We start from the raw sequence: 144,179 nt of genomic DNA, 5'->3' as shown, positions 1-144,179 counted from the left end.
TTTGATATCATCCTTGACATGGACTAGTTACACGCTTGTTATGCCTCAATCGACTGTATTATTAGAGTCGTCAAATTTCAATTTCTGAATGAACCAGCCATTGAATAGAATGGTAGTACCTCAATACATATAAGTCACTTTATCGCTTGCTTAAAGGCAAGAACGATGATTTCTAAGGGTTGCATTTACCATCTAGTTCAAGTTAAGGATCCCATTTCGAAGCTCCAGCTCTTCTATCACTTTCTGTAGTGAATGAATTTCCAGAAGTGTTTTCCAGATATCTTTCCCGAGTCTCGAAAGAGAGATTGACTTTAGAATAGACCTTCTTCCAGATACCTAGCCTATTTTCATCTGTTTTTTAAGAGAATGGCCCACCTTCTTCCAGAGACCCAGCATATCGCTAACTTGTTATTTACAAAATGACTCCAGCTAAGTTTAAGGAGTTAAAAGATGATTTAAAGGACCTTTTAGATAAAGGTTTCATCAAACCCAACATCTCTCCATAGGGTGATCCAATTCTCTTTGTGCGTATAAAAATGTTGCATGCTTCTTAAGTCACTTTATGCACTTAAACAGAAGTCTAGACAATGAAACATAAAGTTGACCATTGTTTTAGGCCCTTCTGGTTTCTCTCGAAGTCATCATAACTTTTACCACTTCGCCAAAAAAAAAAAGGAAGATTGGTGTTGTTCTCATCTATGTAGATGATTTTCTCATTAACATGAATGATGCAGGATTCATACAATAGGACACAAAGATATATGCCAGAAGTATTACACGATTAAAGAAGGGTGAATTGAGATATTTTTTAAGGTTCGAGTTTGCCAAGAATAAGAGTGCTTTTCCCTAGGGTTGATAGCTTATATGGGCCTCTTAGGTGACAAGCATGTTGGTTCACCGATGGAATGGAATTCTAACCTCATTATTGTTGTTTTGATCAGCTTTTGGGAGACACTAATGATCAACTCTTGACCGATCCTACTAGTTTTCAGAAACTCATTGAAAGGCTCCTATATTTGACAAACACAAGACCATATGTAGTTTTTTTGGTTCAATGTCTATGCAAGGGCCCAACACTTATCACATGGATGCAACCATTTGAGCAGTGAAGTATATCAAACAAGCACCTAGTCTAGCTGAGTTCTTGTCTGCTATTGATTGTTTCAGTTTGGTAGCTTATTGTGATGTTGATTGGTCATCTTGTCCCTATACTAGAAGGTCAGTGTCAGGACATTTTATTTTCTATGGCTCTTCCGTTATGTCTTAGAAGCCTATGAAACAACCACTATATCTGGAAGTTCGACTTAAGCAAAGTATAAAGCTTAGGTTTTCTTGTTGCTTAAGTTGTATGGTAGCTGGTTTGTTCAAGGAACTGAATGCGTGTTTAAAATTGTATGTCCATGAGTATACAAAGCACATAGACATTGATTACCATTTTATCTTAGGAAAAAGTGCAACAATGTATAATTGCTACATCAATCTCTTCATAATTGGAACTATCAACTATTTTTATCCAAACAATTGTATCGTTCTCAGTCACTATAAATCACACAATACAACAACAACAACAACATACATAGTGTAATCCCACAAGTGGAGTCTGGGGAGGGTAGGACGTATGTGAACCTTACTCCTAACTTTGTGGGGTAGAAGTTGTATCTGATAGACCCACAGCTCAAAGAAGTTTCCGAAGCAGGGTTGAAAGAAAAATACAACAACAAAACACAAACATATGCTGCAACAAAAAGAAGGAAAAGTTCATTGTTTTAAGTACTTGAGATTGAAGACTAAAAGGATTTAGGCTGAAGGCTTAGTTAATGGCCACATACATATGTGTAGAAGACCATGATTCATCTCCTTTGCAGTGCATCACTCAGTTTTGCATTATTACATGCAAGGCGGTGACTCGAGGCTCTCCATACTTAAACCTATATATATTAGGATATTTAGCATAGTTTGATGTCATCAAATTTATTAGATGTTGGGCACTGAAACAGAGAAGTGACACACACTGACATGTCCAATGATTGTTTGGAATAGAAAGAGCAACCAAAACTAGAAATGAACCCCATAAGTTGAGCACTGACATGATTGTTGAAAAGAGCAACCAAAACATCAAATGAACTCCATAAGTTGAGAAAGAAATAATACAAGAAAGAGAGAGAGAGACAAGACATAGCAAAAACCAACACATAGCAAGCATGCCCCAGCTAAACGAGTTATGAAACCTCATAAAGTATATTGTACACCATACACTACAGATCTACGGGCATGTTCTGCATCAGTTGTGCCAACAAACAGCAATACCTAAAACATGCTGACATTGGAGGTCTCAAGTTCAAAATATTCGGGGTGGTCAAGTGGTTTGTGCTTGGGATTTTCATGTTGGAGGTCTCAAGTTCGAAACCCTTTGCCAGCGAAAGCAAGGGATTTTCCTTCTGGATCGAACTTGTCTCACCGGGCTTACCTCTCCTATGCCATTTGCGAGCTATTGCATAGGAGCGGGGGTTTTAACATGTGCGCACCTAAATAGTAGCGGCTACGGGTTTCCCTTATCATAAAAAAAAAACATCGGTTGGGATATATGTGGATACATTGAGTTGCTATATTTAAGCTTCAATAAAACAATACCTAAAACATGCTGACATTGAACGAAGCACTAAAAGAGCCTCTCAACCGCCTTTGATTATCTTACTAGTAGCTCTATCTATTGGTATCAGCCAGCGAACTCCCTCTTTGCGAGCAACTTACTTTATCTATACCCTCAACAAATGTAAAAAGTGATGCTTCAGCTGGAAGCAAGAATAATTGTTTATTATGGCAATGTTGTTGTAAGTGATTGGCTATAGCAACTACTCTACTAAGAGATTGCTTGATAATCTATTTAGCACTTAAACTAGACATAGTAAGTGCATTGATTTGAGACCTGTTTAATGCTATTAAACAAGATCGCTTAATACATTAAGTTCCGCAGTTAATGGTAAGCGAATTTCATGCAACACAAATTTGACTTGCCGTATAAAATGTATATTAAAGGTAATATAAGCTATTCTCCAACCATAAATAAAACAACTAGGTAAAATAGATAATATCAACATGGTGATCCATCCATACATCTGCATCATCTATGAGCGCCAAGAAATACTGTTTCCTTAACTACATACCTAGCCAAGTCAATAACAAATAGAAGGAGAATTACATGACAAAATCTTCACAAAAATGTTACTATTACAGAAATCTTCACATCAGACTGTGTCTTCTCTAACTTCAATTAATGTACATTCTACCATAAAAAATTATTAGAAGAGATACCAAAAGAGAAAAGGATTGAAACAAGATACATTTGGAATGGAAATCCTAGTAGTATACAGGACAACTGTAACATAGTTCTAGGAAGTAAGTTTTTTAAGCAAAAGCTTCAGTTTACTACTCATCACTAGGTATAAACACAATGAATGCACCTTAACCTTGCTCAATTGTTTCACATAATCTCTATGCTTGCTTCACTAATGAGAAGGATGAGTAATTTCATCTTCACTAGAGCATGGCACTAATTGCCACTACCATTTCTATGCATGCTTCACTGATGAGAAGGATTAGTATCTTCATCTTCACTAGAGCATGGCACTAATCGTCACTACTATCCAAGCTAGGTAGAAAGCATTTGAAAGTAAAATATCCAAATATCATGTTCAGTTTCAATATACTGTCACTACTTCTATCTACAAGTGAATTCCTAGCACTTCATAAAGACAGAGCTGATTTCAAGGATTCTCGAACAATTAGCTACTTAATCATGATAATCATCTGCAGCTAGCCAAAGACATTCACCATTTTACAAAGACTAGTCACTAGTCATAAATTAACCTAAGCTTTAGGCAAAGACTCCCAGAAAACAGAGTGTAGTTGCAAGCAAAAGACATTCACTATTTGTTATGCTTGTAGTTTTCATGAGTTGAAAAATTTTGCAGGATATCTTTCCCAGAAAGCAGAGTGTAATTGCACCCTTACCTCTTTTGGGTAAATTTAACATTTTAACTATTTTGCCTCAATCTAGATTAGCCATAGCCCATAAGCATAGAAATAGAATCTTTTGGCATGAAAATGGTGGATTATTAAATGAATGTTCACCTCAATAATGCACAAACAAATGTTTAATATACAAATAAACCAACATGGCTTCACGTGAACACTACTACACACCACCAAATATTTAGCAATACAAAGTGATCCAGATATGAAGTAGGTAACAATGCGCAACAGCAAGGATACAGAATAATACAAAACTTCAACTAAAACTAATCCAATTTAAGCAAAGATGATGACCATAAGAGTGTTCTGTACTCCATTCATAGAAGAGTTGTTAATTTGTTAAACTTACTTGCGTTCAAAAGACGCTTCTTCTACATTCCGGCATCTGCTTTTCACGCTTCCCCAACCAAACTTTTATACAGCTATACCCGTTTCTCAGAGGAAAAAACTACCTAATATCATACTGCAATTCATATGAAATAAGAAACAGAACAAAATTGGCTGAATAGAAATGGACATTTATAAGGTAAGGGCATCATACTCTAATTCTCATAAGCAGAGTGATATATCAGTACAGAGAAGAACTGTTCCATATCCCTAAACGGAATTAAAAAGAGAAAAAAAAAATCTAAACACTGTAGGACAAGGCTAAGAAAAGAGAAAATAAACCAGATTTCTATAGCTTCCCATGGGCAAAACACCCAAATCAACCAAAGATTCAGGGAATTTACAGGACTATCCCTACACACAAATCCTCTATTCCTGTGTTTCTACTTCCTTCCCCTCTTTGGGGTAGCCTTCTTCGCCGGAGACTTCACATTCTTCGCAGGTGCCTTCTTAACCGGCTCCTTTTTGGCAGGTGTTGCCTTTGGTGCAGCTTTCCGACTTGGAGTCGTTCTCGTAGCGGTTTTTGCAACCTTAGCTGTCGTCGTCTTAGCCTTCAGATTTGGCTTGACCGCAGCCTTGGTTTTGGCAGGAGCAGCCTTAGGTTTAACAGCAGCTTTGGGCTTGGCAGCAGCCGCTGCTTTGGGCTTAGCCTTAGCAACGGGCTTTGCCTTGGCAGCAGGCTTGGCCTTGGCAGCGGGCTTGGCCTTGGCAGCGGGCTTTGCCTTGGCAGCGGGCTTTGCCTTGGCAGCGGGTTTTGCCTTGGCAGCGGGCTTTGCCTTGGGCTTGACGGCGGCTTTTGGTTTCGCAGCAGGCTTTGACTTTGCTGCAGCAGGCTTCTTCTTCGCCGGGACAGCAGCAGCAGCAGGCTTAGAACCTGATGGAAGCTTGTAAGAGTTCTTAACTTTCACCAGCTTCTCAGAAGCAACAAACTTCTTCAACTGGGTAAGCAACAATTTTTTGAAATTAGATGGTAGACTCTTCTGCTTTTCCTCAATGAACTTGGTAATAGCGTGCTGGCTGGATCCAGTTCTCTCTTTCAATGTCACAATCGCATCCTTAATCATCTGCACGATACAATCCAATATCAACTTCAATACACATTCAACAAAGCACAAAAGAATTATATAATCAAGTATAATTCAAACACAAAACTGAAAATTCAATTTTCAATTACCTCAAAGTAAGGAGGATGAGTCGGAGTAGCGCTTCTCTTCCTTGGTGCAGCAGGCTTCTTCGCCTTGGTCTCTTTTTTTGCTTTTCCAGACTTGGCCGGAGGGTTTGCCTCATCCTTGACAGTTTCAGGAGCGGCTTGCTCTTCAACAACCTCGTTAACGATGACTGGTTCTTCAGTGGCCATTTCAAAGCGAAGAAATGAAATTCCCAAATAGGGAGAGAACTAGGGCTAGGAAGAAAGGAGGCAGAAATGGAGAAGAGAATTGGATCTGCTTGTGTAGATTCTACTGAGATTTCTCTCTTTGATGTGAATAATCCAGGGAAAATGAGAAGGCTTAAATAGTGAGAGGAAAAAGAGTCATATCCATAAGCTGAAATCTGATTGGTGGAGAGCCATTTGACGCGGATTCATAGCTTTCCGAAATTTTAAATATAGGCCGTTAGATGTAACTTTTATCAACGGTATTGACTAGTAGGCGACCAAGACAAGGATTGGGGATAAAAAATGGAATGCAATATTCAACTTGTTGGAGGTGTGCTTCTATGCTCAATTGATCTGGAAATAACTTGAGATATACTTGATGGATTTGAGTGAAATTTTTTTCACCGTGTAGGAAATTTCGTAAGCTTATATTTAGAGTGTTTATTTGGATTATTTGGATGAGAAATTTGGGACATAATTCGTTTGGAATAGCAAGGGGTCATTTCAATGATTTTCTTGGAGTGTTTTGTGGTATTTGATCATTTTATCGAAATTCATTGGATAAAACTCAAATTTTTTTGTACAATTTGATATTAGACAAACAGAGGAGTCCATAGAATCAAGAATCACAAAAATCTAACTAGATTTGACCATCCAATCATTGGTTCAAATGTCATTGAGGATGAACACACCAAAAAAGTATTTCTAGTCTTTCTAGTTTTAAGCATAGATCAAATGTGTAACTTTCTTGACAAATCCCATTTGCTTTTAAGATGATTATCATCCATGTAATTCTTAATGATTGAGTGTAGTATAGTTGTATCAAAATCACAAATGTGAAAGTTAATATGGGATTTATGAAATGATATATAAAATTGTTATAGTTTTACATGCTACAAACTTCACTACTCTATTATTATCTTGAGTGATGTCACATTTGATTAGTACATGAGTTTTCTAGTATGATACATAATTCAGTGTTCTAATAGAGCAAAAATATTATTAGATGTTTCCTTTTTCATTTGGTAAGTTCATTGTTGTTAGTTTTATTTCATATAGGAAGCATGCTCTCAAATCAAAGAATTGTTTCATCACTACTCTTTGCTATAGTTGTCACTACTATTTCTTTGTCTTGACTTAATCTCATAAGCAATAAAATCATATGAGAGCTAAATCTAGAGCAAAATCATTTAATTTTACACTTCAAAATCATAGGTTGAAGGCTTAAATTACATGGATAATCATTGTAGATAACCTAATTTGAGTTTAGAGGGCTTGCCCCAACTTTAATAGTGATACCTTTCAAAAGTCTCATTAAATCAATCTCAAAACACCAAAAGATATCAGAATGAAATAATTTTTGAAGTTTCAACCTCTATACTTGCCCAGCGCAATCACTATAAGAGGCCGTATGATTATGAAGGGAAATCGATCGAGCCTCTTTTGCGAATGTGACTAGTTCCTTGCAAATGCAACGCCTAAATTTCTTTTGAAATGCGATCATGATCCAATGTTTTACAATCATGAAGCATTGTTATGCATCAAAACATGCTTGAATTGTCCATTTTGTGTTATCTTGTTTCAAAATTCACCAGAATCCCTTAAAACAAGTCTCATATAATTATTTAAACTTGTACAAAATCTCGTATATTAAAACAGGTTATTAAAACTCAAAACTAAGATTCGAGTCATTACATTATCCATAAATTAATATATATTCATCCACGAACATGCCCAAAAGTATTTTAAAACTATAAAACAATTGCAAACACTTGATATGCTTATTTCTAGGAGGGCCCTCTTTCAAGAAACTATTCAAATTAAACTAATTACCCACTCTAATTGATCTCTTTTGAGTATTAATCACATATAAATAAAAATGTATTACATTATATCCCTACTTTTTCATCTAATTACAATAATCCCTTAATTTTACACAATCCGAATACATAAACCACAATGAATATACATTATGTATCAAGCTGATACATTGATAAGGGATAAAAAAACAAAAAATTAAAATTAAAATCCCATAAATTACGCTAACATGTTTCTTCTTACTGCCAATCAGTCATATACAATTCTTAACAAAACCAGCAATTCGAAAAAAAAATCAAATTTCTTCTTCCTAATCATCTTTCTCATGTTCATCGAAGAACCATTTAAATTAGTTTCAAAGTTGCTAAAAATTTAGTATGATAAAAATGAATAGTTGTTGGACAACTAATTTCTTTTGTGAGTCTTAAATCTAGAACTGGAGGAGATCATGAGATGAGAAAAACTTAGAAATTCAATATATAGTTGAAGAAAATCATGGGGAAGTGCCTTTGACAATAAGATTCAATCCATGGCAAATTGTAACAGGATAGCACAATTCAAAATTCAAAATTCTTCTTTCCATTCTTCCAATACTCTCAATTTTTGAATCAAAATTGTTGATAAGAATTCGAGATACATTACATATTAATACAACATTCTTCTTCTCATTCTTCTAAAAAACTGAATTTTTTTTAATTGAAATTGCGAAATTGTTGACAAAATTACAAGATAAATGGATATCTGATGTCACACCCGGGTTTAGCCCCTAGACGTAACCGGCGTCGGCGTCCTCTTTGAGGATTAGGACTAGCCTCTTAGTTTACATCATTACATTTAATAGGTCAAATTTAGCAGAAAATTTAAAACTTTTCATTACATCTACTCGAAGGTTTACATAGACCTCTACATACGCATAGTGTATATATATATATATATATCAAGTATACATAGACCCTTCGTATAAGAAGATTACTTAGTCTTCCACTTTTATTGCACATAAATATATGGAAAATAACATAGTCATAATAGTTGTCTCATCTCAAACCATCTAATAAGAGTGTAATAACTTGGGCATAACCCATACATCAAAGTAAGAATGTCTTACATAGGCTATACAATGTTTCATATTAAATGGAAAAGAAAGAACCATAGAAGTCTTTAACTAAACAACTCCATAAGCTGGATAGTGACATCACCCTCGGAAATTGAGGACCTACCCTACTTGGATGATCAAGAGATTCAAGCCTTCTTCAAGTCTTCTTGAAAATCACTTCAATGATCGGAACCTAAAATGTTGGAGAAAAAGAAGAAATGGGGCTAGTACGCCACTTGTACTAAGTATGAGACAATATGCACACATATTATCAAATCATGCTAAAAAGGGACCTTTCTTGAAAACATGTTATTTTAAGACATTATGCATATTCAAGAAGACCATACCAAATCAATAAGACATAGTCCTTAAGCCATAGGCTTGTGCATCACAAGACCAACAACATCAAACTAGTCAAGTCAACATGCATATCATTTAATTGCATACACAGTCAAGTAACTCTATTATCAAGTCATAATTGCAACATGCATGAATAAGAGTACATTTCAACATGACTAAAGCAAGATAAGTAACCATGAACCCTTATCAAGTCAACAAGTGCAATGACTAAGCAAAACCCCATAACCTTACTCAATCAAGTAACCCAATAAGAATCATGACCAACACTCCACTTCACATATCATAATATTTAAGAGTACATAGCATCATACTTTAACAATATATACCAACACATATTCATAAGTGACACCAATAAACATATAATATCAATAATGTACAAGTTCATCATATACATGTCATATAGAATTATAAGCATATTCATACATACAAACATCCTCCTAAGACTCCCTTTAAGTCTAACTAGTGCAATGTTTAGGTAGAGTCTCATACCCTTACCTAGACTAAGCTAAACCCCTTAGGTCATCCTAGTTAGAGTTCATTCCTTTAATTCATTTTACCTCTTTGGGAACATCTTGCTCTAACCGACATAGACCACATGAGCTAATTTGGAATCCGATGTCATAGATCCTAAACCAAAAAATGGCGGGCTACTTGCCAAGGTAGTACCAAGACATGAAACATAGCAACTACGTGAATCCACTAGCTAGTATTCTTATGGGGGCAAGATAGTTCAAGAACTAGGAGATATAGTTGGGACCCTCTTTATGTTGCATGCACTATAGTCTGCAATCTCAAGAGTACATTAGTGATCCTACCTTCCCTATGTAGGAAGGGACACTTCTTTCTCTAGTTCACTCGATGCTAAACTAGAGTCCCTTTTGAAATGTCTTTAATATCTTTATTAATCATCATAACTTAATATAGGTCATAGGGTCTAACCCTTGTATAAAATCATCATCATAGCTCAATAGGAATTGCATGAATATTGTCCTTTCATTTCAATTCACATAGGTGAAGTTAGCACATTTACATTGCACATCATGATAAGGCACATTATGGTAAATCATTCATCCTTATAACATTTACATCTTAAGCCAACTCCTCACAACCATAGTCAAGACATTTCAATAAACATCATACCACCCTATATATCCTAATATAAGGCATACTCTAATACAACATCATGACTTAATTACAATTAACCACAATTTGAAGTAAAGGATAGGGATCATAACACTTACCAAGTCTCCTTCATAGTTCATCATCAAGGTCTTACCACAAACCCTCAATTCAACCTAATTTGGGTATGCATCATCATAAGTCAATAACCAATATGATAACAAGGCTAGAATAATCACTACATCACAATTCAATACTAGATCATAGCTTAAGACAAGATACTTGGGTCAATTCACAACATACTTCATAACCTAGATCATCTTCTCAAGAACTAGCATAAAAAGACTACAATTAACCCTAATTCATTCATGATTAGTATAAAAATATCATCTAGTAGTAATTCAATCAATAACCAAGTTAATTGAACCAATACAATACAATCATATCAAGATCAAAGCCTAGGGCTAAGGGTCATCTTCTACAAACTAGACCAAACCATCAAGATATATCATAATTAGGTTAGAATACATTTTAATATATTCATAATATCCAAAATAAATCATAAACAAAACAATTCATAACATCAATTTCGTATTGGATGAAAACCTACTTGAAAACTCAACTTTGAAAATCAATTTTGAAGGAACCCTTTGAGGAAAGAGGTCTCAAAGGTGAATTACATCCCATATCTTAATGTTTGATGAAGAATTTATGGTGAAATCTCCCCTTTACAGCCCCTAAAACCTCTCCAAGCTTGGTCTTCAATGGTGCCTTCCAATAGAGAGAGAAAGAAGAGAGAAGGAAGATAGTTTTGTTTTATGAGTTGTGATTCTTCTAATGGGGTTGGGGTCTTTATATGGGGAGGGGGTTAATTAAATTAATTATGCTTTATTAATACCCTAAATGATTACCTAACCACTTAATCAATTAATTAGAACCAACTAAAAACGTGCAGCAGTTCACAGCCCTCACAGACGAGACCCCGATTAACAGTCCGTCTGTGAATCGACGGTCACTGTGCCCTTCCATGATGCACATCTGTTTTCGATTCAAAGACTATGAAATTAGGGTCCTTCAAGGATTTGTCTAAGTTTTGGTCGACGGATGGCATCGACGCCTTGACGATCAACCAACACCCCGTCGTCTGCCTTCTTAGGTGAACACTGCCAGGCATGCTTGACCCCAAAATGCAAGGGTCCTTTTCAAGGGCCCTTGGTTGGTTCTTGTGCAGTCGTATCCGGAAATTTCGACCCTAAATAAACTTAAACACATGTTAGACACCCTTCCACCAATTTTCATGAATTTCTGACTCCTAAAAGCTAGTTAAAAGGTTAAGGCGCGCTAGTACCTCCTTAAACTACTTTCCGGACGTCATGGACGTTGTTGGACGTTTTGGTTTCTAGACTTCCTAAATGACTTATATTCATTCAAATAGACCTTTTAAACAGTGTCTAGAACTTATAACACTTATGTTAGGCTCTAGAACACGTCTTGGATTTTCGAAGTGTTACATCCGATACATTTTGAGGTGAAGAAACAAGAGTCTGAATTTTCAATGTAATTGTTGTGCATTAATACGACAGACAAAAAGACTGAAGATATACATAACTTTGATGGATCATATATCCCTTTTATAATATTGTGTGATTGTTTATTGAATTGTGTTTCGAGATGGATATTATCAATACATTACTCTATTTATGTATCTTGTTTAAATATATAATTGTTGCATTTCTACTAGATAAATTAAATAAGTAATTGTTGGTCATAACATGTTAGATTTGAGATCGATACGTTACTGTTTTATAATTGCTATATATCGGGTACATTTAGTATAAATTCAAATATACGTATCATACTCAAAAAATTAGTGCATGATACATTATTATTTATGTATCTTATTTTATTTGTGTTATACTATATTTTAAAATTAAAAAAAATGCATTATACATGTAATTGTTCTAACATAGTTTCTTTTGTGTGTGATACATAACACAAATTTTATGTATCAAATATATTTATATTGAAATGATAGACAGTTTTGAATATTTAACAACATTTGAGTTATGTATCAATACCTTAAATATGAACATGATATAGTGCATAAAACAAAGGCTATTGTAGTAGTCATGTATAGGATTGATGATAACATTAACAAAGACTAATTTAAGAATCAAAATAAATGAATACATCAAACATACGTATCTTTGATAATGTGGCTGTGCAATGGCTGGTCTTGAATAACTTGAAATCATTAATTGAAAAAAGAAAAGATTTGAAGTTCAAAAATAGATTAATTTGAAAGAAAAAAGATTTGAAATTAAAAATAGATTAGTTGATGTAATTATAGAGAGATTTGTGACATGAAAAAAAGAAGTTCAAGGTATGAGATTTTTAATTAATGTATTTGGAAAAAGGAATGATGGAGCAAAATAAGGGATTTTTTTTATATTTCTTAAAATGGTAGGGAAAATATGATAATAAGTGGTGGGTAGTTAAGTAATTTTTCCTAAAAAAAATAGGATTAAGAGTTTGTTTGGATTGACTTACAAAGTAGCTTTTAAGTCAATAATAAAAAGTCAAACTGAAATGACTTTTAAGTTAAAAAAAAAGTAGGGGAGACCTACTTTTGGTTTTGACTTATTTTAAGTCATATTTTACCTTGCCAACACTTCCTACCTTATTTTAAGTCAATTTTGACTTATTTAAATTATTTTTTATATTTGCTAAATACTTTCAGAAGTCAAAAGCTAACTTCAAAGTAAGTTTGACCAACTTTTAAGTCAATTCAGATACCCTCTAAGTTTGCAACCTTAAACAATAATAAGATAGAGCAAAACACAATACCACTACATTAAATCAATACCAAACCCCATAATTACACCATTAGACTTTGGGTTTTAGCAACCCATAATAAAAGGTAAAAAAATTATACCCATCGTAATAACAACCAACTTTCTAATCGATGGATATCTTTTGTCATTTCCTTTTTGAATTCCTCCATATGAGATAAATTTCCCATGTAGAGATGTATATAAGCATCAACTATCATATTTGCTTTTCTCGGATGATAGACAATGTCAATATCATATTTCTTAAGCAACTCAATTCATCTCCTTTAGTTGAGGTTCAAATCTCTTTACTTGAAAATGTTATAAAGGATTTTATGATTAGTGAAGATATCAACATGAACTTCATATAGATAATGGTCCCAAATCTTCAACGAAAGCACTACATAACTAACTCTAAATAGCGAATTTGATAGTTCTTCTCATGATTAATGCATTGCCTAGAAGTGTAAGTTGCTACATTCACATATTGTATCAGACCATACCCAATACTTATTCCTAAAACATCAGAATATACTATGAACCTATCGATTCCATGTGGTAGGAGAAAACAAGAGCCAAAATCAACAGAGTTTTTAGCTTTTGGAAACTTTCCTCACACCTATCTAACCATTGGAACTTGGTGTTTTACTAAGTCTGTTTGGTCAATGGGGAAGAAATAGAGGAAAATCATCTACAAATATCATATAATATCCAGACAAATCCAAGAAATTTTGAATCTTGATTAGCCTTGAAAAATTCTTTACGACCTTAATATTCTAATGCGGGGTGTTAAAATACACAAATGACACTCCTTGTGACGCTCCAACTTAAGATAAAAAGTTCCACATCAGCAAAACACATGAGAGATGTTGGGTATATAAGTAAGCATGCCTAACTAACTAGTGACACATTTTAAAATTGGCGAGCCTAGGCCCAAAGTAGAGAATATCACGTCTGAGCCATTTCACTCCTCCTAAATGTCCTTCACCATATTTATTACATGGAGGATATTGTAAATTATTATGAACTATGTTTTTATGTGACTGTAATCTTAGTGCTCTGAAACTCTATCCATGACCAGTCTGAACTTTCTAATCATATTTGGGTCTCTTATATCATAGATGGTGCATTAGCCGCATAAGGTGAAAGGTCTTGATGATGCTATATTAAAGAAGAACTTTCCACTAACTTCCTAACATCCTCAATTATTGTTAATTGATATGTCCCTCTTATTATTCACCTTATCGTTATTGGATAAATAACCTTCAACTTATAATCTCTTTCATTTGATGTAGAAAATCCATCAACCTAGAAATATCATATATTCGTCCAAAACTGTTGTAAACACTAGCTCACCATATAGGATCCATGTATGAGCACAACTCAACACATCCTCACTTGCATAGTACAAACTAATCTAGGAGCAAATTGGGAAGCAAGACATAATCTGTCACATCGTGTACTACAAACTCATCCACCTTGGTATCCCTAATATCTAAGGGTAAAAAGTTATCAACAAAAGGCTCATACAAACTCTTTCTAGATTATGGAAGATGTATCCCCTTCTCGCGAATCTTCTCATAACTTTCTCTGCTCAATAACATGAATGACTCAAAAAGGCTCAATATCCTATTGATTAAGTTTTGGGGATCCTATTCGAGGTTAGACCCCTTGAAAACTTAAGGATTCATATAAACCAATTCCTTAATTCTAAAACATGCTGACCCATTTTGAGCACCTTAAAGGTTTTGCCCCCAATAACAAGCTAGTTGAGCAATTGAATGGATCCCCTTATGTCGATATCAAAAGAACTTGGTGGTGGCATATGTATTGTAGGGACAATTCGTAGGACTTTCAGTGGGTAGTGAAAATGAAGTCTAAGGTGTATGGCCAGATGATGGTCGTAGTTAGAACTCCGTGAGTCTTAGACAACCCATTGAAGTTCACTTATGGATAAGTATGTCTATTCTGACTTATGAGTTGATTTTTTCGCAGGCATTTTTGAAAGAAACACAGTAACATACAAATTAGAAGCAATTCTTAAGGCATGTCACTAATGCATGATCAAGCATACGAAAAATAGGGTCACATTTTCTGAATATCTTGCAGGCTCCTAATTATAAGCATGTGAGTCTACACACCCATAAGTAGACATAGACTTTCTCGGATATTTGAACCTAGTGTTGTAATATAATATTTGTCACAACCCAAACCTTGGCCTAGGAAAATTGGAACTTTGTGCCTCAACTTGACCAAGCGAATCAAATCTATATGATATATACTTCAGTCATACATGAAATAAGATGAGATAAATCCATAATGTAAATCTTTGAAAGAGTTCCCTTCATATATACCTTTTTTTAGTTTAAATACATTAAGACATCAGCCAAAATCAAATCCTGTTAACATTTTTATCATTGAACAATTGGTCTACAAGGCCTATAAAGCATATCGTGAATAACAATGTTTATTGGGACAAGGATCTAGTATGCCTAAAAGCTAATAATGTTAAGTAAGAAAATTGTGCCCAAAGATCAAGTACGGTTCACCAAGAGTTGAATCTGTGAAAAACTTGTAAGAGTTAGTGTTTCAATTAATTTTGAAACAAATTCTTCCGTTAAAGGTTTTTTGAAATATAAAAAATACATGAATGTGAATTGTAACATTCACTTTTGTTTTTAAGTCTACGTTATGGGTCTTTTAGAAGAAGCTTTTTAATTCTACGTTATAGAATTCTGAAAGATAAGTTTTTTCTTTTAATTTAGAATCTATAATAAATACAATTTAATTAAAGTATTTTTCTTACAAAACCTTTTTACAATAAATTGAGTTTATTTGGTTGAAAAGAAAAAGAATTCAAACAAAAGTACTTTCCCTTGAAAAACACTTCTGAGATATTAATCAAAAGGTGAAATCACCAATTCAAGAATAGAAGAGCAACATTCTTGAATGCTACTTGTTTTGTGGCTTAGTTGAATTCCGAAGATAGAGTTGTTATTTATTCTTTCGATATCTCGTGGGAAAGACTCCAACTATCTTCAAGAAACGTATTAATGTGTTAAGCCAAATAAGTTTTATTTTGGATTCCTTGTATTTTTATCATTCCTGTTCATTTGTTCTAACAATTTGAAGATAATTGTCACTATGACATCCACATCAATAATGAACATTATTCCATATTTTCCTAATCCTGGTTTTGAAATATTTGATGGTAAAGACTTTCCTAGATGGGGTGGAAAGATGAAATTCTTTTTAAGACGATTAAAATTGGCATATGTTCTTGAGAAACCTTGTCCTAACGCTCCTGGTTCTGAGGTAGCAGCGGACGAGGCTACTTTAATTAAAGAACAAATTGCCAAATGGCAAGATGATGATTACTTATGCAAGAATTATATTCTTGAAAGAATGTCCAATAAATATTATATTAAGTGCAAATTTGCTAAGGAGATTTGGGATACTCTTAAAGCTATTCATTTAGTAGAAGCGGCGAGTTCAAAGAAATTTCTTATTTCAAATTATATGGAGTTCAAAATGGTTGATGACCAGTCAATCACTGAATATGTACAAGAATTTCAACTTATAGCTAATAAAATTGCTATATCTGGAATTGATCTTGATGAAAACTTTCATGCTGGTGCTATTGTCTCAAAACTTCCTTTATCTTGGAAAGAGTACATAAGAGAACTTTTACACAAGAAAGAAGATTTGACTCTTGAAGAGTTATTGCAACACTTTCAAATTGAACAAGAGATATGATATCGTGACAATAACCTCTTGAAAAAACCCATCATGAAAGCTCGTGTTGTTGAAGAAAAGATAAAAAAGGAACCTGCAAATAATGAATTTTTGAAGGCAAAGAAGAGTAAAAATTTCAAGCGTACTAATTCTAATTCTAAGTTGATTGAATGTTATCAGTGTCATAAAATTGGTCACTATGCACGTGATTGTAAAATTCTTAAAGCTGAAAAGAAGAAAGAAAAGGCAAATAACAATACAAAAAATGAACTGATAGCAATGGTCACAGAAGCATTTTTAACGGGAGATCAAGAAGAATGGTGGATAGACACTGATGCAACTCATCATACATCAGGTAATTGAAATTATTTCATGACCTATGAATTAGTGGGGGGCGATAAAGTCTTGCATATGGGAAACTCATCCTCTGCTAAGGTTGTGGGAAAGGGAACTGTTGAACTAAAATTCACTTCCGGAAAGATGGTCACATTGATAGACGTATTGCATGTTCCTGATATTCGAAAGAACTTGGTGTCAGGTAAGCTTCTTTCAAAGCATGGTTTTAAAATTATTTTTGAGGCAGATAAATTTATTTTGTCTAAACAAGGCATGTTTGTTGGAAAAATTTATGCTACAAATAGCATGTTCAAACTCAAAATTGAAAATGAAAATATTTCTGCCTATGTTGTGGAGTCTTTAGATTTATGGCATGAACGTCTTGGTGATGTGAAATTTAGATCCATTCAACTTATGATGAAAAATGGATTAATTAAAGATTGTGCAAAGGATCATGTTGCTAAATGTATTACTTGTAGTACATATAAAATAATAAAGAAATCTTTTAAGCATGTTGAAAGGATATCCACACTTTTGGAGTTAATCCATACTGATATTTGTGAAATGGATTACTTATCACTTCATGGAAAGAGATATTTTATCACGTCATCGAAAAAGATATTTTATCACTTTCATTGACAATTACTCAAGGTATATATCTCTTTCCTTTAAAAACAAAAGATAAGACATGTGAGACTTTTAAAACATATAAAGCAGAAGTTGAAAATAAATTGAGTTTTAAGATTAGATCAATTAGATACGATAGAGGTGGAGAATATTTAAAATCAGATTTTATTAATTTTTGTGAAAAAAAGGCATTGAGAAACAATTGACTATGTCTTATACAGCACAACAAAATGGTGTAGCGTAAAGAAAAAATAAAACTTTCATTGAAATGGTTAACTCTATGCTTTATGGATCTGGTATCACTGAAAATTTATGGACCGAAGCCTTATTTTCTACATGTTATATTTTGATTCGAATTCCTTCCAAGAAACGTGATTCATATCCATATGAACTTTGGAAGAATCGAAAGTCAAATATAAATTATTTTTAAGTGTAGGGTTGTTTGGCTCTTGTTAGATTACTAGATCAACAATTGACTAAGATCGGATATAGAAAAATTAAATTATGTATTTATTAGTTATTCACAAACTAGTAAGGCTTATATATTTTTGAATCTTGAGACTCCAAGCCCTCACACAATTATTAAATCGTTGCATGATACCTTTTTTGAGCATATATTTCCTAGAAAAAAGAATCTTTTGAACAAAATACAAGTTCTTCTATATCTCCTCTTAAAAAAATAGTTAAACCTTAGGAAGAAAGTCAACTAAGACGTAGTGCAAGATCAGCCAAACCAACTTTGGACCAAATTTTTATGTCTATTTAGTTGAAAGGGATCCTGAAAGTTATGTCGAAGCAATGAATTCACATGATGCTCCTTTCTGGCGTGAAACTATTGATGATGAAATACACTCTATTATGTTAAACAATACATGGATTTGATCATACCTCCCTCCTTGATGTAAATCTATTGGTTGTAAATAGATCTTTAGAAAGAAAAAATATGATGGTACCTTAGAAAAGTACAAAGCTCAATTGGTAGCAAAAGGTTTTAGTCAATTTATAGATATTGATTATTTTTATACCTTTGCACCTGTAACTCGAATGACTTTTATTCGAATCTTGATTGCTTTAGCCGCAATTCATAGTCTGGTAATACATCAAATAGATGTGAAGACTGGAATTCTAAATGATGATCTAGATGAAGAAGTTTACATGAAACAACCAAAAGTATTTGTCATACCTGGTGAAGAACACAAACTTGATAAGCTTCTTAAATCTCTTTATGGATTAAAACAAGCTCCAAAATAATGGAATGAGAAATTTAGAAGAGTAATTATTTTTAATGACTACTCAATAGAATGGTGGTGATATTTTCATATTAAAAATTTTCAAGAAAAATCTAGTGTTATTATATGTCTCTATGTAGATGATATGTTGATCTTTGGAACTGATATTGAAAGAGTCAAAGAAACAAAATCACTTCTAGCTTATCAATTTGAAATGAAAGATCTTGGAGAAGCTGATGTAATTTTGGGTATTGAAATTATAAGATCAGCGAATGGCTTGACTCTTACTCAATTATGTCATATTGAGAAAGTTCTAAAGAGGTTTGGTCACTTTGACGACAAACCTACTCCTACACCATTTGATCATAGCATCAATCTAATGCGGACTTCTAGTGATGTTCTTGATCAGCTGACATATTCTCAGATTGTTGGGAGTCTTATGTATGTCATGCATTGTACAAGGTCGGATATTAGTTATGTAATAGGAACTTTGAGCAAGTTTACTAGTAATCCCGCATTGAACATTGGAATGCATTAATTTATGTTTTAAGATACCAGAAGAGTACAATTAATGTTGGCTTACATTATTCTACATTTCTCGTTATTCTTGAAGGCTATAGATGCTACTTGGAATTCTGATCCGAATGAATCAAAATCTATTACTGCTTGGATTTTCACTTTGGCTGGAGCAGCGATCTCTTGGAAATCAAAGAAGCAGACATGTATTACTCATTCAACCATGGAGTCAGAATTTATAGCTATGTCTTCTGCTGGAGAGGAAGCTGATTGGTTGTGATCTATGTTGATAGATATTCCTTTGTGGAGTAAGTCAGTACCACCTTTAACTATCTATTGTGATAATCAAACTGCTATATTTCGGCTTCAAGTGATTTCTACAATAGCAAGTCGAGACAAGTTCGTCTCAAACACAATCATGTGAGGAGATTATTGGAGGAAGGCTTGATATCTCTTCAATATGTGAAGTCCAAATTTAATTTAGCAGATCCTTTATCTAAAGGGTTAGGCAAAGAGTTAGAGGTGGAATCTTGTAATGGGATGGGAATAAAGCCTGTTGTAAATTAATTGTACTTTATGGTAACCCTACCTAATGATGTACTCGTGGGTTCAAAGGGGAAAAACAAGTAAAGTTACAATTGTAAATCACATCAATAAAATTCTCATTTTCAAATAAAATGAAACAAATAGATGTGCATGATTGATATTATTTTCTCTTAATTGAATTTGTAAGACTGATCTCAGTTGGAGTTAGTAAGAAAACTCTTGATAAATTTTTCCGATATTCCTACTGAAGAGAAGGGTGAAATTATACTCTCTTAATAAGTCTATAAATCGATTTCGATTGGAGTATGTAGGAATACTCTTGATAGATTTACCGATATTTTGCTATAAAGGAGGATGATATTAATTTCTGTTAATGAAGTTCATAGACTATTTGGTCGCAGTATGCGAAGTTACTCTTGATAAATTCACCGCACTAAGTGCGAAGTGGAGACCACTTCAATAAGATTTTAACAGGGAAATCTTAAAGTACTTGGCTAAAAGGATTCGGAACACATGGCCATAAGGTATCAAAGGATTTCGATTTTCACCGGAACATAGTGATAGTGGAGTATTTTTCTAACTTCATTCAATGAACCACTTAGTTCAAGATTTGTTCACTAAGTAGTCTAGATTTAGAAAACCTTCAATCGCTAATGGTTCGAGTCCAAAAGACACCATTATTAATGCATGTTGCTAGATTAATGTCTCTAAATATTTTGGAATTTTCAAAGATAAAATTTCTTGAAACAAGTGGTGGATTGTAAGAGTTAGTGTTCAATTAATTTTGAAACAAATTCTTCCATTAATAGTTTTTTGAAATATACAAAATATATAATGTGAATTGTAACATTCACTTTTGTTTTTAAGTCTACGTTATGGGTCTTTTGGAAGAAGCTTTTTAATTCTACGTTATGGAATTCTGAAAGATAAGTTTTTTCTTTTAATTCAGAACCTATAATAAATACAATTTAATTAAAGTATTTTTCTTACAAAACCTTTTTACAATAAATTGAGTTTATTTGGTTGAAAATAAAAAGAATTCAAACAAAAGTACTTTCCCTTGAAAAACACTTGTGAGACATTAATCAAAAGGTGAAATCACCAATTCAAGAATAGAAGAGCAACATTCTTGAATGCTACTTGTTTTGTGGCTTAGTTGAATTCCGAAGATAGAGTTGTTATTTATTCTTCCGAAATCTCATGGGAAAGACTCCAACTATCTTCAAGAAACGTATTAACGTGTTAAGCCAAACAAGTTTTATTTTGGATTCCTTGTATTTTTATCATTCTTGTTCATTTTTTCTAACAAAACATATCGTGGAGTCCTATCACACTTAATATTTGAACCTACATCATAAAATGTAGTGCCCCTAGAAAAGGAACATGCTACATATGGAATATTATTTATAAGTAAAACATAACCAAAATAACATAGAGGTACATGAAAGGGAATGACCACTCCAGAGCAATGCGCCGACGGGCTCCTTCATACCAAAAGTGGCAGTGTCGTCAATTGTCCTCCTTTGTTCCCCCATGCGATCTTCAAGTCATGAAACCCTTTGTTAGCCATCAATACAAGCTCAAGAACCTTTATCCTTGTGAACAATCCTTCAATACTTTGAAGTTCCCAAACTTGGCTATAAGTGAGTGGCCTTGAGGCAATATGAATTGCATCATTCTCCTCTTCTTGAGAAGGATTCGTCCTCGTATCCAAACCTTGCAAAACCATAGGGAAAGTGAATAATAATAAGATTTTCATGGCATGATGGTTAGCATTAGAAATAACTATTTTATCACCATACCAAGGATTCACAAATTTAACATATAACCAAGCATCGAAATGATAAAAAAGGGTTTGTAACCCATCAAATCAAGAGAAACTTGGCTACGTAAGAAACTTTGACAAAGGCATAGAGCGAAGGAACCAATAAACATGAGTAACCACACATGTAAACCCTCATTGGTTACACATCCCAACAAGCATAATTCCCCTTTTAAGACAAGTGGCACATGAACACTCTCATACCTAAGTGCAAAGGTATAAATAATGTTGACGTAAATTAAGATCCCATCCAATTCACTAGCTAACTTTAAGAATGTAATTATTCCCAATTCATGAGCGGGGTCAAGTAAAAAGTATTTCCCACAGAAATTGGAAAACGTACCTCATTCAAGCACATATGATCAAGTAATAACACCAAGTAAGAATCATATGAAAAAAGGAAGTGTTAGTACCACACTCATCACAATTTAAACCAACACTGGGTCAAATAGGAAGGAATTACCTAGAATCGATTCAAGAAGACTCTTATTTGACCTATTGATACCACTACTAAAATAAAATATGCTACCCACACAAGCATGAGTATCATCATATGAAAATAGATAACAGAGAAATGTGTCACGTACACTAAGGTCATCTAAGTTGTTCCAGTATGCAAAATCACAACTAAGTTCAAGGATTCTAGCACTCATTACCTTACAAGAAAAAACACAAAAAGACATTATGGTGAATTTAAGATAAATTTCACCTTGTTCTGACAAATAGCTCCTACCCCGATAAGATGCACCATCAACAAGATTATCCTTAAAGCGGCAGTAAAGAATAGGGTTTAAGAAAACTACCCTTCCCCGTACACAATGTAGGCCTTTCAAGTGGATTTTAAACCCTTAAGAAAAGATTTTCATCATATGGAAAGGTATTAATAGATTCACCCACATTATGCTTTTCATCTTGACCAAGCATCAACACACAAGTATCACAATTCAACTCACTACCAGGGTCAAATGCAAAGGAAATCCATAAACTTGGATCAAGTACACCCACTTTTATTTGATTAGTACTCTTACCTTCTAAAAACATACTCCACTCAAAAGTGTGAGGCTCATCATATGTAGTAGAAAGAGGTGTCACATAATTGAACTTCAATCAAGATGTTCTAAAGCTTAGCCTCTACTTTAGATATTAGGGAATCATGACTTTACTTTAGATATTAGGGAATCGTGACTCATCTGAAACATTGGAACACTCAAGGAAGAAGTAACTCTAAAAACATAAGCATCATCTTCCACCTTAACACTACCCTTTCCAATAAATGTACTATCATTTTCATAAAAGAGAATTCCATCATTGGCAAGTGTGTCATCACACCATAGTGGGTATTTAAAAAATTTAACAAAATTTTCATCAAACAAAGATGTCACATTGGAAGCATCATCACATTTATGACAGGGACAAAAATGAGCCATCTTTGAAAACACACAATAATCATTGAGCTCATCAATCATATCATCCAATCTAGAGATAGGATGAAGATACGTTAAGATGATTTTGTTGATGGACCGACAATCAACACACATTTGCCATGCTCTATCTTTCTTTGGAATCAAGAGAAACGAAATAGTGCACAAACTTGTACTTTCTCTCACATTGCCCTTATTGAGGAGTTCCTAGACATTCTTTTTTAACTCTTTGATATCCACCGAATTACATCTATAAGCCACTTTGTTTGGCCATTCTAAGCCCAACACGAAGTCAATTTGATGTTCAATTCCCTGAATAGGGGGAAATCCACTTGGTAGTCCCTTTAGAAGGACATTATTATAATTTTGCAAAATTAAGGAAATATAATGGGGGAGAGAAGAATTAGATTGGTTAGCTTGCAACGCATGATCCCTCTGTGTGATAAACTTTTGACCTCCACGTCCTCCCTTACTCTTTATGCTTCAACTTCCTCATTTCTTCCTCTTCATAGCTCTCGACCTCCACATGTCCCTCCTCCTTATTCCTTTTATCCCTCAACTCACTCATCTTTTGATACATCTTATTGACTTGAGATGGTGACATAGGATGAATGACATATGTATGTACATTCGATAGAAGTAAATAGGTGTTGGTTCTCCCATCATGTTCTGTTGAACGACTGTATTGTCAAGGTCTCCTGAGTAGTACATAATAAACTTGCATTGGATATCATCACATAGGACCGTATCCTGGTATTTCCTAACTTGGAACTTGATCAATACCTGTATACTAATCCTCAATTCCTTACACTCACTCAACCATGAAGTTTGTAAGGCTTAGAAAGCTTAGTGGTAGGAAGCTTCAAGAGAGTTGAACATAAATGTATAATTATAACTATGTCTTCACAAATCTTTGTAAAATAACATAAGAGTGATTGGTATGTAACTCATACAAAACACACAAAGTCTAAAAAGTGAACACTAAAAGCAATAAATAATCTTCATTGATTTGCTCTTTGAGTATGAGGACTCACCAATACAATATCTATTAGCAATCCAAATCTAAGGGGGGGGGGGGTAAATTATAAAACAATATAGGTACAAATATGCATTAGTACATGAATACCAAGTATGAAAAAATATCCATATACGTAGACATGATATCATAGTAGCCTTAGAACTTGTAATGTATAAGCGAGTAGAGCACTTAAAAGCTTAGAAAACAAAGTTATTATAATCATTAGACAAGGTCAAGCGTTTAGTAATACATTATGAAGGCTTTAAGGAAAAATCATAGTTCTTTTGTGGGATATTATCTTTAAGTTACAATAGACCAAATGAGCTATAACATGGAATCTATTGTAATTGCTGCATCGAAAAAAGAGAATTTACTTTCCAAGATAAAACTTTTATCATATCATTATTTGTATGTGGATCCACTAGCTAAGTCACTTAAGACAACAAAGGCATAAAACAAACCAAGTCAAACAATGATTAAAATCTTAGAAAGCCTTGATCAAATTCGTGTTGAATTGGGAAGATAAAAATGCCTATCTACTCCTATATAAAACACCAATTTGATTACATTGAAGTCATCCACACAAATAAAGATCACATAACAAGATAATTATATGTGTCTTCTGTGAGAAAGTCAATTAACAACATTGCATATAACATGTTCATATCAGGAAATATATATAACGGTTCTAGTTATTTAATTGATTTGCTGAGTGTTTGTAAATTCTAGATCTTAAGTTGATTTGTATTGTAAGGGATCCAACAATGGGTAAAGTTATTTATGTGACGTCTACGCATACAATCGAACCATATTATAGAGAGGGGATAAGGTGTTATAGTGATTAGATTCTTAATTATCTGTTATAATGGTTAGCTCCTTAAAATATTGCAAACTCAAAATTACTGGTAATTGGGGGGGGGGGGGGTAAGGCATGGCTTTTAAACTCACGAGAGTGGAATTTTTTCATGTAATGTGTTGATTTATTTAAATTCCGCACTTACTTTTTATTTAGTTGTTGAAGAACGTGGTTCCTTAGAACACGTGGGAACAACATAAAATACATCAATACTTTTGTTGATAGATTTGACTTATTGTGACATTTCATACTTCTAACTAAAAAAGTCATTTGAATTTCTAACGTCACGCGCCAAGTCCCATTGAGACGGACAAACACCTGATTCCCTAAAGATCCAAGAGAACCAATTTATAACTTGTGCTTATAGTACATGTAACTGTGATAATTATAAATCTTGATGAGCATAGTTATAACATTTTAGATCCAAGAAAACCTAGAAAGGGGTCAAGTAGGCAACCCACAAGCCCAAAATTAGACTGTGAAACCCTCCAAGTAGCCCTACACGGGCCGTGAAGGAGAACATGGTCCATTAATGTGCTCATGGTAGGTTTTTCAAAACTTTCTAGACAGGCTCCACCTTAACACACAGTTAGGCGGTCTGTGGTGATGATGACATGTCGTCAAGTGGGTCAATCAAAAGGGGTTCTTCCTTAGTCACAAGTTAAGGACCAAGTATGTCTAAACGGTCTGTGAAGCTCCACATGAACCGTAAAGTCATCTATGAAGGAGACTTGTTAGACTTAGAGTTTAGAGTTAACTTCAAATAATCATATATTTTCAGCACAAAATGAATTAGGTGGCCAATTACCTATCAAATTAAATATCTCTAAATCTTCTTTCCAAAGACACTAAGTTTTCCTAATTTACAAGCTCAAAGTAAAAAGTTATTCTCAAAATTGTGAATCCCTATCGGACAGAGCATCTTCACAACCCACTCGAAGGGTCGTGGTGCTTTAAATGACATGTGAAACTTGTCTTGGAGCCACTTCATTGGCTTTTAAGTCAGGGTCGCATTGGTCTTTTCCCCTATGTGTTTGCTACTTAAAATACATTGTTTTACCCAGTTTAAGTCTAATAATCTACTCAGAAACTACCCAGAATCCCCATTCTCCAAAAAAATCATCTAACTTAGAACAAAAAGAAGAGAAAAGAGGTGATAGTTTCCCATAGAACAAGAGAGGTTTTCTTCAAGTTCAACCTCAAAATTCAAAAGATTTTTCTGTAGTTTCTGTCACCAGGTATGTGGGATTTCACTAGTGGGTTCCTTTCACCCATTAGGTCCCTAGAATTTAGTTAGTTATTCATTTTCTCTTAAATTGTTTACCCCTACGATTTCCAAAACCTTGGTGATTCCTTGTGATTTCAGCTGTTATAGTTTTCACGATCTAAATAACATGTTTCTTAGGATATTTTCATAATTCCATGAACAAAATTAAGAAATCTAGATTATATTAATATCATTACTCATGGATTTTACTTTCTAGGCATATCAGTCAGAAAATCATTCTTTAGAATTTGAATGCCACATCTTTCTATATATTTTTATGGCATTGTCAAATAGCATGTCAGTATTTTGAGCTACTCAGTATTTCAATTGCATTATAACTTTACATTTAGTTGAGAGTAGACTTAACACCAAATTGGACTAGGTTCATTGTGCCCTCTGGGATGCGGTCCACATAAATAAACAAATAGGGATTGACCCATGCTAACCTTTTAGCCCCTAGATTGTCGTCACCTTTAATAATATAGATTGGGATCATCTCATGCTAGGTATTACCACCCTTGAGTGTTCACCCTGAAGTACAAGAATCAGTATTGCCCATGCTAAGTATTTTGATCCTTGAGTTTCCAAACATAATTATATAGATTCACTTTACCTTGTATCTTTAATCTTTGAGATTATTCTTTAATGTTCATAACTCTTTGAGATTTATGTTTATATGCCAGTGATATAGACACCTGAATAAATTATTAGAGATAGGAATAATGATATATGAAGCAAATATAACTTTATTGTGATATTTAGGAACTTACATGACTCATTAAAATCATTGGGCACTAAGAATACATACAGATGATCCACGAAGGTGTGAGGCAAGTAGTGACATGCAGAATATGAGTTATTAAGGTGCATAACAAGTGAACACGTGATTTTGCTTAGAAGATGCTTTATTTAAAACACATTTGGACATTTCACATGGGGACATACATGCATCTGTAATAGAGACTATACCTCCTCAAATAGAAAAACAATGACTATATAAGATGATACGATAGCTAAAAACATAGTAGACAATGTCAAATGAAAGAGTGCATAATCATCTTTACTAATGAAGCATATGAAAGAACCAAAATAAGGATTAAACATTTCAAGTAAGGACATGTAAAATGAATAATGAACATAATTTGAATCTGACATATAAATATTTGTAACATGTATAATGTAGGATCTTATTGTCTCAATGAATCTCATTTTACTTGGTGGATAGCTCACACAACTTATTGTTTAAGGTACCTTTGTCAAAATAGTACTTTGAAAGTATAAACACATCAATATTTGATAATGAACACATATAGAAGTAGTTTGACAAACTTTTCAAAATTTGGACAGTATTAGGAAGATCATTAGCTACTTTGGATATTGTAAACTCTCACATTGTATCTTTTACCATGAGGATCACTTAGAGATCTCAATTTGTTGGTACACGGAATATAGGATTTCATGTCAAAAGATATGGAATCAAATAGCATTACATACCCCAATTCCCAATTCATATAGCTTACGAAGTGTCAACCTTTCCTTTGATATGATAATCTTCATCTACAACAAACAATTAGTAAGGCTATACTAGTAGCTAACCAACCAACTGGAGATATTTTAACTCATCAAAACAGTAACCCGATATCAAGCCCATAATCCTTTTAATTAAAAGTGTTCTTCCACACATTCTTTTTGCTATAGTTATTTACATGGAACAAACTTTCATGAGGTTTTTTTGGCACTCCTTGGACTTCATCATTTATATATATATATATATATATATATATATATATATATATATATATATATATATATATATATATATATATATATCTATATGGGGCTGACAATGTGCTTATAAAAATTTCAACTTTAATGGAGTATTGCCACAATCTATGAATCTTTCCTGTAAAAAGTATAACCAAACACTCTTAAGTCCATCCATGAACTCTCATAAATGAACCCATATCATTATACACTCCTCAACACCCCAAGACAATCAAAAGACTTGAATTCACGACATTCAATCACCGTTCCATGAGATCTATGGCAACACCTTACCTTGGCTGTATTAATATGTTATTCTCCATAAGTTATTGTGTTTGTAACCTTTTATAAACCACAAAATAGGAGAGGAAAATCAACACAAGTATCACATGAAAATGAGGGAAATAACCAAGCTTATAGCATGAAAGTTTTACCTTAATCTTTGTAAGAGAGAGACAATACCTTTGTTGCCAACACCTATATCTCTCTCTACTTCATTCCCCTAGAATAAATCTTCAATATACTTGAAACCATGGATAAGAGAAGGTGATCTTGTGGCTGCTTTGGAAGAAAAAATATGAAAAATACTAATTAGAACCCTAAATGAAATGTTTCGGCGGCTATTTCATCTTGAGGGAGAGAGAGAGAGAGAGAGAGAGAGAGAGAGAGAGGAAATATATGAGCTTGAGAGACTTGAAATTTGGATGAGAGAAAATGAAACATTTGTGTTAGTTTTTTTTTGTTGCTTTAATAGGTTCTCTTTTGCCCCCTCTCCTGTAGTTCATTTTCAACAACCGTTCGTCTTTAATTTAAGAAGGTGTTGCACCTACTTTTTCCATTCAAATTTCTTGTGGGCTTGGACATATTGGGCTTTGGACTTCCATTATTTTCATTCCCCCCTTCTTTTGGACAGATTGGGCCTCAAATTGATCATTTAATGTAGGTCCTCCATACAACTCATTATTTAAAGTAGGTGATGCACATACTTGGTCCTTTTAACTTGGTCCATATACCTTAAGTAGGTGATATACCTACTTGTCATCTACTAGCATAATTTAGTCAAGCAAGCACCTCACTTATTTTACATTATTTTTCCAATCGTATTCTCTTTACAAGACCTTAACACTAATACGCACTTGACTACTTTTGATTTTAACACCAAATACCACATTTCTCTATCTCGAGTTGAATTTTTTTTTAGTTCACTTAGTTGTACATGTGTTAGAAGGTACGAGGTATTACACCTAACTTATATTTTCACATAAAATGATCATGATTCGTTCATTTTCATCTAAACAAGAGGCCAAATTGGTTTAGTGATGGTCACTAGTCAATATAGTTGATCGAAAATAGTTATTTTTCAACAATTTTTATATCTTAAGCTTATAATATCACCACTAATCATAAAAGAAGAAGAGGTATATTAATTAGTGAGATTGTAATAGTTAAACATAATTGAAAGAGGTGTTTATATTGTAGAAGAGGATTATATGCAAGTGTAATGTAATAAGAATCATAGGAGCAACATGCGTAAAGTGTAATTATAACTCTGTCAATCAATTACTTTTAACATTTGTTATGAAATTTATTGCTCAAATCACGTAAAGACATTCATTCATTGTCTTGTTTTCTTCAAAATTACAAATATTTCTTCAATCAATTGATTTCTTAATTAGTAATCACTAATAATCAACATAATAGATACCTAATATCCGTCAGATCAATAATATAAACGATATGATATTTGACTAGTGTAAACTTTATTCTACACACATGTTATATACTTGCCAATTTTGATGTTGTTACCAAGAATTACACAATATCTTTATGCTATTTGTCATTACTACAACATTAATAACTGATTTCAAATTTCCCTTTTACTTATTGTTGAAATTAACTTGGTCTACATCACTCCTGTTTTTGTATAGAATTATGGATAGGGTATGATCGAATCTCCAATCTCTATCGATATAACTATTTTCATACAATTCATAGATCAAATGAACATTATATTAAATAAAGATGAGATTTGAGGAACTAGTTGAAAGTCAACTACAAATACAAAAGCAATAGTTGAAAAAAAGTAAAATGAAAACAATAAAAACGAATATAATGAAGGGTTTCCAATAGTTCTTGTAGTCGAAGATCAATTTGATGAGATGACATCCTGTGCGACTAAGAAACTCCTTAAGGATTATGCACGACAGAACCATTTTTGTTAGGCGATAATTAAGCATCAGAAGACCAATGACACAATAGAAGCAACAACGAAACAAGAAACTAGAAGATAAATATTATTCAAGAGCAAAGGCGAACCCAAGATTTGAAGATTGGGGGGTACTACTAAAAGTGACTCAAGGGTAAGGTTAGAGTGGCATAGTGGTGACATTAGCAAAGCCTTCTTAAGCCTCCAAAAGTTTGAGGCCCCAATAAATTTCAATAGTGAATTTATTATTTTATAATTAGAAAAAAGAACAATCTACTTTTTATCAAGAATATTATAGAAAATCGACGTATTCCATCTCGAATATACTTTGAGGATATTCAATTATCATTAATATCCGGTTGACAAGGCCCTTGTTGAATATAATGTTTTCTCACTTCATCTCGCATTCTAGGGCTATATTTTTTATGGATATTCTTTCTTCAGGATCTGGTTTAAGTGACTGCAAACCAAACTCAATAAAACGCAAAGAATTGTCTCTAAAATTAGCACTTGGTTGAGAAGAATTATTTTTCGTCAAAAATCTATTCATCTCAGATCACAAGAATCAATAACTAATTATTGCAAAAAATAATACGCTTATAAAGAAGAACTTACAAAAGCGAGCTGAAGCGTTCGACTAGTGCACCCACAACGACTTTTAGTTGTTAGGGTGCACAATTATATATATATATATATATATATATATATATATATATATATATATATATGTATGTATGTATGTATGTATACGAATTGCTTAAAAATGTTACCGGGTGCACGTGCACCCTCATCGATACATGTGGGTCCGCCCCTGATCATGTCATGTAGGAAGCGTGTATCTATTTGTTCAAAAAAAAATTTAAAATAAAAATTTGAATCATTCACAATTGGTGTGTGTCATCCTTGTGCAAGGGTCGTGCTAATCTTCTTTGTATCATTCTAATTTAATTGAATATCTCAAAGAGTTTTTTATGTATAAATTTAAATGTTTACTTGTGCACACCTAAAACTACACGACATAGATGTCAGTTAAAACCAAATTAAAAACTACATTTATGTATTTAATCATTATACCATTAGCAAACTCCAAACACATTTACACTATTTTTAAATAAAGAACTATTTTCATTAGTTATATTATACAATTATACTTCCTTCGTCCACTTTTAATTGTTATGTTGTACTTCTCGAAGAGTCAAATTGACTTATTTTCAAAGTTAAATTAGATTATATTAATTTGATACTTTAAACAAAATTTAGATATTAAAAAACTATACAAAAAGTATTATATATTATATATTTTTTGCATATTAATATGATGAAAAAATCTCCTAAAATATTAGTCAAAGTTCTTATAGTTTGACGGTATAAAAGGAATGAATAGAGAGACTAACATTTAAGAGGATAAAAAGAGAGAGCAAACAATTTTTTTTTGATTTACCACCAGCAGTTCAGATCCCATATTGGAGCTCTTTAAATCTAAATTGCGCACTGTCCACTGGCCCATTCGGAGGTGACACTCTAATTAAGGGTTTAAGGCCGCTGCTAATACTTTAATATTGAAATAAATAGGAATATAATTTTGCCCTCTTCCTCTCACTTGTCTCTTTGATTTTTCCATCCAGGCCAGAACCTGTGAAAGGTAATCATTGTCTCTTTAGATTCTCTAAGTAATTTTTTCTATTTGATGTAATTTCTGAGCTCTGGCATCATTGTTACTCCTTAACTGCAATGGTTTTCCATTTGTTGTTTTTTTGTCTGTGCAACGATGTGCTTATAGTTTTGTATATAAGTGATGCAATGTTACTCCAGTTGATTAAAAACGACTTCTTGTGGAACGTGCAATTTAGGTGCTTAGATGAGAAAGTGAATTTTTTTTGTGTGGGAGGGATTTCTATTCAATGTACTAACTTTCTCAAAATTTTCAGTTCATTTTCGTAAACTGAATTATGAACATCCTAGGCATTGGCCGTCAGAGAAAGGAGCAGTCCGTCGTTGGAGGGAGTAGGGAATATGGTCATCGAAAATAAAAAAAAATAAAAAAGAAAATCAGTTGGGGTCCAAGCGGTGTAGAATAACCCACCGTCATGTGGGAGGTACTTGTAACTCTACCAAAATCATAGTGGCTTCGTGAAGTAGAAGAGGAATATTCTTATTTTCTTGATTAACAATATACAAGAAATAACTCCCTATATAAGAGTTCTAGATTACCTACAGCTATAGGTAATCATTCCATATTAATTATCTTATTAATTTTTCTATGTGAAGAAATTCCTTATTAACTATATTTATATGAGATGTTGAATGCAAGTTCCTAATGTAGCAAAACCAAGGTACCTTTATAATACTAGAACACAGGAATCATCATGGGATGACCATATTGATACTGGAAAGTTGTTAAACAAAAAAAGGAAGTTTTTTAATGAGGTAATTGTTTATAAAAATAAAAAATGAGGATGTTATAATATTCCTTTTTTATGAAGTGATTTCATTAAAGAAACCATCAAGAAGATGTAGTAGTTACAGATATGTCGTAAAAACTTACAAAAAATGTGGCAACTAACAAAACAAACTATGCCAAAACTACAGAGCTAATAAAGTCCAGAAGTTGAACCGAAGTTACTGAACTTCTAGCTGGACATAAACTAGACCAACTAACAAGCTAGCGAAGCCTTCCCATCAAAACATCTCTTGTTCCTTTTTGTCCATACGCACCAAAAATTTAAGCATGTATAATTGTCTATATGCTCGCAATGTTTGAATCTGCACATTGTTAATTAACAATGAAGTCACTAAGAAGTTCTCTTCTTTTTTCCTGGTGTGAGAGCCTTTATGATCTTGGTATAATCTCTCAACTAGCTTCTGCCTTCACAGTTTGCCTGCCAATTTTTTCCTTCTTTTCTCTTAGTTTTCTGGGGATTGGTGTCATCTTTCTCTCTGATAATTAACTTTCTTTTCTGTAAGACAACCATTCTAGCCCTGTCCCTCTCTACAGTAATTGAACCCTCCTCCATACTCCACCAACACTATCCTCTAAACATTGAGTTTCTTGTTATCATTTGCCAATTTTAAGTTACACTGACGATATTTTGGAGATTTGCAGCACCACACTTCTATTTGACGGCTAATAACTAATTCCTTTTTATGTGCTTGTGTAAAAATATTATCTTTAGCTGTGCAGTTACTAACTACTTTCTAGAGGAAAAAGTTGCAATGCTACCTTTTTTGTGATTGCGATTATGACTATTCCAGTAGATTTTTGCGGCAACATTCTACGTTTCCAAAATAAGATCAATTTGCTTTCTCACTTCAATTTTGAGGGGCATGTTGGATTTTAAGTGAATATGCATATAGATCCAAAAATGGAGAAAACTAAAGTCGAGTAAGGAAAATATTCTATAAGATATGTTATTAGGTATAAATAATGATTATATCCAATATTGTATATAGCAGAAAACTCTTATATGATACCATTCTTATATAAAAGGGATAGAAACAACAAAGAAGATTGGGAACCTCGTCCAGAGTATTGTACCATTGAAATGCTTTATCCTAAAAGGGTAGATCTTACGAGGAGTACTCAGCTAGAAGGAATGAGAGATTGAGGAGGAAGAAGGGTGGGGACACTGGCAATGAGAAAAAATTGGTGTATCATGTAACATTTGGGAGTTAGAGTTGAATCTTTTAGAAAAAAAAAGAACCTAAGAAGTTCCAAAATGCTAGAAATTAGTTACTTCTACACCAATTGCTGAGAGGAGAGAAACTCTAAGGTATTTCTTGAAAAGCACAACCAGTAAGGAGAACAAAAAACCTCATTTGCCTATTAGCATGGACAAATTTGTGGGGTTTTCATAGAGGAGAACTACAGCCAGAAGAGTTAGGAAAATTTGAGTTGGAATGAACTTGTTTACCTCCTCCATAGAAGAGTAAGCTCATCCTTTGATGTCTTACTCTGATGAGTCGAGTCTGATCAACATTGATTTGTTAGTGCAGTCTATAAAATCATCTCTAAATTGCTGAATAAAAGAATGAAGACAGTAATTGGGGAATTGGTTTATGAACACCAAATGGCTTTTATGAGAGGTAGGCAAAAAATGGATGCAACATTATTGACTAATGAATTGGTAGACTCAAGGACAAAGTAGAAGAAACCAAGGATTATATGTAAGCTAGACACTGAAAAACCTATGACCATGTTAATTGAAATTTCCTCCTAAAATTCTAAAAGACATGAGATTCGGTAGCAAGTGGATTGGTTGGATCAAATATTGCATCTCATGTGTGAAATTTTTCCTTCTCATAAACGGAAGCACATAAGGGTTCTTCTAGTTTGAGAAAGATCTTATACTGGGCCCAAACTCCATTTTCCTATTTTTAATCGCCATGGAGGGGTTGAATCATATGTTAAGGAAGAAAATATTAATGAGTGTATGAGAGGATTTAGTGCACTTGCTAGGAGAGGGGAGGAGTTGGAGATCACACACTTATTCTATGCTAATGATACTCTGATATTCCGTGAGGCAGCTGAGGCATAAATTAGACACATAAGGGTTATATTCACTTTTTGTCAAGTCATTACAGGCCTCCATGTCAACTAGTTGAAGAGTCATCTCTTCCCTATAAACCAAGTTGACATTCTGCTAGACATTCGGTTGCCAAAAATATAAACTACTAACAAAGCATCTAAGACTACCTTTAGTGCCAAGACCAAAGAGCTAGAATTGTGGAATGTGGTGTTGGAGAGATGCGAGAAGAAACAAGCCAGTGGAAAAATTAGTATTCGCCAGGAGGTGGTAGGATGACCCTCGTCAAGTCAAAACTGGATGGATTGCCTACTTATATAATGAGCATATTTCCAATCACCGAGAACATTGAGAAGAAAATAAATAGGCTCACGAGATCTTTTCTTTGGTAAGGCAATAGGGAAAAATAGTCTAAAACATGGTCAAATGGGGTACTCTCACTCTCAGCAAAAACCAAGAAGGCTTAGGACTAAAAACCTAAGTCTCCCAAAATAATTGTTTACTCCAAAAAGGAATATGGAGATTCTGTACTGAAGATAGAGCCTTATAGAAGAGATTTAAAGTAGGAAAGTATGGTTTACCTAACCAGTGGACAACTGAAGAGGTTATGGGCAGATTTGGATGTACTATCTGAAGACCATTACAAGAATATGTCCATATTTTAGAAACAACATATGCATTAGTGTTGAAGATGGAATGAATACAGAGTTCTAGAATGAAATATGGATTGGGGAGAGGACAGTTTGAGAAATATAATACCTCACCTATATTCATTGAGCCAACAAAACAATGATACTGTGGCACACGTTTGAAGTCAATAGGGTGGAATCTACTATTTAGGAGAGCATTCAATGATTGGGAAATTTAGGAGGCTGCTATGTTATTAGCGGTTCTTAATAATTTCCCAGTCAAAGGTCTGGTAAATCAATATGGAAGATAAACAACAAAAGGGTCTATACAATGAAATCATGCTATTGGAAGATGAACTATAATGTCTTACTGTTTGATAGATGGCTCTGGAAGCGGCTTTGAAAGGTTAAGTATCCATTGGAAGTCTCATGTTTTGTCTGGATACAAATTAAGAAGGCATGTCTCATTGATGATGTCCTATAGAAAAGAGCCATGCAAATTTGTTCAAGGTGCTTTATGTGTCAACAGAAAGTAGTAGTGAAGAACTATCTATTCATACAGTGACAAATAGTTGCCAGTACATTTTTTATGCATTTTGGGGGTTTTTTAGGTGATGCCAAGGACTACTGTGGAGCTTCTGAACAATTGACCAAGAGTTGGAAGCAGAGGTAAAAAGGAAGAAGGATGGAAGCTCATTCATCATTTATCTAGTGGTCTCTATGGGAGGAAATAAACATTAGGTGCTTTGAAGGAAAAAAAAATACTTTTTAGAGGATTAAACAAACTATATTAGTGTTATTTTTTGTGTAAACAAGATTCGGTAGGGAGGGGGGTGGTATAAATAGTTGAGTTCTTAGGGAACTTGTAATTTGATTACCCTTATGGGTGTGCCCTTCAGGACATCACACTATGGGATGTAATAATATTCACACGAATATTTTCTCCAACTTCACTTACCCTTGTACTAAATGTTTCAACCGTGGAACTAGGGAGAACTATCTCTTCTTTCTTAATGCTCTCCATTTGAAGAGGTGATGGTGTAATGGCGAATTAGGGGTCAAACTGTCTTAAGGTAATCTATGCTGAAAAAGGATCTCTAGAGGGGGAATGATAGCATTTTACCCTTAATGTATATGATATTATAAAGACACGCTTAAGGGCTATAGGATCAATTTTCCCAGAATTTCTAGTGTGATTAAAACACCCCGAAAATCCAATGACCTAAGCTAGAGCCTCATATTATGAATAATGACTTAAAAATGGCTAAAACGACATTTCTAGACCTAAGTTAATGTGAATAACTTGGCCTGGAAGTGTTAGTACGTAAACGTCAAGAAACGACCATGACGTCCGAAAAATAGTGAAATTGAACTAGTAGGTGTTCAAGGGTCTTGTGAAGGCTTGAGTGTCGTACGATGGTTAAATCTTGTAGAAATACTTTAAATAGGTAAAACACTATGTTTAGGATCAAAACGTCCGGTACAACCCCCCCCCCCCCCCCCCAAGGACCACCCTATGGGTCCTTAAGGAGGACCCAAACTTTGGAGCCATAAGCTGCAATTTGTAGCAGCCACTCACGAGACCCATTGACGAGGCGTGGGTGGGCTTTGTGAGTTGAGACTTAGTATCCTCACCAAAGCCTCCCCAATACCACTCTATAAATGAAACGACGACCTACATAACGGGGTGTCACACAATCTACGATTCGTAGATGGTGTATGTCAATGGTGTCAGGTAAGTCGACTTTTAGTTTAAGTCAAGGGTCTTATTTTTTGTTAGTCGTTTTATTAAGGGTTAAGGGCGTGGTTAGTGGGTTAATTACCTAACTAAGCCTAACTATAAGAACCCAACCCCATTACCCCAACTCATTCTAACTCAACACATAAAAATCAATACATATACTCTCTCTCAACTCAAGACTCCATTGAAGAGGAAGAACAAACTTTAACTATGGTTCAAGAACAAGACTTTTCTCCATTAATCCTTAAGGATTGACAAGGTATGAGATCTCTCCACTCTTGGGAATCCTTTCCCCAAGACGTTCTTTTCAATGTTGTTCCAAATTTCTAGATTTCACTCATTTTCGTGGGTCACCTTTAAAATTGACTTATTTGGTCTATAATTGATTAATAACGATCGATGATGAATGTTTATGAATGATTTGATGTCGTATCTTAGGTTTTCGACCTAATTCCCTAAAGACCCATGAATGTCCCTCTTCTCTTTACCTTAACTCTCGAATTATGTTGAATAAGGATTAGAGGTGGTGTAATTGAGTATGTTCTTTTATAATTGACTATTGTGGGATGATGATATAATGGATTTGATGGATGAATATTATGGATTTGTGATAGAAGTCTTGAAAGGGTATCTCTAAGACCATTGGTAATACTTTCAAGGCTATGAACATATTATTGTAGTTTTGTTGGTTTATTCTTAGTAATATTGATTACTTGAAGTATGAGATTGACAAAGAGATAAGAGAGGCGAGTGAGAGAGGGTAGAGAGTGGGAGAGACGTGAATTGTATATGTATATCGGCTAGATCATTGCATATTATATATATGTATTTGTATATTGTGGCGAATTATACATATACAAACGTGACTAATTATATATACTCAAAGTCGGTCCACATAATTGATGTATAATGTTAGTCGCGAGTGGTAATTATAACAAACTATAACTATGATAAGTAATTAAACAGTATAAATTTGCCTAACCACGTAATTTTCCCAAGAAAATATGAGTGATCCATTTAATTTAATATGAGCAAAATGATTCAGTTTTACTTATATGGGCTTAAATTGCCACCGCTATTTATTAGGGAAACTTACATAAATATACTATATTAAGAAAATATATACCATTTATAGCGGTAACATTTTTTTTCACTTGATCACTTTTAATACATTTATGATAAAATTTTAATACATATTACAAAGAACACTTTATAATTCACACATAATACACGTTTTATTGATGATTAATACATTTATCATACATTTTAATACACTATAATACAATGCATCAATTTCTTACCAAACAAGCATAATATATTTTTAAAAACACTTATAATACATAGTTATTGTATATATAATTCACTTTTAATACATTTCACACATTTAACATAGTGTTGCTATTAATGATAATAAATATAAAATATCGCTAAAATAAGTAACTAATTTTTTGTTATTTATTATCACTTTTTAAAGCCTACAGGCTACTCTGAAAATTGAGGGTTTAAATGGCAGTAGATTCATTGTAAACGTCTCCTTGCCACTTCTAACAAATACTTATTTTTCTTTTGCAACAATCCCATTTTATACACCAATTGATAGATTATCCCTTCGAACTCCAAATCATCACCAAATTTTTTATCCATATATTCTGTGCCTTTATCAGTTCAAGATTTTTATAGCCTCAAATTGAGTACAAATCATCTGAAAGCAAGAGAAAACCTCACTTTTGGCCTTGATCAGATACACACAAGTCAATTTAGTGCAACAATCAATAAAGGTAACAAACCATCGATTTTTCAAACAAAGAAACAGTTTAGTAGGACCCCATATTTGTGATTCCAGACTGAACAATGGAACAGCAGTTTCATGCTTGCTAACTAATGATTTTTTGATTCTTGGGCATAATAATTTTTTTTGTTTAACAGATTGAAAAAAAATGGAACTTGCAAAAGTTTTTGTTAGCTAATGATTTTTTGATTCTTGGGTATAATAAGTTTTTTTTTTTTTTTTGGTTTAACAGATTGAAAAAAAATGGAACTTGCAAAAGTTTTTGTTAGTATTCAAGTGTTCTCTCCTATATGATTTTGATCCTTGGTTTCCAGAATATAGAGAACATTGCAGCAAAGAAGTCAGTACAGGATACTGGCGAAAGGTCAAATGCTCTGCATAGTTCATGAAAGGGATATTAAGCGGCAAAAGAAAATAAATTCTGGTTTGTCAGAAATGAGCTTAGAAAGTCATGGTCATATTCTACAAAGATGTCCTAGTTCTGAAATTGTTGCTGATTCCAACTGCAATTTGGAGTATAAAATATGTGAATCTCCTAATGTTGTTCAGCCAAAAGCAGTTATAGATCAACATCCTCCGAAAGGAAGTGTTTGTGCATTCTGTCATTCTGCCAAGACCAAAGAGGTGAGTTTATCAGTGCTATATATGGAAGGAGAAACTTCATGCTATCAGCTGCGGTTATGTGTTGCTTTATATTTTTCTTAATACTCTCTCCACTGCTATCATTTGGAAAGTTATCCACTTATATTGTGGTCCACTCCTTTGTTTATTTGCACGCGTGTTTATCTGGACATATTCTGCTATATGTAGCCTATTCTTGAGTTTAACTTTTTCATTTTTTGTCAAATATTTGCAGAAAACTGGACCATTTCTGTACTTTGCAAATGGAAGGGAAGTTGTGGGTAATGTTACTTCTCTTTCCAAAGTCATATGTGTGCACAGTAAGTGCATTGAATGGTAGGTGGTTTAAATCACTTTGCTTGATATTCTTTAAAAAAAGAAATCACTTTGTTCGATATTCCAGACATAATTTTGTTTTATAATTACTCGCCATTTCAAAAAACATAATAATGTTTTAAAATTGCACAACTGATAAAGGGAAGCTTTAAGTAGCAGTTACGTGACAGCTCTATCCTGTGCAATCACTTCATTTCTTTATGTAGGTGTTGGATAACAGGATGAGATGGAACAAGTGGACTTTAAACTCATTATGTCTCTTCATCTTTATGCTTGAATTATTTAGCTGTGGATAGATGTTATTGACAATTGGAGTTGGGGAAAAAAAGGAACCTTCTTTTGTTGGTCTAATGAATTCTTTTTATTTAATAAATTGTCAATATTAACATACTAGATCATTGGACACTAGAGCTAGATTCTCAAAAATAATCAAGAGGAAACTATGGTTAGTTGGTCAGCTAAACAAAACAGAACCAAGTCTACTAACAAGGAAAACAACTAAGCCTATCTAAACAACTTGTCCATTTACCCACTATATGTAACTAAGAACTATGAATCTAATGATAGCTTTGCTTTCATGTGCTTTCTGACAGAATCTCAACTGTTTCGATCTAACCAGAGATGATAGCAGTGGCTACGAATAGAAGCCCTATGATAGCTTTCATAGATCTTCTATTGTTCACCTTAACTGACAGCCACCCTATCTCAGCCTCCCATGATCCGATCTGCCTATTAAGTCCCATATAATGTAGTACAGTCTTCCAGATGTGCTGGGAATAAGAGCTATCAAAGAACATATGAGCATGAGTTTCCTCCCTGCAGATGCACTAAGAACACAATCCAAATGTGTTTAGTAGCCTTTGGTTGTAACAATCGAACATCATAATCTGTTGTGCTTATGAAACTGTGTTTTTAGTGAATTTAGTCAAATTTGAATAATCCGAATAGGCTTAACTCATATAGAGCTAATCAGGCAACACGTATAGGCTGTTTCACTACATGACTTGTATCTCCACTGCTAAAGCATAATCTCATTCTTATATTACATCATATCTCTGTTGATCCTTTGGCATGCTGCTTTATTTGTGAACACCACAATTATTTGCTAGTCAATAAACTTAGGTAAGTTAGGTTTGATTGGATACCTTTTCCGAACTTAATTTCATTGGTAACAGGACACCTCAAGTATATTATGAAGGAGAAATTATACAGAATTTGGACACTGAGTTGGCAAGAGCTGCAAAACTCAAGTGTAGTAGTTGTGGCATGAAGGGTGCAGCACTTGGCTGCTACGTAACGTCTTGCAGGAGGAGTTATCATGTGCCCTGTGCATTTGAAATCCAGGATTGCCAATGGGATATGGTAAGTAAATATAACTAGTTAACATATTTATCAAATTGAGCATTGTAAAGTTTCCATCTTCTTATTTTCCCTTAAAGTTTACATCTTTAATTACAGGAGAACTTTGTGATGCTGTGCCCAATTCATAAATCTGTTAAATTTCCAAATGAGAAGTCAAAGTCTAGAAAACATATCAGGAGGGAAATGCATCCAAAGGCTTCTCCCCTTTAAGAAGAGTATATTAAGGCACTTGCTATTTTGTTTTCTATCAGCTCTTAAATTTTTGGTAGTTGTTGAGAATGATGAAAACATCATTATGTCAATTTTAAAATCTGTCTACTACTAATTCAATCTACCCACTTGCCTTAAACTCCTTGGTTTAAGTTTTGTCAATTTTGAAAATGGTGTAGCTTCCTAGTACCATCAATATTTTATACTGGTTTTCGTTTTCTAGATATAAATAATGTACACTACTACTTTGACTTCAAATAATAACATTATTATTTATAAAAAGAAGAATTAATTCTAGTTAACTAGATGTTAGGCCTTGCTCAAAAAAAACCACAAGATGTTAGGCATTTGTTTGCAATACATTACTTTGGAGGTTGTTGTAAAAAACTTTTTTTAAAAGAGAAAATAGTCAATTGCCTCACAACCTATTAGCCAATACCAACTTCACACCTATGATTCATGGGTACCTCTTGAACCATTTTAAAGTGAAATTGATTCCACCCTTAAATGTCATAATCAGTCATGTGTTTTATGGTGAAATACACACGCTTGACGCGTGTATTTCATTAGTTAATTTTTTTTTCCTCCTTCATCTTCCTTTCTTCTTCAATCATTATTTCAGCCTTAATCACTATAAAACACCATTTGTTTTACCTCAAAAAATTCATGTGTCTAACAAATCAGAATCAAATCTAATGCACTACTTTATTAAATAAAAAATTATTGCCATCTTCTCTGAGCCATCACTTGTGAAGTTCCAAATAGAGTTTCTTCGGCTCTACAAACTTCAATGACTCCCCCCCCCCCCCCCAACTCTCACAGACATCTTTTTGTAGTCAAAATGAACTTGTAACGTCAATTTAAAAAACCCCTCATTCTTAGTCTCTCCAAAATATTCATGAACATGTTATAATATGAGTTTGGTTTTGATTCTTAGTGGGTTCTTCAAAAAATGTGGATGATAGTGAGTTATGACTACCTAGTACCTTCTGCATGTAGCAGTTGTTTCCATTTCAGTTCCTTCTAATAAGTTCAAAAACAACAACCTATTTGCTTTTTCTCTTTGTTATTGTTACTCTTCAGTCAATGGCTTAGAAAGAGGAAAATTAATGGGTATGCCTTTTAAAAATGGATTTGATTTATTAGATGTGTTCTAAACAAGTCTATTCAAGAATTATGTTCATAAATGCATCAATTGCTGGTAATTTCTATGCCCGACATTCATGGATGAAGCTTCAACAATGATAATGGTGGAGGAGATATAGTTGTTTAGGTAAATAACGAGAAAGAGAAAGAACAAGAAAAAGAGAAGGAGAAAAATTCTAAAAAAAAAAAGGAAACATATTCTCTTTAAGAGAGTGCAATGCATTCTCTGTGCCAACTCAACAGTTGAGGGTTTATTTATTCCATTTAAAGTAGTCCAAGGGGTAATAGGACCCTGTGAAGTATATATGTGTTGGTCATTAGCTAATAGGTTGTGGGACAGGGCATGCATTTGACTGGTTTTTCTTTATTAATATGAAGATGTGACGAGTTTAATTTCAGCGTTCTAAAATATTTTTGGTAAACATAGATAGTTTTTCTTTTTATCTTTTTATATAAATTTTGTACCTTTTCTATATCATCTTCAATATTGTTTTAACAATAACATACCCGGTGGAATCTCACTAGTGGGTTTGGGGATGGTAGAGTGTACGCAAACCTTAACAGTACATCTTGGAGATAGAGATGTTGTTTTAGACTGCCCCTTGACTTGAGTCCAACATATCTTGTACAAAGAGGAATAATATTATTTTGAATGAAAAATATCACTACAATTTTTTTGGGCCTAAACGATGATTCAAGGTTGTGGTTGGCGTAGGAACTAGGCGGAGCGGTAGTGGAGCTCAGGTTGTAATGCAAGTGCACAGTGAGTGTAATATCTCCTCAGACACGCTCTTTCTACAAGCAAGCAAAGAGCTAGTATGGGTTTGGAATGGAATATCATATGTATTGTTGAATCCAACTTGAAGCTCTTTTGAACAAGCGAGGAATGAATGACCTGTCACGACCCAAAAAGGGATGTGATGGTACTCGTCTTATCCCACCAAGATAAGTCAGCCTAAAATCCAACCATTACGATAAATTGTGGAAATAAAATGATAATAAAAGTCCAAAATTATAAAATAATGCGGAAATTCATAATCAACTTCAATATAACTCAAAACCTGGTTGTCACGTACACAAGCCTCTAATGTATTACACTAGATAAAAAGAAAACATAAGTCTCAAATGATGTTGCATAAGTCTCAATTCACAACGACACAATTGTGACACATAAAAAATGAATTAATATGCCTTTCAAAATCATCCTCAACACATCACACCAAAAATTAATCATATTGCCTTTTATTACCCTTTTTTTATACATTATAATTATTCAATATGGACAAATCAACCTATCACCAAGTCTCATTACTCCCAAACACATACTATAAGGAAATACACGATTTCATACACTTAACAAGTGTTTAGAAATCCACTAGCCTCAAATAATTGAGCTAATACTTTGAGACTTGAGTCGTCCCCTTTCATAAAGCTTCAAAGAGCTTCTAATCTATCAAATCTATAATCATCATAAGAATATGAATGTATGACACCCATATTACTATATTTAGTTTCAAATTGAAAATCGGGTCAAAAAGTCATTCCGAGCCACCAAATTTGAATTTAAAAATTTCTTTTAGATTATGTTTACCCATGATAAACAAACTCGCATGCAAAGTTTCAGCTAAAACAGATCATTATTCGACCCCAAACTAAGATTTTATTCTAAGAAGCCTAGACATATGTTTTCTTATTTAGCAGTTATACACGTTTTTATCCTAAAAATCTATTCATAATTGCATAAAAATTTAACGAAAAGGATGAGAAAAACATTACCTTGACGCTTTGGGATGAAAATCCCAATTTTTCTCCTCTCTTTTTCTCCCTTTTTTTTTTCGTCTGAGTAATTTTTTTTCCTCTGTTGGGTAACTAACCTGAAAAGATAACATGTTCATAAAGTATCTCAAACCATTGTCAACCTCATCATTTCAATATCCTCAAAATACATCATCGAGTCATCACCTTACTCATCCCCTTCAAAATGCTGAACATTCTAAATCTAACCACGCATTCCTTTCATAGCCTTAAACTAAGATTGAAGTGATAGACTTATGAAAAGGATGCGTGGTTAGATCCGGAATGTTCAACAATTGGAAGGGGCGTTGAGTAAGGTCATGACTCAATGATGTATTTTGAGGATATTGGAATGATGAGGTTGACAATGGTTTGAAATACTTTATGAACATGTTATCTTTTCAGATTAACTACCCAACAAAGGAAAAAAAAGAAAGGGAGAAAAAGAGGGGGAAATAGGGGAGAAAATTAGGATTTTCATAAAGCGTTAAGGTAATGCTTCTCGTCCTTTCCATTAAATTTTTATGTGATTATAAACAAATTTTTAGGTTAAAAACGTGTATAACTTATGCTAAATTAAGAAAATATAGGTCTTAGAGTTCTTAAAACAAAATTTTGGTTTGGGGGTCGAATAAGGATCCATTTTAAGCTGAAATTTCGCATGCGAATTTGTTTATCATGGGTAAACATAATCTGAAAATTAATTTCTAAGTCAAATTTGGTGGTTCAGAATGACTTTTTGACCCGATTTTCAAGCTAAAACAAAATATATTACCATGAGTGTCATTTTATTCATATTCTTATGATGATTATATAGTTGATAGATTGGAAGCACTTTGAAGCCTATGCCCTATGAAGGGTAAGACTCAAGTCCCGAAGTAATTGCTCAATTGTTCGAGGCAAGTAGATTTCTAAACCCTTGTTAAGTGTATAAAATCGCGTATTTCCTTGTAGTATGTGTTTGGAGTAATGAGACTTGGTGATGGGTTGACTAGTCCATATTGAATAATCCTAATGTATGAAAAAGGGGTAATAAAAGGCAACGCGATTAATTTTTGGTGTGTGATGTGTTGAGAATGATTTCAAAAGGCTTATTGATTCATTTTGATGTTGTATCACGTTTGTGTGTGGATGATGCATTGTTATGAAAATGGTCATCTCCTTATTATTTGTGTGAGCATGTCATTTGCATTGGTTGTGTTATGTGAACTGAGGAAGAATAAGAAATTAAAGAGGACGTACCATTTCAAGGGACGAGTCGCGTGCCAAGATGGATAATATGATTCGAGAGGTGTGTCTCACGCTACATCACATTCTTATATCGAGGGACGTGTCGCACCTTGCGACGGATTTAACTGTTGAGGATCGTGCTGCGATGGATGCATGGACAGATATGTCCCCCATGGGTCTCGAACCGACGTTAGGTTAGACATGCATCACTATACTTGACATTGCATTTTTATTGTATTGCATATCTATTATCATTTGTGAACTTGTGAGTGCCTTTTGTGGAACTTGTTATTGATGAACTTGACTCCGTGTGCTGCTGATTTGTTATTATTAGTGTTGTTGAATTATAGGCTATTGAAATTGTGAACTATTTGTTACGCGAAGCCGTAAAAAGGAACTGCTCGAGTTGCTGGTATAATTAGGTTTCACTATGCTCTTGATAAGTAAGTGTATCTCATCCTCTTGTCATGTGGAAAAGAGGCTTGTTAAGGTATTAGTATGTCTAATAGGAGTATCTTCACATACATATGCACACTAGAAGAGATGTGCATCTGTTTAGGTTTTAACAGTGTATTTAAATACTTAAATTGAGTAGTCCATTATGATTTATCCACTAGTGAACTGTTTTGTTATCTCTTTCCTCTTAGACCTTGAATGAAGTAATATCCTTGTCAAGAAGTTAGCTAGCATATCTATTGGAACATATGGATATCAAGCTCTGTTAAATGAAGGAAGCCACATAATATTGGGGTTTATTAGTTGAAGAGCTTCATATTAATTCATGAAATACACAACAAAACTTGCTTGTATACTATAACACATCACTTTTTTTTTATGTAAATCGAAGGACAATTGTGATATGTGGAGTCATTAGAATATGAGGGTAATTGTCCTGAATTGTCCTCATCTATAAGCAACTCCATAACTCTCTTCCTTTTTGACCATTGTGCATGCAGAACCATCGACCAATTGACTTTTTGGGCAAGATCATCAGATGGACCAAAAGAATGGGTTCTTTGTGGGTCTGCTCTATCCTCAGAAGATAAGGTTGGTTTATCTTTCTGCAGTGACTATATCATCTGCTAGTTCTATCATATGTCCCTTGTATCTATTTTAAGACTGTTTGATCAGTCTTAAAATCATGTATGCAGTTACAAGTCACATGGAGAACTGCCATTAGCATGTTTCCAGTCAAACCCTTTGTTTATTTGATTATTTCAGCTCTCTGGTATACCAGAGGAGTCAACTTATCATGGTCTGCGATGGTTTAACTCTACGTTTGTCAACATTAAGTTGATGGCTTAGTCCTGGTTGATCATTGATGCATGTCCTGGAATAGCAATGTATGAAAGATCCACTTATTTTACTTGTATGGTATTTGTACTTTAGCCTACATTAATGCCCTTTTATTTGAGAAAGCTTTTGAAGTAAAACAAAATTGTAACTTCTTTTTGTTTGGAATTGTTAGCCAAAAATGGTGCATTTCGGACATTATTAATCCATTGTATTGTTTTTTGACATTTTGCAGTATATGTTGGTGAAATTTGCTGATATGTGTGGTGCAACTGTGTGCAAGTTCTGGAAACCAAATGTCACACATGTTGTTGCAACAACTGATGTAAAGGGTGCATGCACCAGAACAATGAAAGTTCTCATGGCGATTTTGAGTGGAAAATGGATCCTAACTATGGACTGTAAGCACTGTTTCCTGTTTATATAAAATTGTTTGTGGGATAGGTTTTTCATTTGGTTCTCCATGGAATGTGGGTGAACGTTCAATCGCCATTAAATCAAGAAATGCAATAAAGTAGAATGTGTGGGGATATAAGAGTAAGTTGTTTTGGTGTTGAGGTAAGAGAAGGAAATACCTGAATACATGTGTGACTTCTCCAGAGCCACTTTGAATGCGTGGACTTTTTTTGGAAATAGTTTGCTTGGCCTGGGTCAACAGTTAATTAGTTGTCTAATAAAGAAGGATTTTTTTTTTATTTTAATTCCATTCTCCTACCATGGAACTTGTTTATTTGCAGGGGTAAAAGCTTGTGTTGCAGCAAATGGTCCAGTAAATGAAGAACTTTATGAAATAAGTCTAGACAATTATGGCCGTTCTGGGGGCCCCAAAGCTGGAAGGTTGAGGGCCTCAACTAATGTAAGTATCTGATTGTTGCAGAGCTAGAGAAACTAGTTTATTATATTCCTTGTGGATAAGCTTGACGGTTAAAGATTTTTTTTTCTGGTTTTCAACTGAGGTAGCACATATTAAAAGCTGTAGTATCCAGTAAACAATTATTCCTTCATGTTACAGGCGCCAAAGCTTTTTGATGGTTTCAAGTTTTATTTGGTTGGAGATTTTATGCCAGCTTACAAAAGTGACCTGTTAGATCTAGTCGAGAAGGCTGGAGGCACTATCATTCAGAGTGAAGAGCAGTTGGTGAAACAGAATCATGCTGCACAGGGAACTCAGCCATCTTCTCTAGTCGTATACAACTGTGATCTCTCGCAGGGTTGCACGTTTGAAGAAGAAAGCAGTATTTTGCAGCAAAGATTAGCTGAAGCTGAGGATCTAGCCAAGCAAATCTGTTTTCATACCGTTCAGCATACTTGGATTCTTGAATCTATTGCTGCATGTAAATTGGTACCTTTCTGCTGATGAGTGATCGCTGCAAGTTTTTTGTGCAACTGAAATACTTCCATTTGTGGTAGAAGAGCAAAAGTAGTACATTTTCTGCACCTGAGAAATATAGTTGAAATTTAGATGCTAAATTTTGTGTATAAACGTGAGAGATATTACAATCTTGGTTTAAAGTTCTAACAGTTTTGTATTGGAAACTACACAAATTGAACCCATTAGGCCAACTGTTAATTCAAATTGGACTCGAACCATATTTGTCATGAATGGACCCACAGTCCAAGCTATTTACCTAACGGTATCCTTGTTCTATTCACTGAACCATTGCTTCTTCATCATTGATACCATCAGAGTATATAATATATATACTCTAGTAGTATTTACATACTATGACGGTATTTATATACTCATGGTATTTGTAATACTTCAAAAATTTCTAAGTTAAGACTTGAAAAATCCTTCATTTGTTGATATGATTTTACTGAGTGATTCTAATTTTCTTAGGTGTTAAAGTCACTAGAATCCTCTAGCATAAAGTTGAGTTGAAAGTTTTCTTATCTATTGGCACATAAAGAGTTAGGTGGCCCATGATCTATTGAATCAAAGGTTTTTGAGTCTTCTTTTCAACACTTCGCAAAATTTTAAGCTCTGAGTGAAGCCTCCCCATTTAAGGCTTCCATTCGTTTTAACAAAGGGTATTTTAGTCTTTTCCTTATCCCACTTGTCTTAACACGTTTTTCCTGATCCAATTAAGGGTTTAATCAGATAAGATACCCATTCACTCTCAAAACACTCATTTTGTTGGGAACAAGTTATCCTGGGATAACTTATCCCACTATACATATGGGATAACTTATCCCATCACTGTGGTATAAATGAGGGAAAAGTTATCCCAAACATGACAACCAAACAAGAAACAAAATTTTTATACCACCACTATTTATTTGTATCCCTCACACTAAACGACACCTTATAGTTTTCAGAGCGAAGTTTCAAGAAGAGGAAAAAATGATTTTCAAGCGTTCATTTAAGACTTGAAGAAATTCACCATAAACAATCACTCTTTCCAAGTATGTGAGGTTTCCCATAGTGATGGAATTATTCATCCTCATGCCAAACATGTAATTTTTTCATAAATTTGTCCACGAAATCATTATGTAAAAATTCTTGAAGAGTTCTTGAGTTTTAGCCTCATTCATTAATAATTGACGTTTTGAGTACTTGAGGTGAGAGTCTTGCGAATGAGTGGAGTTTCTTGATAGAATTTGAGTGAGATTTCAATGAATTTGTGTTGAGTTTAGTAATCAAAGGGAGTTTGGAAGAAACCAATCGATTCAAGATGAGTTAGGATCCGAAATAGAACAAGAAAATTTGTTGAATTTCTGGGTTAGGGGTGGGGAAATGCGCTCCATAGTGCTAGGAGGGTTGGCGCCCTGCGCTCCAAAGTACTCCCACTACTTTCAAGCATGGTAGGAGATGTCACTGATGCGTCAGGGGTCACCAAATCTTTTCATCCTTCATCCCATTTGTGTTCTTTCAAGTCATGTCTTCGCTCTCTTCTTGATATTAACTTATAAAGTCTTTATTAATCCTTGAGATATCCTACGTATTCTTATCACATCTCTTAATTTACATTTTAAAGTAAAGTTAAGAGGAAAGCTCAGCGGTCTTTTTGAGTCAAATTTGAGAATTTTTTTGCAATTAACTATAGTTTTGAACTAAGTCCTTGAATTTTGAGTATTGAGTGGTCTATATTGTTTTGAGATCCTTGAGTTGATTCGTTTATGTCCATATTTTTTGTATGAACCCTATGGAGTGAGTATTCTTGAGATCATTAGTATCATTTAGTTCTGAGTTCTTGATTTATGTGAATAGAGTTTCCATATTATTATCGAGGTCCTTGCGTTGATTCGTTCATGTCAATAATTTAGTTTGAACCTTATTTTTAAGTTATAAATTTAAGAATCTTTTAAAGCCAATATTTGAGCTTTAAACTGAGTTTTGAGGAAGTAAAGAGGAGTTTGAAAAAGAGTACAAGGGAAATTGTATTTCCCAAATGTTTTATTTTTACATGAAGAAAGAGTATTATTTTGAGAAAGTAGAAACTTTGATTTCTGAATGAGTTTAGCGACATTTCAGAGCAGTCACCTATTTTAACATGAAAGTTTAAGCAATTATCTCAAGCCAGAGGCAAAAATATGTTTTTAACATTTGAGCATGAGTTATATATTATTGGGAGTAGTATTGATCACCAATATAGGGATAAGTTCAGAAAACTCAGAATTCTCATAAACCATTTACGCCAACATGGGAAAATAATGATACTTTTCAGATGATTCCTTATTACTACTAAGCATAACATAGTAGATCCACTTAGTTGAGGTGTTTAATATCCTAGTAAGGTATAAAATAATTCTTGTAGCGTGGACGAGAGATTATATCATCAAGTAGATCATGTTGATGGTTATCAGTTAGATAATCTCTTAAATAAGAATATAATAAAAAGTATTTTATTGCATTTTTATATACATTCTTGAGTTGATACTTGTATCTATGAAACTTTAAACATGTAAATCTTTTGTTACTGCTTTTGTAATGAGTTGAGTTGACGTGAGTATGTTTCCAGTTTTGTTAGCTCAATTATCTATGTTTCAGTTCTCTTTGTATACTCCTACATTCAATGTACTGATTTCATTCGACCTGCATCCATTTATGATGCAGATACATGTGTTTCGAATTATCAACGGGTGCTTTGTTGAGACTAATCTACACTCCAATTAACTTTTGGTGAACCTCATTGTATTTTGGAGGACTTCACATTTACTTTCAGTTAAGTAGTTTTGCGATATCGTGGGTCTTGCCCTGATATCCTTCTTTAATAGTAGAGACTTTACAGTTGAGGAGTCTTTCAATATTTACTTTCATTTGAGTAGTTTTACAAACTATAAGTAATTCTATTGATTATTTTCAAGACTTTATGAAGTTGAGTATTTGAGTTTAATGAATTTAATTAAGTTTTACGTCTATTATTGCTCAAATTAGTTTTTCACTTGGAGTTAGTCAGGATTAGGATTCGCTTGAGGACCATCAATGATTTTTGAATGCAAACCACGTCTAGGGTGTAGGTTCGGATCGTGACAGTTTAAACAATAATTCAACAATTTTTTCCATTGAAACACTGCATGTTTCTCCTTGATGCCATCATAGTATATCTATACTATAATGGTATCAAGGAGATATCGAATAGTGTTTTCATTGAAGAATGACTTCTTCTTATTTGATACCATCAGAGAATATATATGTACTTTGATAGTATCAAACAATAAACAACACATTAGTAGTTAAAATAGGAGGGGGGGGGGAGGAGATGGTATAAAAGTAAGGTGGTAACCGCTACTAAATAGTATCCCATTTCCTTTTGTGTTCACAATTAAGTAAGGAGCATTTTGTAGAGTGCATTAAAAAATAATGTATGCATCAATTTACTTCTTGTTGAACATAGGCAGGGGTTTCAAAATAAGTCCAAATATATGTAATCTGTTCAGAATTTTATGTGTTAGGTTCAAGATAATTTGAATTGAGTTCAATCTCAACTAATTCAAGCTTTCACCCATTTTAAAATATCTTCAGTCGAGCCTAATTTAGCTGCAACCCGTTTTAAGACTCTTTATTTGCATTAATGTAATGTATGTTCTTATATTGAAGGTATGAATAACTAGATATTTTTTAACTTCGAAGATTTATCTATCAATATGGAACCTTTTCTAAAAAATTATTTTCTTGAGTTGGAATTCAAATTGTGTCTATACAAGTTAAATGACAATATGTTAAAATTATTGAGATTAAGCGGGCCAAAATGGACAAGTCATGACCTAACTCATTATAGCCTATTTGAGCCCAAAATAAATTTGGGTGGATCATGATCCATCCTAATTTTTATTGGGATAATTGTATATAATAGCAAGCTAGTAACCTAAAATAAATAGAGTAGCTACAATTTAATTTAACTGTGCTCCATAGCAAACGTTTGCCAAAATTTGCTAGTCGCCTCTCTCCCAAAAATCTCGCTCGCTACTCTCCCATTCTCGCTCGCCACTTTCCCTCTGCTCGCCTCTCTCGCTTTATACACAGAAGTGTATAAATTGTGTTTCTGTTTTGTATAAAGCGAGAGAAAATTGTATATACACATGCAAAAACATATATCTTCGTGCTATACAGTTAATTATACAATTTACAAATATTTTACTTCGATTCAGTTGTAGACAAATGCAAATTTTACACAAATATTGCAGCGAAAAAGGCCAACGAATATACGATTGCGAATTATACAATTACAGTGAAATACAATTTTCTCTCGCTTTATACAATAGAAGTGTATAAATTGTGTTTCTGTTTTTGTATAAAGCGAGAGAAAAACATATATGTTCTTCCTATACACTTATAATTATACAATATACAAACATTTTACTTCGATTCAATTGTATGCAAAACAAATTTTATAAAAATATTGCAGCGAAATACGCAGGGAATTACACAATTGCGCATTATACAACTGTAGTGAAATAGGCCAGTGAATTATACAATTGCAGCGAAATAGGCCAGCGAATTATACAATTTAGCCAGCGAATCGTACAATTGTATATGTATAGTGAGGCCAAAAAATTATGCAATTTAGGCCAGCGAATTATACAATTGTATATATATAGCGAATTATACAGTTATATGTTTGCTATGGAGCGCAATTATGAAAACTTTGCTATAGCATATAAATATGAATTTTTTGTTTGCTATATGTGAAAGTTGCCCATTTTTATTTCAACCCATCTTATTACAACTCATTTTTATTCATTAAGCCCAAAATAAATTTGGACGGATCATGACGAAACCTAGTTTTTATTTCAACCAATTTTACTATCTCAATCAAATCCACTCATTTGACACCCCTAAACATAAAATTAGACATTCTCAAGAGAAGAAAAAAATGATTTTTGCCAAAATTTTAATTTATTTCCATTTAGCCTTATGCTAAATGGTTCTAAATGGTTAAAAATAGGGATAATACACAAGTACCTCCTCAACCTATGCCCGAAATCTCAGAGACACACTTATACTATACTAAAGTCTTATTAAACCCTGAACTTATTTTATTAATAATTGTCTACCCCTTTTTGGCCTATGTGGCACTATCTTGTGGGTCCAACACTGGTTGACTTTTTTATTTCAAGCTAGTGCCACGTAGGCCGAAAAGGGGTAGAAAATTACTTATAAAATAAGATCAGGAAGGAAATAGAACCTTAGTGTAGTATAAGTGTGTCTCTTAAATTTCGGACATAGATTGAGGGGTACTTAATTGAAATCGAATTGAAAAACTATATGATATTTCCTAATCATCTTGAAATCTTATTAGTTTATCGAATTGTTCGAAATGTAAAAAAATATTTAAATAAAATTTTCAAACTAAAGAGTGTAAAACTAATAGTAATAAAAAAAAGGAAGGTAAAGTTGTGGTAAAAATGGTGACATTAAAAGTAAGAAGCTTCAATGGATGAAGATGACAATGAGTTTTTGAAAAGAAAGAAAGAGAAAAAAATAAAAAAAGAAAAAAACTTAAAATAATAATAAAAATAAGATTTTATAATAAAATACTTGTAAAAATAAAATTATATTAGTTATCTTAGGCTGCTCACTCTCTTTGAGAGAGTGCACACCACTCTCTACGTCAGATAGGCGAAAGATGATGTAATTATATCTATTCAAAATTGTTTAGTGGGGTAATATGATGGTTTTAAAATTAAGGTGTCTTTTAAAAAATTTGGGACAACTTCAATGGTGACGTTATGTCTTTTCTCTATTATTTATATATGTCAATGAAAAATTTAAACATGATCATTTTATAACAAATAAATTGTAATGACCCAAACTATTCTTTTAACTTTAGTTAATTTGTTGATAGGTAATTATAGATAATTAAATTAATTGAACGTTAGTGTACTAAAGTGATAATTTATTTAAGATCATGTACTATTTAACTCTTATATATTAAAATAAGAAGTAGGATTTGTAAGTTTAGTACATAATTTAGAAAAGAGATTAAAGAGGAAAACATAAATCACCTGGCTAAGAGGCGATCAACATGGAATCCAAACATCACTTTCAGGTAAAGAATTACTTGTGTTTCTTTAATATCCTATGGCTAAATTTGAAATTTGCATATGAATTGTATTGTAGTTATATTAAGTGGGTTGGCAGAAAGAAGGTGCAAATTGTTAATGGTGCAACAATGGGGACAAAACTGTAGCCTAATCATTGGCTAATTATTGCCTAATGATAAAAGGCATTGGTAATTCTAACATTTCAACATAATGAACCATATTATTAACGTCACTTATTTTTTACTTTTTTAAATATGCCTTATAATTATTATATTTTAGATAGTCCTAGTTTGATACATTATATGTAACTAAATATAATGGTATAAAGTTATATGAAAACAATTAAATTTATGATGTTAGAGAAGTTGAAAATTAACCCTAGACTTGAAATTTGGAAATTTGAGAATTGATATGTTAATTGATATTAAGATTAGGAACTTGATTATAGAGTTGCGTGTTGTTAATTAGTCTTGAAATCTTATGCAGGTCATTTATTTGAATAGATTACTTTGGTTGAAAGTTCAACGAAAGAGGAAGGCTCAAGTTTCAGAGTGAATTTTTGATTGATTGAGGCAAGTGAATTTCTGAGCTCTTGCTAAGTATATGAAATGCGTGTATTTTCTGGTGGTATATGTTTGGGAGTAATGGGACTTGGTGATGGGTTGACTTTTCCACATCAATTAATTCTAATGATGAAAACAAAGGGTAATAAAAAGGCAATGTGAATAATTGCTTGTGTGTGATGTGTTGATAATAAAGAATGATTTGAAAGACTTGTTGAATCATTGTTTATGTTGTTGTAAATTTTGCAGTGTTATGAAAATGGTTGTATCCTCTTTATTTGTGTGAACATGTCATTAGTATTATTTTAAGACATAGTTGTGACAAGTGTTATGTGCATTGAGAAAGAATGAAAACTTAAAGAGGATGTACCATTTCGAGGGATGTATCGCGCGCCACGATAGTTACTATTATCGAGGGTCGGGTCGTGCGTCGCGACAAATGCATGGACAAATATGCCCCCATGGGTCCCGGACTGAGAGATATCGAGTGTGTATCACTAGGTCAGACATGTATCATTATACTTGACATTATTTTTCATTGCATTGCACATACTTAGTAAACTTGATATTGTGTTTTGTTGATCTTGTGATTGCCTTTCTGCGAAACTCGTGATTGTTGAATACTGAGCTGGTTATTGAGGATATGTAATTTGTTGAAGTTTGTTGTTGAGGATATGTAATTTGTTGAAGTGTTGTGGTTGAGGACATGTAATTGGGCAAAGTGTTGTTGTGGAGAATATGCAATTTGTTTGAGTGTTGTTGAGTTACTTGCTATGTAAACTGTTAGCTGTTAGATTGTACTAATTTTTATGTAGGTTGTAGTTGTGGAGGTTCTGTTTGGGTGGTAGGAGCACCTGTATTTCATCCCCTTAGCTTGTGTTTAGGGATTTACTTTCTGAGTACCGTGTAGTTGTTGGTCATCTCAACATCCCTTCTTACTCCTGTTTATGATTTTGTTCTACTCTAGAAATAATATCATATGAGACTTATATTTTCTTTTGATTTAATTATAATACTTTAGAGGCTTGTACACGTGACAACCAAGTTTTGGGGTATAATGTAAGTTGATAGTAAATTTTCTGCATTTTATTGTAATAGCTAAGTTTTAGTCTGACTTGTCTTGGAGGGATAAGACGAGTGTCATCACGTCCATTTTTGGGTCGTGACATTAATATTTTTATTTTGTAGGTGTAGACTATGAAATTTATAATGATCTACTAGACATCCTAAGAAAGACATATGTTGATCGAATTTCTCTACAACTATTACAAAACACCATACTCCTTTGACGACAAGTTCTCGATATGTATGCTTCTGTAAAAAAGTTGAGGGTATTATTCTTTAAAAATAAGGCGGAAGCTTTTTAGGCATTACACATTTTGTAAGTGTAATGTTGACATTTGAATTATGTGTATTAACATGTTAAAAAAAACTTTTAACAAGTTGAATACTTGATATATTATAAGAATTGTATAATTGAAATTGTTATAGTATTAGCTTTCAAATTCACTTGATAACAATTTTGTGTATGATGTTGTGTCTTGCAATAATCATAATATCAATTCAATATGCTTACTGTTCATTGATTCAAATTTGTAATTTACATATCATATACTTATATTTTATAGGTATTTATACTAATTAGCAGTGTATATACGTGTAATGCACGTGTTCGAAAACTAGTATATGTTAAACACAATTTTTAACTTCAATATATATGTTGAGATGAAAACTAACTTCTTCAATTTGTTGGCCAACCTCCTTAAATAGCTTGTCTTCATCAAAAGTTAAACAAGTAGATACAATCCTCCTTTCAATCAACAATGTGTAATCATGCACAACAATGAAAGTTTGAAGCATATGTGCCTACTTTTCTATTTCCTTGAATCTTCTAAAAAAATAATAGTAAGCAACATAAGAAAAAAACATGAAGAATGTAAAATAAATAGAATTTGACATAGAAATAGTTTAACCACACATAGAAAATATGTGTTTTGTAATCATGAAATAAGATGAATTATATTTTATAATATATGCATAAAAATATCTTTTGATGCACAATTGATGGATGTTATAAGTTAAGAACGAGATGAGGAGAGAAAATTAAAAAGAAACTCACTTGATAAGTGCCTCCAAACTCTCGAGTTTCCTAAAAATGGTAGGCAACATTAAAAAAATTTCATGGATATGTATAATAAAATAAAGGGATAATGCACAAGTACCCCCTCAACCTATGCTCGAAATCTCAGAGACACACTTATACTATACTAAGGTCCTATTACCCTCATAAACTTATTTTTTAAATAATTTCCTGCCCCTCTTCGGCCTACGTGGCACTATCTTGTGGGTCCTATGATGATTGACTTTTTTTTCAAACTAGTGCCATGTAAGCTGAAAAGGGGTAGAAAACTACTTATAAAATAAGTTCAGGGGGTTAATAGGACCTTAGTATAGTATAAGTGTGTCTCTGGGATTTTGGGCATAGGTTGAGGGGGTACTTGGGCATTATCCCTAAAATAAATAAGAGTTTAACTTATGTACACTAATAATGTAAAGAAAAACTCGATGACAAGTTCTCTTTGCAAAGCCATTGAAACAAAAGTGAAAATTAAGAATCAAGATGGTCATATTGTTCTTATTTTTCATATGACTTGGTTCTCATAAGAGGAGAAAGCCCTTTAAATAGGAATTTCATAATGTTCTTACAAAAACTAATGATCGAAATTCAAGAAAATGATAAGATGTCATTCAATATGAAATTAATAAATATGAAATAAATTGCATATCTCAAGAATATGGAAAATAAATGATTTTGTTATCCAAATGACATCATTTAACTAATTAAATCTAACCAAAAGAGTCATTAATCAAGAATATATATATTAAAATGTAACAACTTGACATTTATGAATACCATAAAAATGTGTACTCTTCTATTTATAAATGTATTTATTTGAAGGAAAAATTACCTAAATACACATCTTATTTTATCTTAATCTCTAAAATTTCCTACCTTCCCCCCCCCCCCCCCAAAAATCCCCTCTCGAGTACATCACCTCCCTCTTGCTGATACATCCTTCCCTCTTTGATACATCCCTCCACTATGTGTTCGGATGTCTTGTCCCTTCTCAGATATAGCCAAATTCCATATCTGATACATTCCTCCTGTCTCGGATATATTTCTCCCCTATGTCTCTGGATGTCCTATCCGTTTCTCTCTGATACATCCCTATCCCCTCTCCGATACATCTCTCTCCTCTCGGATACATCTCTCCCATATGTATCTGGATGTCTGCTGTTGTATCCGAAATTCATAATTTTTAATGAATTTTTGTAATTTTAAAAAGTGTAAGAAAATGATGTAATTACTCTTAACACTGTGAAATTTATGTAAAATGTACTTATTTTAAGGGTAATTTTAAAATATTGAAAAGTCTTTTCATATTTCATGAATTCAATGAGATAAAATAATTAATTTTCACATGCGATTGTTAAATAAATTAGCATACAAATTTTATTCTTTAGAGAGAGCTCTCCGTTGCAAGATAAAATCCAATCAATGAATTCTAGCAATACCACTTCCTGCACGGTAATTTGAATAAAACCAATACTTGATGTTAAAGATGCAATAGTTTTTTTAAAATTAGTTAGGTTTTGACATAAATTTCACTTGATAATTTTTTTATTGAAAATTTAAGCTTTGTTAGTGAATAAATTGTTCACCATATCAAGAATTCACTCTATAATACAGCTAGAGGAAAAATAATCATATTAATTTTTAAACAAAAAATTGTAGCTTAAATAAAGATCGGCGATATTAGGTAAACGAAAAAAAGTATGAGACTAGATAACTCTCTCTAAATAAAGAATATTATACTTGTAATATGCAAAGGGCTATTTAAAAGCCGGTAAATTAAGAACAATTATATATTAAATGAAAACACATCAGAGAAGAAAAATAGTTAATTCAACATTAAACATAAATTTGACTTTCCGTAAGAATGACAATTTAAGAAGAATTTAAAATTTGACAAGAATTAATTATTATTATTTACCGAGTATAATGTTAACAAATTTATAGATATCATATATAGCCTTTGAGAAGAACTCAAATGAGGCAAATCAATCATTGATTTGATGCACTTATTTTTAGAAAATAATGTACTTACAAGCAATATGTAAAAAATAATCCAAGATACGATATGTATGAAAACATAAATCTATGTGCAAATTAATGATTTTCCACTAATTGCTACCTTAGATTGACTCTATTTATAAACATTTGATGGCTTATTGAGTCATACAACAAATATATTTCATAAAATTAAAAAATAAGATGAACTATAAACTTCATCTCTAATTGCATTTAGCTAACATACTTTATCAATAAACTATTGCTAAATAGATTTTATTATTTATAGAAAAAATTTGAAAGTTAAATTTTATTTTATATATATGATGTAAAAAATCTTCATTATACATTTTGATGTGAAATAGAAACATTTTTGAAGAGGCCACTACAATTAGAGATAACACTAACAATAAAGAAGCTATTATACCTCACTCTTTCTATTTGATTTGTTATATGACCTGATTCTCAAAAGAGAAGAAAATCCTTTAAATATATTGAATTTGAACGACGATCATTGATCTCCTAAGCAAGGTCTGTCAGTAGCCGCTTGAAGATGTCCTTTACAAAAAAAAGAGCAAGTGCAGTATCAGTACACACCTCAGTGTACTGGTAGGATCACGTGGCTATCCCAAAGTGCAACATAAACAAGTCAAGATAACATTATAATCACATGCATATATCGAACATCAATGGCAGCTTTGTTGTCCACACATATCTTAGTGCTTTCCTTCATCTCCAACCCAAGCTCACATAAGATTTTCTTTATCCGTAAAGCTTTATTGACCGCAACTGTAGCAGAAATGAATTCTGCCTCTACGATTGATTGAGCGACAATCTCTTGTTTGTTGGAACACCAAGAAAAGCATCAAGCACCAAAAATAAAATAATACCCTGAAGTACTTTTCATATCTTCAGCAGAACCACCCCAATCACTATTATAAAATCCTTAAAGTTTGAAGTTCTTGCATTTGCTAAATTTATATCCATAGTCCATTGTGCCTTTGACATATCTGAGTACTCTTTTTGCACCTTGCATATGCAATTCACTAGGAGAATTCAAGAATCGGGATAGTACGTGTACATCATACGATATATGTGGCCCTGTTGCTATAAGATGTTGTCCATCTTGTATTCCTAAGATTCTTAGAACAAAACTTTGAAGAACTCGGTAAGACACAACAAAGTTTAAAGACATTTTCACAATGAGAAATTTAAACTAGTAGAGAAACTAGAATCAGAAACATATTAGAAAAAACATATGAAATATTTTTCTTAAAGAAGAATTGTTGTCAATCTGTGTTTAAAGAATCTTACTGATTCCAAAAAACTTTGCAGAAACACTAAGTAACCAAAGTTTAATGAACCAGTGAAGAATAGAAGAACAATAATTAATTCACAAATCTAAAATTTGTAACACATACCATAATTTGGAAAAACAGAAAGAAGATCAAACCCATTGAATGCACAGTATCCCCTTAAGGAAATTATTCCCCTCTAGTATCCGAGGTTTGATTTGGAATATGTCCTCTCAGGGTAGAATGATCTCAATCACCAGTATATTGATGCCCAAAATGCTGGTGTCAGCGAGCCACTCAATGGCAGTAAAGTACTCTTAGAATATTAAATTTAGTAGTAGAAGAAGAAGTCCGTAAATTCTAATTTTTTTTTAAAATGAGAGACAATCCCTCAATTTATAGAAAATAAAGGGTAGTGTGAAAAGGTTCTTATTGTACCTTACCAAAAAGGTCACAAACCTTTGTAAAGTCATAATCTTTTGGAAAGGTCATCACCTTTCATAAAAAGTCACAACTTTTCATAAAAGCCACAACTTTTCATAAAAGTCGCAAATTTTCATAAAAGTCACAACTTTTCATAAAAATCGCAACCTTTCATAAAAGTCAAAACTCTTCATTTTCCATTCATTCATTTTAAAACCCAACATAAGATACATCAACATACTATCTAGCTTCTCTAGATTTCTTCTTGTACTCGTTTAGCACCATCGTCATGTTAGGATCGAATTCACGCACACAAACTAGATGAATGAAGAACACAAGAACTTTCAAGAGAAAGAGATGAGGGATCTAGAGAGAGAAAGAGAAAACAAAAATATTTCGTGGTAACACCCCGTGAGTAAACTTCCACGGCGGTGAGGTATATTTATATTAATAAATCAGAGTATTTTTTTTGGTTACAGAGAATAAATAGGAAAACCTAAAATAGAGAATATATAGGAAAACCTAAAATAGAGAATAAATAGGAAAACCTAAAATTAATCAGGCTCCACTACCTAACAATTCTCCCACTTGGAGACTGTCTCAGTCATCCAAAAAATACATTCTCAAAACAAATCTCTTCATCATCAACATCTTTACCGCACCGCAACATCTGTAGCAACAACTACAGAAGACCAACCGAGGTTTTACATAACCTCAGTTTCCCAACATCAACACATTTCGTCAACATGTCTGCCGGGTTTTTGCACCCTCTATCTTCTCCAAGCACATATCAGAATCCTTCACTGCCCTGCGAGTGAAATGGTATCGCCTTGTGATGTGGTCTTCGAATGATAGACTGGATTTTTTTACCAACTGTATGGCACTCTGGCTATCTGAGTAAAGAATCTTCTCGCTCTGCTTCTTGCCCAATTCCTCAAAATAATCTGCCAGCCATATCATCTCTTCCCAAGCTTTAGCTATTTCCACATACTCAGCTTCAGTATACGAAAGAGAAACACACTTCTGAAGCCTGGACATCCAACTCACTGCTGTTCCACCTATGGTGTAAATGTACCCGGATGTACTTTTGCTCGAGTCAACATCCACACCAAGATCAGCAACCACAAAACCCTGTAGAGTCACCTTGCCTTTGCCAAAAAAAAGTGAAGTACTGGATGTACCTCTCAGATATCTCAGAAGCCACTTCACAGCTTCCCAATGCTCTTTTCCAGGGTTCTCCATGTACCTGTTAGCAACTCCCACTGCATGTGCTATATCAGGTCTAGTGCAGACCATAGCATACATCAAACTACCAACTGTAGAAGCATATGGAACAAGTTCCATGTGATCACGCTCCTCGGCAGTCTTGGGTGACTGCTCCTTTAACAATTTAAAGTGATTTGCCAATGGAGTAGTCTTGGGTTTAGCATCATTAACCCTGAATCTGCTCAACACCTTCTCAATGTACAACTCCTGAGATAGATTTAAAGTGCCAGCAGATCTATCTTGAGAAATCTTCATCCCCAAAATCTGTTTTGCTGGACCCAAATCTTTCATCTCAAACGCTCCAGACAACCTTGTCTTCAGATTGTTAATCTCCCCCATACTAGATCCTGCAATCAACATATCATCCACATACAAGAGTAGAAAGACATATGAATCAGTGTATTTCTTGAAGTAACAACAAGGATCTTTTTCAGCTTTGCAGAATCCAGTCTTGGTCATGAAAGAGTCAAACTTCTTGTACCACTGCCTTGGTGCTTACTTTAGTCCATACAAGCTCCTGGTGAGCTTGCACACCATGTGTTCCTTGCCTGGAACCACAAATCCTCCCGGTTGCTGCATATAGATCTCTTTGTCCAGATCTCCATGTAAAAACGCTGTTTTACATCCATTTGCTCTAGATTCAAATTTTCCGATGCAACAATACTCAACAGAATTCGAATAGAGGTTAACTTAACAACAGAAGAGAATATTTCAGCATAATCAATACCTTTCCTTTGTGAATATCCTTTAACCACTAAACGAGCGTTGAACCTTCTTTTGCCATCTGGTTCAGTCTTGATTCTGAGCACCCACTTGTTCAGCAAAGCTCTCTTCTTTGCAGGTAACTCAGTCAACACCCATGTGTCATCCTTCTCAAGTGACCTCATCTCATCATCCATGGATTGCTCCCACTTGATCGAATCCTCCATTGTAAGGCCTCATCAAAAGACTCTGGTTCCCCCTCATCAGTCAACAATAGATAGTGTAGTGAAGGTGAATACCTATGTGGTGCCCTAATGGATCTGGATGATCTCCTTAACACCTACTCAGGTGTAACTTGCTCCACTTCAGATTCTTCAGTAGGAGTTGGTTGAGTACCTGCTTCGACATCTCTGGGGTTACTCTTCTCCAGCTAAACCTTAACTCTCACTTGCTTTGTAATCTCTAGAACCTTCTGCTCTCTGTCCTTGTACAAGACAGACTCATCAAATGTCACGTCACAATGTCGCAGGATCTTTCTGTTCTTGTCATCTCAAAACCTGTAACCAATCAAATCAGAACCATATCCTATGAAGTAACACTTCACAGCCTTGGCATCAATCTTGTCTCTCTTTTCTAGATCAACATGACCATAAGCAGTGCAACCAAAAGTCCTCAAATGTGAGTACTTGAGTTCTTTTCCTGTCCACACCTCCTCTAGAATCTTGAACCCTAAAGGAACTGATGGTCCCCTGTTGATCAAGTATGCAGCTGTGCTCACAGCATCCACCCAAAGTGTTTTGGGCAGCCCACAGTGTATTCTCATACTCCTTGCACGCTCATTCAATGTTCTGTTCATCCTTTCAGCAATTCCATTCTGCCTTGCCTTACCAGGAACTGTTCTCATCAATCTGATTCCCTCAGCTGCACAGAATGCCTTGAACTCTGATTTGTCATACTCTCTTCTATTGTCAGACCTTAGGCAATTGACTTTCAAACAGGTCTGATTCTCAACTTCAGCTTTCCACTTCTTGAAACTTGCAAATACATCTGACTTATGCTTCAAGAACTAAACACATACCTTCCTGCTGAAATCATCAATGAAGGTAACATAGAATCTGGATCCTCCAAGTGATGATACTGGAGATGGTTCCCAAACATCTGTATGGACCATTTCTAACCGCACTTTCTTTGGCTCTCTAGGAGTCTTTGTGAAGCTTACTCTTTTCTGTTTGCCTATAACACAGCTCTCGCAAAGACCCATATCAACAGACTTCAGACCCTCTAATGCTCCTTTTGCAACCAGCATCTTCATTCCTTTAGTACTCATGCGCCCAAGTCTGTTGTGCCACAAACATGAACCGGAAACATCTTCAACAACAGCGGCCATGTTTATACACCCTGCAGTGGTGTACAAGGTTCCAAATTTGGTGCCACGAGCTACTACCATATCACCTTTCACGATCTTCCACGAACCTTTCCCAAACTCTGCTGCATATCCCTTGCTATCCAACTGACCAACACAGATCATATTTTTCTTGATCCCAGGAATATATCTGACATCCTCCAATGTCCACTGCTTTCCCGATGTGGTCTTTATGCAAACATCCCTGTTTCATTCAATCTCTAAGGCTTTATTGTCAGCAAGATATACTTTTCCAAAATTTCCAGATTTGAAGTTTTGGAACAACTCCTTGCTTGGAGACGAATGGAAAGATGCACCAGAATCCAAAATCCATGATTCAACCGGCTGTTCACAGTAAGGATTAGAGCATCCCCAATGTCCTCTGCTGAATTTATAGAATCATTGTCATCTCTAAATTTCTAATTCTGTTTCTTCTTTGGCTTTGTACAATTCGTCTGAAAGTGCCCTTTTTCTCCACAGTTCCAACAAGTCACATTTGATCTATTCAGTGATTTTCCTCGATTCCTTGATTTTTATCGACCATGTTGATTTTGGCCTTTAGTCTTACTTCTCTCCCTTCAATCAACGCTGAGAGCACCGCCCGATGAATCTCCCACTTCTCATTTGCGAATACTTTCGCTAAGAACAACATCACAGATTTTATCAAACTTTAGTTTCTCAGATCCACGGGAACTGCTAATCGCAGCAACAACAGTATCCCAAGGCTCGGGAAGAGATGACATCAAAATCAACACCTTAATCTCATCTTCAAATTTAATATCCACAGAATTGAGTTTACTCACAATCATATTGAACTCGTTTATATGATTAGAAACGGATCCAGTTTCAGACATCTGTAAATTGAACAATCCACGCATCAAATATACCTTGTTCATAGCCGATGTTTTTTCATACATGTTTGACAGTGCCTTCAACAGACCGGACGTAGTCTTCTCCTTCACGATGTTGAACACCATGTTTCTTGACAAAGTCAATCGGATCAACCCTAGAGCCTGGCGATCCTTGAGTTTCCACTTCTCCTCCATCATGGATTCCGGCTTCACCCCGGTCAACGGTTCGTGAAGATCTTTATGGTATAGATAATCTTCGATCTGCATCATCCTGAAATTGAAATCGGATCAATCAAACTTCTCGATTCCAAGCTTCGAACTATCCATCTTCTATGATCGTGTTGAATCTCCTAGCTCTGATACCAGTTGTTAGGCTCGAATTCACGCACACACACTAGATGAATGAAGAACACAAGAACTTTCAAGAGAAAGAGATGAGAGATCTAGAGAGAGAAAGACAAAACCCAATATTTCATGGTAACACCCCGTGAGTAGACTTCCACGGCGGTGAGGTATATTTATATTAATACGTCCTTCATTAGCTTCTTCTTTTGATTCATAGGCGTACTCATACTTTTGCAGTCATCCGTTCTAAATTTCCTCATAATTTCTTTTACATAATCTTACAAATGAATATTTGATCTTGGATTTGTGTAACCTCCCTTCCAAGAAAGTAAGTCATTCGAGATTCTTCATTTCAAAGACGCATGATTTCCAACTCTTCTATGAGCACAAAATCACTCCATGTTACTAAAATATTATCAACATACAAAGAAATTATAATAATGTCAGAGTTAACATGCTTTATGTAAAGAGTCATGATCATTGATTCTACTGTACCAAGCCCTTGGATCTTGTTTTAATCCATAAAGGTCCTTTTTTAGCTAGTAGACTTTATCTTCCTGTCCTTCTACTACTAATTTTTTCAGGTTGCTCAACATAGATTTCTTCTTGCAAGAAACCATTCAAAAGGCTGATTCAACATCCAGTTTGTCGATTTTCCAACTCTTTTGTGCTGCAACTGCCAACAGAAACCTGATAATGTCATGTCTTGCGATTGGTGCAAATGTTTCAGATAAATCCACACCAAAAATCTGAGAATGAACCTTCACCATACGCCTAGCTTTGTGTTTGTTCACCGAACCATCTGCATTTAGCTTAGTTTTGTAAACCCATTTAACGCCAATAACCTTTCTGTCTAGAGGCCTTTCTACCAGCTTCCATGTGTCATTTTCTTGATCATGGTTAGCTCCTCCTGCATTTTGACAATCCATTTCTTGTCTCTTTCAGCTTCCGCATATCCAGTAGGTTCAAATATGGGTACATTGCATCTTTGATAGATATCTAAAAGTGATATAGTATTTAGGATCGAATTCACGCACACACACTTGATGAATGAAGAACACAAGAACTTTCAAGAGAAAGAGATGAGAGATCTAGAGAGAGAAAGAGAAAACCTAATATTTCGTGGGAACACCCCGTGAGTAAACTTCCATGGCGGTGAGGTATATTTATATTAATTAAATCAAAGTATTTTTGGTTACAGAGAATAAATAGGAAAACCTAAAATAGAGAATAAATAGGAAAACCTAAAATAGAGAATAAATAGGAAAACCTAAAATTAATCAGGATTCACTACCTAACAATTCTCCCACTTGGAGACTGACTCAGTCATCCAAAAAATACATTCTGAAAAAAAATCTCTTCATCATCAACATCTTTACCGCACCGCAACATCTGTAGCAACAACTACAGAAGACCAACCGAGGTTTTACATAACCTCAGTTTCCCAACATCAACACATTTTGTCAACATGTTTGCCGGGTTCTTTGCACCCTCTATCTTCTCCAAGAACATATCACCATCCTCCATTGCCTTGCGAGTGAAATGGTATCACCTTCTGATGTGCGTTGTCTTCAAATGATAGACTATATTTTTCACCAACTGTATGGCACTCTGGCTATCTGAGTAAAAAATCTTCTCGCTCTGCTTCTTGCCCAATTCCTCAAGATAATCTGCCAGCCATATCATCTCTTTCCCAGCTTCAGCTATTGCCACATACTCAGCTTCAGTAGATGAAAGAGAAACACACTTCTGAAGCCTGGAAATCCAACTCACTTCTGTTCCACCTATGGTGTAAATCCTTGCCGTTGCCAAAAAAAAGTGAAGTACTGGATGTACCTCTCAGATATCTCAGAAGCCACTTCACATCTTCCCAATGCTCTTTTCCAGGGTTCGCCATGTACCTGTTAGCAACTCCCACTGCATGTGCTATATCAGGTTTAGTAGAGACCATAGCATACATCAAACTACCAACTGCTGAAGCATATGGAACAAGTGCCATGTGATCACGCTCCTCGACATTCTTGGGTGACTGCTCCTTTGACAATTTAAAATGATTTGCCAATAGAGTAGTCCTGGGTTTTGCATCATTAACCCTGAATCTGCTCAGCACCTTCTCAATGTACAACTTCTGAGATAGATTTAAAGTGCCAACAGATCTATCCCGAGAAATCTTCATCCCTAAAATCTGCTTCGCTGGACCCAAATCTTTCGTCTCAAATGTTGCAGACAACCTTGTCTTCAGATTGTTAATCTCCCTCATACTAGATCCTGCAATCAACATATCATCCACATTATAGAGTAGAAAGACATATGAATCAGTGTATTTCTTGAAGTAACAACAAGGATCCTTTTCAGCTTTGCAGAATCCACTCTTGCTCATGAAGGAGTCAAATTTCTTGTACCACTGCCTTGGTGCTTGCTTTAGTCCATAAAGCTCCTGGTGAGCTTGCACACCATGTGTTCCTTGCCTGGAACCACAAATCCTTCCGATTGCTGCATATAGATCTCTTTATCCAGATCTCCATGTAAAAACGCTATTTTTACATCCACTTGCTCTAGATGCAAATTATCTGATGCAACAATACTCAACAGAATTCGAATAAAGGTTAACTTCACAACAGGAGAAAATATTTTTGCATAATCAATACCTTTCCTTTGTGAATATTCTTTAACCACTAAACGAGCCTTGAACCTTCTTTTGCCATTTGGTTCAGTCTTTATTCTGAACACCCACTTGTTGAGCAAAGCTCTCTTCTCTCTATGTTACTCAGTCAACACCCATGTGTCATCCTTCTAAAGTGACCTCATCTCATCATCCATGGCTTGCTCCCACTTGATCAAATCCTCCACTGTAGGGCCTCATTAAAAGACTCTGGTTCCCCCTCATCAGTCAGCAATAAATAGTGTAATGGAGGTGAATATCTATCTGGTTCCCTGATGGATCTGGATGATCTCCTTAACACCTGCTCAGGTGTAACTTGCTCCACTTCAGATTCTTTAGTAGGATTTGGTTGAGAATCTGCTTCGACATCTCTGGGGTTACTCTTCTCCAACTCAACTTCAACTCCCACTTGCTTTGTAATCTTTAGAACCTTCTTCTGTCTGTCCTTGTACAGGATAGACTCATCAAATGTCACGTCACAATGTCTCAGGATCTTTCTGTTCTTGACATTCCAAAACGTGTAACCAAACAAATAAGAACCATAGCCTATGAAGTAACACTTCACAGCCTTGGCATCAAGCTTGTCTCTCTTGTCTGGATCAACCTGAACATAAGCAGTGCAACCAAAAGTCCTCAAGTGTGAGTACTTGAGTTCTTTTCCTGTCCACACCTCCTCTTGAATCTTGAACCCTAAAGGAACTGATGGTCCCCTGTTGATAAAGTATGCAACTATGCTCACAGCATCCGCCCAAAGTGTTTTGGGCAGCCCACAGTGTATCCTCATACTCCTTGCACGCTCATTCAATGTTCTGTTCATCCTCTCAGCAATTCCATTCTGCCTTGCCTTACCAGGAACTGTTCTCATCAATTTGATTCCCTCAGCTGCACAGAATGCCTTGAACTCTGATTTGTCATACTCTCCTCCATTGTCAGACCTTAGGCATTTGACTTTCAAACCGGTCTGATTCTCAACTTCAGCTTTCCACTTCTGAAAAGTTGCAAAGACATCTGATTTATGCTTCAAGAAGTGAACCCATACCTTCCTGTTGAAATCATCAATGAAGGTAACATAGAATCTGGATCCTCCAAGTGATGATACTGGAGATGGTCCCCAAACATCTGTATGGACCATTTCCAACCGCACTTTCTTTGGCTCTCTAGGAGTCTTTGTAAAGCATACTTTTTTCTCTTTGCCTATAACACAACTCTCGCAAAGACCCATATCAACAGACTTCAGACCCTCTAATGCTCCTTTTGCAACCAGCATCTTCATTCCTTTAGTACTAATGTGTCCAAGTCTGTTGTGCCACAGACATGAACCGGAAGAACCTTCAGCAACAACGGCCATGTTTATACACCCTGCAGTGGTGTACAAGGTTCCAGATTTGGTGCCATGAGCTACTACCATAGCACCTTTCACGATCTTCCACGAACCTTTCCCAAACTCTGCTGCATATCCCATGCTATCAAAATGACCAATAGAGATCATATTTTTCTTGATCCCAGGAATATATATGACATCCTCCAATGTCCACTGGTTTCCCGAGGTGGTCTTTATGCAAACATCCCCCTTTCATTCAATCTCTAAAACTTTATTGTCAGCAAGATATACTTTTCCAAAATTTCCAGATTTGATGTTTTGGAACAACTCCTTGCTTGGAGACGAATGGAAAGATGCACCAGAATCCAAAATCCATGATTCAACCGGGCTGTTCACAGTAAGGATTAGAGCATCCCCAATGTCCTCTGCTGAATTTACAGAATCATTGTCATCTCCAAATTTCTGATTCTGTTTCTTCTTTGGCTTTGTACAGTTCGTCCGAAAGTGCCCTTTTTCTCCATAGTTCCAACAAGTCACGTTTGATCTGTTCAGTGATTTTCCTCAATTCTTTGATTTTGATCGACCATGTTGATTTTAGCCTGTCGTCTTACTTCTCCCCCTTCAATCAACGCTGAGAGCACTGCCCGATGAATCTCCACTTCTCGTTTGCGAAACTTTTGCTAAGAACAACATCACGGATTTCATCAAACTTCAGTTTCTCAGATCCACGAGAACTGCTAATCATAGCAACAACAGTATCCCAAGACTCGGGCAGAGACGATATCAAAAGCAACGCCTTAATTTCATCTTCGAAATTAATATCCACAGAATTGAGTTGACTCACAATCATATTGAACTCGTATATGATCAGAAACGGATCCAGTTTCAGACATCTGTAAATTGAACAATCTACGCATCAAATATACCTTGTTCATAGCCGATGGTTTTTCATACATGTATGACAGTACCTTTAACAGACTGGACGTAGTCTTCTCCTTCACGATGTTGAACGCCACGTTTCTTGACAAAGTTAACTGGATCAACCCTAGAGCCTAGCGATTCTTGAGTTTCCACTTCTCCTCCGTCATGGATTCCGGCTTCACTCCGGTTAACGGTTCATGAAGATCAATCTGGTATAGATAATCTTCGATCTGCATCTTCCAAAAACTGAAATCGGATCCATCAAACTTCTCGATTCCAAGCTTCGAACTATCCATCTTCTGTGATCGTGTTGAATCTCCTTAGCTCTGATACCAGTTGTTAGGATCGAATTCACGCACACACTTTAGATGAATGAAGAACACAAGAACTTTCTTGAGAAAGAGATGAGATATCTAGAGAGAGAAAGAGAAAACCTAATATTTCGTGGTAACACCCTGTGAGTAAACTTCCACGGCGGTGAGGTATATTTATATTAATTGAATCAGAGTATTTTTGGTTACAGAGAATAAATAGAAAAATCTAAATAGAGAATAAATAGGAAAACCTAAAATAGAAAATAAATAGGAAAACCTAAAATTAATCAGGCTCCACTACCTAACACTAGTTCCTCGAACGAGAGGATGATCAACTCGTTCCTCAAAATTGTGCAACTCATTAGCTTCTCTTTCTTGCTTTTATCCATCCCAATTCGATTGCCTATCCTACAAATTCCACATCTCTGCATACCAAATTTTTTCCAGTTTGTGGTTGAAAAATACTGTAAGCTTTTTGACTGCAAGCTATAGCCAATGAAAATTGCAGGTTCTACCTTCTTATCAAGTTTATGCCTTTTCGGCTGAGGTATGTGAGAAAAGCATAAGCAACCAAAAATCTTGAGATTTTTTAGTAAAGGTTTGTAACCATGCCATGCTTCAAAAGGTGTTTGACCAGTCATTGCATTTGTAGGCAGCCTATTCAACAAAAATACAGCTGTATTAATTAGTTGCCTCTCCCCAAAACTTCTTGGGAAGCTCTTTCTCATGCAATATACATGATAAATTGCAGAATCTAAGCTATTCTAGATGCAGATATGATATGCATTACTAGAGAGAAAAAACTGCTACCTTGCATTTCTTTTCAATGAATCAAAGTAATCTGTTTTTGTTTTGTGTCAAATTTTACATTACAGATGCACTCTTCTATATATAGAGTGAACTGATTCATCATTGTGTAACTAACCCATGTGGAACATGTACTCTAACATAACAAATTTTATAACAAACTTCTAACTACCACTAGCAGCTTTAAATTTCCTTTTGCTTCTTCTTCTTTAAATCTCAATACGCCCTCTCAAGCTGGTGGTTGAAACACATCTAACACACCAAGCTTGGATAATAGAAACTCGTGTTGTCCTGTCCCAAGCCCCTTTGTCAATATATCAGCTAACTGTATGTTGGAACAAACAAATTGAGGATCTATATATCCAACCTTCACCTTTTCTCTAGTGAAGTGATAGTCAATTTCAATATGCTTCGTCCTCTCATGAAATATGAGATTTCATGCAATTTTAATAGATGACTTACTATCTGTCAAGATTTTAATAGGAAAAGATATAAGCACATTCAACTCTTGCAACAGCCTCGAAAGACAAATAAATTCTGAGACTACTGTTGCCATGCTTTGATACTCTGCTGCAGTAGAGCTTCTACTCACAGTTTGTTGCTTTTTTGAATTCCAAGAAATCTCTCCTAACTTTCTCACATAACCAATGACATATCTCCTAGTGTTGGGACAAGAATCCCAGTCGGAATATCCCGTTAAGTCTGTAATCTCACCCTTCTTCAGAAAATAACCAAGGCTTGGAGAGCTTTTGATGTATCTCACAATTCTATGGGTTGTATCCCAATGTGACGCTTTTGGATGTTGCATGAATTGACTCAAAGTTTGGACTCCAAATGCTATGTCCGACCTTGTAATTGTCAAGTAGATGAATTTTCCAATTACTTCTGATATGTTGTAACATCAACTAACTCAGGATCAAAATTATTTCCTGTGTGTTGATAAGAAATCAACCTACTGAATTTGTGATTGAATTCAACAGGAGTATTGATTGGTTTTGCACCACTAAGGCATGTGTCAGCAATGAGTTGTAGTGCATATTTTCTTTGGTTTAGAAAAATTCCATCTTTGGACTGCATCACTTCTATGCCCAAAAAATATTTTAACTTCCCCAAATCTTTTATCTTGAAATGTTGGTGTACACTAGACTTAGTTTCAACAATCATCTTGGAGCTGCAGCCACTAATCAATAAGTCATCAACATACACCAGAAGCACTACAATATCACCACATGCTTCCTGGTGAACATAGAATAGTCATGAGCACTTTGAATATAACCACCTTCTAATAAAGCATCAGTTAATTTAATGTTCCATTGTCTAGAGGCTTGCTTCAAACCATACAAAGACTTTTGTAACTTGCATACTTGATTGTTACCTTTTCTGTGAAAGCCAAGAAGTAAGTTCATATAAACCTCCTCATGAAGATCACCTTGTAGAAAAGCATTACTCACATCCATTTGACATAGGTCCCAGCCATAAGAAGCAGCTAAAGTAATACCTGTCCTAACTGTTACCATTTTTGCAATTGGAGAAAAGTCTCATTGTAGTCTAGCCCTTCCCTTTGAGTGAACCCTTTAGCCACTAATCACACTTTGAATCTATCAACTACACCATCAGACTTGTACTTGATTTTATACACCCATTTTAATCCTATGGCCTTTGAACCCGAAGGCAGGTCTACAATGTTCCATGTATTGTTATACTCCAGTGCCTTGATCTCATCCTGCATAACTGAGATCCATCTGGCATCCTTTGAAGCATCCTTGAATGTTTGAGGTTCAAGTAAAGCTGAAAAAGATTGTACATAGGCCTGATAAATGTTGGACAAAGTATCATAGTGGACATGATCAGTTATGGAATAAGGACTTGATTTAGTTGGAACAACATAATCTTTTCTCCAGATGGGAGGCTTGGATATGCTGCTGGACTTTCTAGCTGCAGGTGGAACTATATCTTCAAAATGTTCCACTACATCTTCAACCGGATGCTCAGTATGTGTATCTTGATGTAAAAGTGCAGGATCCATTTCATCTTCATGAACCTGTTCCTTTGGCTCTAAAACAAGAGGAGAATCATCAGACGATAATTTGGAAACTTCTGGTGATATCCTTCATTGTGCAATATCAAGAGGTACTGCATCTATGATATGTTTTAAGGAAATACCTGCATCCTGTATAAATGGTGAGAGTAAAGGAAGGGGGTTATGTGACTAGTTCCCTTAAAAAGGAAAAATATGTTCTCTGGAGGTCACATCCCTATTGATGAACAGAATTTTGGAATATAAATAATATAATTTGTACCCCTTTTGTGTGGAAGAATACCCAATAAAGACAACCATCTTGGCTCTTGCTGCAAATTTATCTCCTTTAGGCAATACTATGGCAAAACATAAACAACCATATACCCTCAAATGATCAAGATTACAAACCCTATGATACATCATCTCATAGGGAGATTTTTCCATTTAACAGTACAGTAGGCAATCTATTTATGAGATAATAACCATCAATACACATGTGCCCCAAAATCTACTAGGTATCTGTAATTGAATCTTTAAGACTCTCCCTTTCTCTAAAATATGTCTGTGCTTTCTTTCAACAACACAATTTTGTTGAGGTGTGTATGGACAACTACTTTAATGAACTATTCCATGATCATTTGACAAGTCAGTCCTGTAAGTATTGAAAAACTTTGTACCATTGTCAGATCTAACAAATTTTATTCCAACACCAAATGATTACAGACCATAGAGACAAAAGTTTTCAAGACTACTACTACCTCTTTCTTAGACTGCATCAACATGATCCAAGTGAATTTGGTATAATCATCTACAATAGTCAATAAATAGTGTTCTCTATCATATGTAGGGTGTTTATAAGGACCCCATACATCCAGGTGAACCAACTTAAACAAACTAGTAGATTTAGAAGTATTAACTGGAAACTTTAACCTACATTTTTTCGCTAATGGACAAATGATACACTCTTGTTGTACACCATCATCCACTTTATGCTTTAAAGTCTTCATAACTTTTACAGAATGATGTCCTAGCCTTAAATTCCAGAACCTCTAATTATCTTCATCCTTGATAACAACTCCAAAGGTTGGTGTTATGTGATTTTTCAGGATATAGAGTCCATCAATTTCTCTACCAATCCCAATCACTTTCCCATTGGAGAGTTCCTGCAATACACATTGATTAGGATAGAATGAAACCACACAATTTAAATCCTTGGTAAGTTTTGAAACTGATAACAGTTGAATTTAAAATCAGGCACATGCAATACATTCTTCAAGCAGTGACTTCCTAGAACCATTGTGTCTCTAGTGTGTTCTATTTGTCTTCTATTTCTTGTAGGGACCTGCATTTTATTGTTCCTGGATTGATCTGACTTTGGATCATTCAAAAATGATTTACAACAGTTACATGATATGAAGCTCCTGAGTCAATTATTCATTCTACAGTAGGACAACAATCACTTCTTATAGTATTGATACCTACTTGTGCATCAGCCTTGCAACTACATGTTGGTTTAGGACTCATCTTTTTCGGTAATTCATTATAATCATCCCTAGTGAAATATCCACCTGGAAATCTGAACTTCTTTTCTATGTCATTTCTTTTCCTTAATTGTGATATTATTGGCTTGTGGCTTGGAAACATCTGATTGTCCGTTCCTCCTACTTTTGAAGTCTGTTGGAAAACCTACTATCCTATAGGAATTTTGTTTTGTGTGCCCATTAAAACCACAATGCTCACATATGATTCCAGATCTCTTGCCTCGAAATGATTGCCCTTGGTACTGTGCTTGTGAATTATTGTGTGAATTTCGTCCTGGTCCCTGGTTATTGTACATATTAGCATTTCTTCCTGCAAGCATAGTTAGTGGTTCCCCTCCTAAATAAGTACTGCCTAACTTCCTTTGGCTATCTTCCTGTATCGCCATAGCATAGGCTTGGTTAACAGAAGGCACGTTTTGGATTAAGTAGAATATAACTTCTTACTTGAGAAAATGTTTCATTCAACCCAATCAAAAACTTCAACAACCTTTGTTGCTTAAGGTACTCAATGTAGGGCATTTTTGTCTCACAATCGCATGATGGACTGGGAACCATTACGTCAATCTCATCTGAAATATCTCGCATCATTGAATAGTAGCTTGTTACAAAGTCAGTGCCTTGTGATAATACACTTATATCTTTCCACAGGTAAAAAATCCTTGTTAAATTTGACTTATCAAACCTCTCCTTGAAATCTTCCCACATCCTTTTCAAACTCGAAGCATAGACTATACTAGTCATCATTTCTGGTGCCACAGTTGCACTAATCACGATAGAACTACACCATCACATCTTTCCCATTTGCTTAATTGTATGAATTTCTCACGCAGGTGCTATCCCTAAATCCAAGTTTGTTTTGACTAGCAGCGGGATACGCATCGACCTGCTCCACATACCATAATTCTCAGGGCCTGTGAGCTTCATCGGTTTTAAAGAGACTTTGGGAACATCTGAAGCTTGTAAATGCAATGGGCAATTGTGATCTGTTTGTGGATCACCGATGAAACCTCTGCGCCTTGTATATTCTGCGTTTCATCCATTATTGAAGCTTGAGAACTTGAATTTCGCTCTCGTCAAGCTGGATAATGTTAATGAAGACGTTATATTCAATCAAAAAGCTCTGATACCATGATAAATTGCAGAATCTAAGTTATTCTAGATGCAGATATGAGATGCATTACTAGAGAGAAAAAACTGCTACCTTACATTTCTTTTCAATAAATCAAAGTAATATTTTTTTGTGTTAACTTTTACATTACAGATGCACTCTTCTATATATAGAGTGCACTAATTCATCATTGTGTAACTAAACCATGTGCAATACGTGCTCTAACATAACACATTTTATAACAAACTTCTAACTACCACTAGCAGCTGTAAGTTTCCTTTTGCTTCTTGTTCTTTGAATCTCAATGTACACCTTGATATTTCCATGATGGTCCTATTCTTCCTTCCACTTACTCCATTTTGCCGAGGAGTATATGGAATAGTAAGTTGATGCTTTATTCCAGCAACGTCACTAAAGTTTTTGAACTGATACGAAGTGTACTCAGTCCCATTATCTTATGTGAGCACTTGTAGTTTTCAACTGTCTTGATTTTCTACCAAGTCTTTGAATTTCCAAAAAAACTTCATGAACCTCCTATTTGAATCTTAAGAAGTATATCTAACACATCCTTGTTAGATCATCAATAAAAATCATGTAGTACCTATTTCCTTTCAATGATGAAGTTCTTTTGAGGGCTCCAAGATCTGTATGAATTAATTGCAATTTTTGAGTCCCTCTCCAAGTTAATTTTTGGGAATGACAATCTTGTATGCTTAGAAAATTGACATGCCTAGCAACTTGGGAGTTCTCGTTCAAGTGGAGGTAAACTTTTTACCAACCCTTTTTTTGCATATACAAAAGTGCCCTGTGATGGAAGTGACCCAACTGTTTGTGCCAAGTTTCTCCAACAACGGACTGAGTTGGAAAAGCCATCTGTTGTTCCTCCATTAGATTCAAAGAAAAACTTTTACTCTGCATTTTAATTCTAAGTAGTTCTTGACCACTTGAATAAATGATTAGAAACACCTTATCTTCAAAAAATAATTTGAACCCATTTTCAAGTAGCTGTCCAATACTTGATAAATTTTGATCAAGTTTAGGAACAAAAAGAACTTCAGAAATAAGTTTTGTAGCTATATAACACTCAATAGATATAGTCCCCTTTCCTTCTGCAGGATGGTATTCTCCATTTCCAATCTTGGCTCTTGATGTTGTAATTCTATCAAACCTTTTGAAAAGTTTTTCATCACTAGTCATGTGGTTTGTACAACCATTATCAATACTAGATGCTAAGCATGATGCAACAAATCGTTGTTCTTCCTCATGTTGATTTGTAACTTGAGCTTCTCCTTATTTTTGCTGCCCTTTCTCCTTGTAGATGATCTCAGCATTCCCAAGTTTTTGACATTATCGGCATATCATATCCGACTTTCTCCAACATTTGAAGTGAAGATGAATCTTACTTCCACAATATTGAGACTGGAGGTAATTTTTCTCCGCTGTTGCTGCATAAATTATGGCTACTTCCATTGCCATCGAAACCTGACTATTTTCAGCATAATTTTTCTTCCCTTTGATTTCTTGTGTTTTTTTCCAAGATAGTTTTGCAACCTGGCTTGAAGTTCACCTTCTACTAACCCTTCATGTCCATTAAACTTCTTTGCTCTTGTTTCTGCAATGCATTTGGTAATTATGCCAAAGTGATCTTTGAAAGATCCTTGGTATTTTCTAAGGAAGCAATGGTTGGTTCAAACTTCTTCGGTAATGTAACAAGAAGCTTGTCAGCTATTAGTAAGCTTATTGCCAACATTCTTACCTTGATCACAATGTTAAGAAACCTATCAAAGCTAGAATTTTTCATTCTTTGTATCTCAAATTCTCTAATGATGTTCATAGATTTCTTACCTTTGATTCACTCATCTCTTTGGTATTATTTTAAAGAAAATCCCAGATTGCTTTTGTTGATTCCAACGTCATAAATGTGGATAAAAATGTAGGTGATAATGTAGCATATAAGCAAGATTTTGCCTTGGATTTTCTTTTCTTTCTTTCCTTGTGAAGCTTGATCTAAGCCATTGTTGGATTGCTTGGTAAAACAGGAATTTTGTAATGCTCCTCTACTGCTTCCCAGAGATCACATGCCTCCATGTGAGTTTGCATCTTGATAGCCCATACCTAGTAGTCTCTCCATCAAACATTGGTGGAGAAATAACATAAAAACCAAAAGACTGTTCTAAATCCATGTGTTTTGATGGTTTTTCAAGGCAACAAGTAGGTTCTTTGTTGATGATTCACTCAGACTACACTCACAAGTTCCTTAATAAGAGGGCTCTAATATCAATTTGTTGGTGTTAACAACTAAGTAAAACATATGACAGAAGAAGAAAAAAGATATATGATAGGAAGTTGAAAGAAGAAATGTTTAAATAGAAGGAACTCCTAACAATCCGCAATAGATAATGCAGTAACTAAAAAAACAAAATCTTCCTAATAACTAGGCACTAAGTCTACAAACAATTCTACATGCGTAAAGACTAGGAAACTCAAAACTGAAAACTAAAATAGAAATATTTATCTTCTGCAAACAGAAAACACATGAGCAGCCATGTCATCATGCCAACTTAACATCAATTAACAGCTCATTAGGCAGATTTCAACAGAAATAAAGTCAGTAAATTCTTTTATCTCTATCTTGGTTATACTCTGTTTTAATCTAATATGATAAACATTTAATTATAATTTCTATTGTTGTCATAAGAATTCATTCGTTATCTTTATTTGTATCTTGGTTAGTAAATTATTTTTTTTCCTAGCGATTGTGTACTTTAAATGATAATTAAGTCTAAAAACTCCCAAATGCAAAATTATCAAATACAAACAATCACTCATTTAACAATTATCTAAATCGTGTTTGATGATACAGATTTTCTATTTAAGTTCAAAATAGGTAATGTACTCATTGTGCTTCAATTTGCATAACACATTTTGCTCTCTTAATTTCTATTACTTAACATGGTCTTATGGTACTTTTTCATTTTATTGAACTTCAGGGTTCCAAAAATGTGGAAGTACTGGTGCTTGAAGGACGAGCATTAAAAGGTGTGAACTTGAGCACCAACACTATTCAGAAGATGATAATATCTTAGGCTCCTTGCAATTGACGACAAGTTTCATATCAGTGGAGATTTTAATCTATTGTACAAGGTGCTAAGATGATTTTCTTAGAAAGAACATCCGTTAAATTTTGGAGATTTTGAGCTATTGTAAAAGGATATCAGATGATTGTCTTGGAAAGAACATTCGTTAAAATTTACGATATCAAATTTTTCAGCTGAGAAACTTGTATTTTTCATAGAATATAAATGGGAGTAATATCAAAGAATTTTCTTTAAATTTGTAGGTTCACTACTCAATTCTAGATCTATAATTTCATGTGTTTTGTTTTATTTTAACTAAGTGAAAGAAAATATTGTTAAAAGTTATTTTGTTTACTTTTAGTATTTAGTATTCTAAAAGTTTGAAGAAGTTGGATCTCTCTGATCGCAAGCTCCTCAGAAGTACTCTAAACTTCAAGAGTTCACGAAGTCTCGAGACTTTTGTGCTTCAGAATTGTTCAAGTTTGAAGGAGATCTATCCGTCAACAGGAAAATTGGATAGACTAACTGGTCTATCTTTGTATTGTTGCTAAAAGATTACAGATTTTTGGAGCATTAGATGAGTGAAATTAGGTCTTAGGACTAACTCATACCCAAAAGTTAGCTCAAAGGGATGAGGATTTCCCAAGGCTTATAAGGAGTCCACCCATCTCATTTACCACTGATGTGGGACTTTTGTCATTCTTTGACACCCCACCTTACGCCCTGTACTTAGCATCTGGTGTGTGGGAAATTTTGATTATGAGGTCCCAACATCAGGTGAGATGGGCCCTGCTCTGATACCATGTGAAATTAGTTCTTAGGTCTAACTCATACTCCAAAAGATAGCTCAAAGAGAGGAGGATTGATCAAACCTTATAAGGAGTCCACCCATCTCATTAACCATCGATGTGGGACTTTTGTCATTCTTTAACAACATGCCAACTAAAATCCCTTGAATACTTGGACATTAGTTATTAATCATCTTTACAAGCACTTTCTAGTTGACATTGGAGATATGCAAAGTCTAAGGCATCTTCTTGCATGTGATACCAGTATAAAACAATTGCCTGAATCTGTTGAAATGTTAAGAAGTCCAAATTTAGAATCATTTCAATGAACGTTCCACAAGATGATATATAAAGAGATATTGGGAGTTTATCCAACTTATTGTTCTAGATTTGAGCGGTAACAATTTTCTCTATATACCCTTTGCTTTTTCCAAGTTACCACAGTTGATGTCCTTGTGTTTGAGTGATTGTGAGAATCTTCAAACACTATCGTCAATATTAAATTTAGAGTACCTTGAAATTCTTGAACTTAGAAAAGGCCAAATTGGTCAAGATTACAGTGTTGACAACCTTCGTTCAATTCAGAAGAATGACATGATTAAGTGTACTTCTCTGCAGATTCCATTTGATGAAGGCTTCTTTAGTTCCCCTGCTCTATCAATTCCATCTAGGAAATATATGAGTATGAGGTTAGTCCGCCCCCCTCCCTCTCTCTCTCTCTCTCTCTCTCTCATATCAGATTATTAATTATCTAGTTGTAAAATCTCGCAATTCAAAATAGTGCGGAAGAAGCTAAGAACTGGAAATAGCCATTTTTGGAAATAATTAAAAATCTAGAAAATTTACTTAAATTAGAAAAAGTGAGTTTTTGGTAAATTTCTAACCGTCATAACTCCTAGCTCAAGATGAATTAAGTGTATTTCCATATATAGATGGAAAGCTCTTGGAATGGTCTTTTCAATGCCTCTGAGTTTGCGCAATTCCGAGTTCGAATGAGTAAGTTATGCCCTTTGTAAGTTTGGTTTTTTTCTAAACATCATGAGGCCTTTCCTACCAATCATAATCCTTGAGTCCATAATTCAATTCAAGGATATTTAAGAGTCGATTCAAATTAAGTCAAGATTCAAGTCAATAAAAGTTTGTCCAGGTTTTCAAAGGTCTTTTACAAATGTTTTAAAATTGTTCAAGACTTAAAGTTCAAAATGAGTTAAGCAAATAGTTCAGATTTGAAGTTCAGCTCTTCAAAAGTATATTGGGACTAAGCATTCCCAAAAGGATTTTAAAATGTTTTCACATTTAAATAAGAATGGAAATTGAGATTTCCAAAGAGCCTTCAGGCTAATTTTCAGAAAAGAATAATCGCATTCTAAATAAATCAAGAGAGGAAACTTTGATTTCCAAAGTAGCTTGTGAGATAAGTTTTTGAGCGCTAATCTAAAATCACATAAGGAAGTATGTTTTTAAACATAAGAGCTAATATTATATTATTTTTGAGAGTAGCGTTGAGCACCGATATGGGAAAGATTTTGGACAACTCACAACCTCCATAAATCATGTAGCCACATTGATAGAAAAGGGGTATACTTTTTTAGATGATTTTTTTAGTGCTTTTTAGCATAGACTAGTGGATCCACTTACTAGTCAGTTACTATACTAATGGCAAGGTATAGGACGACCCTAGCAGCTTGAGGCAAAATGATGTATCATCACAATAGCTCTTACGTGATGGTTGTCGGTTAGAGAAACTCCTACAAAAGTTAATTGTATATTATATACACAACTTATTCGTATTTTTACATACATCTTAGAGTTATATTGTATCATTGCATACATATAGAGTTGATATCATATTTTAAGCAATTGTTCTTTATATAGCGCTTGTTTTAAATTGTTTTATATTTAAATGAGTTCAGTCTTGTAGAGTTGACTTAGAGTTGAGTTGAGTCAGGTAAGTGTTGTGACGAAAAGAAGAAATCAAAAATCTAACAATAAAGAACACCAAGTTTAACGTGAAAAAACCTTCAAACCAAAGGTAACTACCACGGGATCGACAACATCTGAATTGCTTCACTATGCCAATAAGAGGGTTACAAATATTCTTCTAATGACTACACAACAAGTGCAAAAAGAGAACAAACAATAGCTACACCAACAAAAGATAAATAAAAAGAAACACCATCCAAACTCAGCTTTTGTTCGGGACCTAAAATAGGATCTTACTGACTGAAGAATCCGATCATACCGTTCAAATAAACCTCCAAGATGTCAGGAATACTCAGTCCAAATTTCAACCCGATCCAATGGTTAGTTATTCAGAAAATACGATCTGAACTTTACTGGTCGGAGAAAAAGACTACAGCAAAAGAACCCTTTTCCGTTTCTCTTTTATCTTGTTGAAAGATCTCTCAAAAACTTCTTATGTTCTAATGTCTTTCAAAGAAAATATCAATGAGCAATTAAATTATTCTCTCAAGACCATCCTCTATTTATAGAGTTGTGTTTTTCCTTACAAAGTCAAAACCAACTACAAATAGGATTAAAATTCCAATCCTTTTCCTAATAGAATTGGAAACCAAATAAGAGAATAATTTCAATACTTTTCCAAGTAGGATTAGGCCATGGGCCTTGGCTGGAACATGGGCAATCACCCAATAGTAAGTTTTTCAGATTTCCTTTTAAGCCTATGTTTGTGTGTTAGCTTTCCAACTCGCATACTCGTACATTCCATGTACTGATGCCAATTGGAATTCATCATATTATGATGCAGATACACGTAACTAAGATCGACATCCAGCGTACCGTTGATCCAGTGAGCTGTTTAGAGTCAGTTAGTGAGCCTCCTTGTTTTCAGGAGGATCCATTTCATTGCCTTTAGTATTAGTATTAGTTTCATTAGGATGTTCTGGGTCTTGTCCAAATATCCATCTTAATTGATTTTACAGGCTTCATAGACAGATAATATAGTTCTTCAGTCATTCATTTAAGTTGTATCGTTAAAGACTTGAGTTTCCATTTTGGCTAAGATATTATTTCATTAAGTTATTACATGAACTTATCTTTGTTGAGTTTAAGTCTTCCGCTGAGTAAGTAAGACGGACCAAGGGTTTGCTTGGGCCAACAATGGTTCTCGAGTGCACCCACCTGGGGTGTAAACTTAGAGCGTGACACTAATTATGTCTTTGTCTAATGAAGCAAGGGTTACAAATATATCTCCAAAGCAATGACATTATATCACGATGGCCACATTATAGAATTATAAGTTCTTAGTAATGGTTCTCTGGTTTGTTTGTGACTTTAAAGTATTTATCCCATTTTGGACTCATCATTGTTGTTGTATCCAACAACAAGCCTTTAGTTTTTGAGTGGGCTAGGTATATGATAATATTCCATTTTGGACACTTCGTTGTCGGTTGTTTGAATTTGAATTGTGTTGGTTTTGAAACAACAAACAAATCTATTTCACTAACTCGTAATTGGAATTACAAAAGAATTTAGGAACTAAAAGGAAATTGCAGAACACAAGTAGGAGAAAGGGATGAGAAGTAGAACTCATAGAAAGGGGATGAGAGGACTAAACATTTTTCTCAACAATTTTCATAATCCCTAAATCACATATCACTACTCTTTTTTATGGAACCGTTTCATGCCCACTACTTAACCCAGATCCCAAATTAACCTGACCATATTGCTCGTTCTCGGCCCAATAACTCTAGCCCAATAACAACTTGTATGACATTAGTATCGAGATTGGGCTGGACTTGATTAATAACCAAAATGGTGTTGAAGCTATAGCAACATAGTTTGGAGTAAAACGGTGTTGTTTCAATGGACATACTTAGAAGTTGACTCAATGCACAACCAACATGGTGACAATGGAACACACTTTCTACCTAAAGCTTAAGAAGATCGTGGACAACAACATTAACTAGAAGAAGAGGGCTGGAATCCGAGTCACTCACCGCTACAGAAAAGGAAACCAACTAGCTGATTTTCTTGTTGCATTTTTTATTCTAAGGAAATAGGTAGACGCTAATACTAGTGGGCCTACTATACTCAAACATGGACAAACAACAACCTATAGATCATAGAGACAAAACGAGTTGGTACGAAGAAGAGAAATTGAGGAGGAGACAGAGGTTTGTCTGAAGTATGTCAACGCGTCTACAAGTAAAATATTTTTTTGAAACAAACTAATAAAATATACAGCATTAAAAGTGCGGTGGAAACTAGCAACGTCATTAGTTTTTTTATGCATAATGTAACAAATTAGAGTTCCCAACACAAATACTAAAATAGTGTATAATAACTCATAACCAAATTACAATGGCAACACCTAAACTATTGAATTACAAGCTTAATTAATATCTAAAACAAGCCAGAGAAGTATCTAGAATATTTAAAGTTGTAAAGAAATGAAGGGAGATATCTAGTATGAGTGTTTCTGAAAGAAAAATATAAAAATAATTTAGAATGGATAGTTTTAGAATTCTGCAATTGAAGGACTGTTCTAGAGTAGAAATAGTAAATATCCTCCATTAGATCTGATCCTTCCATCACCACCTATAACTAGAGGTGGTCATTTAAGGTGTAGCCAAGAAAGAAAGAAAGTTAGCTAACAAGTACAGAGTGGTACTCAAGACAAAAGTGGGTGCTCAACCTAGATCTCAAGTAAATGTATTGTTGGATGTTTAATTCTTGAGCCTCTTCGTGGTTTAGCCCTAAGGCCAACTACTTGGATAGCATCTGGGCTATCCGTGTTTACAACATATAATTCCATCCACACATGGATACAATATATGTACTACTCCCACACTTGCAAAATCAGGAAGGCATGACATTGTAACATGACAAAGAACAAAAATAATGATCAGAGAAAACCAAACAAATTAGAAGTCTCAAGTAAGTGTATCAATATAAAAAATAATTGTAGCAACACATATCTCACAGTCTTGAGATTTTAGAAGTCACAAAGAAGGGAACACATCATCCTTCAAAACCATCAATTGTCTTAGTCTTGAAATCTTCAAAACAAACAAATAAACAAACAACATGAAATTAAACCATCACAAATCAGAGCAACCCAATGCTTCTTTGATTTTTAAAATTGTGGCACCTAAAACGCCATGAACAGAAGCCACTACATCAAATTGTTGCTGCTTGGAGGTTGGATTATCACCACAAATCAATATTTGAAAAGCCACTGTCAAAATTGAACCATTTTGTGCATTTGCAGTGTTGTCGCTATTCGAGGAGAGCCGTCCATCGGGACTTATGATGATACCAGAGGGCAAAATGGGAACTTTTGTTGCATCAACTCCATTGACAATTGAAGTGATTGCTCGTATCTCTATGGGTGCATAGACTAAAAATGCTCCCATTTCATCAATACTCGTCTCTTCAAGCACTAACATTTCCTTATGCATATTATAAGGCTGTATATGCGTTACAATAATTAAGAAATATTAGGGTAAACACTATAAAAGAATAACTGACAGATTAGGTATGTTGCTAAACAATAAAAAATCCACAACTAATCCTATTCAATAATGAATTAGTGAGGGATTATGAGCAATCTTATTAGTTCTAGGGCTATAGGTTATTTAACAACAGATTAACAAGGAATTTCATAGCTAATTCTTATTCTTTTTCGTAGTGAAATACATTTAGCATTATCAGTTCACCTAAAAAATAGTAAAATATAATTAATGGATCACATACTAAACCAAGTGGAATTATTAATATACAAAATGAAACAAACAACAACTTGCTATAAATGGCTAAGCTATGATAATGTGTAGAAGATTTTCAAATTATCTGTGTATATAAACTAAACGTGAGAAATTAATCTTTATTTTTTTGTGTTATATTGTTAATTGACTACAAGTCAAAAGTTAAATTGGACCATAGAAAATTCATTTTGATTCAATAATTAAAGAACAAAAAGTCTAAAGGAAAAAGAGATACAAATATTTGGTATTTTTGCATGCAAAAAAAAGATAAATCCAATCATAAGTAATATTATTTGATTCTTCACAATGTCATTATTGTAGAAATATCTAATTATAAATAAATAAATATGATAAATACCTGAATAATTGTAATGTTGTTTCCCAAAAAAGTTCCTGTAGGTACTCGATCTAACTCAATCACATTATTTTCACCAATCAAAATATCCCACTGAAAAAAATCAAATGATAAAAAATATCATAATTTAATTGACAAGAAATTACTTTGTGGGATGAGTATTATTTAAGATCATATATTCAAAACAATATATGCACAATCAATGCCAAGACTAGCAAAACATGTAGATAATATTTGGCGTGTAAAAATAAAATCGTTCGATAAATCAAATCGAAAGAAGTGCTAATAGTTTATTGCTATTAGATTAATGGACTTTTAATGACCTTATAGATATTTTAAAAAATATTTATCGGGTTATCAGTTTGGTATTTGGTTTTCTAATATTGAGTTATTGGGTAAACTGATAACTTATCAAGACTATAGTAATTTGTAACTTTACCAGACATAAATATTAAATATTAATCTTAATAAACTACTTGTTTTTACCCTTTAGCCTTCCATTCACACTTCGTAGTGACTTTGAGTTTATAATTTCACATTATATAAAACGTCTAAATCTAAAATAAAAATTTTATGCCTCTCAATTTTTCTCTGTGTAATACTTATATAATTCTTTTTATGTTAGTTATTATTGTTTATATTTTATGAGTATTTGTAGAGTTACATTATTATCTTATCGCATCAAATTATTGGAGAAAAGTTATATATTTTATAATCATTTTCTTATTGGTTAAACTAAAAATCAAACTCTTAAGGACCAAAATCGATTAAAAATATCTTATTGATTTGATTTTTTGTTTAGCGAATTTGAAAACTAATAAACAAAACCTATAACACATCAAACAGAACCGAGCTGATATATGCACACTCTAGTAACCTGGGAACTTAATATTAGCAAATCAATCAAATTCGGGACTTTAACATAGGGGTTTCAAAAATCCTAAACACTGAGCTCATTCTATTATAATTTTAAAATTATGGTATTTATTGAAATAATAGAGAGTTTTACATAAAAATATATACATGAATTGAAAAAAAGTCAATTTCTATACGGGTATTTTTAGGGGTCATTTGGTGAACAAGTTATACAGGGATTGAAAATGTAAAAATTACTTCTTTTGTTAGATGTTTTGCTCATTTTATTAAAAATTGAATATCAATGCTAATATATATATACAATCATTCCTTTTTATGACAATCTTTTTCTATAACAACATTTCACCTATTATATATTTTAACAACAATATATTATTTGTAATATCACAATGTGGAGCCTGTACAGGGTAGAATATACGCAAATTTTACCCTTATCTCTCGAAGGAAGAGAGACTATTTTTGAGATACCCTCGACCAATTTCATGTAGAATCAAAGTTTTATTTGGAAAAAATATCAATATCATGTTATATTATTATGTTCTCTATGATAACATTTTGCTATAACCACTAAAAAAATTATCTGAACAACTGACATTATTATGAAGAGGTTTGATACATACCTGATTTCTTGTCTTGTCATCTTTGAAGAAATCGAAGACATCTTGGAATGAAAGAGGAAGCCATAGAGAAGCAGTGGCAATAGCAATAAAGCCTTTTGGTTCGATAATTTCTTCATTTTCTCTTACTGAAATCCTATCTACACGGTTTACCTGTGATGAAGTTGGAAAATCTCCATCGTAGTCTGTCATGCTTAGAATTTCAAAAAAACTCTTCACCATCCTTTGAGATACTTGTATCGTATTTTTCACCCCTTCTGGATCATGAAACACTGAAAGTAAAATGAAATTTAAATATTACAATAACATATATATCTAATATAATTCCACAAATGATGATGTCATCTTGAGAAGGTAGAGGAATTGTTCTTTTATAGATCCTAATACAAGTGTATCCAAATTCAAATATGAAAAGCAAATACATGGATATAAAGGAGACAATATGTAATACTAAAGTAGAAAAAAATAAAATATTAGGAAAGTAATTATAACAATAATAATAAGGAAACAAGATACGAGTGTGTTTTTGTTTTTTGGAGCATAATTTATTTTAAGAAAACTATTTTTATTTTCCGATTTTGTTTAGAAAGTACTAAATATATTTTCTAGAAAAATTAACTTCTATTTAAGATTGCTAAGAAATATTAACAGATAGGAAAGTATTTCGATGATAATTTTACATGTTAAAGGTGATAACAATATTTGAGTATCGTTAAAGCATTGATATAATATTCAAAGTCGAGATGATTGTAAAGGCAAATGACTTTCCACAGAAAATGAGAGAAATAGTCATTTTTCCTGCTCCTTTGGTTGCAAAATATTTTCTCTATAAATTAAAACAAAAAAAAATTCACTGGTCGAACGTGATTAAAGTAAGTATTATATATATACTTCAAAGATTAAAAAACTTTTAAAATGTCATATTTCAAACATATAAACAAAGAAAAGGGAAGAATTTGGACCACTTCAAGATTTTTAATTTTTAATTAAAGTTGCCTTGAAGTGATGAAAAATTTACAATTGATTCTTTTCTCACCTTATAAATGAAAATTCAAAAAAGCAGTAAATATATAAAGGGAACATAAAATCAAACCTCCTTTGAAATCATGCCTAGTAGGGTATGTTGAACCCATTGAAAAATTACATCTCTCACTCATCCTTTGAAGTGTAACAATCCATCTTTTAGCTCCGTATGCTTCACGATCACACAATAAATCTCTAAAGATACTATTAACCTGATATTTTTCATATACTTGAACATGTTCCACCCAAGTAACCTGCAAGAGTAAAAATAATCAAGAAATCAGAATAAAAATAATTAATTTATTGGAAAATAATGAGGAAAGCATGTGCTGGAAATTTGTGTTTTTTTAGCAATGGATGTCATAAGGAAATAATTGATCAGGACCATATGAACAGAAAGAATAATCCTTGCTTTTTTAGATTCAAACATCTGAGACATGAACAACATTGTATAGGCCGGAGTTCAACATTGTTAAATGAAGATTAGCAACTCTGATAGCATCTTAAAAGGATGGTTATTGAATCTAACCCAACCCTAAAATAATACTTGTCAGGCTTGGGGATTTTCCAAGTTTATACACAGACAAAAAGAATATTTTCTAAACCAATACAAGAACACTTCAACAGCCCACCATGCACGTCTCAAAGTTGATCATTTGGAGAATAAATTAATAACATAATATGAAGATCAAAAATTGGATAAATCGAGAATAAAGATAGTTTGATTCTTATATCATAGTAGGAACAATAGACATCATGAAATAGGCATGAAATATGCATTAGTACGTGTAAGTTTTTACCTATGTAACATACCCTTTGAAAAAAGGCTACATATAAATAGAGATATGTATGTTACCTGTTTGAGTTGTAGAATAAGGTTGCAGTACTCAAAGAACTGTGTAATATAGCTACAAAGAAAGATTGTTTATGGATCCAATGGTGCATACTTATTTCATAAAGAAAAGAGGGATTGAAACTGTTACTCTGCCAACAATTGCTTCATGGGTAGTGCGGAAGATTTTGAGTACAAGAGATATGATAATTCCAAAGGCAAGTTGTGCAAGGTGAGTTGATGATGGACTTTGCAAAGGCACATAAAGGTAGGAAGTTTTCTACAAAGAAGATGTAAAACTATATCATGCCTACTTTTTCCAAAAGTAGAATGGAAGAGTATGACTTTGCAACAAGGAGTACATCCAAGTGGCTAGTTGTGCAGAAAAGATTAGCAATTGTTAAAAGACTTGAAAAGTTTGGAGTTCAGATGTCATATGAATGTGTGTTCTATAGTAACACAAAGGAAACCTTTGAACATCTTTATTTTGATTGCCAAGTGACAAAGACATTATGGGGAAGAATGTGCAACTGGATGGGAATCCAAAGAAGTATTGACGACTGGATCAAGACTAGTATCTTTGTGATGATTATATATATCATTTGGAGAGAAAGAAACAAAATTAGCTTCTATCGAGGAAGACTATCATGTGCTGACAAGGTCCCCAGAGAGACTGTAATGCATATTCTTCTAAGAGGACAACACAAGGCAAGCTACAAACCTATTATTAATTTGTTTTTTGTATGAGTAGGAAGATAGATGGTTAGAAAGAGAAGCACTTATGGGTGTTTCTATGTAATGTTATTTTTTTCATTATAAATTAAAATCCTTGTTATAAAAAAAATTAATTCATGCATAAACGTAGAATAAGACTACATATAATAGACCCCAGTAATATGGACCACGTGTATAGAGGGAGCTTAATGAACATAATTTTCCTTTTATATAAATATTGATATAAAGAGAGAAGATGAATCTTACCTTACTTTGGCCATTGCCCATATCTTGAATTACACAACCAGATGGGAACTTCCAAGAATAACAAGGTACACCACTCTGAATCTCATTGAATATATCATATGAAATATCCACCATGATCCATGTTGTTGCATCAAGTTGTCTACAACAACGTATGAAGAGAAATTCTCTAGCTTCAACTAGAGGCGATAAAATATGCAACTTTTCATACATCTATATTCAAGAACAAAAAAAATTGATCATTTTATGAGTCAATTTTAATATTGATTTAAATTTTTAGGGGAACTAAATCTAAAATATGGATTAATATTTACCAATTGTATAGAGCCTCCCCAAGTACCAGAATCAAGAACTTCAATAGTCTTAGCTTCTGTGACTATAGTAGGAAACAAGTTCATCCATTTGACCTACATATAATAATCAATCGTTTTTAAGAATATGATTAGTTATTAAACAATAAGAATGACAACTATGTCAAAAAATAAGTACTCATTGTACATGTCCATCACTCCATATAAAATCATCTTAATCAATATTGTATGGGATAAATTCATGATATTGGCATGGTATGTTTCCACATCATGAAGTGGTATATATATATATAAGCAAAACAAGCCTTAGATTCTAGTATTGACACGTTCAAAACCCATACATCAATTTAGGTTCAAAATAGATAATATCACTTCTAAACTAAATGTTTATAACATGCAAGTGTTTATGAAACTTACTGGATCAAGAAAATTATGAATCAACTCAATTGCAGTCATTGACACAATTCCAAAATCCTTTGATGATTCAATTCGACCCATTGATGTTTGGTAAGGTAGAACTTGATTTGAAAATTTTCTTCCATAAATCTCACGATGAATAAAACATCTCCTATCACTTGACGAATCTACCCAAAATGGATCATTCATTTCCCAAAGTTTAACCATTTCATTCATAGAAGCAACAGCAGTCTCAAACATAATCTTTTGTTGCCTGCTATCATGATGATATTCATCATGTTCCTGTGGTGATGGAGACATTATTGAATGTGTATGAACATTATTATTATTATGATTGTTTTCTTGGCGAAGAGGAGGATATCTAATGAGAGAGCCACATATCTCTTGGTTTAATAAAGTTCCATCAGATGAATTTGAAGTTGATCTAAGAGTCGATTTTTGTGGTGCCAAATTTGAATCCATCACATAAGGCCTTCCAACAACATGTGAGATGAGATTTGATACTTTTTCATACTGCAAAAATAAATTATTAAGTTAATTTACTTACAATAATAGGTATGTATCTAAACTAAACATGATTTAAAAATTTAAAGAGGATAAGAATGTATAATTTGCTATTAGTGTATATAATTTAAATTCTTTCAATCAATTAATTGATTGTGAGATCAAGATGATCTCTCTTGTCAAAGGGTGGGTGCTACTCATAATCATGGGCAGAAACAAATCCAAGATATAAACATGACGAGCTCGAACTTTTTAGGTATTTAACACATTTAACACTCGTGTAAATCCCACTGAAAAGAGATTCACTTCATATCAGGATCTTTGTACCAGAGCTCAAAACTAAGACTCTTTGTTAAGGATAGACGAATCTTATTCGTACAATCACAACACTTGGTAGTAGGCTTCTAACGCTTAATTGTTGTATTTATAAAATTATGGATGCAAATATAATATTTATTTAAATTTTAGTAATTCTTTACATGTACCTATGCCTCGAGTAAAAAATACTAACTAAAATTTCAATAAATATAATAGATCTAACTCCTTCATTTTATATTATAAGTTATCTGCTAATACCTTAAATCCTGGATTAATTCATCGAGTTCAAACCATGAATTTTCCTCGTCTTTTGTTAAACGTAAAATAAAGTAAAATAAATAGGATATATAGAAGGTTTACCTGTTCTGTCAACAATTGATTTTCCGTTTTCATATTTTCTAAATTACGTTCCCTTTCTTCTTTTCCAATGGGCAGTCCATCACATTTTGGGCACATAATATTCTTCATTGCCTCTTTCATTGCCTTGTTTTCACAAAGAAATCTTTCTTTTTCTTTTCGAAGAGCATTGTTAATGGATCTCTCATTTTGAGTCTGATAAAATATATATAACAAAATTAATAACATGTGTAATAATAATACACACTTAACATAACATATAGGCAATTAAATAATTGTAAAATTAATCATTATGTTAAATTTTTGAATATTCACAAAGAAGGGATCAATAGTGCACATTCCAATAAATTGAAGATTTATGTATTGAACAAAGATATTACTAGTATCAAAATTAGAAATTGGACCACAAGTGCTACTTAGCCTTTTTTATAATGCTTGAAAAATATTTTTTCCATCCATCTTTGCTTAAGAGTTCAAAAACCATTCTAATTTTTAATATACATACACTTTCTTCCTCGTATAAGATATAAATTATAAAGAATTTTTATATAGGTGAAAAATTAATTTACTCAACTTGCCCAAATTTAACTAGAAGTTTTGAACCACATATTATCTTTGCATCACTACTACTACCCAAAGCTCCCGCAAGTAAAAACTTCTTTATCGTATCTAGAGCACTGGCCATATTCAAGCTTCACCATTTTATCCTAGGTTTGTTACCCACAATCATGTTCCTCCTCTCCCTTACAATCGAACAGATGGAGTTAATATTAGGTCGTTAAATTCTCACTCGGGATAACCAATAGTCTTTGTAAAACCTTTATTTTTCCTTCCTAAGAAGCAAATAGTCTATCTGACTTTTATCTACCGTGCTATGGAAAGTTACCAAGTGCTCTTCCTCCCTCAAGAAACTCGAATTGACTAGCACCAACCCAAAATCTCTTGAAAATTCATAAGTGAGACTCCTTCGCATTCTTGTCCCTGAAACCGAAACCTCCATACTAATCACTACACCCCATCGGAGTAGACTCGATGTGACCATTGAAATATCCTCCTATGGATAACTTCTTTGTGTTTGAAACACCTCCACCCACCTCTTCTAAATCCTCCCAGAAAAGCTTCTAGTCCTCCTCATCCAAGACCATTTGCGGAGCATAAGAACTAATAATGTTAAAAGTGGACACTCCAATGACTAACTTAATCGTCATCATCCTATCATTGATCCTATTTACCTCAATCACTTCCTTCCTAAGCTCACAATCTGCTAAGATGCCTACTTTATTCCTATTCCTCACACCTTCTGAGTACCACAACTTATACTTATTCATATCATGTGCCTTCTTGAGAATCTTCACTGGCTCTATCAAATTCCCCATCAAAGACTATAATCTTAGCCTAGATGTGATAAATATAGTCATGTTAAAAAAGAATATTACATTGTTTGGTAATTAAACAAATAACAAGAAAAAATTTAAGAAAAATAATTTTTTGAAAGAAGTTGAAAATTTGGGTCGTGGTCTATTTTAAGCCCAACCCAACCCAAATATTTATTAATCTGCTCATTTTTTCATACAAATTATTTTGACTAGCTTGGACTTCGTTCAATTGGTCCATTTAATATTGCAACATTTCCTTTATTCATCAAATAATCTTGAAAAGGAAAATCATTAGTTCTAAGTTGTAAAAACCAAAATTTTCTGACTTTAAATTCTCAAAACCTAATAGGGATTCATCTTTATCAATTTTGTAATTCCTTGCTAATTATGGAACTTGCTAGGGAGTTCATGTGCTTTGAATAATTTAACTTAATTCTATCATTGATTTTATTGAGCAACAAGTTAATTGAGTTGAAGGTTAGATGATAAAAATAATTTAAATGAAAAATACTTTCAAATCTATTGATCAATTCAACATGAAAAATCAAACGAGTCACTTAGGAAAACTATATAGAAATTGAAAAGTGAAATCATCAATAATGAAATTGATTGTAAGCGGGGTGGGGGGTGGGGGTGGGGGTGGGGGGTGATACTGGAATTAAATAACTTGATTATTAAGAGGAAGAAATTATCTTATTTATTCACACATTCTAACAAGTTAACCAAATTTAGAGAAACAATTTACCAATATATTCACTGCTTTCCATTAAACTGATTCAACTTTTATCATCACTTTTTCTAGATTTTTGAAAATTTTAATGAAAAAAAATATTAATTTGTTGTTGTGTGTAAACAACAACAACAACAACAATATCCAATTAATTTAGTACAATTGACAATATATAAAAGAACTAAAAAATCGAAATTACCTTCGTTTGAGTCCTTTTGTTTTGGAACCAAAACTTGACCTGCTTATGGTCAAGCCCTGCTTCCCTACCCAATTGCTTTTGTTGATCCTCATCTGGATGTGGACATTTCTTGAAGAATCTTCATTCAAAAATTCACGAAGAAAAAACATTATTGATCATTTAACAAAAAAAGAAAACCTAAAAATTAAAATAACAAAAGAATGTCATAAAAAACATGGTGGATTGACAAATATTTCTCCATCATAAAAATGTCATAAAAAACCATGGTGGATTGGCAAGTATTTCTCCATCATAAATCAGGTCATAAGTTCGAGCATTGGAACTAAAGTTTTGGGAGGGAACATTTATCCCTTAAATGGGACTTGGTTCCCCACTTGAATTTGAATTTGTCTGGCCCTAGATCAAGTACTAGATACTCACCAAAGATTGAGGAGTAGTAAGTACTCTTTTATCCTTAACTAGAGGCCTCATGTTGAGTCATTAGACAAGAGTTGTCACCATCGATTGAGAGAGGTTTATCCCCCACCCACCCACACAAAAGTGAGAATTTTTTATGCAAATCTGAACTAAGCAGGACCTAAAGTGGGACTTTTCAATGCAAATCTAGATTTTTTTGTCTCTGAGGTGAGATTTTTATGTTATCTATATTAGTTGGGCCCTAAAATGAGATTTCTCGAAACAAAGTTAAATTAGTCACGCCTCAAAAGGGGTATCAAACATAATGGGAAATAGATTGTTTGTTTTTTTGTGCAAATATAAGAAAGAAATTGAAATTAAATGAACTTATCTTCTTATGCTAAAGTCATTAATGAATAATCAAGAATAAACCAGTTCTTTTATAAAGATGTATACACATAACAGATTAATCATCAAGATAAACTATTTCAAAACCATTTTAGCAATTCAATGAAATCAAAAGTACAAATCTTTTATTAAATATAATGGACATGTAGGGAACAAAAAAACCACCAACAGAAAATCAATAAAAACAAATAAATATCAATTGATGCACAAAAAAAACATACAAAAAAAACAAATTATTCTATCACTCGTGCGGTTTAAGAAAATAACACCATTTCTTTGAACAAACAAAAAATTGAACATATATATCTGAAGGATAAAATGTTTTTCTTAAAAAAAATTGATCTTACGCTTCGAGTCTTTGGATTTGTTCCATAGAATGTCTGTGGTACTGTCCATGCCTTTCCGATCTATTTTGGGAATTTGATGGTTCTCCAGCAGGTTCTTCCCCAGAACCTGTCATATTTTTGGATAATTTTCTGTTTGATAAAACAAAATAACAAAAGAAACACAAAAAATAAGTGTTAATCTATTTGATTTATCGTGCAAGTAATTAATTTATATAAGAAACAACTAAAATAAAACAAAGAGAAAAAAAATATAAGAGAAATTTTTTTACACACCTTTTGATTGATGAGTAGCTATAGAGAAAAAGAAATGTAAGTGGTCTATTTATATAGTAGAAAACAAGTTGATTGTACATGAGAAAGATACATAGAATCTGATATAATTGGGGGGGGGGGGATTCGAAAGAATACTAAGGGTTTGTTTGGAAAGACACCTTGATAATAGATTTTGGTGTAATTGGGTGTAATTACATTGTCTGACCCATTTGTTGGTCAGGAGGCAATTTCACTGTCCAATTCATAGGAAGGAGATGTGAATTGTTGATAATTACATGGTGTAATTACAAGCTGATTACTTCTTCTTTTTTCATTTTAATTTAATTTCTTTTTATATTATAAAAAGTTCTTTTTTTATTTTTCATTATTCTACAATTTTCTAAAATTATCTTTTTATTGTATATTATTTATATTTTATTTCTTTCTCGTTCTCAACTTTTACTTCATGTGATTCTATGCAATTTTTTCGCATTCTCTATTTTATATACCATATTTATTTATTTCATTAACATAATTTTTTGCTAGTATTTTAAAATTAAAGTAGAATTCACTATTGAGTAAGATTATAAACTTATGTTTTCCTATTCTTTTCAATCATAAATGTTTTGTTGAAATTTAACATAAAACTATATATTAAATTTTTGTTTTGAGTTTAGAACTTATGTTATATTTTTAGTTTCATTCGTTATAGTAGTATTGATTTGAAACTTCACACTACAAGTTATTTATTTTTTAATAGACTTGATAGATTATCTTTTTGTCACATATCTTAACATTTTATGACATAATAATAATTTTTTTGTCCAACATGCATTTCAAGATAATCATAGAAATTTTGTACTTTTAGTTTTTATGATTAATTAAATTGAAATACACTAATTTAAAAAATATTAACCAATTAGTTAAGAACATATGTTACTAATTAATATTTATTAAGTTTCTTATTTTTTAATCAAATTTTATATAACTAATTGTTAATTTTCAGATTTAATATAACTTTGTGATTGCATTTGTATATCCAAACAACACATGTGTAATTATATTTTAATTACACTGTGAAAAATAAGCAAGTCGATATCATTACTACGTTGTGTAATTACTATGATGATATTTACTATCCTAATAATTACATCAATTCTTTCAAAAAGACCCAAAATGTGAAGAGTGAAGACAAGATAGGAATTGGAACGTGTTTTGTTTTTCTTTCATAAAAGATTTTGTTTGATATTAGTAAATATGGTCTGTCATTTATAAATTTTCTATTCAAATTGCAAGTTAATTCCTTAAATGGACATTTGAGAACAATATTTTCCATCAAATTATATAATTATTTTTCTAATAGTAAAATCACATTTTTAATACTATTTTTAAATACTTAATCTAATATCTACCAAACTCGATTACAAGAGGATAGACAAGACTTGACTCCTAAAGAATTAAGGAAAAATGGCATGGTATACCTCAAATTCAAAATTTAGAGTTGATATATAATTTGTTACAAAAGTGACTCCTATACACTCCTATTATACATGAATAGCTCAAATATATCATATTTATCTAATGGGAGTGAAAAAATTACTAGATTTACAATATAGACTCAAAAGAACAATATTAAATTATTTTGTTCTTTTACCATTCACGTTTCTTTATTTTTTTTCTCATATTTTCAGACTAAAAATTAAAGGGAAAAGGATCGGATACAACCCTTAACTTTATGATTTATAGTTAATATATCCCTTGTTGCAAAAGTCACTTACATATACTCTTACCATTACACAAATGACTCAGACATGGCACTTTTGCAAAGTTAAGGGATACATTGGAATGGAGTGATAAGTAAAACGTATAGAGAAGAATTATGTGTTGTTAAAAACTGAAAAGTATTTTAAAAAGAATGGAAGCTCTCTAATGAGTAGAGAATTTTGGGCTCATTTTAGGCTTCTAGTATACCAAAAGTAATGTTCTCAATGTCTATTTACAACTTATTTTGATCAAATGTATTTGTATTTCAATTATGAGACTATAAGCATGGATAAAGAATAGATCAACTTATAAGAAATATGCAAAATCGACAGTGAGCATCACCCAAGTTGACTTGGTATATCACCGAAGGTTACACTTCTTAAGCCTCAAGTTCATCTCAGTTTGGCATTATCAGGGAGAAGTCGATGTATCGTCAAAGTGATTTGGTGATGGTCATTGGTGTCGTTGAATGTAACAAGAAGCTGAAAGAAAAATTAAAGTTGGAAAGTACGAGTGGCGATGAACTCTATTATTTAGTGTATAACCCGACCTACTTGGTTGTCCCGACTTAGTTAAATGAAATAACATTGAAATGATCCATCCCGATCATTATGAATAGGTCAATGGTGAAAGAATTTGGGCTGTTAATGTCTTACATAAAAATTTATATTTCTAATAAAAAAAAATGTTGAGGTTTGGCTATTGCACAACTAATATTTTACTGAATTTGCAAGGTGCATGGAACCAGAAATGGAAAAAAAGTTTATACCATTTAATATAATGTGATAATAGATGATAAAATTTTAATTCGTAATCCATTTGATTTAGTGGTAAAAATAGTTAGCATATCTTTACATATGTTGATTTATTTAATTTTCTCATAAAATATAATAGTCGATTCAATAAAAATAAAAATAGAATAAACATGATAACAATTAAATTTAAAAATAAATATTAATTAAATAGCACTAGAATATCAAGATATAATTTTAGGCAATTAATAAGAAAAATTAATCCTTGAAAAAAGAGTAAGAGGCTATAACTATTTTAAAAAAAAGTTTAATACTAAGGTGATAACATTGAAAGCTTCTAGGGAAACTTTACTCTTCATTAATCAATATTTTTTTTACTCGACAGCATCTAGTAACTCTTCATTCTGCAAAGAAAAAAACACAAAGAAAATTTATATATATATATATATATATATATATATATATATATATATATATATATATATATATATATATATATATATAGTTTTTCTTCATAAAAAGTTAAGCAAGTAGATATACTCATCCTTTCAATCAACATTGTGTATTTCATGTAGAGCAATGAATATTGAAGCATACATGCCTTATTTTCTATTTCCTTTAGTTCTCTTAAAAAAATAGTAAGCAACATAAGAAAAATTCTTCAAGAATGTAAAATATATACAATTTGACATAGAAATAGTTTAACCATCCATATACGTGTTTAGTAATTGTAAAAATAAGATAAATTATATTTAATAATATATAAATAAAAATAATTTTTTGATGCACTACTAATGGATGTTATTATTAGTTATGAGCAGGACAAGGAGAAAAATAAAAAAAGAAACTTACTTGTTAAGTGCCTCATGTATCCAGAATTTTTAAAAAATGGTAAGGAATATAAAACAAATCCATGAACATATGAAGTAAATAAGATGTCATAATCCAAAATTCGTCGAGATTGGCACCCAGACTTACAAGCCGGTTGGAGAACCACTACTACTATCCAACTAAAACAATTATTCTAAAACTAAGGAATTAAAGATACAGAAGCAAGTTTAATGACTAAAACGCAAAATTCCATTACTAAACAGAGATCTAATAACTAACATTTACAGAAGATAAACATAGAACCTGAAAGTCAATGTACCAAGACTACTAACGATAACCAATTCTAAACAAGGAATTTCTAATGAACTATTCAATTAACTAAACATAGATGTCCAAGTCCGAAATTGGTGGACATGGACGAAAGAGAAATACGTGGCAGTCCGGAAGAAGCAGCTCACCCTTGAAGTCGTGGCGATAATCTCTAATATCCTAGGTGAGGTTTGTCAATAGCCGCTTGAAGATGCCCTGTACTCAACGAAAATAAGAGCTAGTGCAGAATCAGTACATAAACATCATGTAGTGGTAGGATCACGTGGCTATCCTACTAGTACAACATAAAAAGGTCGAGCAACATAATAATCACATGCATATATATCAACATAAACAACATTACCAACATGGAAATCCGACAACACATTTCACATGCTTAACACATCATTAGTCCTCTCACGGAACCCAAACCCAATAGTTAGTTTGTCAGAACGTGGCAATCCAATCCCAAGTATGCCGGAATGTGGCAATCCAATCCAAAGTTATGCCGAAACGTGGCAATCCGATCCAACGTTAGCTTGCCAAAACGTGGCAATCTGATCCCCAATCACACATCACAATCACAAGTACATCATCAAGATCATACATTTACATTGTGATTTCATAGGTACCTTATTTATCTATCACGATTCCAACAAGTGTGATTAATATTGCAACATTCATATACATGCAAGTATTATAATGAAGCAAGAATATGCATAAATCATACAATCATGAATCACAACCATCACCTACCTCGAAACAAGCTTGAAACCCTAAGAAACTTGATCCTTTCCTTTTCGGACTCGTTCCACTTGTTCTTGGTCTAAAAATAATCACAATAACACGAGAATCAACAAACAATCTCTAATTACCCGGAATACTAACAATTCTATGAACCATAGATCAAACCCATGATCCCAAATAGTCAAATAAGGGTTAGTTACACCATAGAATATTTTAAGAATCCCTTCCTTATAAATATTGACCCATTCTATTATGTTCTACGGATCTAAATTGACTTCGGGGAGTGAAAAGTGTACCTTTAGCTTCAAAAATGGTGAAAACGAGTTGGAATAGCCTAGGGGGGTTGTGTCATAGCTCTAAAAGTCAAAAAGTGTCAAATAAGATTCTGTTGGAGTTTTATTTACGACTTTATTCGCTACTTTTGACGCTATAGCGGCACCTTCTGAACTAGTGAGCTCTCGTCAAAAAAATCCCAAAAATCTTATAATTTTAATCCCATCTCATCCGCTTCAGTGATGTCCATTGCATAAATCCTGTTGCAGCAGCATGATTCGAGGCAGTGAGCCTTTCAGAAAATTTCTATTCTCCCTTTTTACAAACCTACTATGCTTAGAAAATACCCTTAACGCTAAGATCAATCCTAGAGATCTATTTATCTAAATCAATTTTGTAAAGTCGTACGGATTTCTTAACGAGTTATCTAACCAATCATGAAGTCGAATTCACATTTGTTCTACCCGATTGCTACCCGATTTCCCTACACTTTGATGATGCCGATTTATTCTAAATTTGGACAAGGTTGGGAATATCCTAATACTACGAAATAGTTTTTCCAGCCCAATTTTTCCCTCGTTGGCATTTCTATAATGAGGGAACCTGATCTTTACATAAGACTAACTTATATACAATAATATTGTAAAGAAAAACACACTTGATGACAAGTTCCTGTAGTGAACTAAACCCCCTTCATGAAGAAGCCATTGAAACAAAAGATAAAATTACGAATCAAAATAGTGTTCTTGTTCGTATTATTCATATGACTTGGTTCTCATGAGAGGATAAATCCCTTTAAATAGATTGATACCATAATGTTCATACTAAAAGTGTCATGACCCAACCCACCGGGCCGTGCGGGTACCCACTCTAATACCTAAGTAGGAGAATCCTCATACCTCAATGGTTAAAACATGCGGAAAGTTCACGAAAGATAGATATGATATAGATAAAAAAATCTTTATAAATGGAATCTTTTTCAACGAACTAGTTAAGACTTGTAAAGTAATTAATAACCCCAAGGATTTAGTATAAATAGGCACAAGAGATACTAAGGATACAATGGACCATAAAATACACGATACATCTCCTACCAAGCGGAAGGACAAGTAGATACTGCTGGAGATTCTTCGTCTTCACCTAAGGAAACATCACTGAATCCTGCAACAAAATGATGTCAAAAGACATAACAAGAGTAGTATCAATACAAACACATTACTGGTAAACATCACAGGTCAACCCGACACTCATCACATAATATAAGAAACAAACGAGTATGAATCATGAAATAAACCAGTCGCTTCTCCACCTAACCCTTTCATTGAAGTAACCCTCTAACTACTGCCTCGTTGTTCGTCACCCACTTATCAAATTCTAGATCAAAGCTTAAACATTCTAAACACATAGTCAACCCCCAAGTATCCTCACCATCAATTCAACTAATCGTTCACGTCATATCTTACCTTGTCGTAATACCCTACCATTGTCACTTAAATCATTAGACTAACTTTCGTCATACTAATCCCCTCTGCACTTCTCCAAGTAGAATCCACCTAACATACTTTATCGGATGTACTATCTCTAACAATTTCCTCCTCACGACACACCAACTAGAAGTCGTTATAACCTGAGTACCACCAATGCTACACCATTTTTACAAGCGTAGTTCAAGCATATACTATAATGACAACAAGCTTCTCATGCACATTTATCACGAATTCATTGTTTATCAATTATTGAGCAACATATCATCTTCCAATATCACTTTTCAATAAATATAAACACAATCCTCATAATTAGATACACAACATAATTCAATAGTTCTCTCATTGAACCCAAGAATGAACAATTACTTTGTCGGACGTGGCAATTCGAATCCAATATTATTGTGCCAAAATGTGACAGCTAATTCTATGTTTATGCCGGAACTTGGCAACCAATCCCATATTTATGTCGAAACGTGGCAACCGATCCCATTGTTAGTGTGGTGAAACGTGATAGTCGATCCCATGTTTATACAGGACGTGGCAACCAATCCCATATTTATGCCGGAACGTGGCAACTGATCCAAGTTATTTATGTTAGAACGTGGAAATATGATCCCAGTCACACACCACAATCACAATCACAAGTACATCATCAAGATCATACATTACGTCATGATTTCATGACAATCACTATTCATCTATCTCATTTACAACAAGCGTGATCAATATTGCAACATTCATACATATACAAGTATCATAATGAAGCAAAAATAACAACATCACATAATTACAACCATTACTATGAGTTACTTCTCAATTCCTAATATACAAATATACCAAGCTCAGTCCTAATTCTTCATTAGGGTATAATCCTAATTTGCCAAAGTTCATCAATTTCATAACTTCAATAGATTGAATATAACATATACCCATAATCACGTTCCACTTTATCGGATATCCTTATTCTTGAAGCAATTCTACTCAAGAAGGAAATTTCGAACACCTTGACAAGTCAACAAAATCTCTTTTTAAGCACTAACCCAATTACGTTGAACTATAGCAATTTCCCACGGTACCCACTCTGTGTAGGAAGGTCTACACATAACTCATATTATTGATTTTATACATTACATGGTAAGCACAGATTCACAACTAGTCAATGCATAAAACCTAGCCTACATGGATGCCAAGCGGTTGTACAGGTTTTTTGACTTCTTTTCCAACTTTTCCGGATTCGAGACAGTAAGTTTAGCCAGAAATTCGCAAGATTCCATCATTTCCACGCTACAAATCTCTTTCTCCTTCCTTCCCGAACTTAGAGAAGCTTTTTTTGAGGTTTCTAGAGTAATTTACGACTTATCTAAGTATTTTAGGAAGATGGAGAAATAGGATTTCCCGTAGCGGCTCTGACGCGCCAGTGGCATCTAGCCCGTTGTATCGGGACAGGGTCCAGATTTTTCACGAATTCTTGTCTTTCCTAAATAATGATGGTTTGGATCATTACAAAAAGAAATAGTCATAATTCAAGAAAATGAAAAGATATTAATCAACTATGAAATTAATAAATTAATCAAATCTTGCATATATCAAGAATATGGTACAAAAATGATTTTCTTGTTCAAATGGCATCATGAGACTAATTAAATCTAACCAAAAGAGTCATTAATCAATAATCTAGGCTTCATGTGCGTGAGAGAGAGAAAGAGATAAACAAATTTAAAATGTAAGAACTACTTTTCAAACGGGGGTGACCAAATATTGTGAGTGCCATATTTGAGTTGTCTGTAAAGAGATTGTAGCATTTAGAGGGTTATATATATATATATATATATATATATATATATATATATATATATATATATATATAAAACAATTTATGTAACTTATTATATTTATTAGGGATAATGCACAAGCAGCCCCTCAACCTATGTCCAAAATCTCAAAGTCACACTTATACTATACTATGATCCTATTACCTTCCTGAACTTATTTTATTAATAATTTTCTACCTCTTTTCGGCCTACGTGACACTATCTTATGGGCCCAATGCTGGTTGACTTTTTTATAAAGCTAGTGCCACGTAGGCCGAAGAGGGGTGGAAAATCACTTATAAAATAAATTCAGGGGGATAATGGGACCTTAGTATAATATAAGTGTGTCTCTAGGATTTCGGGCATAAATTGAGAGGAAGCTTATGCATTTTCCCTATTTATTATATAAGTTATCCATGTTACTCTATTTATATTAATTAATTTTTGAGGCTTTTTATATTGTTTATAATAATTGGACGGCTCAAAGTTCTAGAGGGATGATATTTTTTTTCATATTTGTCCTTCCATTTATTTAAGTTTTATATTTTTTAGGAGATGAATTGCATTATTTACAAAGTTATATTTATGATTTCACAAAGAACAATAATGAAAATTATGATATAAAATATGTCCTTGAATGATTTTCTTAATAGGTGTGCATGAACTCACAGATTCAGTTAATATGAATAGAGGGAGTATTATTTATTTGTCATTGTAATTATTACTTGTACTACTTTCTATATTCTAATTTATGTAACATGTTTTTCATTAGAATTAGTTCCTAAAAAAAGGACACATTTTCGTATTTGACAAATGTTTAATGACCCTATCAATATTATTTGACAAAACGTCCATACATGTGTATACTTTTCTATTTAAAAAAATATTTCTTTTAAGGATAATTTGAAATATTGAAAAATCTTTTCATATTTCATAAATTTCATTCTAACCGCATCACATTAGTTAGTTTTAAAAAGAATAATAATTATTTGTATCTGCCAAATGTTTAATGACCCTATCAATATATCTGGCAAAAAGTCCACAAATGCGTGCTCTTCTATTTTACAATGTATTTATTTTTAGGGTAGTTTTGAAACATTGATTATTTTTTTCATATTTCAAAATTCTTGTGCTATATACATCAATAGATTAAGATAGAGTAATTAATTTGCACACGCATTAATTAGCTTATAACTTTTATTATTTAGATAGAACTTTCTATGAATAAATAAAAGTTCAATCAATTCTAGTGATACCACTTCATACACGACAAATTGAATTATATTTGAATTCAAATTGAATAAAATGAGTGCTTGATGTTGAAGATACAATTTTATTTTATTTTGAAATTAGTTGGGTTTTGACATGAATTTGACTTAGATACTATTTTCTATTAACTAAAAATTTAAGTTTGTGAGTGAATCAATTCTTCACTATATCAATAATGCACCCTATCATATGGCTAAAGGAAAAATAATTATAAAATTCTTTGAGCAAAAAATTGTGGGAAAATACCCAAGTACCCCCTCGACCTATGCCCGAAATCCCAAAGACACACTTTTACTATACTAAGGTCCTATTACCCCCCTGAACTTATTATATGTAATTTTCTACCCCTTTTTAGCCTACGTGGCACTAGTTCGAAAAAAAATCAACCCTCGTTGGGCCCACAAGATAGTGCCACGTAAGCTAAAAAAGGGTAAAAAATTATTAATAAAATAAGTTCAGGAGGGTAATAGGACCTTAGTATAGTATAAGTGTGTCTCTGAGATTTCGGACATAGGTTGAAGGGGTAATATCCCAACATTGTCACACGACACCCCGACAAATTCACCTCCTTCTTCTCTTTAAAAGTTTTCTTATTATTGTTGAAAATGTTTTTAAATTGCTTTTGAAATGCACAAAAATGTAGGAAAACATGGTGATTTATTTTTTCATGGAATAAGGTCACATGAATTTAGAAAAATCATTCTCGAAAATAAAATAACATTGGTATCCTAAAATGGATAAAAATAGGAGACGATTGTCAAACATTAGAATGAATAATGTATTCTAGTTGACGAGGGTTACAATGATCAGCTAAATCAAACGGTAAATGTGGAAAATACAATTATTGCTAATTCAAGTGTGTCTAAAACACAAGATTGCATAAAACTCAAGTGTTACTACACGTTAAGTGAGCGCTATCTTAGCTAGCTGAAATTTACATATGAACTCAGACGGTCTGCTTATATGGAGTTGTACAATTTTCCATTATGAGTTAGTTTTAGGAATGAGTTAGACCGAGGTGTATTAGAGTCAGGTTCATCCCTATTTGGGCTCCCGGTTCACGCTCCAATTGGGACTGGGCATCAAAGAAGGGGTTAGAGTGGATAAAAATCTCACATTGGCTGGAGATTGGATTGGCGATCCACTTATATGGACTTGGGCAAAAGTCTCACAATAAGGCAGAATTAGTAATCCTTTAATTGTATGATTACTCATAACCCTTTGTAGGCTTACCATTTTATTATAGTTTGAATTAAATCTTCAAGCTTTTATTTTGAACATGGTTACGATACGACACTTCAATTTAAGCAATTACTTTCTTTAGAATCTATTCTTGTTTGTTAAAGGGGCAGACCTACTGAGCAGAATGACAGACAGAATCACTTTCTTATTTTCAGCAATAATATAATTGCCGCTATATTATATTTAGATGCAATAATAAATATGAGTATTTATAACCAATACTTTACATAAATGTTGCTAAAGGGGCTTTAGCGTTTCTAGATGCACTGACATTAACTCAATTGCTACTAAATATTTTTGCAACATTAATAAATATTATCACTAGAAGGAAAACTTATTGCCACTAAATGTCTTTTTTGTTGCAGTGTTAGTGGTCGTCTAAGACAAAACTTCATCCCTCTTCGCACCAACAAGAAGGGACCAAATATCTCTCATCTATGCTATGCAGATGACACTATTGATCCTTAACACTCAATTTCCTTGCTTGAACTGTAGAACTAATTGGAAGGGGTTAAGCCCTTAAGTTACAGATCCAATTTAATTCTTAATATCAGGTGGAATAAACCATAACAGTCTCTCAGGACTGGTCACTGCGACCCCCTTTGTGAGGAAGTACCCCTCCTCACAAAGTTACTCAGCTATATTGTTGAGTTCTTTAGAAAAAGTTTTCTCACGCCCCTAGGTATTCTATACCTACTCACCTGAGTCAGTTTCAGGTACCCTCTTGCTTAAAGTCGTACGAAACTTCTTTTGAGAATATGGCATGGGTTAATTCAGCGCCTCAGTACCTGAAGCAGCTTGTGGTGGAATTTTCACATACCATGATGGTAATATGAATACGATCTTCCTTTTTTACTTTGGCATCGGCAATATGATAGAAACAAACTTCTTGATTATCACTAACATGATATTGATAACTGACAACGTTAAGTCAGTGTCTCCAAATCAGACATTAATTGTACAGCTGACTGCCTTGCTAATTTTGGTTCATAGTATACGAGATTAGGTTCTTCCAGATAAGATCTGCACACCCAAAAGAGGGCGCTGGTTAAAATCTTTCTAGCTTGTGCAGGCAGCTGGTGGAACTCCTCAAAAGTTCCAGAAATCTCCTCATCAATGGCATAATTAGCTAGGCTATCTGCCACAACATTTCCGTGATTCAATTTTGAGGGTTAGCTTTGCGTTCCTTAAGTATGTTTCTCGTTTATTGGGAGACTGAATGAAAAAGGCTTTGTCAAGCAGGCATGATTGTCACGTCAATCGACAGTTGAGAAATACTATCTCCGGGGCCCTCACTTTAGGGCTATCTTTCACCGTTGACAGGCAGGCAATAGAATCAGCCGATAGGCGTAGGCAAGCGTAGCGAATCACATAGATAACCCCCTACCTGCCAGCGCGCGGATGGATAGGGTGGGCGATGGCTATTAGTATAGTAAGTATCTGTGATATTGAAGTTTAGTTAACTGTGGCAACTGCCGCATAATTCCTCAGCAGATGCACAGGCCTGAAAATCATACCAAAATTTTACTTCTTGAAGGAAAAACTAATTTGGTAATTAATGCAAGAGATAATTAAACTACACCACTTAATGCTTCAGGCACTAAGTTGTAGTGGTAATTGTCTTTCTCAATCTATCATCATCACCTTGAACATGATATCTATCAGGTAGGAAAATTCGAGAGGGTTGTTTTACTTCAAGATCTATTCCGCTATCATAAATTGAACCTCCACGTTTAACGTGGTACAAATATGAAAATGACTCCTGCAATTGTATCGCTAAAGTTAGAGAGCTTGATCATTGCATTTCACAACCAAACTGTTTTACAAAATTTATCATATGTCAGATTAACCTGCCAGAGCAACATACAGCAAATCCCAAGAAGCTATCAGGTACATACCAATTTTAAGGCAAATTCACTGATACACTTTTATCCATTCCCACCATGCTTAATGGTAAATGCTCACAGTGACAAGAAATCTGAAGCAGAGATGTCATGCCTCATGGACGAGAAATTCTGACACAATAAACATGGAAATGAAAAATGCAATGAATTTAGATCCCTCATCATCAAACTAGCATGTGAATCTCCATCTCCAGTTCCATGCTTCCGAGTATTTCAGGAAAAGTTTCTAAACTAGAGCACACATGTAGAGTCAGATATTTAAGGGAACCGATGCACAGAGCTGGAAACCTCTTAAACAGTTTACAATTAGTTAATATATATTCACAGAGATTTTGAGAAATCCCAGCGATTGATGAACTTCTTCAAGATTGTTCGCAGCTTTACCTTGTATTTGTGCAAGAGCTTGTTTCCACGACGTGAACGCGTGACCTACTGACCAAATGGAAACAACTTCACTAATTACGCTAAATTCCTCCTGCACACACACACCATGGAGATGGATTAAAAGAAATAGTTTTCTTTACTTTAAAAATATGAAACCAACTTTCATACTTTCATTAATAACTTTCATAATAACATGCTTTGAAAGATTAAAAGAACATTTCTTCACAAATTGATAATATCTAGAAAAAAATAGAGTTACCATCAAGAACTCCGTAGCTTGAATACAAATCTTATCGTATCTGATCATTAGATTTGGAAGCTGCCACTTATCCTAATTATAGTTGCAGCAAATTCTGATTAATGGAGATATAGGCAGGGTATGTTAATTCTGTTTCCTTCTTTGCAAGCACATCAACTACTTGATTCTCCTGATCTGTAACAGTGAAAATTCTCTAGTGTTAGGAAAAGATAACCTCATAACAGCTTTCATATTCCATATAAATATCCAACGACTTTTTTCTCCTTAAATAAAGATGGATTTAAATTCATCTATGATAAATAGGGCATGTGTTTAGGGGTGTCAAATGAGAGTGTAGAGTCGAATTTGGTGGGGGCAAAATAAATCGTGTTGAATTAAAAAAATGAGTTGGTCATTAATCCTCTCAAATGTTACTTATTCGACTGAAATGAATTGAGTCAAAATGGGCTAAACAATTGTCAATGGGTAGTCCAACCCGCTCAACACGTACTCATGACGTTTCTCAAGCCAAGATTTTCGATGGGTTGAATTAGACTGATCAAAATGAGTTAGAATAGTCCAATCAGTCCGGCCCATTACAAAATGGGCATATATAGTAGAAAGGTTTAGAACTATAAGAGATGGAAATAAGTTTGGTGGAATAAGGAAAGGTGATTTAATCATGGTTTTCTCTATTTCAGTTTAATGTAGCAGTAGCAATATCTCTAAATGAAGCTAGTACAGCAGAGTTTGAAGAAAAAAATGTAAAGAAATGAAAGGTTATATCTAGAATGATAGTTCCTTAGAAAACAAAATGTAGAAACATTCTAGAAAGGATAGTTCTAGAATTAAGTAGTTAGAGGAACATGCTACAGTAGAATAGTACATATCCTCCACTAGTCCTTCCATCGGTCACCACCAATAAATAGAGGTGACCATTTTGAGTTCTAGTAAAGAAAGTATGCAAAATATATTGCTACTACATGTCTCTTTTGTTGTAGTGTGAGTGGTCGTCTAAGCCAAAATTTCATTTCTTTTCTGACACACAAGAAGGAACCAAACATCTCTTATCTATGCTACGCAGATGACACTATTGATCCTTAACACACAATTTCCTTGCTTGAACTGAAGAAGTAACTGGAAGGAATTAGGTGCTAAAGTTGCACAGCCAATTCATTTCTCAATATCAGGTGGAATAAAACAAAACCGTCGCTCAGGCCTGCTCACTGAGACCCCCTTTCTGAGGAAGCACCCCTTCTTTCGAAGTTATACTGGGATATATTTCTGAGTTCCTTATAGATAGTTGTCTCGCGACCCTAGGTATTCTCTACATATTCACCTGTGTCGGTTTCAGGTAGAGGTACTTTCTTGCTCAAAGTCGTTCGAGCTTTTCCTGAGAGTATGACATGGGTTACTTCAGCGCCTTAGCGCCTGGTGATGCAGCTTGAGGTGACATTCTCACAGACCATTATGGTAATATGAATATGGTGTTTAATTCTTACTTAGGCACCTGCACAAATATGGTAGAAAGTCTAGCTCATTTGATAGGGATACTATAGTGCATCCAGAACCATATTTTAATGTGGACACTCAAACATACTTCATGATTATCACTAACATGATAACTGACAAGGCTAAAGTCATGTGGACGGTGACAGTTTCCAAATCAGACGGAAGCTATTGTACAGCTGACTGCCTAGCTAATTTTGGTTCATAGTATACGAGAATAGGTTCTTCCGGGTAAGATGGCTATCAACATAGTAAGTATCTGTGACATTCAAGTTTAGTTAACTGTGGCAACTGCTGCATAATTCCTTAGCAGATGCACAGCCTGAAAAACATACCAAATTTTTACTACATGACGGAAAAAATTGTTTGGTAACTAATGCAGGACAAAATTAAATGCCAAATAAATATCCAACGACTTTTTTCTCCTTAAATAAACATGGACTTTAATTCATCTATGATAAATAGGGCATATGTTTAGGGGTGTTAAATGAGTGTGCTGAGTTGATTTTGGTGGGGTCAAAACAAAACGTGTTGAGTTAAAAAAAATGAGTTGGTTATTAATCCGCCAAAAAGTTACTAATTGGGCTGAAACAAATTGAGACAAAATGGGCTAAACAATGGGTAGTCCAACCCGGCCAACTCTTACTCATGTTTCTCAGCCAAACTTTTTGGATGGGCTGAATTAAACAGATCAAAATGAGTTGAGTTAATAAATGATGACACTAATGATTATATTTAGAATATCAGGGCTGTTCTGAAATATAATAGTTGAATCAGTCCGGCCCATTACAAAATGGACATATATAGTAGAAAGGCTTAGAACTGTAAGAGATTGAAATAAGTTTGGTGAAACAAGGCTCCTCATGGCACAATCAAAGTGAACACTGATGGGAGTTTCTCACAAAAATATGTGCAAAGATAGTATATGTGGAATTGTTAAAGATAGTCAAGGTGATTTAATGTAACAGTAGCAATATCGCTAAATGAAGCTATTCAGCAGAGTTTTGGAGTGAAATGGTGTGGACTCAATGCACAACCAACATGGTGACAAAGGACGATTCTTTCTACCTGAAGCTTTACCAGTTTGTGTACAAAATCATTAACTACAAGAAGAGGGATGAAATCCAAATCACTCGCCGCTATAGAGAAGGAAACCAAGTAGCAGATTTTCTTGTTGCCTTTTTCATTCTAAAGACACAACTAGACACTGATGTGCCAAAAAAACAAATACTAGTGTGCCTACTATACTCAAACATGGACGAACAACAACCTACAGATCATAGAGACAAAACGAGTTGGTAGAAGAGAAATGGAGGAGGAAACAGAGGTTTGTCTGAAGTATGTCAACGCAGGTACAAGTTAAATATTTTTTGAAAAAAACTAAAAAAAAATGTATAGCATTAAAAGCGCGGGAGAAACTGGCCACGTCATTAAAAATTTTATGTATAAATTAACAAACTAGAATACTCAACTACTGTATAATGACTCGTAACCAAATTATAACACCAATACTTAAACTATTGAATTACAGTGGAAACTACTGAAATAACAAGTAACTAAAGAATAGAGATAAGAATGGAGAATGAGAAGCTTAGACTCTAGAAAGTGTTAAGTATTCATCACCAATTTAGTTAACATCTGCCAGAGAAGTACCTAGAATATTCAAAGTTGTAAAGAAATGAAAGGATATAGCTAGAATGATTGTTCCTGAGAGAAAGTGTAGATATTTTGTAAAATTATGTAGTTGTAGGAACAATCTAGAATAGAATCGTACATATTCAATCCTTCACTAGATCCTCCCATCGATCACCACCTATAAATAAATGTGGTAATTTGAGTTGTATCCAAGAAAGAAAGAAAGTAAGCAAGCAAGTAAGGAGTGTGTACACAAGATGAGTGGGTGCTCAACCTAGACCCCAAGTAAATATATTTTTCGGCTGTCTAATTCTTGAGTCTTTTCGTGGCTTAGCCCTAGGCCTAACGACTTGTCTAGCGTATGGACTATCCGTGTTCACAACATATACTTCCATCCACACGTGGATACTGTTTATATACTATTCCATCTACACATGGATACTATTTCTATACTACTCCACTAGATTAAACTAGCAAAATCAGGAAGGCATGGTATTGTAACATGAAAAAGAACAAAAACAATGATCAGAGAAAACCAAAAAGAATAAAAATGGAAAAAACCAAACAAATGAGATGTCTCAAGTAAGTGTATCATTATAAATGACAATTGCAACAACACATATCTCACGATCTTAAGATTTTCAAAAGTCACAAAGAAGGGAATGCATCATCCTTCGAAACCATAAATTGTCTAAGTTCCAAAATCTTCAAAACAAACAAACAAACAACATGAAATTAAACAATCATAAATCAGAGCAACCCAATGCTGCTTTGATTTTTAAAATTATGCTGCTCAAAAGGTAATGAACAGAAGCCACTACCTCCATTTGTTGCTTCTGGGAGGTTGGATTATTATGACCACTTACCAATATTTGAAAAGTCACTGTCAAAATTGAACCATTTTCAGCATTTGCAGTACTGTCCCTATCCGAGGAGAGGCGACCATCAGGACTTATGGTGATACCTGAGGGCAAAATGGGAACTCTTTTTACATCACCTCCATTGACAATTGAAGTGATTGCTTGTAAATCTATGGGTGCATAAACTAAAAATGCTCCCATACTATCAATGCTTGTCTCTTGGATCACTAACATTTCCTTTTGCATACAAGGCTGTACATACATTGCAACAATTAAAAAATATTAGTGGAAGTACTAAAAGAGATAATGTGAAAAAGATTTTTAAATTATCAGTATATATAAATAAAACGTAACAAAAGATAGTCTTTGTGTTTTTATTGTTAACTGACTAAAAGTCAAAAGTAAAACTGGACCATAGAAAATGTCATTTAATTCGATAATCAAAGATTAAGGATGAAAATATACAAGTTAGAAATTATTTCTACATATGAAAAAAGAAGAATCCAATCATAAACATATTATTTGATTCTTGAAAAATGTCATTATTACATAAAATCGCAAACTATAAATAATAAATATGAAAAATACCTGAATGATTGTAATACTGTTTTCTGGAAGAGTTCCTGTTAGTACTCGAGCTAACTCAATCACATTATTCCCACCAGTCAAAATATCCCACTAAAAAAAAGTCAAAACGATAAATAATATCATAATTTAATTGCTAAAATTAAGTTTGCGAGATGAGCATTGTTTAAAATAATATGTACAATTAACGCCAATGCTAGCAAACATGTAGATAATATAACATGGGAACACAACATTAGCAAATCAATCAAATTCAAGACTTCAACTTAATGGTTTAAAACTTCTTAACGTTGAACTCATTCTATTTTTTATTTTAAACTTATGATATTTATTGAAATATTTGAGTGTTTTACATAAAAATCTATATAGGGATTGAAAAAAGTCAATTTCTATAAGAGTATTTTTAGGGATCCTTTGGTTACCAAGTCATATAGGGATTAAAAGTGCAATTTTTTTTATCAGATGTTTGGCTCATTGCAATAAAATTGAATATCAAATGCAAAGATATATACAATCTTACCTTTTTTTATATTATTACAATCATTCCCTATAACAATATTTCACCTATAATATTTTATAACAATAACATATCATGCGTAATTTCACAATGTGAGGTCTATAGAGGGTAGAATGTAGACAAACCTTACTTGTACCTCTTCGAGATAGGTAGGCTGCTTTCGAAATGCCTTTGGCCAATTGAATATAACATCAAAGTTTTATTTGAAACCGATATCAATATCATGCAAATTATATTCTCAATAATAATATTTCGTTGTAACAACAAAACAATTTATCTGAACAATTGTCATTATTATAAAGAGGTTTGAATACATACCTGACTTCTTGTCTTGTCATCTTTGAAAAAATTGAAGACATCTTGGAATGAAAGAGGGAGCCACAAAGAAGTAGCAGCAGTGGCAATAAAGCCTTTTGGTTGGATAATTTCTTCATTTATTCTTATTGAAATTCTATCTCCGCGGTTGAGCCGTGATGAAGTTGGAAAATCTAAGTTGTCTGTCATGCTTAGGATTTCAAAAAAGTTCTTCACCATCCTTTGAGATATTTGTATTGTATTTTTCATCCCTTCTAGATAATTTAACATTGAAAATAAAAATAAAAATAAAATATAAGTATTACAACATATATATCATGCGTAATTTCACAAGTGGAGTTTGAGAAGGGTATCCCTTCCCTGAGAAGGTATAAATGTTGTTTTTGTTAGATTCTTATTCAAATAAAGTATATCAAAATTCATATATGTAAAACAAATAGTATGATATAATTGGATCCAAGGAGACAACATGTAATACTAAAATCGAAAGATAAAATATTTGGAAAACAAAATTCACAATACAAATGAGGAAAAAAAAGGTAAGGGCGTATTTTTTATTTTTTGAAAAATAGGAATTCTATTTTTATTTTCAGTATTTGGTTGGAGAGTGAATACATATTCTAGAAAAAAAAGTTCTATTGAAGATTGATAAAAAGTATTAACTGACAAGAAAGTATGATGAGATATTTACATGTTAAAGGTGAAAGTGATGCCCGAATGTCGTTAAAGTGTCAATATAATGTTCAAAGTTGAGAAGATTGTGAAGGAAAAATGACTTTTCTTTAAACAATGAGAAATACAACCATTTTTCTTGCTCCTTCAGTTGGAAAACATTTTCCCTAAAAGTTATTTTCAAAGAAGTCAATAAACATCAATAAGACTAATTTTTTTAAAAAAATTCGAATCATACCAAACACACAAAAAAACAAAACTTTGAAAATGACAGTTTCAATTAAAACTTGAGAAAATTGCAAAGAAAAATGACTTCACCTAAAAATAACAGAATGAGTCATGTTCAAGGCCCTTTCAGAAAAGAAAAACATAACTCTACTCGAGTATGTAGTTTTTTTTAATACATGTATATATCTTGTTAAACATACCTTTAAAGATGGTTTTATTTTTATAAAAAGTTTTATATTTGTAATGAAAACCACAATGATGAAAGATTTGCAATATATCCTTATCTTACCTTAAAAATTAAAATATGAAAAGTAGTAAGTAAATAAAATAGAATATAAAACCGAACCTCTAGCCACATTAAAATCATGCCTAGTAGGGCATATTGCACCCATGGCAAAATTATATCTCTCAGACATCCTTTGAAGTGTAACAATCCATCTTTTAGCTCCGTATGTTTGACGATCACACAACAAGTCTCTAAAGATACGATGTACTTGCTTTTTTTCATATACTTGAACATGTTCCACCCAAGTAACCTGCAAGAGTAAAAATAATCCAGAAAACGGAATCAAAATAATTAGCTTGTTGGAAAATATTTAGGAAGGTATGTTGAAAATTAGTGTTTTTGTAGCAGTGGATACTATAAGGCAAGGACTGATTAGGACCATATGAGGAGACAAATATTAATCCTCACTCATTAAGATTCAAACATCTGGACATGAACACCATAGTATGGGTCGTGTGAGCGCTCCTGAACTATACAGACGACTTTTTGGCGGTAGGGCTAGAGTGCTTGAGGCAGATTCGAAGAGAAGTGGTTGATTACTCTATGTTTAATGATACATAGTAAAGTTATGAACTCAAGCTAGCAAAAAACAAGACTGGGGTCGATAGGGAGGCATTTTGGCACTATTGAAGTGCAGTTCCACATTGTTATATGAAAAATCGTGATAGGTCTGACGACTCCTAACATGTTAAAATGGATACTAAATCTAACTCAATCCTAAAATATAACTTATAAGTTTGTTGGAGATTTTCCAAGGCTGTAGATGGATAAAAAGATCATTTTCTAAACTAATATGGAGAGACTCAAAACAACCCATGATGCACGTCTCAACGCTGATCATTTGGAGCATGAATTAGAAACATAACATGAGGATCCAAAATTGAATTAAATGAGAATAAATATATTTTGATTCTTATATCATACTATAAGAAGAATAGACATCATGAGATAGGTACCGACAAACATTTACCTCTTGTAGCATAGTCTTCGAAAACTAAGTTTCATATAAATAGTGATATAGATGTTACATGCTTGAGTTGTGGAAACAATCTCATGCACAAGTGCAAGACAAAAATACATATAATAGACCTTAGTAATTTGGATCTCATGTATAAAGGGAGCTTAAGGCACATAGTTTTCCTTTTATATAAATAGTGATATTATTAGAGAGATGAAATGATTCATACCTTACTTTGGCCATTACCTATATCTTGAATAGCACAACCAGAAGGAAACTTCCAAGAATAAGAATGTACACCACTTTGAATCTCATTGAATGGATCATAAGAAACATCCATCATAATCCATGTTCTTGGATCAAATTGTCTACAACTACGTATGAAGAAAAAATCTCGAGCTTCCACTAGAGGAGATAAAATATGCAACTTTTCATACATCTGTATTCAAGAACCAAGAAAAAATTAGATCAATTTTATGAAATAAGTATAGTATTTATTTAATCTCTATGGAAGAAGATCTAAAAGATGTATCAGTATCTTACTAATTGTATAGAACCTCCCCAAGTCCCCGAATCAAGAACTTCAACAGTCCTAGCTTTTGTGACTATAGTAGGAAACAACTCCATCCATTTGACCTACATATACAAATTAATAATTTTTAAGTATATGATTAATTATGAGACAATGAAAATAGCAACTATTTCTCAAAATAAGTACTCATTTGTCCATGTCTGTCACTCCATCTAAACTCATCCTAATCAATCTAGTGTGGGATAAAATTTAAATTAAAATCGTATCAGCCTATTGAAAAATAACCAATTTATAGAATTCATGACAATGTGTTAGATTTCAAATAAAAAAATGAATATATATTTGATCTTTCACATGCTCGAGTTCGAAATTCATGATACTAACATATTGGTATGATTCCATATCAAAAGTAGTAAGTTTTCAACGAAATCTCAAACACTAGCTACTTTTCGAAAATCAATCCAAAATTAAGTGACTAGCACACGCACAATATATATATATATATATATATATATATATATATATATATATATATATATATATATATATCAAACCAAGCCTTAAATCCTAAATCCTAGTACTGAGACATTCTGAAGCCATACATCATTCTAGGGCCAAAGCATGTAATAACACATGTTAGAGTTCAAGAAACTTACTGGATCAAGAAAATTATGGATCAACTCACTTGCAGTCATCGACACAACTTCACAATCCTTTGATGATTCAATTCGATTAGCCGATGATTGGTAATAAGGTCGATTTGGATTTGGAAATATTCTTTCATAACTCTCACGATGAATAGAACACCTCCCTTCACTTGATGAATCTACCCAAATTGGATCATTTATTTTCCAAAGTTCAACCATTTCATTCATAGAAGCCACAACAATCTCAAACATTTTTGTTTTTTGCCTATCATGAAGTTCGTAATGTTCTTGTCGTGATGGAGACATTATTGAAATATTATTAGTATTTACTGAATGTGCTTGAACATTATTATTAGTATTATACTCTTGACCAAAAGAAGGAGGATATACAAGATTTGATTTTGATGGCGCCAAATTTGAAACTGTCACAGAAGGCCTTTCAGGAACACTTGAGATGTGTTTTGATACTCTTTCACACTGCAAAAAAAAAAGTTAATTTACTTATAATAACATGTATTTATTTATAATAAACATGATTTGAGAACCTAAAAGGATAAGAGTACATAATTAAGTTTTTATAAATATATAAATTAAATTCTTTTCATTCAACTTGATCTCTCTTGTCAAGGGCGGGTGCAACTCGCAACTCATAAGCACGGGGCAGAAATGGATTCAAGATCTAAACTTGATGGGTTAAGACTTTTTAGGTACTTAACACTTTTTGTGTGTAGGGGGGGGGTTCACCTAGTTTTCAGTACCCACATTAGGACATCCACAAATTCGGATTAAACATCATGTAAGAGGTAGATGTTACAAGCCTTTTTAGTTTGCATCTAAAGCTTAATTCATTGTATTTATAAAAATTATGGATCAGATACGACATTTAAAAAAAACTAGTGACTTTTTTCATGTATCTATGCTTTGTGTAAAAATTATGGGATTCAAATTAACTCGGTGCCTATTATTTGCATCCACCTCAATAGATATCTTAAAGGTGGAACATAGACATATATGTGTAAAAATAGACTAAAACGTCAAAAGAAATATAGGGCATCCACGTGCTTTTTAAGCAAGCTCAGTTCTCTTATCCATTGGTCCAATGTACTGTCCATAAATCTAACCCCCTTCATTTCAAAATTCAAAGTACAACGTTGAGATGATGCTAAATGCCTCAAATCCCGGATTGATCAATCGAGTTCAAACCACGAATTTGCCTCGTCTTTTTTATATACAAGTAATTCTTTTTTAGATGAATAAATAAATTAATAGCAAAAATAAATAAAATAAAATAAATAGTATAAGTACAAGGATTACTTGTTCCCTCAACCTTTGATTTTCTATTTTCAATATACAGGTCCTTTCCTTTTTTAATGGGTGGTCCATCACACTTTGGGCACATTGTTTTCTTCATTGCCTCTTTCATTGTGTTATTCTCACAAAGAAATCTTTCATTTTCTTTTCTAAGAGAATTGTTAATAGATCTCTCATTTTGAGTCTGATGATATATTTATAACAAAAAAGAATCACATAAAAATAAGATATTATGAGTTAATCAAATGTAGAAATGTTAGAAATATGCATAAGAACTGCATCAGTCCAAATTGTCTGTATTGTAGGGTAGATATTTACTGTTTAGTAGTTAAATTCTATCTTATCCTTATCCTTATCCTTAATTTTTTAATCTTATCCTTAGGAGTTGGTTTACTTGTAAACTCCTATAAATATCTGTGTTATAATGAAGTAAGTAGTTTTTCTTTTCATAAATTTTTCTTTGTTCATTTATCAAACTAACGTTCCTACTTGTTCAATAACAAAAGAAGATAAGATTGTTATGTTTTTCCTTCTCTAAAACTAACAATTGGTATCAGAGCATTTATTTCTTGAGGGATCCTTGGGTGTTTTGATTGTAATCAACTAGACAAGTTTATCAATCATGGAAGCAGAATCAAGTTTTTCTGTAATGGCACCACCTGTCTTTAATGGTGATAACTATCAGACTTGGGCGGTAAGGACAAAAACATATTTAGATGCCATGGATATGGGGGAGACAGTCGAAAAGGATTATGAAGTTCCTCTGTTGCCTAACAATCCTACTATGGCCCAGATCAAAAACCATAAAGACAGGAAAAGCAAAAAAGCAAAGGTAAAGGCCTGTTTATTTTCAGTAGTATCTTCTTCAATCCTCACTCGAATTATGTCTCTAAAGTCATCAAAGGCCATCTGGAATTATCTCAAGGAAGAATACGAAGCGGATGAAAGGATCAGAGGTATGCAAGTGTTAAATCTTATAAGAGATTTCGAGATGCAGAAGATGAAAGAAACTGAAACCATCAAAGATTACTCTGAAAGGCTGTTGAACATAGCAAACAGGGTAAGATTGCTTGGTTCCGTGTTTAATGATTGACATATTGTTGAAAAGATTTTGGTAACTGTGCGAGAAAGATTTAAAGCAACCATAACTACTTTGGAAAAAACAAAGGATCTGTCCAAGATCACCTTCGCAGAGTTATTGAATGCTTTGCAGGCACAAGAACAACGAAGGGTCATGAGAGAAGAAGGAAATATAGAGGGAGCATTGTTTGCCAAGCCTCAAGATGGAGGCAAAAACAAAAAGAACAAGAACAAGAAGAATAGTGAAGGCATTTCAACAAATACTACCAAAGGAAAAACTGGACACTCAAAGAAAAGTTATCCTCCTTGTAAGCATTGTAACAAGAAAGGTCATCCACCATATAAATGTTGGAGAAGGCCTGATGCTAAATGTAGTAAATGCAATCAACTTGGGCATGAAGCTGTAATTGCAAGAACAATAGTCAGCAACAAGAAGCAAAGGCTAAAATTATTGAGGGCGAGGAAGAAGATCAACTCTTTGTTGCTACATGTTTTTCAAGTAGATCATCTAGTGAGTGTTGGCTGATGATACTGGATGCACTAATAATATGACAAATGACATGTCTCTCTTCAAGGAATTGAAGCCCACGACCATTACTAAAGTCAGAATAGGTAATGGCGACCATCTTCCTGTAAGAGGGAAAGGAACCATTGCTATTCCAAGTAATTCAGGTACTAAAACAATTTTTGATATGCTTTATGTACTTGACATAGATCAAAACTTGCTTAGTGTTGGTCAATTGATGGAAAAAGGCTACAAGTTAAATTTTGAAGATAATCATTGCTTGATCAAGGATGCTTGAGATCAAGAGAAATGTTTAAAGTAAGAATGAGAGGCAAAAGTTTCTCATTAGATCCATTTGAGGAGAAGCATGTTGTTTTTTCGGCAAAAGAAAGTGTTGCAGAAGTATGGCACAAGAGACTCGGACACTATCACTACGAATGGTTGGTTAAAATGCAAAAAATGAAAATATTTAAGGACTTGCCTGTTTTAGAAGTACATTCTTCAAATTGTCTTGTGTGTCAATATGGAAAACAAAACAGACTTCCATTTTCAAAGACAACTTGGAGAGACTCGAACAAATTGCAACTAATTCATACTGTTATAGCAGGACCACAAAGGACTCCTTCACTAAAAGGAAGTCTACTATATCATTTTTGTAGATGATCTAACCCGCATGTGTTCGATTTATTTTCTCAAACATAAGTCAAAGGCTTCTAATGATTTTCGGAAATTCAAACCAAAAGTAGAAAATGAAGCCAACTGTAAAATTCAGTTCGTAAGAACAGATAATGGAAAGGAATTCACTTCTTACCAGTTCGACATATTATGTGAGGAAGCAGGGATTCATTATCAACTTACTACTCCCTATACTCCACAACAAAATGGAGTAAGCGAGAGAAGAAACAGATACATTATGGAGATGACCAGATGCATGTGGCACGAGAAGAACTTACCAAAGAAATTTGGGGCAGAGGCAGCAAATACATCAGTTCATCTTCAAAATAGGCTTCCCACAAAGGCAGTGAAAGACCGAACTCCATTTGAAGCTTGGTATGGATTTAAACCAACAAATTTTTTTAAAGTGTTTGGTTGTCACTATTTTCCTACATTTCTCAGGTTAAACGAGATAAACTAGATAAAAAATCTGTCCCAGACATTTTTATTGGATATAGTTCAGTTTCAAAGGCATATAAAGTCTTCCAACCACAAACTGAAAATATAATCTTTAGTAGAGATGTGAATTTTATAGAAAATGAAGAGTGGTGTTGGGAAGACTCGAAGAAATTTGTCGTTAACACTTCTGACAAAGCAAAAAGGTCTCCTACCCAGTTTTTTGAGGATAAAATATCACTCTCACGGCAGGATGAAATGGTGGATCATTTACCAGTCAAAGGTACTCGACAACTCTGTGATATATATCAGAGATGCAATGTAGCAATATGTGAACCTGTTGGGTACAATGAAGCCAAAAATGATGGAAAATGGGTTGCTACAATGAAAGAAGAGTTATTTATGATTGAGAAAAACATGACATAGGAGCTTGTTGATCAACCTGAAGACAGAAAGATAATTAGGTTGAAATAGGTCTTTAGAACCAAGCTAAATGTCGATGGTTCAGTGAATAAGCATAAAGCAAGACTTGCTGTTAAGGGGCATGCTCAAATTTTTGGTGTGGATTATTTTGATACATTTGCACCAGTAGCTAGGCTTGACATGATCAGGTTACTTCTTGCTCTTGCTGCACAGTTGGGTTGGAAAGTGTATCAGATGGATGTCAAATTAGCATTCCTTAATGGCTTTCTACAGGAAGAAATTTAAGTGAGCAACCTGAAGGCTTTGTGAAGAAAGGAAATAAGGAAAAAATTTATAGGTTAAGAAAGACATTTTATGGAATTAAACAGGCACCAAGGTCCTGGTATGGTCAAATAGATGGCCATTTACTTGGCTTAGGCTTTGAAAAGAGTCTATCAGAATCTACTCTTTATGTTAAACATCATGGCATTGATATTCTTGTTTTGTCTATATATGTAGATGATGTACTAATTACAGGAAGTAATACAAGGTATATCGAGGATTTCAAGCAAGAAATGATGCAAGCCTTTGAGATGACTAATCTTGGTCTAATGTCTTATTTTCTTGGTATGGAAATCAAGCAGGGTCAAGATGAAGTTTTTATTTGCCATAAGAAATATGCTAAGGAAATTCTCAAGAAATTCAATATGGAAGATTCCAAGGAGATGAATACTCCTATGAACCAAAAAGAGAAACTAATAAAGAATGACAGAGCAGAAAAAGTGGAGCAAACATACTTAAGAGGCTTAGTCGGTTATTTGATGTATCTCACACCTACAAGACCTGATATTTTGTATGTTGTAAGCATTCTATTGAGGTTCATGCATTGTGCTAGTGAGATGCATCTAAAAGTAGCAAAACGAGTTATTAGATACATCAAAGGAACCATCAATTATGGTGTTAAGTTTCAGAAAAAAATAGATCTGAAACTACTTGGGTATTCTGATAGTGATTGTGCTGGATCTGTAGATGACATGAAGAGCACATCTGGATATTGTTTCAGTCTTGGCTCAGGAATGTTTTCGTGGTTCTCAAAAAAGAAGGACATTGTGGCTCAATCCACTGTAGAGGCGGAATTTGTGGCTGCAACAGCAGCAGTAAATCAAGCATTCTGGTTGAGGAAAATTTTTGGTCATTTGCACATGAATCAGACAAAGGGAACTGAAGTGTTTGTGGACAATCAATATGCAATAGCAATTTCTCATAATCCTGTATTTCATGGGAAAACAAAACACTTCAACGTCAAGCTTTTCTTCTTGAGGGAAGTGCAAAATAATGGTGATGTGACTCTCCTCTATTGCAAAACTGAAGAGGAGCTGGCTGATATCTTCACCAAACCATTATCAGGCAACAAATTTCAACTTCTCAGGCAAAAACTTAGAGTTTCCAGCTCTTAAAGCAAGGAGGAGTGTTAGAAATATGCATAAGAATTGTCAGTCCAAATTGTCTGTATTGTGGGGTAGTTATTAACTAGGGTAGTTATTTACTGTTTAGTAGTTAAATTCGATCTTATCTATATCCTTATCCTTATCCTTAGTTTATTAATCTTATCCTTAGGAGTTGGTTTACTTGTAAACTCCTATAAATATATGTGTTATAATGAAGTAAGTAGTTTTGCTTTTCATAAATTTTCTTTGTTCGTTTATCAAACTAATGTTTCTACTTGTTCAATAACAAAAGAAGATAAGATTGTTATGTTTTTCCTTCTTTAAAAACTAACAAGAAAGACAAAGAAATATAAGTAGTTTTTGGACAAATAGCATTTTCCACCTCTAAAATATAGGTATATTATTTTGATCCTTGTAATATTTGACGAATCGTATTTAATTTTTAAGTAATCAAAATGTGTGTTTCTAGAACTTTTATGCATGGAGTATGTTGTGTAAACTACTTTTAAAATTATAATACAATCAAACATTGAACAACAATACAAATTTAACATAACACAGATAATTAAGTAATTGTACAACTAATCATTATGTTAAATTTGTGAACGTTCACAAACAAATGAATCAAAAGTGCACATTCCAATTAAATGTAGGTTTAGGTACTGAGCAAGACATTACTATTATCAAAATGAGAACTTTATAATAATTGAAGGACCAAATTAAGCCTTTTTTTTTACAAAAAATCTGTGAACATTATTTTCTCCTCCCACCTTTGCTTAAAATTTTAAATTCCAGCTCTAATTTTGAACAACACACTTTCTTCCTCATGAATACATATTTTGAAGAGTGTTTACATAGGTGAAAAAATTAGTCTATGAAAATTTAATTTATCCTATTTGAACGTGTTTTGCTAGGCATATTTCATGCAGGTAATTTGGGCAGAAGTCAAGGTATAAAATGACTAAAATTCGGTTGATATAAACTAAATACTTAGCTCAAAATAATTCATAAATGAATTTGTTAAAACGTATATAGTCAACAATAACATGCCTAGTTTAAATCAACAAAAGTGGGGCCTGAGAGGATAAAGTGTACACATATCCTACAACTACCACAGAGGTACAAAAGTCATTTCCGATAGACCCCCGTCTCAAGAAAAATATAGACCAACACATTATAGAGAAAGAAATACAAAATAGAGAAAGTCATGTCAATTTTGTAGATAACCTATCAAATCATTCTAAACAATAGCCATAATAAGAAAAAACAATAATAGAAGCATAAAATTACATAACTAATAAACATACTAATAGTATGACTATTAGTGTAGAATAATAAGTGAGACAACTCAACAATCTAATTAACCTCCTACCCTAATATGTGTCCTTCATAAACTCCTGTCAAAGGCCTCAACTTTATTACACATATAACACCCAAAATTGCAATGCTCTATGAGTGCTCCAACTTCCCCAGTACAATGTCCTTGTCCTTCTCTTTGTTCAAGAGTTAGTGGAAGTAAGATTGCACCTCCATATGATGAGTGTCTACTCAATGAAGACATCTCCAACTCGACACTCATTGTCACATTCGTATCTCAAGGTAAGGCCTAGATCCAGAACTTACAAACCTTGAACTCACCAAAAATTGTTAATTTTACTAAGTTATTTCACAATCAGTGCAGATTGAACCGCAAGGAGTTGATACAACTGCAATAAACCCATAAAACTACCAAGTAAGATACTCATTTTTAATCTAATAATCCTTGTGATTTTTTTTGTTCCTGGTTGTTTCTTTTTGTTAGCTAAGACATCATAAATGTTGTTCTATAGTGACTGCTCCTTTTTGTGCTTCTAATTTGTGATTGGAATATACTAAGATGCCGCCTACTTATTCCTATTCCTCACACATCCCAAGTACTTCAACTTATACCTATCCACATACTAGCCTAAGATCCTACCCATCTGGTCTCCTAGATAAAAGTTATCCTTCTCTTCTTGAGAATCCTCAATAACTATGAAATTCCTAATCAAAGACCATATTCTTAGCCTGCACATGATAAATTTAGTTGCAACAAAAATTACTTTGTATGGTAATTTCAAAAATAACGTGAAAAAACTTTAATAAAAAATGGTTAGAGTTGGAAAATTCGATTGTGGTCTATTTTAAGCCTAACACAACTAATTTATTAATTGGCTTATTTGTTTATACAAATTATTTTGACTAGCTTAGACTTGGTTCAATCCATCCATTTACTATGGCAAGAATTCCTTCATTCATCAAATAATATAGAAAACAAAAATCATTAGTTCTTAGTTGCAACACCAAATTTTTTTTGACTTAAAATTCTCAAAATCCTTGGCAAGTTATGGAACTTGCTAGAGAGTTTATGTACTTTGAATAATTTAACATGATTCTATTATTTGTTTTATTGAGCAACAACTCACCAAATTGGAAGCCGGATGATAAAAATAACTTTAATGAAATGAAGCTTTTAGGGAAATTCATATAATAGTGAGGCAAAGAACATACTTCCAAATATATTGATCAATTCAACAAGGCAAAAACAAATGACTTAGGAAAACTATATTGAAATTGAAAAGTTCAATCGTAGATAATTGAATTGATTGTACAAGGAGAAAAAATAAAATGAAAGTGGAAGTAAATAACCTAATTAATAAGACAAAGAAATTGTTGTATTTATTAACACATTCTAACAACTTAACCCAATTTAGAGAAATAATTTAACAAGAGATTCACTGGACTTGTCATACATCGATTTTACCTATATAATCACTTTTACTAGATTTTTAAAAAAATTAATTCAAGAAATACTAATTTGTTGTTTTGCGTAAATAATAATAACAACATACCTTCAATTAAGTATAATTCAATTTATAGAAAAGGAACTAAATAATTAGAATTACCTTTATTTGTGTCCTTTTGTTTTGAAACCACATACTGACCTGCTTTGGTTCAAGCTCTGCTTCCCTAGCCAATTGATTTTGTTGATTTTCATTTAGAAGCGGACAGTTCTCAAAGAATCTTCATTGAAAATTCAGGAAAAAAACTTCATTGATCATTTTTAAAAAATTAAACCAAAAAATGAAAAAGTAAAAAAAAATGTCATAAGGGTCTCAAGTTTGAGCATTGGAACTAAAGCCTCCTTATTAAGAAATTGTTTACTCTAAAACAAGACTTAATTCCCCACTTGAATTTTGATTAGTCGAGCCTAGATCAAGTACCAGATACTCCCCAAAGATTGAGGAGCAGTAAGTACTCTTAATACTTAACTAGAGGCCTCGTTTGAGTCCTGGGATTGTCACATTTCGTAGGGAGTAATTTATCCCTCAAAGTGAGGCTTTCTAATGTGAATCTGAACTAACCTTCCTAAACTGGGAATTCTGAATGCAAATCTATCTAGTCGAACTATAGTGAATTTTTTTATGCAATCTGGATTAGTTGGGCCCTTAAAAGAGTTTTTTAGATGCAGATCTATATCTATTGAGCCTCAAAACGGGTATCAAACATCATGAGAACGAGATTGTTTGTTTTTCTAGTGCAAAAATGAGAAAGAAATTGAAGTGAAATAAACTCATCTACTTGTACTAAAGTTATTAATGAATAATCAAGGACAAACCGATCATTGATAAAGTTGTATATAAACAGTAGATTAACCATCCGAATAAACTATTTCAAAACCATTTTAGCAGCTCAATTAAAAAAATTATAAGCGAAATCAAAAGTACATATCTTCTATTAAATTTGAATGGCCATATAGAGAGAGCAAGAGAAAAAAGCAACACCAGAAAAACAATTAAAATTAAATATGAACCAATACACCAAAAACACATACAAAAAAATAAATTATTCTATCGCTGATGATTTTTATATTTATCACTCATGCATTTTAAGAAAATAAGATCATCTCTTTAAACAAAAAATAATAATTTTTTTTGAATATATATGAAGGATAAAGTTCTTTGAAAAAAATTTATCTTACGCTTCAAGTATTTGGATTTGTTCCATGCTATGTCTGTTATGCCTTTTTGATCCTCTTTGGGAATTTGATGATTCATCATTAGGCTCTTCCCCGGAATCTTTCATTTTTTTTGCTAATTTCTGTTTGATAAAACAAATTTACAAAAGAAACACAAAAAATCAAGTGTTAATCTATTTGATTTATTGTGTAGATAATCAATTTCTATAAGAAATAGCTAAAATAGAACAAAGAGAAGAGAAATATATAAGAGAGAATTTTTTACATACCTTTTGCTTGATGAATAAAGATAGAGAAAAGAAATATAAGTGCTCTATTTATATAGTAGAAAATAAGTTGATTGTACATGTGAAGACACATAGAATCTGATATCACAAAAAAATAAGGGAAAAATTTAAAGAATATAAAGTGTGAAGAAAAGATAAGAATTGTGTTGTGTTTTCTTTTTTTATGAAAAAAGATTTGGTTTGAGATTAGTACATATGTTTTGTTATTTATACATGGGAAATGACAAAAATACCCCCCGAACTATCGTAAATGGTATGCAGATACCCTCTGTCATCCTTTTGGACATTGGTGCTCCTGTCGTCCAAACACTAGACCATATATATCTTTTATACTAACGGGCATAAACGTGTCATAATCTTCTCCCCCGACCCGATATTTATAATTAAATATCATATCGATGGATAAGATTGTGTCACGTGTTCTTATTTAGTTTTCCGTTAGAGTGAAGGGTATATATGATATAGTTTTTGGACAGTATGGCAACAATGACCTAAAATATGACGCAGGGTATATGCATACAATTTATGTCAGTTCAGGGGTATATTTATCTTTTTTCCCTTTATATATTATCTATTTAAATTGCATCATAAGCGAGATTTCATAAAAGACATATTTATAACTTTCTTTCCATCAAAATCTCATAATTATTTTTTCTAACAGTAATATCACAATTTTTTATACTAAATTTTAATATTTAATCTAATAAGTATCAAACTCGATTAAAAGAGGATAAACTTGACTCGACCCCAGAATAATTAGGGCAAAAGGGCATAATACACCTATCAATTTTGCAATTTATAGTAAAAAGACCGGACATTACAAAAGGAGCTCACATATACTCCTACTATTACACAAATGACTCAAATAAACCATCTTCGTCTAATAGAAATGAAAAGGTTAATTTAATTAATTACATTTTTAAAATTTTTATCAAAAAAAATAAAATCTATGTAGGTACATTTGATATTTTCGCAAAATTAAGTTGTATATTTGATATTTCTCGCGCATGAGTTCTTTTTTTTTTTTTGCCTTCTTGCATGACCCAAAATTGGATGTGATGACACTCGTCTATTTCCACCAAAAAAAGTCAGCCTCAAACCCAACAACACAAATAAAAGCGGAAAGTAGAACAAGAATAACATAAGAGCGAAAAACTTAGTCATTATAATATAAATCACAACTTGATTGTCATGTGTACAAGCCACTAATAATAATACACATGAAAGATAAGTGCAAGTATCAATGTATTTGTCTACAAATAAAGCAAAACATAAAATAAGAAACAAGAGGCCCATAGGGATGACAGACAACTACCTCTCAAATTCCTTCATAAGCTTTGGAAATAGAAGCAGAGCAATCACACGGACCTGAGCTCAGAACCTACAAGTATAGAAGTAAGGGGTGAGTATTAAGCAACACAATATTCAGCAAATAACATATTAAACAAAGAAAAACTGGGCTAGAATACGAATACTCATTTCATCTCAACTGAAGTGTCTAGACTACAAATTGCATTAAATCAGCTCAATATAACAATTTCACACAACACATTCATAAGGCTTGGCTAACACAGCCCAACAGTCATTGTTCAACAACTAACATTTATCAAGTATACCCAAGTTTTATCAAACTAATTTTATATTATATGTTTTCATTAAAAAATTTCATTGTTTACCTTCTTACTTCATTAAGTTTGTGTATATCCAACCTTCTCGAGCCTTTACTCATAGCAAACACCACTACAACAAAAATAATAATAAATATGCACATCAACAAAGAATGCTAAACTTGTTGAGACAACCTTGGGCGGAGTTAATTGAGCTCGCCAAATGGACGTGAGTTGAAGAGCCAATGTTTTTTTTGACTTTTTAAATTAATCCCTCTAAATTCTTGCATTTGTTCTTTTTCCTTTCGTTCATCCACATTTCTTTCTTAGTTTCATATTTTATTTTAAATAATTCAATCAACTTTATCATAATTGCATATCATTTCCATCATTCCCGGTCTCCCCTACGTATCATCATTATTGAATCTTCGTCCACTCTTTGCTATTTTACATTACTCGATAAGTTTCTTGAATCCATGTTCTTAGAGTTCTAGTTATCGTTCATGATTGGTTTGTTGTAATTGCATGATTGCATCAATTGCTCTATTAAATGTTTCTCTTAGATTGAACTCAATCCACTCCCGGAAGCACAATCCGCTAAACAAAAGAGGAGTGGTATTCTTTTGTAAGGCCATCCACTATCTTATTACTGCCACGAAGCATGTTCCAGCTTCTATTCTAGCTACTACTCTCACTAAGTTAGTAGACACACAACTTGATTCATACTCAGAAACATCCACAAGTGCCGATGGATGAAAAACTATTACAAGAAAGAAAGGAAATGTAGCTAATCCACAAGTCAATAATACAAAGATCGGAAAATGCAATAGTGTTGGTATGATGATGGCTGAAAAAAATAATACGCATACTCGCAGCTCCATATTTACTCAAAATGCAGTGCTAGTAACTCACAACACTATAGAAGAAGTGGAAAATATGGAGATAGTCACTCTTTAATGCTCACAGCATATGCAACAACTCAACATCCAGGTGAATACTAAGCGTACAAGACTTGACAAAGAAAAGAAAACAAAAGAGAAAAATCATAAACCAAAAAAAACTACCATCAAAAAAAAACCTCAAGAAAATCAAACAGGAGAAAGAAGTTGAATTACCCGAAGTTGATGACCAATGGCAAATCTTGAACACTGATCTAGCGAAGGTTAACATGGGGGAGATCTCAAAAGTCAATAGAAAAGGGAGAAAGTTTTCTGCCAAAGTTGTTCTACCGAGAGATTTGATTATTGGTAATGAACACATTAGTAAGGTGAACAAAAACTCAGTATATCCTCCTCACTTTGGACTAGATTCTAAATTAGTGGAGAAATATGCAGGCTGGAGACACAAAGAAAGAGGTCGAGAACATCAACTTATGGATGAACCTGATCCACCAAATGTCCAAGATCCAGGTGGAGGTGCTTTGCCAGTTAATACGAATCACAAGGCCACTGCAATATATTACGATAATGTTGATCAAGACCAGGTCATGACCATGGTTACTCTACCTAAGGGAGAAGATCGATCCAAATCAGATGATGAAAATCGGTGAACGACTAACATGCAAAACTACCAAATGCATTGACACTCACCGGGAAGTGATCCTTTTCAACAACCTTTCTCCAAGAGGCCTTAATGGACTGAATGGAGAGGAAGATAGTGGTTTCTACATTGAAGGAACTATCACTAACAAAGAAGGTCATCAAAAGTTCTCTTAAATGTACTCAATGATCAGTACACTTTCGTGGAATATAAGCGGAATTGCCTCCCAGGGTACTGCTGATAGACTCAAATACATCAAACAACAATACAATCTTCCTTTCATCTTCCTACAAGAGCCTATGGTAAGAGCAGGAAAGATTGAAAGATACAAAAGAAAGCTAGGCTTTCAATATTGTTTTTATAATTGATCCAATAAAATTTGAATTTTTTGGTCCTCTGATTTTGTGATTAACATCATTGATGACAAGGAACAGCAGATTCTTCTACACATTACTCAAGTCCAAGGCCCCTTGAATTTCTATATTTTGTAGTTTATGCCAAGTGCGAGGAAGCAGGCAGGACAAATCTGTGGGATGAAATTAGAGCTTCTTCCAACGTCGTCACTGGCCCTTGGGGGAAAGTAGGTGATTTTAAAGTTGCCTTAAACTCTCGTGAAAAAATTTGTGGAAGACCTTATAGAGTAGAGGAAGGATTTGATTTTACTTCTTGCCTTACTCTATCATGAGGCAAAAAGCTAAGGTAAAATGGTTGGAGGATGAAGATGCTAATACTGCATTCTTCCATAATATCATCAAAGATAGAAGAAGGAAACTTTCCATTCATAAAATCAAAGATATGGAAGGTAATTGGGTTGAAGGGAGCGATAATGTTGCAAATGCAGGTGTACATATTTTCCAAAAGCTTTTCAGTGCGGTAGAAATACTCGAGGATTCTCAAATCCTTAGTATAGTGCAAAAAGTAGTTACTGATGCTGACAACATACTTCTTACATCACTTCCTACCATACTCCATACAAGAAGTTAAAGATTGTGTTTTTTCTATTGATCCTAACAGTTCTCTGGGCCCTGATGGTTTGAGTGGAAAATTATATCAAAGTGCTTGGAATGTGATTGCTGAAGATATTCACAGGGCAGTTTTGGCTTTTTTCAAGGGGGATTCTATTCCTAAATTCATGTCTCATACTCGTCTTATCATGCTTCCTAAAGTTGACTCACCGTAACAACTTTCTGATAATCGGCCTATTAGTCTACGCAATGTATCTAGTAAGATAATTGCAAAGCTTATCAATGTCAGATTCAGCTCTATCTTGCCTAAAATAATCACCACTAATCAGAGTGGCTTTGTTAAGGGAAGATCCATTGCAGAGAATATCCTATTGACTCAAGAAATTATTGAAGATATCGGCAAACCAAGGAAAGGGAGCAATGTGGTTATCAAACTTGACATGGCCAAGGCTTATGATCATGTGGCTTGGCCTTTTATATGCTTCATGCTTAGACAGTTGGGTTTTTGTGAAAACTGGATTGATCTCATTTATAGATTTAGCTCCAACAATTGGTACTCCTTAATTATAAATGGTAGCAGACATGGCTTCTTCAAATCAGAACGGGGTCTGAGACAAGGAGATCCCCTTTCCCCCTCCCATTTCATAGTATCTGTCGAACTACTTTCTCAGATGCTCAACAATCTCAAGAATAATCCCAAATTTAGAGGCTTCTATATGAATCCCCAAGGCCCTCAAATTACTCATTTATCCTTCGCTGATGATACCATTATCGAATGTAGTAGTTTAAAACAATCTCTGAAGATAGTCCTTGATACCCTTGATATGTATGAGAATGTCTGGACTAAATAAAACCAAGAGTTGTTATACTATGGCTCCAAGAACTGCTCAAAGTACTATTTTTAGAGTTGGTAGAATTTTGGGCATGAGATTTAATAAGTTTCCTCTGAAATATCTTGGTTGTCTTATCTTCAAAGGTACCAAAAAGCTGGAAATATTTGCCGAGATGGTGACCAAAGTGATCAATAGAATTAAAGGGTGGCATTTGAAGTTCTTATCCTCGGGAGGGAGGGCTGTTTTAATTAAACATGTACTTATGACACTCAATATTCATACATTAGCAGCTGTACATCCTCCTAAAGGCAATTTGAAGGTTATTGAAATTTTCATGGCTAGATTCTTTTGGTCCGGACTTGACACTAAATCGAGAGAACATTGGGTTTCCTGGAAAAGCCTTTGTTTTCCAAATGAAGAAGGTGGCGTTGGTTTCAGAAGAATTCAAGACACTTGCAAGGCCTTCATAGCCAAACAATGGTGGAACTTCAGAACCAACAACTCACTATGGTCCAAGTTCATGAGTTTCAAGTATTGCGAAGGATCCAACCCTGTTCCCAGTCAATGGAATAAGGGTCAATCTCACAGTTGGAAGGCCATGAGTTCTATAAAAGATAAAATAGAGCAGAATATTTTGTGGAAAGTTGAGAAAGGTGAAGTTAGTTTCTGGTTTTATAAATGGTCACCTAATGGGCCTTTATACAAGTATCTAGATGAGAACTATATCATCAATGACATTATGCTCAAAGACGTCTTTCGGAATGGGCAATGGGGTTGGACTATTTTCCGAATCCAACCACCTACGGAAGTGAAAAGCAGTCTATTGTCCATTTCCTTTAGCTTCAGTCAGGAAAGGGATGACAGAGCTATTTGGACTATTACTAACAATGGAAAATTCTCGGTATTCAGTGCTTGGAGCTTACTCAGACAGAAAAGAGATCTAACCATTTTGACAAAAGACTCTGGCATAAGCTAATTCCTTTCAAGATGTCTTTCATGGACTGGAGAGTAATTCATGATAGAATTCCTACTGATGGAAAAACTATTAGATATGGCATTTAGGTTCCACTTACTTCTTGTTGTTGTACAGGTCCAAATATGACAGCGGAATTTGAATCTACTAATCATCTGTTTTACTCTGGCTAATTTGCTCAAGAGCTATGGAAATACTTTGCTGGAAGATTAGGCATACCTTACAGAAATACCAACCTGAGAGATCTCTTGATCAGCTGTTGGAATAAGTCAAGTCAAAACTCCATAGCAACTTTTATTCATAGAATCCTTCCCGCTATTATCATTTGGGAAATGTGGAGATCTAGATGCAGCTCAAAATATGATGCGGAAACTCCATCCATTCAAAGATCAAAAGCTCTTATCACTTTCAACATCACTCAATTAATCGGGCTACAATTCAAAAAGATCACTATGGGAAATAGTTGGGAAGATCTATGCAGATTATATGAAAAAACAATTGTAGAAACTCCTCTATTATGGTTACTTGGATCAAACCTCCTCTACTCTCTATTAAGCTTAATAGTGATGGATCATGTATCAATGGAAATTGTGGAGGAGGAGGAGTGATCAGGACTTGTGCGGGTGATCTAATCATGGCATATTCCATCCCTATGGGTAGATGTACAAGTAATAGTGTAGAGGCAGGTGCTTTGTTATTTGGTCTTAAGTGGTGCATTGATAATGGCTTCAACATGATCATTTGTGAAATTGACTCTCTGATAGTATATAAATCTGTAACTGGAAGTTGGACAACTCCGTGGAGGATTGAAGATACAACTGAAGGAATCAAAAAATTAGTTACTAACTATGACATCGTTATTCAACATTGCTTTAGAGAAGCTAACAAAGTTGCTAATAAATTAGCTACTATTAGTCACAATCAAAAAAACAATTGTGTGTAAAGTACTATTGCTGAGTTACCTAGGAAAGTTCAAGGATTGTTAAATATTGATAGATTGCAGCTACCTTCATTCAGAGTCAAGAAGAAGACACCAAGTATGCTCACTCATGAGCCTCCTCAGATGTTCAGCTATATTTGCCACTTCTAATTATATTTTTGCTTAGTAGACAGAAAGGCTTTTTAGCCAAGCTATGATTCCACATATTGTAGCAAAGGTCAGGCATAGCCCCCCTTTTGCAACTCTTCTTCTACGTGGCAATAAGAATATCTATTACATAAGATAAAAAAAAAGATGGGAATAAATATGAATTTTGGAGCATAAAGATGAAGACTTTGTTCAAGTCTCAAGAATAGTGGGATTTGGTGGAGAAGGACTATGCTGAGGAAGATGAAGCACAAAGATTGCACGAGAACGAAAAGGACTCCAAGTCTCTATTATTTTACATCCCAGCAAGTGATGCATGACTCAATTTTTTCCAGAATTGCTGTTGCAGAAACCTCAAAGCAGTAGTGAATTTGTTCACGGTTACTTATCTCGGGTGAGTGCAATTGTTAATCATATGAAGGCATACAGTGAAAAACTACTGATGAAAATGTAGTTTCTAAAGTTTTGGGAAGTCTTAGTAAAAGATTTGATCATTTCGTAGTTGCTATTGAGGAGCCCCGTGATTTATCTAGTTATGGTTTTGATGAATTGATGAGTTCGTTGCAAGCTCATGAGGATAGACTGAATGCTTCTCAAGAAAAGGGTGAAGAGAAGGCATTTCCTCTCAAAGTTTCTGATGTTAAAAGTTTTGCGTTAATAACCAAAGGCAATACGGAAGCTACTTTATGGCAATTGTGGAATGGTCACTTGAATGTAAGGGGTTATAATTATTAGGTCGTAGAAATATGGTTCTTGGTTTGCCTAGAATTGATGCTCTTGAATTTTGTGAAGGATGTGTGTATGGGAAACAAAATAGAAATTCATTTCCTGTAGGTAAGTCTTGGAGAGCATCTGTTTGTCTTGAATTGGTGCATGCTGATCTATGTGGTCCTATGAGTGTTGAGTCCTTAGGTGAAAGTCAATATTTTTTGCTTTTACGAATGTTATAGTCGAATTAGTTGGGTATATATCTTGAAATTCAAATAAAAAACATTTGAGAATTTCAAGAATGTAAGTCTCTTGTTGATAGACAAAGTGGTTGTAGAATTAAGACTCTTCGAACAGATAGGGGTGGTGAATTTATATCAAATGAATTCAACACCTATTGTGAGGAAAATGGTATTCATAGAGAGCTCACAACACCATATACTCCAAGAGCAGAATGGTGTTGCCGCACGCAAGAATTGAACGGTCGTTGAAATGGGTAGAAGCATGATGCAAGCTAGAGGTGTACCAAAATATTTGGGCTGAAGTTGTTGCTACTGCTGTCTACATGCTGAACATTTCACCCACCAAGACTGTTCATAATCAAATTCCATATGAAGCATGGAGAGATAACAAGCCTTGGGCACTTACGTGTCTTTGGATGTATTACTTATTCTTTGGTGAATTCCCAAGTTAGATATAAGTTTGATGAAATATCAATGAAATGTATCTTTGTTGGATATAGCACACAATTCAAAGCTTACAAGTTATATAATCCACTGAGTGGAAAATTGTGATCAGTAGAAATGTTATGTTTAATTAAGATGCTAGCTGGAACTTTGATTCTGAGAATGTTCAAATATTAAATTGCTGCCTACTGATGAAGCTTTTCAAGAAGAACCTGCAGCAGTTTCAGCAAAAACCTGCAGCAGTTTCTGTTCCAGGGAATGCATCCAGCTCTTCTCCAACAAGTAGCAGCCGTGATATTCATCAATCAAGGCTCCAGCAAGTGATCACAGCTTAACCCACCAAGGAAGTGGCAGCAGTTCTTCTTCAAGTGATTCTTCCAGTGAGACTCCACCAGCGAAATTGTTAAGGGGGATTTATGAAAATTGTTAATTTGCTTTGTATGTTACTGAACCAGTTGCTTCAAGGAAGCTATAGAAAGTCAAGCATGGAAAAATGCAATGAGATGCAAGCAATTGAGAAGAATCAAACATGGGAATTGATGAATCTACCAGAAGGAAAGGAACTCATTGGATTCAAATGGGTGTTCCAAATCAAGCGCCATCCAGATGGGAGCATACAGCGATACAAAGCAAGGCTTCTAGCTAAAGGATATGCACAACATCAAGGTATTGATTACGATGAGACGTTTTCACATGTCGCTCACTTTGAAACGGTGAGAATACTCTTATCTTTAGCTGCTAAACAGAGCTGGCCCGTTTATCACTTTGATGTTAAATCTGCATTCTTAAATGGGGATTTGGAAGAGGAAGTTTATGTTTCCCAACCTGAGGGTTTTGGTGTTAGTGGCAATGAGAGCAAAGTATACAAGCTCAAGAACGCTCTTTATATAGCTAAAACAAGCGCCACGGGGATGGTACAACAAATTGACTCGTACTTCCTGTGAGATAGATTTGAAAGGAGCGAAAATGAACCTACGTTGTATGTAAATAAACAAGGTACAAGTGATTTATCTCTATGTGGATGACATGATCTATATGGGGTCATGTAAAACTTTAGTTGCTGAATTTAAATCTTTCATGATGAAGGAGTTTGAAATGTCAGATTTAGGTGTTTTGCAATACTTTCTTGGTCTTCAAGTGAAATAGGTAGAAGATGGTATATTTTGTTTCACAAACGAAGTATGCAAAAAACCTCTTGTTCAAGTTTGGTATGCATAATTGTAAAGCGGCTGTCACACCCATGAATGCACATGAAAAATTTCAGCTGAAGATGGCAACAGATCTCGCTGATCCCAGTCACTACAGAAGCTTGATTGGAGGTTTGAACTACCTAACACATACTCGTCCTGATATTATGTTTTCTGTTAGTATGTTGACTAGGCATATACATGGTCCTACCAGCAACATCTTGGTGCTGTCAGAAGAGTTTTACGTTATGTTGCTGGGACAGTTGACTTCGGGACTTGGTACTCCAAAGATGCAGATTTCAGCTTGAGTGATAGTGATTGGGCAGGAAGTATAGATAACAGAAAGAGTACTTCTGGAAATGTGTTCAATTTAGGATCTGGGAGATCAAAGAAGCAGGATGTGGTTACATTATCATCATCAAAAGCAGAATATGTTGCTGTAACTTCAGCAGCTTGTCAAGCCTTATTTTTATGAAGAACGTTAGTTGATGTTTCTATCGGCAAGAGGGTGCGATAAAAATATTCCAGGATAACAAGGCAACAATTGCAATGACAAAGAACCCGGCTTTTTACAACAGAACAAAGCACATAGACATCCATTATCATTTCATTCCTAACCACACAACAAGAGGTGATATAGAGTTGAAGTTTTCCGGTACAAGGGATCAAATTGCAGATGTTCTCCAAGGCACTCCCACAAGCCAAGCATGATCAGTTCCGACAGAAACTTGGAGTTTGTAAGTTTTGAATCAAGGGGGAGTGTTAAATATTGATTCAACACCACATGCAAGTAGAAAACATTCGGTAACACATTTACTTTATAAATCATGTGAAAATCATGCAAGTTATAAAACATCAATTGTGGTAAGTTTACTACTCACAGTATTCGTGTTGAAATACCAAACTTATCCCTTCAAGTAATTTGTACAACTTTCATTCGATCAACCTATATTCATATCATATAAATCTCCTTGATAGAGCTATTTCATGAACTAATTTACAACACTCAATCCCTAAGGTTACAGTTCACCCTCATTCGTCAACTCATATTTATTCACTAGTGTATCAGTCGTTCAATTTCCACCAACAAAGAGGCATAATGTTATATTTCTGTTTGAAACTTTCTCTAACTAAATCACTGTTAAACAATCACAATATAACTCACTAGTGAGACTAAGAGTATCTAGGGTTAGTAGAATAAAAATCTTCCTTTGTTCATGGGTATTCTCATATTGAAATTCATATTCGAATTATCAATGTTACATTAACCCAACCCGTGATAATAAATATATAGGCATGTGAATGAACTGAAATAGAATACCTTGAATCCATATTTATAACTGCACAGGTTTCCGTGATGACTATCTTCATAGACAGAGAAGCAAGGAATACGTTTTTCTTTTTCTTTTTTCGTTCATTCACTGGAGAACAAAAATAGCTCCAACATTTTTCTATTTTATTTTTTTATTTACTGCGCGTAAATTGGGGGAGGAATGCTGCACAGATTTAGCAGTCATGAAACCCATTTTTAAAAGAGAAATTTTCACATATAGCAAATAAAAAATTTATATTTGTATGTTATAGCAAACTTTGCAAATTGCGTTCAATAGCAAACATAAAACTGTATAATTTGCTATACATATACAATTGTTTAATTCGCTGGCCTATTTCGCTGCAATTGTATATTTGTTTTGCATACAGTTGAATCGAATTAAAATCTATGTATATTGCATAATTATAAGTGTATAGCAAGAAGATATATGTTTTTCTCGCTTTATATAAAAACAGAAACACAATATATACACTTCTGTTGTATAAAGCTAGAGAAAATTGTATTTCACTGCAATTGTATAATTCGTTGGCCTTTTTCTCTACAATTTGAAGTAAAATGTTTGTAAATTGTATAATTAAGTATATAACACGAAGATATACATTTTTGCATGTGTATATACAATTTTCTCTTGCTTTCTACAAAACAGAAACAGAATTATACACTTCTGTGTATAAAGCGAGAGAGGTGAGCGAGAATGGAGAGTGGCGAGCGAGATTTTTGGGAGAGAGACGCTGGCAAATTTTAGCTAATGTTTGCTATGGAACACAATTAAATAAAACCCTAGCTATTCCATTTAATTTAGGTTATTAGTTTGCTATTATATACAATTTTCCCTTTTTAAAAGAATATATTTGCACGTGAGATGGGGCTAAAGCCCATTCCCTTACCTTTTTGGTTTTGAACTAATGCTAATGACTAAATTGCCCTAATCTAATAATAGGGTTATATTATGGGAAAATTGTACATAATGACAAACTAATAAATCAAATTAAATATTATAACCACACTTTGATTTAATTGTGTTATTTAGCAAATTGTTTGTCAGTCACCTCTCTTCCTCAAACTCTCGCTCGCCACTCTCCCTTTCTCGCTCCATCTCATATAGCAAACTGTTTGTTAGTCACCTCTCTCCCTCAAACTCTCACTCGCCACTCTCCCTTTCTCACTTCATCTCACTTTTATACAAACACAAATGTATAAAATGTGTTTGTGTTTGTATAAAGCGAAAAAAATTGTATATATACATATATTTAGTTCTACTCTCCCAGATCTCGCTCCTCACCCTCACCTCTATCGCTTATACAAACAGAAACGAAATGTATAAAGTGTTTCTGTTTATATAAAGCGATAGAAAATTATATATACATCTGCAAATACATATATCTTCATTCGGTACACTTATAATTATATAATACACATATTCTCCTGCCCAATTTTTTTTCTTTCTTTCTTTCTCGTTTTATACATACACAAATAAAACAATTGATTTGTATACAACTACTTTCTTTTGTATATGTATAGCGAATTATACAATTGATTTCTTTGTATATGTATAGCAAGTTATACATATTTATGTTTTGCTACGAAACGCAATTATTCAAATTTTTCTATAACATACAAATACAAATTTTTTGTTTGCTATATGTAAATGGTTATCTTATATTATAGGGTAGTACAGGGTATTACATGTAGAGTTGTTTTGAAATTGTGTTAAGAGTGCCAATTCTAATGGTACTTGTGAACGTGAAAATGGATCATGGGCAACTTTTTGCGAATTAACCGTTTTGTTTGAACCTATGTTGTGACCACCTTGTGAGTTGTGTGATTCATTTTTCCCAACATGTGCCTGCACTTTTTGTTGTTAAAGAAAATAAACCTTCAATCTGAACCACTTTGAATTCTTAAACCTCTTTTTTTATTCAAAATATTCTTAAAGCTTTAAGGTGTAATTGTTACCAACTAAGGCCAAAGTGAATGTATAGATGAAGTTCGCATGGTTGATATATACCATGTTAGTGGAATATGATAAACAATTGTGGCAAAGGCCATCTATAACTGAATATTTCAACACTTCAGATTCATTGCTTCCTTTCAGATGTTAGATTAGAAGTGAAAGCATTTGGTCTAATCAAGATACAAGAGTTTTGATAGTTTAATAGTTATTAAAACCCAAGACGAACAATTGATATGCCGGACTAGAGAAAATGAGAGAGGCAAGGCAAAAATTTTAAATCACGATGAATCTCAACTACTTTTTTCCTGTCATACTTTTAATAGTCTTTCTCCACCACAAGAATATGTTGAGCTTGTACAAAACATAATTAAATATTCAGGTGGACTATCATGACCTATTATTACATGGGGGTCACATTTACAAGGGAGATCCATATAAGAATGGAGATACGAGTTCAACAACTAAGCGAAATTCCTCATTATGATATTCAAAAGATTCTCAATATATTCTTTGATGGACTTGATTGTGATGCTCAGAGTATTTTCCTTGATATTGTGTTCGCCTTCATGGATTCTTTGAGCGTGAAGTTACCAAAACATTAAATTTGTGTGGTTTTTATTTTGAAAGTGCAATTACAATCTTAGTCCAAAGTTTCTTGCTCCAAAGGGATTGTCGTTATTTGATGATATACGATCTGGTGGAGGATATGGGAAGAGAAATAGTTCACATGGAATCAACTCGTGAGTTTGGAAAACGGAGTAGACTATTCAAACCAAAAGATGTCCGTGTTGTTGTACAAGGAAATAAGTTGGTAAATTCTTTATCTTTATCTTGGTTATACTCTGTTTTAATTTAAGGTCAATACTGGTGGTAGAAGGACAATAGGCGGATTCAGAATTTCAAGGTTGTGGTGTCATGCGTTATGTTTAATAAATCGATCAAATATTAACCTATTTTAGGCCTTGTAAATAGCAACTTGGGACGAATTTATTTTGTTTTCATCCTTTTAGTTTATGGGATAAATAAATTCAACAAAATAATTATGATTTTGCATAAAGAATATTTTTTCCATAATATTAGTATTTACATAAAATAAAAAATATTTATTCCATTTAAATTGCACTCGGCGAGTTTTCTTATTTCAAAAAAGCTCAATGATGACAGAATTATTTATATTTATAAATATTTCACGTTTTGTATAACAAACTGAATATAAAGAGCTCGCAAAATTTCACATACATAATTTCAATATCATAGACGAAGTATTGCCTCATACAAACTGACAATCTAAAATTGCCAAACAGAAATCAAATGTGATTTCAGTAAGCTTTTTATGTTATCATTTATTGCAACACAGATTTTATTTTATAAATTAGAACTTTCAAAAAGATATAAATTATCACATTTGGATTTTTTTTATACGCATTCAAATGTTTAGATAATACAACAAAGAGAAAGAGAACCCCATTGTCGAGTTTTTGAAATTTAGACGAAAGAGTGGAGCTAGTAAGAACTAGTCGAAGAAGAAAAATATTACTCCCCCATCCTAATTACAACACTTTTGAAATTTATTTTCTAAATAAATCTTCAATATTTGTCTGACTATAAATTATTTCATTAAGGTAAAATAATAATTTATAGTCTAAAATAAATTTCAAATGTTTGTACGATTATAAATTATTCCATCAAGGTAAAAATAATAATTTAAAACTTAGTTATTTTTAATAATAAAAAGACAATATTTTTGAAAATAGTCTAAAACAAAAAGTATTTAACATAAATTTATGCTTAAAATAGAAAAGGAAGAAAAAAATCAATAAAAATTACAACAAAATATTAGCAAATTTAGGTCTATGTAGATTATTTATGGGGCTACTAATACGGAAATAAAATTTTACATAAAAATTGTGCTCCATTAGAATCGAACACGCAACGTTGAAGTTGAAAACATGAACTTTCACCACTGGCACCAGGCGTTTACTTGTTATTGGGGGTGGCAGATTCAATATATATGTCTATATTATATATATATATATATATATATATATATATATATATATATATATATATATATATATATATACACATAGATTCGAGTTCACTGGGTGTCGTGGCATCCCCTCTAACACATAGATCCTCCCCTGAGAAGGACGAACATTAAAGGGTGTGAACTTGAACACCAAAGCATTTCACAAGATGATAAAATCTTAGGGTGCTTGCAATTGACGACAAGTTTCATATCAGTGAAGATTTTGAGCTATTGTCCAGGGAGCTCAGATGGTTGTGAAACTTGTATTTCTGAATATATATAAATGGGAGTAATATCGAAGAATTTGGTTTAAATTTGAAGGTTTGTTTCTCGATTCGGCAATTTCATGTGTTCTGTTTTATTGCAACTAAGTGAAAGAAAAATCTTACTAGAAGTTATTTTGTTTGCTTTTAGTATTGTAGAAGTTTGAAGAAGTTGGATCTCTCTGTCAACAATTCTGTAATCTAGAAGAAAGAACTATGTATTCAAGAAATTAAGAGAAATATTGATCAAACATTATATAGATGCTTAAAACTAACTTTGCATTCTAACTAACTCATACATCACCCACGTGACTTCTTAACAACCTTCTACTAGCTTCCTAACAGTGTTAATCACCTCTAACAGACTTAACAATGTGACATATTAAACATGGCAACTAACTCTTCAAATGCTCTCCCTCAATCTGGTGGTTGGAATACATCCAACACACCTAGCTTGCCAAGTAGAAGCTCGTGTTGTTCCAAGTCCCGTTCCAAGTCCCTTAGCGAACATGTCTTCAAGTTGCATACAAGTGCAAACGTATTGAGGATCTATGAAACCTGACTTCACTTTGTCTCTAATAAAATGACAGTCGATCTCAATATGTTTGGTTCGCTCATGAAAAATGGGATTCCTAAATTGTTGCGTTACTGTCATAGAAAACCTTAATATGAACTGTAAAGTGCACATTCGACTCTTTCAGTAAACTTGTAAACCAAATCAATTGTGAAACCACAGCAGCCATGCTTCTGTACTCTTGCTTCTGCAGAGGTCCTCCTCGTTGTGTGTTGTTTCATGGATTTTCATGAAATTTGAGAATCTCCAAGTTTTACCACATAACCAGTTACCGACTTGGGCACACAATATGAATCACAGTCGCCAACAAAATCTGTAACAACTCCTATTTTAAGAAAAATGCCAAGTCCAGGAGATTTCTTAATGTATCTTACAATTCTTAGAGTTGCATTCAAATGTGATTCCTAGGGATGTTGCATAAACTGACTACTTCAACTCCAAAACAAAAGTTTGGCCTTGTGAT

The 144,179-nt window shown here is 33.6% G+C and overlaps 5 protein-coding genes, 1 long non-coding RNA gene and 1 other non-coding gene across 10 annotated transcripts; 2 read left to right on the top strand and 5 right to left on the bottom strand.

Moving 5' to 3' along the window:
* Positions 1-4,529: 4,529 nt before the first annotated feature.
* LOC101248710 (histone H1-like) lies at positions 4,530-5,898 on the bottom strand. The gene is made up of 2 exons (NM_001309379.1): positions 5,594-5,898; positions 4,530-5,483 (listed from the first exon to the last, which is right to left on the bottom strand). The coding sequence occupies exons 1-2, from the start codon at positions 5,774-5,776 to the stop codon at positions 4,803-4,805; spliced, it is 864 nt and encodes a 287-aa protein (NP_001296308.1). The 5' UTR covers positions 5,777-5,898; the 3' UTR covers positions 4,530-4,802.
* Positions 5,899-16,177: 10,279 nt separating this feature from the next.
* LOC101245095 (uncharacterized) lies at positions 16,178-16,771 on the top strand. Its single transcript, XM_004247295.1, has one exon. The coding sequence runs from the start codon at positions 16,178-16,180 to the stop codon at positions 16,769-16,771; it is 594 nt and encodes a 197-aa protein (XP_004247343.1).
* Positions 16,772-21,238: 4,467 nt separating this feature from the next.
* Positions 21,239-28,894, bottom strand: LOC112942194 (uncharacterized). Its single transcript, XR_003248277.2, has 2 exons — positions 28,587-28,894; positions 21,239-21,720 (listed from the first exon to the last, which is right to left on the bottom strand). It is a non-coding gene; the product is annotated as an uncharacterized lncRNA (long non-coding RNA).
* A 2,329-nt stretch (positions 28,895-31,223) lies between these two features.
* LOC112940005 (U6 spliceosomal RNA) lies at positions 31,224-31,325 on the bottom strand. Its single transcript, XR_003248321.1, has one exon. It is a non-coding gene; the product is annotated as a U6 spliceosomal RNA (small nuclear RNA).
* Positions 31,326-38,735: 7,410 nt separating this feature from the next.
* LOC101248420 (BRCA1-associated RING domain protein 1-like) lies at positions 38,736-48,551 on the top strand. 2 transcript variants are annotated; one of them, XM_069288697.1, is made up of 7 exons: positions 38,736-39,029; positions 39,273-39,664; positions 39,897-39,997; positions 41,173-41,359; positions 47,268-47,433; positions 47,770-47,888; positions 48,045-48,551. In XM_069288697.1, exons 2-7 carry the CDS (start codon positions 39,410-39,412, stop codon positions 48,387-48,389), a joined length of 1,173 nt encoding a protein of 390 aa, XP_069144798.1. In that variant the 5' UTR covers positions 38,736-39,029; positions 39,273-39,409; the 3' UTR covers positions 48,390-48,551. The 2 variants fall into 2 exon arrangements, with proteins under 2 accessions (XP_069144798.1, XP_069144799.1); XM_069288698.1 differs by having other exon boundaries at positions 38,750-39,029; positions 39,355-39,664.
* Positions 48,552-84,944: 36,393 nt separating this feature from the next.
* On the bottom strand, positions 84,945-96,185 carry LOC138337049 (homeobox-leucine zipper protein HDG8-like). Its single transcript, XM_004247294.4, has 11 exons — positions 96,105-96,185; positions 95,832-95,960; positions 94,681-94,798; positions 92,379-92,570; positions 91,197-91,709; positions 90,783-90,875; positions 90,472-90,681; positions 88,729-88,912; positions 87,639-87,907; positions 86,146-86,235; positions 84,945-85,490 (listed from the first exon to the last, which is right to left on the bottom strand). Exons 1-11 carry the CDS (start codon positions 96,182-96,184, stop codon positions 85,122-85,124), a joined length of 2,247 nt encoding a protein of 748 aa, XP_004247342.3. The 5' UTR covers position 96,185; the 3' UTR covers positions 84,945-85,121.
* Positions 96,186-108,469: 12,284 nt separating this feature from the next.
* Positions 108,470-139,049, bottom strand: LOC109121036 (homeobox-leucine zipper protein HDG11-like). 3 transcript variants are annotated; one of them, XM_069288956.1, is made up of 13 exons: positions 138,885-139,049; positions 129,294-129,359; positions 127,695-127,813; positions 126,619-126,736; positions 117,848-118,315; positions 117,203-117,295; positions 116,889-117,098; positions 115,762-115,951; positions 114,519-114,769; positions 113,687-113,776; positions 113,105-113,350; positions 109,116-109,289; positions 108,470-108,947 (listed from the first exon to the last, which is right to left on the bottom strand). In XM_069288956.1, exons 3-12 carry the CDS (start codon positions 127,796-127,798, stop codon positions 109,272-109,274), a joined length of 1,788 nt encoding a protein of 595 aa, XP_069145057.1. In that variant the 5' UTR covers positions 127,799-127,813; positions 129,294-129,359; positions 138,885-139,049; the 3' UTR covers positions 108,470-108,947; positions 109,116-109,271. The 3 variants fall into 3 exon arrangements, with proteins under 3 accessions (XP_069145057.1, XP_019071012.3, XP_069145056.1); XM_019215467.3 differs by lacking the exons at positions 108,470-108,947; positions 109,116-109,289 and having other exon boundaries at positions 112,351-113,350; XM_069288955.1 differs by lacking the exons at positions 108,470-108,947; positions 109,116-109,289 and having other exon boundaries at positions 112,351-113,350; positions 126,658-126,736.
* Between the last annotated feature and the right edge of the window lie 5,130 nt (positions 139,050-144,179).

This window comes from Solanum lycopersicum, chromosome 9 (assembly GCF_036512215.1).
Source record: "Solanum lycopersicum chromosome 9, SLM_r2.1".
In the NCBI taxonomy this organism is placed as follows: Eukaryota; Viridiplantae; Streptophyta; class Magnoliopsida; order Solanales; family Solanaceae; genus Solanum; species Solanum lycopersicum.
The sequence above is the reverse complement of the archived record's forward strand: the minus strand, read 5'-3'. Positions and strand labels throughout refer to the sequence as shown.

What these genes read in the sequence shown, in the direction of transcription:
- LOC101248710 (NM_001309379.1), bottom strand. Translation starts at nt 5,776, where the DNA reads ATGGCCACTGAAGAACCAGTCATCGTTAACGAGGTTGTTGAAGAGCAA. An exon ending in CTCATCCTCCTTACTTTGAG is followed by an intron (nt 5,484 to 5,593) that starts GTAATTGAAAAT and finishes TGTATCGTGCAG; the next exon opens with ATGATTAAGGATGCGATTGT.
- LOC101245095 (XM_004247295.1), top strand. Translation starts at nt 16,178, where the DNA reads ATGAACATTATTCCATATTTTCCTAATCCTGGTTTTGAAATATTTGAT.
- LOC101248420 (XM_069288697.1), top strand. Translation starts at nt 39,410, where the DNA reads ATGCTCTGCATAGTTCATGAAAGGGATATTAAGCGGCAAAAGAAAATA. An exon ending in AGGATTGCCAATGGGATATG is followed by an intron (nt 41,360 to 47,267) that starts GTAAGTAAATAT and finishes GACATTTTGCAG; the next exon opens with TATATGTTGGTGAAATTTGC. An exon ending in GGTTGAGGGCCTCAACTAAT is followed by an intron (nt 47,889 to 48,044) that starts GTAAGTATCTGA and finishes TTCATGTTACAG; the next exon opens with GCGCCAAAGCTTTTTGATGG.
- LOC138337049 (XM_004247294.4), bottom strand. Translation starts at nt 96,184, where the DNA reads ATGTACAATCAACTTGTTTTCTACTATATAAATAGACCACTTACATTT. An exon ending in AGCTACTCATCAATCAAAAG is followed by an intron (nt 95,961 to 96,104) that starts GTGTGTAAAAAA and finishes TTTATCAAACAG; the next exon opens with AAAATTATCCAAAAATATGA. An exon ending in TAGGCATGATTTCAAAGGAG is followed by an intron (nt 87,908 to 88,728) that starts GTTTGATTTTAT and finishes TTTTACTTTCAG; the next exon opens with TGTTTCATGATCCAGAAGGG.
- LOC109121036 (XM_019215467.3), bottom strand. Translation starts at nt 127,798, where the DNA reads ATGAAAGATTCCGGGGAAGAGCCTAATGATGAATCATCAAATTCCCAA. An exon ending in CAAATCCAAATACTTGAAGC is followed by an intron (nt 126,737 to 127,694) that starts GTAAGATAAATT and finishes TTTTCAATGAAG; the next exon opens with ATTCTTTGAGAACTGTCCGC. An exon ending in ACAGTATTACAATCATTCAG is followed by an intron (nt 113,351 to 113,686) that starts GTATTTTTCATA and finishes ATGTATGTACAG; the next exon opens with CCTTGTATGCAAAAGGAAAT.